Source organism: Melanaphis sacchari, unplaced genomic scaffold (genome assembly GCF_002803265.2).
Source record: "Melanaphis sacchari strain LSU unplaced genomic scaffold, SCAv2.0 Contig24_pilon_pilon, whole genome shotgun sequence".
Lineage (NCBI taxonomy): Eukaryota > Metazoa > Arthropoda > Insecta > Hemiptera > Aphididae > Melanaphis > Melanaphis sacchari.
Genome location: NW_020271125.1, coordinates 310,001 through 450,268, shown reverse-complemented (window position 1 = coordinate 450,268; position 140,268 = coordinate 310,001). Strand labels below are relative to the sequence as shown.

General features: G+C 26.2%; 16 protein-coding genes across 21 annotated transcripts; 9 read left to right on the top strand and 7 right to left on the bottom strand.

The window, feature by feature from the left end:
- Positions 1–7,518: 7,518 nt before the first annotated feature.
- Positions 7,519–10,648, top strand: LOC112595059. The gene is made up of 2 exons (XM_025340143.1): positions 7,519–7,604; positions 9,959–10,648. The coding sequence occupies exons 1-2, from the start codon at positions 7,581–7,583 to the stop codon at positions 10,541–10,543; spliced, it is 609 nt and encodes a 202-aa protein (XP_025195928.1). The 5' UTR covers positions 7,519–7,580; the 3' UTR covers positions 10,544–10,648.
- Positions 10,649–10,715: 67 nt separating this feature from the next.
- Positions 10,716–12,568, bottom strand: LOC112595060 (cuticle protein 12.5-like). The gene is made up of 2 exons (XM_025340144.1): positions 12,460–12,568; positions 10,716–11,308 (listed from the first exon to the last, which is right to left on the bottom strand). The coding sequence occupies exons 1-2, from the start codon at positions 12,478–12,480 to the stop codon at positions 10,997–10,999; spliced, it is 333 nt and encodes a 110-aa protein (XP_025195929.1). The 5' UTR covers positions 12,481–12,568; the 3' UTR covers positions 10,716–10,996.
- A 3,420-nt stretch (positions 12,569–15,988) lies between these two features.
- On the top strand, positions 15,989–17,271 carry LOC112595020 (angiomotin-like). Its single transcript, XM_025340091.1, has 2 exons — positions 15,989–16,097; positions 16,713–17,271. Exons 1-2 carry the CDS (start codon positions 16,083–16,085, stop codon positions 17,001–17,003), a joined length of 306 nt encoding a protein of 101 aa, XP_025195876.1. The 5' UTR covers positions 15,989–16,082; the 3' UTR covers positions 17,004–17,271.
- A 6,763-nt stretch (positions 17,272–24,034) lies between these two features.
- Positions 24,035–26,102, top strand: LOC112595025. The gene is made up of 2 exons (XM_025340096.1): positions 24,035–24,166; positions 25,687–26,102. The coding sequence occupies exons 1-2, from the start codon at positions 24,149–24,151 to the stop codon at positions 25,975–25,977; spliced, it is 309 nt and encodes a 102-aa protein (XP_025195881.1). The 5' UTR covers positions 24,035–24,148; the 3' UTR covers positions 25,978–26,102.
- Positions 26,103–34,440: 8,338 nt separating this feature from the next.
- On the bottom strand, positions 34,441–36,268 carry LOC112595023 (loricrin-like). Its single transcript, XM_025340093.1, has 2 exons — positions 36,132–36,268; positions 34,441–36,031 (listed from the first exon to the last, which is right to left on the bottom strand). Coding segments are annotated over exons 1-2 (579 nt in total). The 5' UTR covers positions 36,133–36,268; the 3' UTR covers positions 34,441–35,453.
- Positions 36,269–44,324: 8,056 nt separating this feature from the next.
- On the bottom strand, positions 44,325–45,277 carry LOC112595047. Its single transcript, XM_025340122.1, has one exon. The coding sequence runs from the start codon at positions 45,112–45,114 to the stop codon at positions 44,749–44,751; it is 366 nt and encodes a 121-aa protein (XP_025195907.1). The 5' UTR covers positions 45,115–45,277; the 3' UTR covers positions 44,325–44,748.
- Positions 45,278–51,425: 6,148 nt separating this feature from the next.
- On the top strand, positions 51,426–54,912 carry LOC112595008 (histone-lysine N-methyltransferase, H3 lysine-79 specific). Of its 2 annotated transcripts, none has more exons than XM_025340074.1 (13): positions 51,426–51,599; positions 51,690–51,756; positions 51,835–51,967; positions 52,109–52,194; positions 52,285–52,479; positions 52,594–52,695; positions 52,865–52,970; positions 53,030–53,173; positions 53,254–53,627; positions 53,703–53,924; positions 54,004–54,065; positions 54,144–54,241; positions 54,609–54,912. In XM_025340074.1, exons 1-13 carry the CDS (start codon positions 51,539–51,541, stop codon positions 54,678–54,680), a joined length of 1,722 nt encoding a protein of 573 aa, XP_025195859.1. In that variant the 5' UTR covers positions 51,426–51,538; the 3' UTR covers positions 54,681–54,912. The 2 variants fall into 2 exon arrangements, with proteins under 2 accessions (XP_025195859.1, XP_025195858.1); XM_025340073.1 differs by having other exon boundaries at positions 52,582–52,695; positions 54,609–54,911.
- A 1,147-nt stretch (positions 54,913–56,059) lies between these two features.
- On the top strand, positions 56,060–58,118 carry LOC112595026. The gene is made up of 3 exons (XM_025340097.1): positions 56,060–56,276; positions 56,703–56,908; positions 57,560–58,118. Exons 1-3 carry the CDS (start codon positions 56,133–56,135, stop codon positions 58,116–58,118), a joined length of 909 nt encoding a protein of 302 aa, XP_025195882.1. The 5' UTR covers positions 56,060–56,132.
- A 1,150-nt stretch (positions 58,119–59,268) lies between these two features.
- LOC112595036 (transmembrane protein 170A) lies at positions 59,269–60,661 on the bottom strand. The gene is made up of 3 exons (XM_025340106.1): positions 60,354–60,661; positions 60,177–60,282; positions 59,269–59,586 (listed from the first exon to the last, which is right to left on the bottom strand). Exons 1-3 carry the CDS (start codon positions 60,445–60,447, stop codon positions 59,391–59,393), a joined length of 396 nt encoding a protein of 131 aa, XP_025195891.1. The 5' UTR covers positions 60,448–60,661; the 3' UTR covers positions 59,269–59,390.
- Positions 60,662–60,831: 170 nt separating this feature from the next.
- Positions 60,832–63,938, top strand: LOC112595009 (craniofacial development protein 1). Its single transcript, XM_025340075.1, has 7 exons — positions 60,832–61,066; positions 61,212–61,288; positions 61,580–61,733; positions 61,797–61,897; positions 62,037–62,193; positions 63,465–63,689; positions 63,765–63,938. The coding sequence occupies exons 2-7, from the start codon at positions 61,228–61,230 to the stop codon at positions 63,859–63,861; spliced, it is 795 nt and encodes a 264-aa protein (XP_025195860.1). The 5' UTR covers positions 60,832–61,066; positions 61,212–61,227; the 3' UTR covers positions 63,862–63,938.
- A 333-nt stretch (positions 63,939–64,271) lies between these two features.
- LOC112594972 (gamma-tubulin complex component 4) lies at positions 64,272–66,960 on the bottom strand. Its single transcript, XM_025340020.1, has 2 exons — positions 66,352–66,960; positions 64,272–65,623 (listed from the first exon to the last, which is right to left on the bottom strand). The coding sequence occupies exons 1-2, from the start codon at positions 66,895–66,897 to the stop codon at positions 64,355–64,357; spliced, it is 1,815 nt and encodes a 604-aa protein (XP_025195805.1). The 5' UTR covers positions 66,898–66,960; the 3' UTR covers positions 64,272–64,354.
- A 5,424-nt stretch (positions 66,961–72,384) lies between these two features.
- Positions 72,385–91,310, top strand: LOC112594984 (kinesin-like protein KIF2A). 2 transcript variants are annotated; one of them, XM_025340039.1, is made up of 14 exons: positions 72,385–72,686; positions 86,078–86,172; positions 86,239–86,352; positions 86,866–86,908; positions 87,115–87,544; positions 87,618–87,721; positions 87,871–88,033; positions 88,121–88,367; positions 88,434–88,576; positions 88,645–88,811; positions 88,870–89,024; positions 89,102–89,320; positions 89,397–89,571; positions 91,047–91,310. In XM_025340039.1, the coding sequence occupies exons 1-14, from the start codon at positions 72,611–72,613 to the stop codon at positions 91,187–91,189; spliced, it is 2,274 nt and encodes a 757-aa protein (XP_025195824.1). In that variant the 5' UTR covers positions 72,385–72,610; the 3' UTR covers positions 91,190–91,310. The 2 variants fall into 2 exon arrangements, with proteins under 2 accessions (XP_025195824.1, XP_025195823.1); XM_025340038.1 differs by lacking the exon at positions 72,385–72,686 and adding an exon at positions 82,306–82,495.
- A 2,898-nt stretch (positions 91,311–94,208) lies between these two features.
- On the bottom strand, positions 94,209–97,037 carry LOC112595011 (transmembrane protein 41A-like). The gene is made up of 6 exons (XM_025340076.1): positions 96,852–97,037; positions 96,544–96,642; positions 95,924–96,085; positions 95,069–95,245; positions 94,479–94,617; positions 94,209–94,381 (listed from the first exon to the last, which is right to left on the bottom strand). The coding sequence occupies exons 2-6, from the start codon at positions 96,640–96,642 to the stop codon at positions 94,215–94,217; spliced, it is 744 nt and encodes a 247-aa protein (XP_025195861.1). The 5' UTR covers positions 96,852–97,037; the 3' UTR covers positions 94,209–94,214.
- Positions 97,038–99,747: 2,710 nt separating this feature from the next.
- Positions 99,748–105,966, bottom strand: LOC112594963 (regulator of microtubule dynamics protein 1-like). The gene is made up of 8 exons (XM_025340010.1): positions 105,924–105,966; positions 105,652–105,849; positions 105,383–105,577; positions 104,312–104,569; positions 104,158–104,213; positions 103,356–103,496; positions 103,182–103,296; positions 99,748–102,224 (listed from the first exon to the last, which is right to left on the bottom strand). The coding sequence occupies exons 2-8, from the start codon at positions 105,754–105,756 to the stop codon at positions 102,180–102,182; spliced, it is 915 nt and encodes a 304-aa protein (XP_025195795.1). The 5' UTR covers positions 105,757–105,849; positions 105,924–105,966; the 3' UTR covers positions 99,748–102,179.
- Positions 105,967–106,021: 55 nt separating this feature from the next.
- LOC112594962 (STAM-binding protein) lies at positions 106,022–112,076 on the top strand. 4 transcript variants are annotated; one of them, XM_025340009.1, is made up of 11 exons: positions 106,022–106,257; positions 106,655–106,790; positions 106,854–106,952; positions 107,670–107,838; positions 108,693–108,850; positions 108,971–109,069; positions 109,231–109,405; positions 109,522–109,659; positions 110,722–110,834; positions 110,909–111,014; positions 111,839–111,898. In XM_025340009.1, the coding sequence occupies exons 2-11, from the start codon at positions 106,669–106,671 to the stop codon at positions 111,896–111,898; spliced, it is 1,239 nt and encodes a 412-aa protein (XP_025195794.1). In that variant the 5' UTR covers positions 106,022–106,257; positions 106,655–106,668. The 4 variants fall into 4 exon arrangements, with proteins under 4 accessions (XP_025195794.1, XP_025195793.1, XP_025195792.1 ...); XM_025340008.1 differs by having other exon boundaries at positions 106,022–106,484; XM_025340007.1 differs by having other exon boundaries at positions 106,022–106,484; positions 106,620–106,790.
- Positions 112,077–115,650: 3,574 nt separating this feature from the next.
- Positions 115,651–119,041, top strand: LOC112594973 (golgin-84). The gene is made up of 10 exons (XM_025340021.1): positions 115,651–115,820; positions 115,990–116,165; positions 116,251–116,422; positions 116,490–116,640; positions 116,710–116,944; positions 117,029–117,274; positions 117,348–117,666; positions 117,754–117,808; positions 117,879–118,039; positions 118,860–119,041. The coding sequence occupies exons 2-10, from the start codon at positions 116,050–116,052 to the stop codon at positions 118,917–118,919; spliced, it is 1,515 nt and encodes a 504-aa protein (XP_025195806.1). The 5' UTR covers positions 115,651–115,820; positions 115,990–116,049; the 3' UTR covers positions 118,920–119,041.
- The last annotated feature ends 21,227 nt before the right edge of the window (positions 119,042–140,268 follow it).

Sequence of the window (140,268 nt, the reverse complement as noted above, 5' to 3'; positions counted from 1 at the left end):
CAACATAGATTTCGTTTTTTTTTTTTTTTTATATAGATATTAAGATATTTGATATATTTACCAAATATTCATTTTTATAAGCGTTTGAAATTAACATTTTTATTAATTTCGTCAAAATTATAAAAATGTGATAGTTATCAAAATTTAAAATAAAAACTCACTTTTGGATAATTTAAAATAATATATAGATAATTACCGTTCATAACATTTTATTGCAATCTACAAATTTTTAAGTTGAAAATGTTATTAAAAAAATTATTTTTAAATCTGCTCCTTTTTGAAAATACTCAACTAGCTGTCTAATTACGTTTCATGCGTATTTAATTGGTATGACTATTTATGTTAACTGTTTATCCATTTATTATAAAGCACGTGGTGAAACATGCCACAAGTCACGTTATTGGGTACTCAGTTAAACATGACTAAAGCAATATTATAAAATAATGCAGCTTATTGAAAATGTGACCATACAAACGTGAACTGTAATAACTTGGAGAATTTCTTAGAAAACTTAACTATAAAATATACACAAATAACTTTATATATCTTGTAGGTAGTCGGTTATCGCAGTTGGACTTTTGATCAATTAAATAATAAAACTAGTTGAGAAAATAGAATTAATTATTTACTTAGAAATATTATTTTATTTTATTTTTATACTTTAAAAATAAAATAATAAAAAGTAAAAAATATTAAAATGTAGATTTTTTTTAAAATTAATCATCGTTATATTTTTGAAAATATAAAGTTTTGTATTTTAAAATGTAATTTTTAATCATTGGCCATGTAAATATTTAATTATTAATTACGTTCACATATAATTGCTGATATTATTATGATAAATTTATTTGTTATTCGAAATTAAACAATATATTGTTGTATTATTAATATTATGAAACTGGATATGACAAAATTGAAACAAAATAAATATTTCTCCTATATTAGTATTTACAATTACATGTTAATTGTTATTTTTTTCTTAACTTCTAAATATTTTACAAATAGTTTTTAACTACTTTAACTAAACTATTATTTTTAGTAGTAGCAGTAATTATTATCTTACATTTTGTCAAAATTATATTATTACAACTATATTTAGAGCCGTAGCGAAGTCTATCAGTGCTCATGACCATTATTTAACATATTGTCATTCTTATGAATGTTTAATCTCGCTCTCCCACAAATACACACAACTTTTTATTTGGTTATAAAAAAGATAAAAATAATTGAATTTTAATTCTATTTTTTTTTTAAATTATTTCTTTTTAAATGTGTCTGCAAACTAATTTTTTTACCTTTTTTGAATTCAAATTTAATCAATAAAAAATAAAACCAACAAATAGTTATAACAATTTCTCAAATAGTTACTAGACGTTTCTATTATTATGTATATCATTATTTTATTGAAACATATATTACATCTTATATTAAAAAAAGTAAATTTATTAAATTTTGCTTAGTGCAACAATAAATAATTCACTGTAGAGTTTTTCTAGAACTTCCTTTTATGAATTTATAAAATATAAATTATTAAATATTGAAGTATGAATATGTTGAGAATAGTTGAATTTTAAATCTTATTTTAATTTTAACATTTTAACATATTTCCTGTATTTAATAAATAATACAGATCAATATTCAACTCTATTACTATCACTCGGAATATAATATAATAACGTTATCATTTAATCGTAAAAATTTTGTAATATTTGTATATTGAATACTTATATATATATATATATATATATATACTTATATATTTAAATTGTGTATTATTTAATGGTAATTTATCATGAATAGCTTAAAATGTTCCTATATTTATGATTTATATTCTTATATAATTTAACTACTTTGCGCATAATTTAAATAAAATGTACATGATTAATATTAATAATAACATAGCCATATTTTATTTTGATTTTAGCGTCCCTATTTTTACTGCGCCCTTGGCCTGGGCCAATATTGCTAAGTCCTAGTTACGGCTCTGATTATAATATCATTATGTATCAAATTCGGTCATGGTTGTCGTAAAAATAATGTATTTATTAGCTATTATTTTTTTTTCGATGTGCATCATCATTATTGGATGATGTTTTTTTGTGCGTTGGAAACAATTTGTTATAACAATTTATTATAATGCTTGATATAATTTTCTAGTTCTGTATACTGTGGTATTATTATCATTGAATTGTATTAAATTGTGTATATGTGCTGTGTTAAGTAAAATATATAACAATATAATAGTCAATATATAATTTTTTATAAATAGGTAATTTTATATATCAGAATGTTCAAAATTGTTATTTCCTAGTATTCACGTAGATTTAGAAAATAGGTTGTAAAAATTAAATTGAACTGATTGACCAAAAAAAAAAAAAATGTCATATTATGATGGACGATGATAAATTATCATTTAATTATAAATAACAAGTTAAAACTACTAAAACTAATTATTTAATTTTAAGTTCTTAAATAAACTATTTGCAAAATATTTTATAAATTGTTTGGCTATTAAAATAAATAGAAAATACTTAGATGTATTGATTTTCAGAATTGTGTGCCGAAAACTATGTCTTTTAAGAATGTTTTGATGCAAAGTGTTGAAGTATCTAAGTATTGATGCTATTTATTTTATCGTTTTCACGACGGGAAAAATTGTTTATATGAGAACGGTTAGACTACGAGAGAGAATAATAATTTACTGTTTATTGTTTTATTTTATTTTATTTATTTATTTATTTTTTTTGTTTACTATCAGATAATTATCAAATTTGTATTAATTGGCATTGCTACGCGATTTGTTATATTATTATACTCTACGCGCGATGAACTATAGTCATTACTTATTGTCAATATTACTATCACACATTCACACAGACCGATAGTTAATCAATTGTACTGATTGTAGAGACAATAATATATATATATATTATAATATGAATGAATAATAAAATAAAAGTAATAATATGTATATGTATAATAACGATTCTTACCGATTTTAAATTAATCATATTTAAAAGATCGATTTTCTCTCGGCGGCTTGTCACGCGTGTTTTTATTTTTGAAGACTGCTACAGCAGCACTTGATGAACAAAATCGTTGAGATGATGCGACGGCTCATTTATATAATAACCACAGACCTACACCATATATACAATACATTGCTATATAATACAGGGTAATTATTATAATAATAAGGATAATAAAATCATCTCCCGCTCTAACTGTAAATACCGTCAACGCATCGTATCGTATTATTCGAGCCCATCGCCGTAATACTACAATAAAGTGTTATAGACATCGTATTATACGATTTTGCATTACAATACACCGCAGATTTGTATTGTCGCTTAACTCCCAAAAACACAATAGGTATATATACCTATAATATACATAAATCTATCTTGAGTTATCTAATATTATTGTAGCACAACTAGGCTGCACGGTGTGTATCGAATCGACAGTATTCTGTATGGTATGTATACCGCCGCGATAACAGCGGTTGTAAATATTGCGCACGTGTATGATTATATTGGACGGGAATATTTTCATCTTGAAATCAGATTCTGTTTTTTTCTACTGTACATTTTTCTCCAAAAAAAAATTTTAAAAATAGGTACTTTCTATTTTTCTCCATACATTTTTTTGAACTAGGATCGTGTTTATTTTCATCCGAATACTATAAGATACTATATCATATTAGTTTTTAAATGATACTAAAATAATTTATTTTATTTGTTTTTTAGATGAAATTATGATGCTAATCAGTAAGTTTTTATTCATATACGTTATAAGAGTTTATAAAACTCCTAATATTAATGATATTCAAGTAAATAAAATTTTTTTCGATAATTCGTATACTTAAATTTAATTTATGTTATTATAACTTAAAATTATTATAAAAAAATTATATTTTACTATATTTTATCATATGATTTTTAATTTTAATTTATTTCATATTTGATATTTTTCTATGTGTGGCAATAATAACATCGAAAAATGTTGTTGGCCACAAAATTATAGGTACCTATTTAAATTTTAGATTAATAAGAATATGAACATTTTTGATTTTGATAATTGAGGAAAATGAACAATGGATGAATTTAGAATCCATAACATTTTTTGAGAAAAATGGGTATGGCTATTTTATTAAATAATTCAGATTTATACATAAAAATAATTTAAAAATCCGAATAGTTTAACTTGTAAATTATGATATTTTAGACCTGCAGCTGTTCTCAAATAACAAAAGATCAAACATTTTTCTAAGTATTTTTTTAAAAATAACTAATTATAAAAAAAATATTCGATATAAATATGTAATTAATAACTGGAATATTTGAAATAAAAATTGTAACTTTTAGTAAACAATTGCTATTAAAAATTCTTAAGTCACAAAATTAATTTTCAAAACGTTAATATAATATAGGTACCTATTATACAAGTTTAATAAACATAGGTTTTATCGATAATACATTCCACGGAACTATTAAAAATGTCATTGGAATAATAAAATTATTAGTATAGTATATATCAATAAAAATAAGGATCGTTTTCGAATTATTACATTTTTTTCAAATGTTGCTCATCAATTTGTAAAGCTCTGCAAATGATAGTTTGAGAATCACTGATTTAGACATAATAATTTTATATAATTTTATGCCATCGTCGTTAACTCCGGGTGCGCACGAAGCGAAGATTACCATAATTAATAATTAGCACTCGAGATGATACGGTTTATCGTCCGCCTTTGTACTATGACGACCCGTCTCTTATTTATTGTTGTTAATACGCCCTTGAATTAAATATAACATGTGAACGAATCAGTAAAGAATAATGGCGTTGTTTTTGTATCATATAAATAATTTATATTGAAGGTACGATAATGACGATAATATAATACAATGTTAACTAGGGAAAAAATGAAGTTATTGAACTTAACGCCTGTAGCGACGAGCGATGATCGAATGCGGCACGTGGGTTATTTACCTTTTACCCGCAAAACCATTGACTTTCAAAGAATATCATACATACATAAACCCTGTGATGTACATGCTTTTGAACTCAAATTTGCGAGTAAAAAATAATAATAATTAAAATAGACATGATAATATGGACAATTGGTTTTTATATTTTGTTTTTAGAAAATATTACACTTTTAATTTTTGTGGAAGTTTGGGAACAGTTTGAAGTTATCCTTATTATTCTTTAGCTCTTCACGAATCATTATGACTACAGACCCGAGCAGTTTAAGTATAATATTACCGTCACTAAGGTAGTCAGATGGCGTCCAATTTCGTATTTACTGAATACTGATTATAGATTATAATATAGTGATTTAAATAACTATGTACTGGATACTGTAATGTAATATAATATCTACGAGCCTATAATATTATGATCCATACATATTACACAAAATTCAAAGTGTCACGTCTCTTCTCCTATTGCCGCTGGAAAAACATAAATTATAGCTTTAAGGCTAATGATCGGCTATCATTTTATATCGCTTTTATTCTACGATTTTTTTTTCTTTTTTTGTATCTATGAGCCTCAAATAATTATTATTAAAATCTTCAATGCTCAGAGTACCACGCGATACCAGTGGTGATCATGATACGATAAAAAAAAAAAAAAAAAAAAAAACATTGGTTTATCATCACAATAATACTAATATATTTAACTAATTAATTTATATTATTGTCCTCGATTCTAATAGAATTTTGAAATAATAAGAATATAATAATAATCTCATCAAGTTTATGTCCTTTATGAACGCAATTTATTTATTATTATAATATCTACTGCATGCAATTAATATTGTTATGTCGAGGTTTTATGCATAATAATTGACTTAATATTGAAAACGTGAACCATTGTGTACTGAATCATCCAATCGATGCGAGCTTATAAAACTTCTGAAATTTTCGCCAACAATACGTCTGCTGCGGGGCATTAGAGGACGAAGCATCTACTTTTGTTACAACGAGTGCATATAACAGTAAACATGATACAAATATACAATAATGAAATAAGTGATAATTATTTTACTTCACCAATTGTATAAATAACAAGTATGATAATATGAATTTCAAAATTGTACAACCATCGACGTGCATAAAAATTAGGTAAAAGTAAGGCACAAATTTTTCTTATTGGTACTCATCAGTTTAGATAATGGTTATTTTGTTACTACAGTCACAGTAAAATATTTTACATTTTATTAAAAATTTTAAATCCTATAACAATATTGAGTTCAAACTACTTTAACATAGATACTATGGAAATAATCAATGAAAATATAATTTTTTAGAGAAAGTAAGGAAACCAAAATTCAAGGAATTAAATATTATTACAGATTACAGGTACGTTACAGGCTGTTAATGTGTACAACCTAATGTAATAAAATTGTACTAGATACTTGAAGTCTTATACTATTTTTTCTATCCCTTTTCCTTTTTTTAATTTTGTTCATAATGTAAAACATAATATTTTAAACATATCCCATGTATTTAATTTGTAACTTCCATAAGTCAATAATAATTGTTTTCGTGACTTTAATTTAAATAAAAATAATAATAATTTAAATTAATAATGCATTTTTATTAAATAATATATTGTTTATAATGTTTAATACAATTATATATTGTGTAATAAAAAAATGTGATAAAGAACTCCTAAAGTATATAATCGGAGTGGGGGAAAGGGTTTGGTTCTCCGACATTAAAATCAAGTTATACCTACAACATTTATTTTACAATGTTAAAGAAGCATTGATCATATGAGACATATTATAATATTATTATTAATTCAATTATTATTTATTACATTATATTATATATAAATTATGTGATTCAATATTTCTTGATTTTATGTTTCAATTGATTATGAAAATTTTAAGCATAAACATTATAATTTCTTAAAATTATATAATAAAGTATTATATACTCGATATTTATTACCAAATGTATAAATTATATACTTAGTATACTTAAATATAGACGGTGATAGGTGCTAGACAGTTATTAGTACATTATTGTGTAATAATTATTACTTTAAAATATTACGCAATAGTACATATTGGGTACTTTATTTTGACAATTGGATCAACACTAAATTTTTTAAAACTATTCGCAATAATTAAAACGAGGAACGAAAATGATAATGTACCTACGTTTAATTAACAGCAGCGATCAACGTGTTTATTAGAATGTAATTGTTTTCCATTGAAAGTTTAAATTAATAATGTATTGGGTATAGTTGATCATTTTTATTTATATAATATTCTTGTAAATGGAATAACAATTATGAAATCTAACAGTTTTGTGAGATATACTCTCTAAATTGTTTACTTCTAAGGTATTTACAATTTACAGTGTTCAAACCAGAGAAACTGCAAGAAGATCATTGGATGCTCAATATAATAAATGTATACATGTATGTCGATGTTTTTCCACTACCCCACTCTTTATAGATATTTTCAGTATAAATTGGGCATTGTGAAAATCGGCCACAACACTACACGCAGAGTTCTTTCTGTAAGCACGCCTATAGCTGTATTGTAATTCGTATAAGCAACTATGAATTCGTCATTGCATCCAAACGTAAGTCTAACAGATTTAAATAATTAACATAATAATATTCGTTTATTATATCTTTGTACTTAAATTGCTTATGTAAAGGAAAATCAAAATTATTCGTATGTTTATTAAAGTGGCCCATATTATTGTACTTTTATCAAGTATGATTTTTAAATAGGTACTCGGGAATTGTTTGTACCGTGGGGGCTAATAATAATTATTTATTATTGTTTGATTTTTTAGTGATATTATCAAAAAATTAGAAATAACCGGTGTTTAAAAACAAACTCATTGGATAAGCATTGAAGTAAAACCGGTTACCGGTTGTCCTTATTATTATATATTTAATAAATTAATATACACCTTCGCAAAACAACACCCACGAATGGAGAAATCATTTTAGATGAATCTACATTTCTCTTGTAATCGCATATTGATAAAATATTTAAATCCTTGGAATATAGGTACTCGTTTTTGTAATGCGACATAATATTTGAATTAAAAATCTACTACATAACTTCCGTGGCCGTATTTAAATGTAATCTAAATTAAGATTAATATTATTGAATCAAATACCCGCTTTATGAAATTTGTTTTTAAGTCTTATTTGAAAATGTATCGCTTAAATTCGTATTTAACTTGTTTACACCAATACGCGCATCTTAAGAGCAATACATTATTTCACATACAATCGATTTATTTTTTATAAAACTATACCGAATACAATATCAATAATTATATTTCGATATGATTCAGTCAGCATTTTTCTGTAATCAAAATTTAGATAACATTTACAATTTATTTTATACATTTAAATTCCCTTGATTAGATTTAAACACTTTAACAATAACAGAAAAAATAATAAAATGATAAATTTTGAATTTATTATTTATTATTTCATAATGTACCTTTATTACATTTATTTGTCGTCATGTCATATCTAGTAGTACCTTAAGATAATTGTATACATTGAGTACATTTACGCAGACTTGAATAAATATCGTTGGCATGTTTATTTGTTTAATGCTGAAAAATTTAATTTAAAAGTATTATGTAATTCGAAATTGTTGAATATCCCTGAACAAATCTATCATAAGATAGATTTTTATTTTAGCTTTCATATTTTTTTTTTTATTTGAACGACAACACACTATATATCTATTATTGAATTTCAATTATGTTTTGTTTATTTGAATGTAATTAATGTTTAAAATCTTCAAAAGTATTGTTTTTATTGGTACACTGAATACGTAATAATTTTAACGACTTAAAGGAGATTTTAAACGTTCACAGTTAAGGTTTATTAACCTACTTAAAATGTGTATTTCGTTCATTAATTTTATGGGTAGTAATTTAATTTATTGCATAATATACTCGTGTAATATTGAAGAATTTTATTTTCGTGACAAGTTAAAGATTGTAAAACAATGAGTATTTGTATTCTATTATAAACATTGTTCTAAACATACTCATTGTATTGGTTATTTATTTGAAACTTATATTCAAGTCGACTGATTAATAAGTCAAATAATGTTATCTATGTTTAAAGATAAATCATATTTTTTAAATATTAGATTTAATTATTAAAATAATATTTAAGTTCAATTATATTTTTAAGATTAAGAATTCGGGGCCAATAGTACTTTTAACTTTCTTAAACCGATTGAAGGATAACAAAAAAAAAAAAAAAAATGAAAAACAATTAATTCGGCAACGGCTAATAGGTTAGAACAATAAATTAATTGTCTTTAAGTATTGAAAATAATATGATTGAAACTACTGGTATAGGCGTTATAGTCTTCGTGTTTGTTAAGTAATTATGAATAATTTAAGTAGATGAATAATACATTGATGTTTAAACCTAAAAATCGCGGACTGACGTTTCAAATATACGAAGTGTAATATTATTATCGTGATAAACCGTAAGGATTTGAGAGTGAAGTTATGAGGATGTCATAATCTATATGTTGCTTTGTCTAACACACGTGTGACATAACACTAATAGCAGAAAATCTACGTTCCGCATTTCACTATAAGTATTTTTAATCAATATTAGAGCGAAGAATATAAGCCGAGCTCAGGGAAGAGTTTTTTTCATATTTTAATTTTAAAACGAACCTTATAAATAAATTCGAAAAACAAAAGTTTTAGCACATTTATCTGATTTTTAACTATAATGACACTAAGGGAAAAATTCATTGCTCGAACACAGTTGATATCATATTTTATTTTCTAAACACTCGATTACAAGACGTAGATCTGCACTAATATCAACTAAACGACCACTACGTTGCTTATTTATTTTTTAAACCGCGTTCGTCGCGACTTCCTGAATTCAACCACGACCGTTGAACCGTTCTTTTTCCGCCCTACAACAGGTGTCCAGTGCCGCAGTAGTGGCCGTGATGCTCGCCGCAGTCATCGTCGTCGCCGAAATCGCGGGGGCGAAAGCGGCCGCGGCTCCGCAACTGCCACAGTCGGTGCGTCTGCAGACGGCTCAGGCCGGACCGGAAGTCAGGGGATACGCGGCCGCCTACGGTTACGGCGGCGTCCAAGTGCCGGTGAACGTCCACGCCGCGGCCGTCGTCGGCAAGTCGGTGTACCTGCAGCAACACCACCAGCAGCAACAGCAACAGCAACAGTACTACGCGGACGGGCCACCGCCGGCGGTGGTGGTCGGTTACGCGCCGTCGGCCGTCTACAAACCGGACCTGTCGGCGTACGCGTACGGCGCGTCGCCGCACGTGGAACAACTGCGCCGGTTCGACCCGGTGGTCCGGCCGGTGCACACGGTGGTGCCGAAGGTGACGGCCGTCGAGCCGTCGGTGACCGTCCACAAGACGTACGTGGACGTGCCCGTGCTGCACGATCACCGGTTACCGTACGTCGCTGCGGGGCCGACCGCGGTGGTGCAGGCGGACTACGCGTCGCCGTACTACAACTATCAGGTGGTCGACCGATGAGCGGACCAAAAAACGAAAACGAAATTTACTGTATTTTCTCGTGAACGTTTATTATTTTAATGATATTGTATGTTTTATAAATATTATATATATTATATTATATTATATGTGTTGTCGTGTCAAAACGTTTAGCGCCACTAGTGCGGCGTAAACATACATTATATTACAACGATTAAATTTACATAATGTTTTATTATACACTTGTACATATTATTATACTATCACGTTACGTTTTACGTTTACACGCGCGATACGCATTATTTTCGTATGGCGGTGACGTGTTTACAGGTTTTTATTTTTATGAGTTATATGATCTAAACATAATAATAATATGTGAGAATGAAAATAATCAGTGGCGTTGTCTGTGATCTCGTCATTGCGTCGTCGTCATGATCGTGTCGGCTGGTTTGTGGTGGTGGTGGTGGTGGTGGTGGTCGTCGTCGGGTACGGCCTTTACAGGTAAGCCGGAGCCGCGTACGGGTAGTAACCGTAAGGGGAAGCTGCGTAAGGGGCGGCGGCGACGTATGGGGCTGCCGCGTAAGGCGACGCGACGTAGGGCGCTGCGGCGTATGGAGCGGCGGCTACGACCGGAGCAGCTGGCACGACCGGAGTGGCCACGCTGTGGGCCACGCTGTGCGAAGTGAATGAGCTGGCGTACGGGGCGGCAACGGCCACTGGAGCGATGGCGGCGGCGGGCACGAGTCCAGCAGGTTTGGCAGAAGCGGTCATCATGGCGGAAGCGAACACTGCGACAGCGGCTAATGTCTGCACAAATACAAAAAAATCACAAGTGTAATAATGTTTACAGTGGCGCCTTCGACTTTTTTGAAAAAAACGAGGGAGGTACGATTGCGCACTATTCTCAAACCGCGTTATAGCGAAAAAAAATAAATAAATTATTAATTCTTGCATTTACCCGCAGCTCATATAGTTAAATATAATAACATATAATTAATTGTGTGTAAGACAAATTTGTAACGTCTGCCCATTGACTTGACTTATATACGTATTATTTGAAAATCGGATACAAAAAAAAAATAAAAAAAATATTGAAAACACGAGTTTTTATTTTAACGACGAATCGTGAAAAATCAACAGACCAAAAATCCAAAAGGGGTAGGGGATACGACATCCTCGTTCTCACACCCATTGATTATTGTAAATTAAATTTAGTATTATTTTATCGTCTTCCGATTTAACGTGATTTGTTTAAGGAGTTCATTATAGGCAATTTTTATTTGTACACGTGAGAATTATTAGAAAATCGTAGTACAATATTATTTAGGCCGAATTTGTAGCCGTTTAAAATATTACATGGTATGGTTGTAGAATTATATTATTGCTGATAATGGTCGAGTTGATTTTTACGGTTTTGTAACATTCTAAATTCTAAAAATTATTAAATAATTAAATACTCGTACTTGAGTTTGATACAAGGAGCGAAAGATAGGCCACACAAATGCATCGTGCTTTTAAACTCAGTAAATTTGAGATTTTTGGTTTTATTATTGATTGTAGGATCGTGAAAAGTCATAAATTATTTCTCGAAATTAATAAATTGATTAAAAGATATAAATTTACGCTTTTGAAAAATACCTAAATCGCAAATGATTTTTTTTTTTCTTTCGATATTAAGAAGCTACATTTTGAATTGTCAAAATGTGTGATGAATTAACGCTTTATGAACGATATATTTGATTATAAATGATTAATTATGATTCATTTAAAATCAATTAAATAAAATAAGCAACTTCTATTGGATTTTATTAAATCCATAACATTGCATACATAAAAATGTCTTAAAAAATAATAACTTAAATAAACAAATTTCCTCATTAATTATTCATTATCGTTTTAATACTTGAATATTACGAGTAGAATTATAAATAAATTATTGCAGCTGCGCTTGTACTTACGATTTTCATGATGGCGTTCATTGTTGGTATTTGTTAGGTTTGGTTGGTTGAAGAGCTGAAAGAATTTGATATTGCTTTACAAGCTGTTGTTGTGCGAATGATATTTGGATAGAAACAGACTTGCACTTATATACTGACCGATGGCATTAAATTCAAGTGTCCCACTCGTCAAATTTTGCAGGTGACCATATCATTAAATTTTTCAATCGTATATACATTGAATTTCGTATTGTAAAATTTAATTGTTTGGCATTGATTCAAGTTGAGTTACAATAAGACGTATATGTATACCTAATATTATATAATTCGGACTACGCCGCGATGTATGGATATTGAATATTAATCCGGAATTGGGTTACTGATAACAAATTCTAAAAACGCATTTGTTGTAAGGTCGCTCGGTGACCATATTTAGATTCTACGAACGAAATAATAAGCTGGTCAAAATGAATTGCTTCATAATATTACCTTCTATACCTATCTAAGATTTACTGTCTACGGAGATGTATTTTAATTTTATCAGAATCTTGACTATAAGTATAGCTCGTGGGTCGTGGCTTAATTAATTAATATATATTATTTACTATAATTTATTAATTCAAATTTTTATAATAATATACATGTTCTTTTTATTCTTTTTTTCTTTTTTCTTTTTAAGTGATTTTATTTGAAACATTACAGCACGACAATTACAAATAAGTGAAACAAAAATATATAAAAATGTTTATAAAGATATTTAAAAACAAAATAAAAATTTAAAGAAAATAACAATATTAAATATATTGATATATTATACTAAATCAGCTTAATTAGTAAGCTGAAAAGCTTACTTATATCCTTCAGGTATTACTGAAATATAAATACACGAGAATTTATAACCAACCTGAAAATCGTTTTTTTTAACTGGTAACTTACTAATTAAGCTTAGTTATTTCCACATGGTCATTATAATTAACACGACAAACAAGATAAAAAATTATCAATCTCAATAGATAGATATAGGTTTTAAGATATAGCTTTAGTATTTAAGTATGAATAAATAGGACGTAGAAACATATCACTATTACTACAACTTTTCTATAGCAGTTTCCAAGTTTTCAATCAAAATCATTTTTAGATTCTAATTAAAACGTTTTAACATAGCCATCGATTATCGACGCGTTTTCGGAAATACAATAAATGGGTGCATGTAAATTCTGCTAAACTTTTATTGATTTCGAAAAAGCTATTAATAACGTACACAAATCTGTTTGGCCAACAATTTAAATTTATTTATGGTTTTCTTTTGACTTTTTACAGTCTTCGTATTAAAATGTTTATGAAGTAATAAAATCTTCTTATTATTTAATTGATAATATTTTAATGACTAAGAAACAGTTTTTTCTTCAGCTATGAAAACAGCCTGCACAGTTATATTCTGTAAAAAAAATTTCTATTATTTTAGATTTTTAATTTTATTAATACAACGAATAATTTATGTTATTTGGTTATCGTATACAAGATGAGCAAAATCATAAAACATGATTTCTATTCGGTATCATTTATCAACATTTTTGGGTTCAATATTTTATGATTCATTCCTATGTCAACAATACATTATACTTATACATAAAAATAAAAACATCTTTTATAATTATAATAATATCACATATGAATAGATTCTAAAATTGTATAAATTAATAATAAAATAAAACTATTTTAATCTATTTTCAAATAAATCTAATAGTACGTTTTTCTGACAACTTCTTAATTATCACAATTCTAGGTACCTTAATTAATTCTCAAAATGTATGTGTGTTTTTATAGATATACTAACTTTAAAAAATAATATCATGAAGAAAAGTCTTACAATCTATACTCATTTTGTATAAAATAAAAGTATTTATTCGATATAACAGACATTTAACCAAATAATAATCGATCGTATTATTCCTGTAATTATTCTCGAAAGTCCTAGTTTGACTATAATAAACTCGAAGATTTCACATTAATTTACCTATATTACTTACTTGTAATAAAGTTCCGATTTCAGGAGAAAATCAATTACTACGTTCGCTTGTGATTGTTATCTTTATTTATTTTTTTTTTTTTAAACCATTAGTTCTATTTTTTGATTTTATAACATAAATTGGTACACGTTTCATTAAAAATTTTGACCTATGAGCAATGGATATCGACACGAAAAAAAATCACTAGAAGCATAAATACGAGACACTATAATATTATATTTATAAAATAAAAATCAATTATGATGAAAAAAAAAGACCTTACATACGGTAGTAATAATAATAATAATTGACATACTTCTAAGTCTAAACTCTACATTTTATGGTATTCATCAGAAAACCGTGCTCACCTATTTTTATAATTAAGACGTGTAAATGATTTTTTTTATTGTTGTTTTTCAGACTACTGATATATTTATAAGTAAATATTCTTTTAACAAAGATGTGAGTTTTCAGTCATCGTATTTTATTTCCTTAAATAATTATTAAAGGTAGTAAGAAATGAAATATATTTTTTTTAAATTTAAAATCAATTATTTTTATTATTATTCGAACTCAATATAATGTTATAACAAAATCTAATCAAATAAAAAATTCTATGAAAAAGTGTTGTATAGAAAAGTGTTATTATCAAAAAAATTAATTCCACTAGGGTTTCAATCTATTTTTTTTCTTTTTGCATATTATAATTAATTTATTTTTTCCATTTATCAACTATAATTATTAGTATTAACATAGAGTTAAGATTATGGACGTGTAGATTTTTTTTACTGCTCTAATATTTTCACCACCATTATACTTGTGTATCTAATTTTTAAATCTTGACTTATTAAGCGAACATTTGTTTTTTAGTATTAATTATTAATATAAACTATGCTCTATTGACTATTGTATATGGAATGAATTTGTTTATTGATTGGTTTAATAGACGCATAATATATATACTCGTATATATGAATTGTTATACATTTACAATAAAAATGTAAAATAAATATAATTAGGATAAATCGATAATTCGAGAAAACTAAAATATTTATTACATATTATAACATAATCATTGCTACCGATTTCTCGTCAATCGAATTGGCAATCGTACAACAGCAATAGATTTCGCCATTTAACATGTAAAAATGAAAATAGCATTTGTATACTTGTTGCAAATCAAAAATGACATAATACGACGATGACAACTTTGTGATACAATTCAGAAGCAGGTCGTTGAGTGTAAGGACGAATAAAAGGGAATCTCGATAATTAAATTGGTCGATGGCCAAAAACTAACAATTGTCTAGAGAAATAGGTATCCTCTACCTACATGATATCGCGGCTGACGACGTGTTATACATACCGATCATCAAATCTATTCGAGCGAAGGATTTAACATAATATAATATATTAGCGCAATTACTATTATAATATGACAGCAATATATAATTGTATTATGACATTGAGAAATTCACTGAATGTATGCAGAATATTATAATTGTCCGTCGAGCTCACGATCCGTATAAATAGTACTGTCCATACGGCTGTTGGGTATCAGTCTTCGACCGTCCAGTCAACCTATCATACTATTATCATCGACAGTGTATCTGCAACGATAAACTCAAAATCAAAATGAGCATCAAAATGGTAATTATATATTTTTACTAATAATCGTTATAATGTCATATTATTATCATTATCATTGCATAGTCGTTTGCAGACTTGGGTCGCAGAGTATTCAACTAATAAAATGTACTCCTAAAAATATAAATACCCCTCAATAAATATTAACTTCTTTGAGATATTTATGGTTATCATGATTATTAGAAAATAATATGTTATTTTGAAGACGTTGACTCCAAAAATCACATATTTGAAATAAAATATTAGATAAAACATCATACTTCATAGTTATTTAAAAATTTATTATATCTGAAATGTATTATTCATATTTTTATTTATAAAATTCGAAATCGAAATTATGAATAACCGTGTTATTATTTTAGATAAATGTATACTTCATAAAATCGTAAAATAAAAATATTTTTGCATGTCCGTTGTCGGATGTGATTGATGAGATTCAGGTTAATTTTGAATTTGCTATGCTAGTATAATACTATAATATACTTATTCCGGAAAGAAATAACCTCGAAAAAAAGTTCGTTACACTTGCAACTTTGAGACGCACCATCGGCTTACTTAAATACACCCCCAACATGTGTATTTTATAATAATTTATAATTGTTTTCTTTTTTTTTTCAGTCGCTTTTCGCTATCGTCGCCTGTTGTCTGGCCGCCATGTCCGCCGCCGCCCCGTCCGGTTTAGTTCCCGTTCCCCTGGCCGCTCCCGCACCGGTCGTGGCCGCAGCCGCCCCACCAGTGGTCACCGCTTACAGTTCACAGTACGTGGCCAGGAACTATAACGGCATCGCAGTCGCACCCGCAGCCGTCCCATCCGCGGCCATCGTCGGCTATCCAGCAGCACCCGCACCCATCTACGCACCCGCCGCATATGCCTACCCGAGTCCCCTGGTCCAAGACTACTTGTTCTAAACTTATTACAGCGCAGGTCGAGAATTCAAAGCATACGTATATATAGTGGTACTATTTTCGTGCGTCAAAGTCTCTTCGCCGTGATCTTCATTCTTAAACTTCATTTCTCAATCTTTTATACGTCATATTGTTTATCTGTTATAAAAACAATGTTTGTTGTTAATCTACCGTTATGTTTATTTTTAAAACTCTTGTACGATTTCTATATAAATAAATAAATCAAAAAGCGTTTGTTCTTCGCAAACCACGAGTTGACAAAATATATATATATATTGTTTTTACTTTTTTCTATGTCTTACGTGTCATATTTAGTTTGATTTTATGTATAGGCACGCTCCACTGCTATTGTGCTTTTCTAAAATCAATGGTAGAGATTATCGGGTTGCTACATCAACTTTATCATAGAGTAAATTTTAAAGATTTAAGTCTGGCGCTGTCTTGCAAGAAAACCATAAAGGAAATTGTATGAAATTTAAAAAAAATGCATTTGTGCTTACCTTAAACACTTTTGATGATGTAGTTGAAATAAAATATAATTATAAGTATCAATGCTAATTATTTATCTAATATTCTCTCGAATTATTTCAACTCACTGCTAATATGAAAATAATTATAAAAAAATATAACCTACGTACTTATTATAGTGTAAATTATTTTTGTCAATTTATAAAAAGGACTTTAAATAAAAAAAATTCTCATAATATTCTTATTGGATGTAATATCATTAAATGACAAAAATGTAATATATTCTTTTATAATGTAAAAAGATATTTTTAAAAACTCAATTATAATATTTTACCGATAATATGATTGACAGTTTAGTGTTTAATGATAAAATATTCTTTTTTTTGTGTGTTGTTGTTTATCAACTTATTATGATGTGTGATATGTATAATAATAATATGATTTACAATTATTGAAGAATAAGCACAAAAATACAAACCTTAAATAATTAAAAAGAAATAATGAAATCGTAGAAATAGCATACGAAGTTTCAAGTTATTCAACATTTTAAGTGTTAAGCGAGTAAGAGAAAAAGTGGATACAGTTGCCGCTAGTAGATTAATTTTTGAGGCGACAATTTTTTGAAGGTGACACAAAACAATGTTCTGTAGTTTTCTAATATTAATTATTTTTAAGAATACAATATTTATTAATTAAAATGTATAATCTTTATCAATCATTGATTAATCTACAAAGTAATAACAAACTTGGTTTCAGCGTTAGAAATGTTATTGTGGCGATATAATTTTTCGCGTGGGTAGTAATAATGTAATATTATGTAATGATGCTTATACAATATTATACGTAATTTATACTGTAAATTGTAGATAATATGCAGATATTGCTTCCGTAGCTATCATAAACTGAGATAATAATATAAATAGCTATATAAACTAGTGATGCATTGTAAAAAAAAAAAAAAAAATAGCCGTTTTAATTCTATATACCTTTGAACTACATTCAAATATAAAATTGAAATAAGTGTCAAAAATAAAAAACTCATACAATATTTAAACACAACATTTTACATTTTATTTACTCTACCAGCGGTCTCATCAATATCTTACAATTTAACGATTAACTTTTCAGTTGGCCCTGAAGTCGTCGCTTATGAATCCGAAGTTTGTATTTAGGAGGCTAAAAAGAAATCTAGAGTCGTTGATGCGGTGGTTTTCACGAACAGGATCGATAATATATCATCGAATGGATTGCGAATGGCGTTCGCCGTGTCGCAAGTAATTCGTCTTTAAAATACCTACTGATCCGTCGGCTACCCGACTCTGAGACGTGTGGTGATTGCGTCGTTTGGTATTATGTTGAACTATGTGATGGTATAGATACCATCACTGCCCATTGTATCACTTTATTATGGTTTTCTCTAGCTGTTATTGAAAATTTTACACCATAGTATACCATCGCAATCTTTTACGCGTGCATGTTGTTGTTGATCACTTACGAAGGATGTTCGTCGTTATGAATGACTCGTGTATCCACCAGCCGCGTGGTGGCTGTACTGTTAATGTCGTCGATTGTTACCTTTCGATCCACAGAAAATAAAACTACCATAAAGACAACTGTATAGATTCGTGCTAAATGTCAATTATTATAGACGCTCAATAATTAGATTCCCAGGGAACAATAATAATTGTAGGTACTCGAGAGAGATTAAAGACCATATCGATATTACACCCAACCTAATCTTCAACGACTGACACACAGGTTCTTCGAATATATAATATCAATTTATAATGTTATTAATTACGTACGTCAATATCAAACTATTACAATTGATTAATGCAATGCTGAAATAAGTACATGTTCAAATGGCGTGTGTTCAAAATGCACGTATCTCGTTTCGTCCTGACTGTGTTTAAAGAACATAATATATTTAATACCGGCGTGAGAAGCAATTTGTCTACATGTAATGACATTTTTAAAAGTATTACCTATTAATATTAATTATTATGAAACTATTCACACTGTTTTACTGTAGTGTGGGACTGTACGAAATTATATGAACTATGATATGATGATATAATAGAAAATGGCGTATCTATGATAAATCAAATTTTTTTGTTTCATTAGATTTTGAAATTTGCATTAAGCAATAGCGTGCTAATTTATTTTCAAATTGTTTAAGAGCATCGTTTATTAAAAAAATCATTTTTAATACTATACCAAAATGAAAAAAAAATATAAAATAAGTTTTTTAATTATATTTTTATTTTATAATATTATAGATTTTTTTCGGTTTTTACTATTAACATATTTCACATTATTTAATGCTTTATTTTTTTTTATTTCATAGTAGCATACGATGAATCGAAAATTCTTTCATGGGCGAGTGGTGGATGTATAAGACGTATATAACCTCGTATAACTGATTTAATTACGATATTTTATGATTAAAAACCATAGACGTGTCTTTGTTACATTTATTACATAATATAATAAATAGTATTTAATCTAACGACATAATAGTACGTGTCAATTTAGTGAAATACAAGTTTATACGACTGGATGACCGATCGTCGGTTAGATACGTGTTTAATTTATTGATTAAACTACGGATGTCGTCTTTGTCGAAACTCATTGGCCTACAATTAAAAATGCTAACGTAACTTTTAATGAATCCATGTAAAAACTAATATTAAAGCAAATGGCTGCTATACAAAATTTTATCGATTCGAGGGACACAAACACACGCACAGGAAATTTCATCACCCGATATTTGGCTAACAGTTGCAGTAATAACTTGATTTATTAGGTATGCGTTATTATATGATACAAACTACAATTAGATATTATGCTTCATAAAAATATTATTAATAATACTAAAAATAATCATTTTTTTTCGCGAATGTTTACATAACTACATGCGAATAATGGTACTCATTTACGTATCATATGAATAAAATTCTTTTTCATAAACTTTAAGTTGCACTAGTAGCAATGTAAAATACTTAGGTATTGGTTTTAATTTGAAACTTAAAATTTTTGGTCTTAAATCAAGTATGCAGGATATTATAAAAATTAAAGAATCAACTAATTTACATTTCTTTAAAATAAGCTTTCATTAGTTTTTTTTTTTGCTTTTATGTCTTTAAGCCAATTAATTTTTGTTTTATAAAATTTCTCTATGAATGTACTTCACTCGTGTGATATGATAGTATTTTAAGATATTTGAATTTATAACTCAGAGTCCTTTTAAAAATAACTTTATATAATACTTACCTTTAAAATGACATGTTAAACGGTGATCCCATTCAAATTAGCCGTAGAGTGTTAGAATTTTGTTTTTTAATTCATATTCTAAAATATTGATCAAACACTTATTTAAGTCAACAGTATCTACATGAATGTTATCAAATCAAGGGACAACAGACACGCACGTAAAGTGTCATAATTTGTTCGTTGGCAAGCAATCACAGTTATAACTAATTTATTATGCGTTATATGATACAACAGTGACTAACGCGTGCAAAATATAGTTTTTTTGCAAATGTCGTAATACATATACATATAACTGTACGAATAATTATGACTCCTAAATATATCATAAATAAAAATAATAGTGTTTTTTTAAATGTACTACATACATTGAAAAAAATATGAATTCTAAGGTTTTAATTTTTACATTAAACTTATGATTTCAATTTTTAAAATACGTAGGTATGCAGGATATTATGGAAATTAAAGATTCACTCAATTTACGTTTCTTAAAAATAAGCTGTCACCAATTGTTTCACATTGTTGTTCAACAGCTAGTTATTATAATTTTTTTTTTAAAGATTTATCCAAAAATATATTTCATTTTTGTTCAATATTATTCTATAGTACACTATAATACATGAATTTATTATTTCAATTACTTTTCTAAATAATGTAATTAAAATATGTTTTTTTAAATTAATACTATAAAATATAGAAAGAATGCCCAAAGTTTTTAAAATCAATGTTGTATAAAGACAAAATAAATCATAATTTAAAATAATATTCATTGTTTTTTTATTTTATGTTAAATACTTAATGTTGTTTACTAGAAAGTAAACATTTAAATTTGTATAATAAACTCGTTAACTCAAAAAGATTTTTTTTCTCTATTAATAAAGTAATTAAGATGTTTCCTGTATGATATTTATATAATAAATAAGATTTAAAAATGGAAATAATGTGAAAAATATAAATAAAAGACAAATATTAATTGATATCATCGTTATAAAACCATTTCTTCAAATTTTTGATTTTGAGCAGAGTAATGAATACATTGTTTTACAATGATGTGTTGTTTTTTTTTTTTTGTATGAGTACTTTGAGAGTTGCTTTAGATAGTAAATTGAATCTAGTTTATACTTTTAAAGCGTCAAAATTAAAATGCTCATCATTTTTTTTTATAATCGAGAAAATAAACAAAAAATTAACAAAAAATAGGAATTTTAACACTAAACCACATTATGACTAAATCGATTTCTTTATTTTGTTATAATTCAAAAAAAAATTATCTCAGAAACTTGAAATTTTCATAAAATATTTATATTATGATTTTATATTTATAATAAATATTGTATAACTTTTAAAATATTTATATTTTTTTTTAGCTATATCTATAAATAGCTCAAAAAAAAAAAATATATATAAATATGTCTTTTTTTTTTTAAACATGAATACCAATAAAATATTAAAGTATCTATTTTATATTAAGAATTCATTATTTTTGTTTTATGGTATTAATATAAAAGAATAAAAGAATATTTCAAATTAGATACATTTTTATTATATGGTATAAATGAATAAATGTATATCATTATAGTAATTAAAGTAATTAAATACTACATTATCAAAAAAATATACCTAATAATTTTACTAAAAGTAAAATGAATGGCTTTAGTTGCTATATTAATATATATTATATACACATCTATCACTAAATAAACTTAGTAATATTTTAGTTAAACAGACCGTTTCTGCTTAGAATCATTTTTTGAAGGGGTACACAGGGAAAATTCTCAAATTTAAAATGCACATCCTTAAAAATAAAAGCATTTTTCTATTAAAATTTTATTAATTTTAAGTAAATATTATTTTTAATTAAAATATTTTATACTGTGTACTATTTATAAAAAATAAGAACTTATCAATCATCATGTTCCTAGCTGCCTGTGAGATCTTCACTTTTTGTGCACCTCCAGAATTATTTTTCTAGTTGCATTAATGAATATATCATTAAATTCAAATTTAACATACCCACGAGACCATAACAGTAACCCGCTCAACATCTAATGTACAACAAAACGATATCCACTTACCCTTCTTTTTTGAATTTAAACTTTGGAGGTTTTACTACGTGATCATCGAATGTAAATGGAGTTTTGATCTCATAAAAACATGCTTATTATAATGATTAAAAATGACAATATTACTAATATTATTGTTTTAAAAAAGTGCGTACATCTCCTTTAGCGAGTACTTATGTCGGTGGCATATGTGACACTTGGCATAAATTTAAAACAGTTTACTGAATCTCACATCCTACTAACATATTTGTATAATAACTTGATACTTGATTTAAAACTTACCGTCATCTAAAATAATATAAAAAACAATAGTATATTCGCCAATGCACTATAAAATATTCGTTGGCTTAAAACGAATAAAATTATATTGATGAATGATTAATCGGATATTAATAGTTGTTAACATGGGAAAAAACAAATAATAGACTGACATCATTTATATATGTTTTTATTAATAACTTTTATTTAAATTGCATTATTATATGACATAATATGTCGAATGTTATTGCATTTTAAATGAATGTGTATTATGATTAAATATAAAATCCAATTCAAAATTGTATAACATAATCAGATATTTAGAGTGTTTTCCATTTAATAAATAATTTTATGGTAATAAATTTTTATCTAGAAAAAATATTTTTAATAAACATTAAATATTGTTTACGATTCAAAAATATAACAATCCACTTTTTTTTTTTTTTTAGGTAAATTTGTCAACATCGAATCACGAGTTCTTTACATTTAAATAATGTACTAAATAATAATAGATTATAAATTACTTAAATACAAAAAGTTTTAATTTTTTATTTTTAGTCGCTAATATAGATACTTCTAACGTATTTGAACGGATTACATAAATCTTCAAACCAAAATGTCAATATCGTAACCAGATACATTTGATTCATTCTCGTTTTTGTTTTTCAATTATTATAAGTAAAAAAAAAAAAAAAAACGTACGGTCTATTTTCACAATATTATCGTATGTATTTTCCATTTTAATTGAAAGCTGTTGTATGAAAGTGAATAATATTACATTGTAATAAATAATAATATGAATAATTGATAAATCGTTTACAGGTATGTCACAAATCTAAGACCCAGTTTATACAGCATTATTACACGCATCGATAAACCGGAAAATAATTCGGTCACGTGCGGTGATGGTCATAATATAATATATTATACGTATTATACCACCAACGATTTTTATAAATACAGTCATCGGTTATGGCTGTACATCAGTTATCAATTATTTGTTCGGCAGTAGTCTACAGGCTATTCTTCATTCGTCTGTATACTTAACTGTTTTAAATACAAACAAATTTAACTATAATTGATAGAAAAATGAACACCAACACTATGGTAAGTATACTTAACACAACATATTATATTAATCATCTTTCGTCGTCTATTCAATTTTAAAATAAATTTAATATTAAGTATATATCAATAGTCTAAAAACTTCGATATTTACAACAAATTTATCTACAATATATTGTTGTAACTACCTATGAAAATGTTGTCAATTCGACGATACAGTATCTGTAAAAAATATTATTTTCTAACTCTTTACCATTTTTATTGGGTAATATTTTACTGGGTGGTTCACCAAACAAACTCATTCCCATTTTCACTTTTTAATAATGTATTATTAATATTTAAACTGTTATGTTTGAAAATTTTAAGTATTCTTAAGAAATTTTTAATAAGTATCATGTTTTCAAACATTTCCATTTCTATACCATTTAGGCTTATTGGATTTTTTGTGGCGATAGGTACCAACTTCAAATTTTTTTAATAAAAATCCCCCTTTTTCAATAAATTTTAAAGCAGATAAATTTTTTGAAAATGTTTATGTATCTATGTATCTAAATAAAAATTTAAATGAGTAATTTTTGAGTTATTTAAATCAAGTAATGAGGATAATATGTTTGGAAGATCCGTGATCAAGGACATCATTTATGAGTGGCAGGATTATGCATTTTCCAAACCCTAGATTTTAAAATAGCTTTTAGCCAGCTTCTGGGTAACATAAAAGGCCGTGTTCAATGGCATCCTCTGGGAAGATCAAGATAGAAACCTGTCTCATTTTAAGTTATGATGAATTTAAGTAATTAACAAAAATTTATTAACATTATTTGGATCCAATAAGTACTAATTACTGATTAATTAATTAATTAATGTATAACGTTTATAAAATGTTTGGTAAAAACTCTTTTTAAGAACTATTATCTTTAATAGATATAATACATAGACATTTTAATAACTTAAAAACTATTCGTTTAAATTTATATTTAGATAGATACAAGATATTTTCATAATAATTTTTTTAATTTTATTTGACTTTTTTATTATATATTTGTTAATACTATAGTTAGTTAGGTTAGGTATGGTTGAGATATCTACATATTAATATTATTATGGTGATTAAAATCGTTATGCCAAGCGTTTTTCAATATTTTTAAAAACATAATTCCATTAAATTTTTGTTCGCTGATCCAATATAAAATATCGCCGCATATCAATTAGGTACGTAAAGGTTCTTTAAACTGTTAAACCATTAAGAGGAACTAATGCATTAACAAATAAATACACTTTAAATCCTTATTAGTGAAAAACTATATTCATTAAATTTTGACTCATGTTGACATGTATTATTAAGAGCATCTCAGGTTATAAAATGAAAAATATGTTTGTAGTATTAAATCAAAATTTCGTTTAGTGGTATACAAAACTGAGTGAAAATAAATTGTTAGAACAGAACGGACTTCGGAGTTTTTTAATATAAAATTTAGAAAAAACTCAATTATGATACTGAACATGGACTTCAAACTTACCATACCTTAAAATAATAATATTGTGTTATTATTATTCTTTTCTAGTCTCTGTTTGCGCTGGTCGCCTGCTGTCTGGTCACTATGTCCGTCACCGCCCCATCCGGTTTGATCTCTGTGCCCCTAGCCTCAGCACCTGTTGTGGCCGCCCCAGTCCAACCAGTGGTCACCGCTTACAGTTCGCAGTATGTGGCAAGAAATTACAACGGAATTGCCGTTTCACCCGCTGTCGTTCCTTCCGCACCCATCGTCACCTACCCTGCCGTAGCTCCAGCACCCGTCTACACACCCGCCGGACTCACCTACTCAGGACCTCTGGTTCAAGACTATCTTTTCTGAAGACAACCCTCGCGCATAACAAATATATTATAAATTATATTGCATAAAATAAAAGATGTCCACAAATATTGTCAGACCTATTATTGAACACAATAATAAACAACAATAAACTGTCAGTAAAACAATTTTCGGTAAATGATTTTTGATTTTCTTGCAAACGAAGAAAATGTTCTCAAAACTCATTCACGTAATTCCAATAAACAATATTAAACATAATAATAATATGTTTTTATTAAACTTGCGTAATGTAATAACGCGTAGTACTAAAGATGTAATTATCCCATTGTTACTTCCTTACTTACAGTCCTATAGTGTACATACTTTGCAGTGTAATTCATGTGAACAAATATGGAATGATCATTAAGAGTAACTTCAGATTGAATATGTTTGAATTTATATAATTATATTTATATCATCATTATGTGATGACGCGGTATTGATTATGATTAATAATTAATATTGATAATTTGTGTATGATCATTCAAAAAAAAAGAAAACTGTATAAATAATTATTTACCATAATGTTTAATATTATTATATTATATTCTGACATAATTAATTAGATAACATTCAAGTTTTTTTTTTTTTTTTTATCTGATTACAAAACCATATTACTTACACATAACACTGTAATGATAATACTTTATTTAAAATCATAAGTTTAATCTCGAGAATAATAAGGAAGGCGCTTCCTCGTGACATTTTATAGAGCGGGCAAAAATATCGTTTTATTTTTCCTTTTGTTTTTACCCCTAATTCATAGTATATAACAACATTTAAAATACTTCTTTTTTTTTAGTTTTTATACGCTTGAATGTTATTTGTATTCAGTGTAAGATTTGTGCAATTACTAATTAGTCATTTAAATATTTATAAAATGTGGTTAATTAACTTGAGCTAGTTTAATTAATGTTCTACACTACGATAAATTTTCAACTTGATAAAGCTACCAAATAATATAATATTTAACTCTAAAAATTTAAAGTTAGTAAAGAAATAAAATATTAACAATATTAATACTATTATTAATTAGTTTCAGTAAATTATTTGTTTGTTTATTTTTGTCTACTGCGTAATTAAATAATAAAAAAAAGGATGGAAAACGGTAATATGCTGTACAGTAGGTGTCAATAGTGTACATCATCATTGAGAAGTAAGTCATTGGTATGTATATTCTGTTAAATTTGAATTTAGTGATAAATCATTGTACATGAAAAACAGTTTTAAACAACAACTATCTGTTAGTTATATTTAATACTATAATTTTATGACTATTAAAATGATTAAATTTTCTATTAATAATGCTATAGGTTGAATTAATTATATGCGATTATAATTTAGTAAATTTTCAATTTAGGATACTCTAAGCCAACTGTAACGTAGAGTTACAAAAATGTTAACTGTTTTCTTGATATGGCCATGAGCCAAACACTCTATAATATGGTGGAAGGATGCTTAACTTATTATTTAAATATAATGGATTTTTCAAATTAACTGGAAAAAGCTAAAAGTTAATGCGATTGAAAATTCATCAATATTTAATAGCAATAGTTAGCTAATTATCAATACTTACTATAAATCGATTGGTAAAATTAACCAATTAGTTATATAATTATGTGTTAAAAGTGAAATTGAAAATTAATTAATTAGTTTATCTTTGTTTATATTAATAAGAACATGGAGATTACGCATACAATAATAAGTATTTAATTTATTTTTATATTTTGTACTAAATACATTTTAAAACATTTCTTATTGCCTAATCATTAGTTATTTAGAATTTAAACTGTATTTTAAATGCATACGCTTATACATTATAACTAAATGAAATTATTATAATATCGTTTGTGTAAAAAATTAATTTTTAATAAACAATACAAAATTTTTTATATAACAAAAAACGCAATAAACTAAGTGCTATTTAATCGAAAAAGAAAGATAACACAGTTCAACAACACCAAAAGGTTAGAATTGTACAGACTCATAAATAAGGTTGGTAAGCGATATATTGCACAATTGCTGATAGCATAATAAAATCGACATAACGTTGGTTACCTCTCCACATTTTCCAGCCGTTCTAGGACGATGAGTGGCAGGCGCGTGTCTTCGGAGAGTGATGACTGATGACTATGATGGCTGGTGACAACTTATTGCAACAGCGATAGACTGAGCTTGAGGCATGATATCGGGTCATCGCGTCGGCAGTGAAAACGGCATTAATAGTGCAGCGATGCCGATGGAATTTCGGTAAAATATACTATCTTTTGCGTGGCGTCTGTTACAAAGGTTCCTTGACTGACTCCTGTTTGATATGACGCCGAATCAGTTCCCAGCAACAACCAATGCCGAGTATCGGTGTCTTATTTAGACGACATTTGTAGTCAGCCCACACGCGTAGACGGAACTCTTCGGAGACGACCGAACGTTCTCATATGAAGCTGCTAAAACCGTGATTATCGTCATCCTCGATACGACAACACACTTTATTTATTCTACTCGTGTGATAATGAACAGGATAGTACCGACATATATCAGTAAGTATGTAGAGAGTCGGTTTTATTTGCCACTGCCGAAACAGTTACAAAACAATGTCCGGTCGACAAGAACGACCTATGGCATCACGCCATAGTTTCAAAAACTCTTCTGCCTTATCAGAAAAATTGCTATCTTCGCTGATATCGATGACCGCTGTTGGCCCGGACACGTTGACGAAATTCTCGTGGATAATGGAATTTCCAAAATCTCTGCCACTGAATTTCAATTTGGCCGTTTTTAAACACTTCTAAAAATTTTTTTCATATCTCATCGCCTGATTTTTCCAAATCAGTTAATACGTCTTTGACTGCAGCATGAAAGATTTTCTGCTTTTTCTGCTTTTCTATTTTTGCCTCGATAACTTCAATTTTTGGCTACAAAAAGGCTGTTAATATGTCACTAACTCCACTTATAGTGGCGTTTGCAGGTAATTGATTTATGACTGTTGTAAATTATACTAATTTTATCAAATAAATAATATTTACTCTAAATCTACGAGGCAATGATAACAATAGCTATGTTTTTTAATATTATAAAGCAGTTGATTAGTAAGCATACTTAAAAAATGAATAATTACAGCATATTTTTCCAAAAAGCATTGATGTATATTTATAATAATTATTATGATACGAGACAACCACTTACTATTTTGAAGACTCGACATATTTCTTATGCTGTTTCCCAACTCACATCCATTACATAATTACATAGTTAAATATATAATAATACTATTATAATCATATATATATATTATATATTTAAAATATTATTACTAATAAAAATAAAATTATCTACATAACTAAAGTCAAAAGTCTATAACTAAATATTAAAAAAAAAAGGTGGGCAAATAGGACCGCTCTTCTAAATACTAAGTGTCAAATGGGTTACTATATGAGATGGATGTGCTAAATTTTAATTTAATAGTATATCCATAGGTGCAACTTAGCTAATATTTTTGGAGGTGCATAAAAAGCGAGTATTTTCACAAATAGCTGGAAACATAATAGGTTATTATTTTTTTGCAATATATACAGTATAATACAAAATATTTAAATTAATGATAATATTTACTTCAAAATAGACAAATCTTAGTAGAAAAATATTATTATTTTTAAGGATGCGCATTTCAAAGTTGAGGATTTAATGGATGCACAAATTCTCTTTGTACTTTCATGTTGCGTCAGCGGATATATCATTATATACAAAAAACAACTCTATACAGAGGCAGTCAGTATCATAAAATATTCCATATTATGTTTTCGACATTGGTATTAGGTGAAGTAATTTATTTTAAAATTAGTAATACAGTAGGTTAAATTAGTTTTTGATGAAAATATTGTATTTGAAAATATCATTATGCGTATAAAATAAATAATATACATAAAAGTTATATGTCCCTCAAGAATAATGTTTTCAAACTAAAACAAAATCATTAATATTGCTATTAATAATTTTATTTGAATTTATAATTTCATTCAAATTTTAATTTAAAATGTCTGTAAAAAAATAATGCTTACATATTTTTAGAATTTTTAGTTTAAATATGAACTATTTTAAAGCAATTTAAAAAAAAAAGTATAAATAATTTTTTATCAACATTTATAAAAAATCTAAGCAAAATTTTAAATGCCTTTATGTAGCTCAAAATGATTCAAAATATTTTGAAACCTTTTTATAAATTTAAAATTGTCATTTAAACATTTGGGAAACATTTCAAGTACTTTTAATTAGACGTTTTTGAGTTACACAAATAACCAGAATTGATTTAGTCGAAAATTATATTTGCGTAAAAATTATCGTTTTTCCTTAATTTTTGATTCTGAGCAGAGCAATGAAATTTTTGATTTTACAATAATTTATTGAATAATGTATGTGTGTTTTTTACGTGTTTATGTACACAATAAGTAGTTAATAAGATACTTCGAATTTTAATTATAAGGATAGTTTTGAGTAGAACAGTAGATCTAGCTTGTGCTTTATAGAGGTTAAAATTAAAAATGCTCAGTACTTTCTTTTGTAACCGATAAAAACAAACAAAAAATTAAACAAAACCTAGAACTTTTTCGCAAATACAATTTCTGACTATTTATATTCAATAATATTTTATGTCCAATAAAAATCACTCAGCGTTTTTCGGACCATATGTTTAGTACTTATAATAGTCTTTATATAATACATCTGCAGTCTGTAATATAAAGTAAAAAGAGCTATTAATATTTAACCATATACGAAATATGTCAGTTTTAGGTATTATGAACATATTTTATCAAATCACATCTATAATAAATATCGATTCATAAAGCTATAATTATTATTATCGCCTTCTTCAATAATAATAATTTATTAAATACCAATAACATTAATTGGCTATGAATGGTAAAAAAAAAAATCATTATTTAATTATATTATTATTATTATTAACCTGGTTAACTTAAGTATACTATAAATTATAATACTTTAAAAAACAATAAATTGTTATTTTATACTTGAGCTTAACAAAATTAAAGACGAACTTAAGAATATGTACAGTAATTAATATTCAATGATATAAATAACTTTTGGTAATTTCTGAAAAATACAAAATAGCTTTTATTTAAAAAAAATTACTATTAGAAAAATAGAAAGTTAACGTAAATTTTGCGATAATCCATCAAACGGGATCAATCGAACGACGTAGTTTTTTTATTAGGATAAAGGCTTCGACTACAAAGGTTATTAGCCTGTAAATTTATATTATAGTTTTGTTGTTGTTATGATTATTACACAATCATCATGAGATATTATAATGTTTGAGCTTGCAAACTTCCGCTACATAAAAACGACTATTTGCCTTGCGAACTTTTAATGTTTTTATAATATGAATGAAAAACGGAATAAAACTTTGAAGAGTCCACGTGAATCATGACAGCACGTGTTTGTTTTTTGTTTTGTTTTTTTTTTTTTTTACAGAAACAAATGCTACTTTTTTAAGTAAATCATGTATTGAAATCAGAGAGTTACATATTAAAAATATGAAGTACCTATGTATGATATATTAACAGTTTTTATAAAATGTATACATAATAAGTGCAAAACATATTTTTAAATTGAACTACATTGAGTTAAAAAAAAAAAAAAGTAGGATCTAAATAGTCACTGAATCTTTAGCCAACACTTTAATTTACATAATTTATTAAAATATTTTAATGTGCTCTATTACGTTTTGGATATGTATGATTATTGATTACTGATCAAAATATTTTTAATCAAAATAATTATTGCGAATTTGTATAGAATAAATTCACCGTTAGACGTTAGTACACGCGATTTTTAATAATATAATGATATCATAATAGACGTTGTCAGTCAGTATACACTCTAACCAAAATATACGTAATACATATTTTTATTTAATTATCTTCAGCTTGGGGGATAAAATTATTACCAAATCATTATTTCATTAACGATCGATCGGACTTAGATGTGTGGTAATCCGGTCAGAAATTTTCGGAATTTGCACGTATTTAATTTACATTGTTCTGTTTCCACCTATAAACCTATACCTATGTATTTTTATCCAGATTATATAAAATTTTTAATTTTAATCAAACCACTGCAGTTATACTGTATAAAGCAGGGGTGACCAACATAAATAGGTTCGCGGACCACATAGATAAATGCAATGATACCTAGAGCCAAAATGTTTGTATAACGCGATAATTTTTTATGAGCTGATTTCTAAAAATTGAAATTTATAATAATATTGAGTAAATTTTGATTTTGTAAATAAAACGCGAACCGCATCTGACAATGACGAGAGCCACATGTGGCTCACGAGCCGCAAGTTGGCCACCTATGGTATAGAGTATCTTATATTGTGTTAAACATTTAAAACCATTTTATAAAAAAATATTTCTTGTATTTTAAAAATTACATAAAACGGAAACGTGTTGAAAAAATTAGTTGTTTTTTTTTTAAAGACAATCTAAAATATTTAAGACATTAAAATAAATCGTATTATCATTGCCTCTTTGATTATTTGTATATTTGAAAACAAATATTGACGAATATTACATATCTACTACACGTTCGACACTATCTGAATACTTTTTACTTCTACCAATATATTATTATAAATGTATTATATATTATTACATTAATGTATTTTTTGTTACAGTATACATTCATTTCAAAAATAAATTACGAAGAACTTAGAAAATACTCTAAAACCATAAAAAAATATCCAATAAATTTGAATCAGTCAAAAAACTTTAAATAGAAATATCATTAAATTAACTAAGATTCCATAAGATATATTTTCTACCCATAGATTTCAAAATATAACATTGCATTAAACCCCCACTTCTAGTTATAAAAATAAAAATAATTTTTTTTTTACTTTAAAGCAGTGGTTCCCAACCTGGGAGGCGTATACACATCGCTGGGGAGGCGCAAGCAGTCATCACAAAGTAAAATTTTTATTTATCAAATTTTATTATATTTAAAATTCTACTATAATACTATATTATTTACAATTATTTATATTTTATAATTACTATCATCAATAAAAAAGTAGTATTTTCGAATATCATATAGTTTGTTTGTAAAATGTAAAATAAACAAAAAAATTATAATTTTTTCAAATTATAGGTGGGGGGGCGAGATTTTTGAAAATCTACAAAGGGGGTGTAGAATAAATAAGATTGGGAACCACTGCTTTAAAGCCAATCAAAGGTATTAAGTATATGTACATTGTACATATAAATATATAAATTTAAAAAATCTCAATTAGACTTAAAGTTATTTATTACTCATCATTCACTAATACTGACGTGTAATTCTTTTTTCTCGTGTTTTTCAGTACATTGAGAACCAATTGTTACTATCACAATTATTGTTTTTTATATTGAATATATCCAATCTCGACCTAGAATTTTGGTTTAAGAAATGATAATGTATGACAACGTAATCTCAATAACATAACCCCATATAATTTTATTTCTAAAATCATTTGTTTTCATTTTAATGCCAAACATAAGTATATATTAACTGATACAATAAAAATTCTAATGCAAGGGAGTGATGGTGTTGTTATGGGCGGGGGAGGGATGTGTAGACACTAAACGAGTAGCTTCTAAATTAGTTTTTATAGTAGGTGTTTAATATTTATCAATTACGTTTAAGCATTCATGTTTAATATGTTTATTTACGTAAATAAATACTTTGTAAACATTACCTACGATCTATGTTATATATTCATAAATAATATTGTCTAAAATCATCATAAGAATAATAAACAATGTCTAATATTTATGGAATATAAGTTATGAATTTTATGATCAATAATATATCATATTTTCACAATCAATTGTTATTCTTAAATACCTATAAAATAATGAAAAGGATTATCATGCAAATGGACTAAAATTATAAATAAATCAAGACCAAATTCAAAACCTAATGTTTCAAAAAATTCAAAACAGTAATTTCACATCATAGTATTTATTTTTATTGTTACATTTCTATCGACATCTATTTAATTCATACGAAACACATTAAAATCACACGCTAATTGAGTGGCATAGTAATTGTTACATGTAAGTTATAATATGTACTATATAGGGTATAGATTAATAATAATGTTTCATATATTTCAGTATTATAAATCTCTCTTATATTTTTAATATTAATAATTATTTTTACTTCAAACTGTGCTATTTAAAATACAGTCACATTAAAAATGTTTAAATGTTATCTTACCAAGAAAACTGTGTAAGCCTAGTACATAATAATATTATAATATTGTCTAATACACTAGATTTAAAATAGGAAATGATTACGAGGGTCAAACATTATTTGTACAATGAAAATTATTGAAGAATAGGTTATACTATTTCTAAAATACTATAATTCTCACAAGTAAAATATCATTAAAAAAAAAAGCCTTTTCATGGTGAAATTGACAAGTTTTTTTTTCACAATGATATTTTAAATGTATCCTATCTGGCGACCATAACTATTTCGTTATAAGAATATATTTGAAGTATATAATTTATTTGAATTTGTAGACCATTTTGAATTTTTTTTTAATCCATAGCTATAATAACCGTTCGTTTGAATTTAAGATAGGCTAGAAATTCACTACAAATAAACAAATACTCATAGTCTAAAAACATGCGGGAAACATTTAGTTATGGTTAATATTTATATATAATAAGGGATACGACTAATGGATGATAAATATCTTTAGCTATTGTTCGATTGTTCTGTTTTTACATTATACGTATATACCTAATATATATGGGCGTACACGGATTCCGCCGATTTTGTATCGACTCCGCAGGCTATTGAATCCACCGAGCCTCAAAAACGTTCAATAGTATAACATAAATATTTAAGATTAAGTGTTAGTTTATAATATCAACATAATAAAAACGTAATATTATAGGAACATTTTTTTTTTTTTTAAATAATTTATACATTTAAAAATCTAGCATTACGACTCGTTACGCCATAAATTAATTATTAAAAAAAAATATATATATCAATAAAAAAGTAGTATAAATAAAGCCTATCCGTCAAATGACTGGTTTCTATCGATTTAAGACTCAGTGGACCAATATAACCAATAATATTATATACCTTAAATTTTCAAACCATGACGAAGGTAACGGCGGAATAGATGAATGCCCAACATAGGTAAATAACATCTATGCATGACCAACGTGCAACGGCATGAAAAGACGTCACGAAATTCTCAAATGATACCGAGGGTTGAACGGTGCCCTGCATCCACGGAGTGTTTGGACAGACGCAATCGTGGAGGCGGTGGCGATGACGGTGGAGGTAGTGCGAAAATGTGAAGATAACCGGAAGTCGTTGTTGAGTTGTATACAGTTGTAATCGATGAGGTTCCAAAAGTGTAGCGGGTACGGCGATAGAACAGTAGCGGCGAGTTTGGTTCACATGGTGGTCTTAGGGTAGACGGGAACCTTGGACGGGAACCCGGACATTCCGATGACGTACTTATAAGTGGTCGGCGGCCGGAGGATGGTCTTCACAGCCCTCTTCTGGCCACGGCCCTTGCTCTCACTACCGACCATCCGATCAATGACGGTACGCAACGACTTCAACCACTTGCCTCTATTGACGCCGCTGCCGCCACCTCCACAGTCGCTGCTACTACCGTTGCTGCTGCCGTCGCTACCGCGGATCGACGACGATTTGTCACCGTCACCGCTGTAGCAACCCTCGTCGGCGCTACCGCACAAAGAAGCATTGGCGCCCACACAGCTGATGCCGTCCTCGGACCAACTTCCGGAATCGTCGTAAAAGTCACTACCTCCGTTCCCGCTGGAATTCGAGTCGTCGCCACTACTGCTGCTGCCACCGCCGCCGCCCCCACCGCCGTCTTCGTACATCACCAGGTTGCAGGACATGTACGAACCGCTGTCGCGTTGTCCCGCTGTCGGATTGGTCGTCTGGTCGTCGTAGCTAGGCATGACGTGATCAATGGTATTGGTACCCTGGACGCGCGTCACTGGAACAAACGGATTTCAGCGGATGATCGTAGTATAGTTTTACGAGCGATGCATATTATAAAAAAATAAATATTATATCCACTATATAAGAACACCCACTCGGTTTACGGTTAACCGCGGTCACCACTTCGGTACAATATGACGACGTGTAAAACGACGGTGTGTATTGTGTGGTTTTTATGATATTTTATTTGGACACGATATCGTATGTATATCGGCTGTAAGTGAACAACGGACGCGAGTGAACGACTGTACGGCAGCGTCGCCGGCTCCGCGTGTTTTATACGGCCCCGGCACGCCGTCCGGGTCCACGTGAACGACCACCCCCCCACAAGTCACGCGCACCCGAACGGGGTAATAAAGTCGAGACGACGCGGCGTGTCGCAGGGTCGCGATGCAGAGACGCCGCGCATACACCAGTTTGCGGTACACGTGACGCGTGCGGCAAGACGGCAACGGCTCGACGGTGACTCGCGTGTGCTGTAATAATTATTTATCGTTTTGACATTATGTAAACCGCCGCCAACCGATACCTTGTGCTGTGTACAGCACGTGTACCTGACCAACGCATTGCGCGTGTGACTCACGACGACCGACGGGTGCGATAAACAACAATGTGATTATTTGTCGTTTATGCGAAGTCGTCGATCGCTTATTTATTTTAGACTCTGAGCAGTCTGCAGAGCGGCAGCGATGAGCGTATTGATTTCACAACGATTTATTTTGAGTGTGTGTGTGTGCAGGATAAACAGTCGATAAAACGCTTCGATTTTGAACCCAGTTTGTACTCTAAAGAGATCAAAATCAAAAAAATTATCAGTAATTTTTTTCATAACCGGGAAATACAAAAGAATTCGAGTAAAACGGTAATTTTTACACTAATCCAATTGTTGATAACATTGATTTTGTTTTTTTTTTTTGTGTAACTGGCGAACGAATAATCATAGATTCTTACAAATTTCACCTAATGGTTATATTTTTTTTGCCGTTTACAATCAAATTTTCAACATATTTTCACTTTTTTTTCAATTGTTTATAGACAATTGAGAATTTTTTTTTTTTTTTTATTGTTAATTATTAATATCGAATAAAAGTTGTAAGAAATGCTTGAAAAAATAATGCAAAGCTCCTCATTATAGCTGTTAATTTCTCAATTAAAAAAATATTAAAAATCTATGATCAGAATATTTTTTTTAATCTGTTAAATTTTGACAAAAATCATCAAAATCTCAAAAACACAAAATTTATTTTATAGTTAAAATTTTTGTGTTTTTACCTAAGATATAAGTATAACTTTTGTAGAATCCTGTAATAAATTTTCAAGAATTTTGATCCAGCAAATAATTAATAATCGACATTAATAAAAAAAATTTTAATTTCTCATGTCTATAAAATCTCTAAAAGAGTTAAACATTCAAGAAAATCATACCATTTGTTAAAAATAATATTAAAAAAATTGTGGAAATTACAAGAATTTATGGCTGTTTATTTTTAAATTACAACAAAATAAAAATAAAGCGTCTGGGAAAAAATAGTTATTATACGGGTAAAAACTCACCATTTTTAAATTAAATTTAGAATTATAAATGTTTTTCCAATAAAAATTTTTCCAAAACAATGAATGGGTAATTTAATTTAAAAGAAGGTATTATTTTATTTCATAGCTATAATATAGTTTATAGAGTTTTGTTATGTCATTCCTAGTTATTGTTAAGGTGATATTCGTATCATGGAGAACATTTTTTTATCCATAATTTGCTTTTTATACTCTGTAATTGACGGGCTGTCGAGAGAGATAGATTGACCGTCTCGGTGAGTATTGAAACAGTATAAAAATAAACGCAATTACTACCAAAATTGACTATTTTAAAAAAATGACGAGTGTCCAAAAATTATTTGGGTGTTTTTCTTTCAATTAATCTACCTACTAGACAGATACATATCGATGGTACTTTTCAAATTTTTTTTTTTTGGATTTTATCGTTACTATAATTACCTTCAAATGCTATATAATATCATAAATAACAATATAATAATATCATAAATATATCACTTGTATATCTATATAGTTTTGAGGTAGGTGTATCTTAAATTTTAATTATATACGTATGTATTTTATAATTTGGTTTTATACTACTACAGTACTACACACATTTAGTACTTTTTCAGACTTTAATGCTTTTTGATTTCAGTTGTAATCGTAATTCGTAAATAATTAATGATACGTAAAACGAAATAGTAATTAAAACTAAAATACTGAATTTCTATTCACCTTTATTATCGTTGTTTATCGTTTAAATGAGTAATTTTATTATAATCTGAGTATAAAATATCTATAAAAAATAATTATCTTTATATGTTTTTTAGATATTTTAGTTTTAATATGAACTACTTATGAGGAATTTTATATTAAATTTTTAAAACTTAGATACAAAAAGAAAATATATCATAAATTGTTAACTATAAAAGAGTTTGAAAGTTTATACAATTTTGACAAATTTTGTCAAAACTTTAATTTCGAATTTTATTTAAATAAAATACAATTTATTTTTAATATGTTTATACAGATATATGAACAACTTATATAGAATCTCGAATTTAATTTCTAAAAATTTTGACCGAGCAAATTGTTTTTAATCGTCATTAATAGAAATAATAATCAAAAAAAATTGAAAAACTCTCGTACTTATAAATAATTGAAAAACAGTTAAAATATTTTTAAAATATTATCGAATATAGAAAATGATAATATAAACATTTGGTGAAAATTTCAAACTTCTGAGATTATCTACTTTTGAATTTTAGTAATAAAATAAAAAAGTAAATTCGTAAAATCTGGTTTAATGTAAAAATTCATGTTTCTATATAAATTTTATTTTATTTTTTTTGTTTGGATATAAAAAAAGTACTGGCAACTTTTATTTTTTTTTACTCCCTAAGGTACCAATTAGATCCAATCCGTTACTAGAAACCATCTTCAAAGTTGAAACAATTTTACATTTTACTGCTTCAAAAGAACAAAAAATACGCACTTCGTTGTAAAATCAATGCATATTCATCGCTCCGCCAAAAATCTAAAGCAGTTATTAAAAATTGGTAAAAATAAATATTTTTTCAAGGAAATACTTCAAATGTGTACTTATTTGTTTTATTGTTATAGTTTACAATTTTGATAATTTGTAATCTAATCATCAATATTAATCTCAAAGAGTTAAATAAATAGTAAATAGTAATGTAACTCAGTTAGTGACTTAATAAAAATGTTTAATACTGGAGGCAAAACAAAATATTAACCCGTCTATCATAAATATGGGTATAGTTGATGATTATTTTTTTTTAGTAAGGGGAATAAATAACTTAAATGGTGGAATTCCGGGCTCCTTAGTTATGCTTATGAAATAGACATAGAAATGTAACTTATCTGATGCTACTATAATCTTATCAAAATGTCATGGAAGTATGATCCGTTATAAATTACAATAAAAATAAAATTGTTCTTTCTTTTAAAATATATAATATTGACTATAGCGAATAATTAAATTAAACTCGAAATTTAACTTCACATTTTAGATTGCCTGTTAGAGCTTGGATATTGTATGAAATTCTCTAGACTATTCATGACAATTTCTACATCTCCTACCCACATTGGACATTCTATACATTACCCCAATACGCTAGTAAAAATGTAAGTTGTGAGTCGAATGTCGAGTTAGTCACAAATATTTACGCCGAAAATCTATATTGAGTCGCGAAAAATCCACGGCCGACGTATTCTGCGTATGAAATGCGGCAAAAATATTTGCATGAGCTAACTATTATGCGGTGATCACGTCTACACACGAGCACATTTTCTACCGCACGAACAAATGTGTACCGAAATAACGTGCAAGTGTACAGCATACAGTTTTACCAGAATCCACTACCTACTAAACGGATTCAAAACACGTGGTACCTGCAATGTGATCACTGTGCACGTTAAATGGCTGTATACCCACGCGGCCTCGTCGTATTATGTATAATTATACATACATGTTGTACCTACGGCATGTAGTACGCTGCAACTGCCTACAAGTAAGCTACTGACGATACAGATGAACAGATGATAAATTGAAACCACCCTCTCTGATAGGTTTTTAGGGTTTCAACTGGTGATGGAAATAATTGAATTATTCAAATTATATTTTTCACAATTATTTTAATTAGAGAATCAAATTAGTTCGATGATCAAAATAATAGTTACCAAGACATTTTTTCAATTATTTATATAATTATTTAGAAAAGTTCGCATAATTGATATTTGACAAATAAAATAAATTTTCTAATCATCACTTGTATGTAATATCAAACAAATAAATTATAAAATGTCTGTTGTATTTAAATTGTATGCAGAATAAAATAAAATAAATACATATAAAATGTTTGAAATCACTTAGATTAATCCATTAAATTTTAATAACAATTAAAAAAAAAAAATAATAAAACCTAAATTTTTGGGTGAAATCAATTTCAACAATAAAAAATACACGTTCCAAAGAACGCAAGTCGCTGGTGTACTTAAATTCATATTTTATTAAAAATTTCAATAGATCTGAAAATGTATTTTTGTATTGACTTCTATACTGATTTTCTATAATATAGAATATAGACATGAGACGGCAGTTATCTGGTCGGGATAGATTAAGGCTCGGCTTACAATATTTATTACATACCTATTAAGAGGTGACTTACGTAACATTTAAATGCGATCGAATTTCGAGCGTTTAACCCATGACGATTGCTATCATAATAATAACTCTAGCGATAAAAACTATTAGCAATATTAAACACAAAGGACAAATGAACTGATATTGACTTCAAGTTAAAATTGTAAGTAAAACGAGTATAATGTAAATAAAAATTTGTGTCCGTGACTGTTATATTAAAAATAATAACCTGTGAAATTTCATCAATAACTTCTACGCACTCAAGTTTAATAGTCTATAATAATATGCTAATCACTATATAGAAAGTTTATTTCATAAACACTATTTGTGATCATAATTCACTTACTTATTCTAAGTGAAATATATGATTCTACTGTCTTTTATTAGAGCCACGGGCAGACTACATCGAAATCACGCTTTCACTTAGTCCAAAAAAAAAAAAGTTTACTTACTATTATTAATATAAATCATATATTTATCTTTAATTAATTAACGTTCGAGACAATCATAACCGATTTTTATGATCATAATATATTTAAATTATTAATTTCTGTGAAGATAACATTTATTTAAAATAAACTTTTATCAAAACTATTCTAATCGGTAAAAACTTTAAAACTAACGGAATTATATAAGCATTTGAATAAAGACATTTACACCTTAAATGTAGTTATATGGATTCTCGCAACAATAAAAAAAAAAAAATACAAATTATAATGGATATAAATATAATTAAAATATACCGTTGACAATAATATACTCGGTAGGAGTGTAGGACGTTCAAATCGTACGTCATTGGTTCCATAGAATAATATTGGGATAACTTATTATCTACTTAAATAATACATTATAATCAATCACAACGTTTCTATTTAAAATACGTGTATTATAGGTAAGTACAAATTATTTTTTATTGTACGACACCACTTAATATCTATATGTATTTGGATTAATTCTGGTGATATTATTCTGTTCAGATATATAATATCTTGTATAAACATTACAGTAATGTAACCAAGATTTTTCTCATAATATATAATACATATTATAATATTCATGATTTGGTTTACATAGGGAAGCTTAATTATACAGGTAAGATCCATTAAGTTTGATATGCTGTGCTGTGAACATATAATATTTTAAACTTTTCAGGGGCATTCAAATTTCAAACATATTAAAATGTTAATACAAAGTAAATTTTTACTTAATACGTTCACCAAACACTTCTACAATATGCTAAACTAAAACTCCCTTTTTTAGCTTCGGCACTGAATTATTCGTAGGTACATTAAACCTTATGTGTTATAACTATCTATATGTCGAATATACCGCCGTCTTAATTTTATACATCATAAATTTATAACACTTGATATATTAAAGATTTAAATTTCTTTATTTTTATTCATATACGTATAATTCTAATTAAAACTGAACGAAAATGCTATTATCTCATGGTTAGTTCCTTTTAAAATTAGCTATTGAAAAATTTTATTATGTTTTATAGATATAAAAATATAATATAATCTTTAAAAAATGTTAGTAAAACTTTTAGAAAACCAGATCATATTTCTAAACAAGGTAAAATGTTTATTTGTGATTTCAGAATAATTTTATTTTTCTATTATTAACACAAAAAAATAAACTATTATATACTTGTATAATGACTTTTAAAATATAAACTGTTTATAAAACCAAATGCATTAAATGGGGTTTTTGAACTTCGAACAATTAAAAATAATATAAATATTTCGATAATATGAAAATAAAATATTAATTAAATACCCGATCCTTCCATGCAAAAATATTTTTACCATTATTCAAACAGTTTTCTTATTTTAAATATTGGATATTTTTTTTTACCAAACAAAAATGTCTGAGTCTTTGGTCGTTGACTTCTTATTAAGATGAAATTTTACGTGTATATAATATTTGAATAATTTAAACATGTATTTCATTTTTAAACTTTACAGTTCTATTGTCTCGATAATTGCTATTTATTAACAGTTATAATTAATTTACGAGATTCGTTTTTTTTTTTTTTTTTTTTTTTTTTTTTTTTAATTCATAAAATCGCGTTTCATATACCACGAACGATTATAGTAATGGCTATAACAGTAAGTTAAAGTTTAGACACACATTTGTGTGTGATAGAGATTTAAATACCACAACGTGTATTGACACATATTAAATATTTGTTTTTTCAAATTTTTATATATTTTAAGAACAAATTCTTATGATAGTTCCCAGTTTTAGTACTTAATATTATTATTTCATCGCATATCAGAGGAGTTTGTTTGCATTATTATTTTTATTATCATTATTATTATAATTATTTTAATTTTATGTCTAAATATTTAAATGCTATACCACGCATTTATACATATTATATTAATGTAATAGATTTGTAACAGAAAAAAAAATCATCATAACTGTATTTTGATAATTAAATATAAATATTTCGACTATTCACCAAATACTTAGAGTATGAGTTTAAGTTTACTTACTGTTAAATAAACCATAAATGATAAAATTACTTTATAACGTTTCGTAAACTTATAAATCATGTGTATATGTACATCTTCGTAACAGTGCATATTACAAAAATTATTCTACACCATAAGTCTATAAATAAAGCTATTTATTGTATGTGTATTTCATTTTTTCGTCTCTTGAGCTTATAAATACATAATAATTTTAATAGCCACTATTTAATTATATTATAAGAAAAAAACAAAATTCTTAATAAATATTTTGTTATTCTTGATCCAATGACACCACCTCCGTGGATCATTATACAGATATAAAAAAATTTACGATAAATCGATATTGTACCATTGATTATAATATACCTGAGACATTAAACAATTATAGAACAATAAATTTAAACGATACTAACAATATTTTTTTATTGTTTCATTTTTTAATAACAATAATTTTTAATTAACATGGCACATTAAAATAACGTAATAATGTAATAAATATTACATGGAAGTTATGCTTGCTTTTTCAGTATTACACGTCTCTCTTTTTTTACATAAATTGTATTAATACCACAATAGCACACATAATAATATAATAATAAAATCGTATCAAAAGCGTAATTAAAATATCAAAAAAGTCGTAAAAAATTATCAGTATTATAAAATAATGTTAGAAAAAATTTTAAATTATATGCATAAATAAATTAGAAATCCAAAAAACGTCTCGAAAATATCGAATAACCGTAACTCGAGGACGATTCATCAAGCATGCTCACCAGCATATTTTTTTTTCGGGTAACAAATAATGATAATATTCAAATTCTGATTCTTGAAATTTTTAAACATACTCAAAAATGATATTTTAAAATTCTTAAATGTTTTTTGTATTGTTTAATGAGAGTCCTGTGGTGATAAAATCTTCTGTTTAATAAATAATAACCCACATTTTCTACTTTAAATTATTTAATAGATATTTTTATTTTTTTAAATTTCGATGTTCTTAATTAATAATTTAACGAGAATTTTTTGAATTTCTACTGAAAATATTACTCTTTAAAAATAGTCTTACAAACAAAAATAGATATAATATTTCGATCTATTATATATATCATTGATATTAATCACTAAAATGTTTTAATCGTCATAGTCCCCGCGGCCCATATCCAAACCCATTATTGTGGACCTAGTATCCTTAGTAAACAAGTTAAATACTTAAAAACTACTAGTTTGGATAACTGCGTCATTTAAAAAAAAGGGGAGGTAAGTATTGAGTATGCTTGATGAATGTACGGTATCGTAAACGTCGGAGGGTCACATTATAATAATTTAATATTTTCAGTCACAACATTAATTTTACAGCAATAATAATATATGATGAAAATCTCAAAGAAATAAATCGTTATAATCGGTATGATAATAATCGAGGTATCCGACTTCATAATGTTATTATATGATTTATTGTTACGTAATAATATTTATCGCATGAAATCTTCACATCGGCTTTGGTAGACGCCAACTTCCGGATGTGGCTTCTCACGTCCATCTCGGGTAAACGGCCACCTTTGACGGCAGTCCGGACATGCCGATCACAAACACGTACGTGGTAGGCGGTCTGAGTATGGTCTTGACCTGTCGTGGCCGACGTCCGCCGCCGCCTTCCATTTTGCCGATAACCGTCCGCAGCGTCTTCAGCCATTTGCTTCTGCTGCAGGCGCGGACCTCGGCAGCCGTCTCGTCGCGTCCGGAACAGTTCGAGTCAGAGTCCGTCGTTTTTCCGGACGAACCGTCGTCGTCGTGGTCGTTGTCGTTGTTGTCATCTTGGTCGCTGTCGTTGTTGTCGTCGTCGTCGTATTGGCGATAATGTTGCACGGCGGTCGGTCTGACTTCGCGGCACGGCATGATATGACGATGAGGATTTACAGTAGTAAATTCGGGTGAAGAAACTCTATTCGAGACGAACTCGCAGCGTTCAAATGCGAACTTATTTAACGAATCTGTCGCAAAACGGAAACGTGAAAATCGCGTGCGATAATTATATCGTACGCAATTATAACGCCGTGTTTTCTGCAGAGTGTCGTCTCGTCGCGGGTTTCACGACGATTGTGCAGCCGTTAGCGACGAGCGGACGCTCTTTAAACGCGACCGTCAATGATCGAGACGGCGGCGCGGTGACTGTGACAAAGTTGATGCGCGAGACGATGGCCGTTGAGGGTGGTGCCATTGGTCGTCTCGGCTCACGTGCCACCGCCGCCGCCGCCGCTTTTTACGAACGTTTACTGTAATAATATTATACGACACGTACGCGGGCACGCGGCTGATAACTTTGTATCGTCTCCGACAATGGAGCGCGTGCACGGGTCGCCCCAAACACACGACTGCGACGATATACTGTGATGGTATTACGTATCCACATTATATTTACTTCGCGTCATATAATTTACAACGTGGGTATTTTCACGTCATTGTGGAGTCTCTTGCGGTCGTGTTTATAACAATGAATTTTACGAATATTCACGTGGTAAACTATATTTCGAAAAGAGTGAAAGCGCAGATCGCCGCTCTGCTGCATGCCTGCAGGCTATTCGTGCGTACAACGTCGTTGAATTGGTCACTGATGTAATGGATGTTTTAGATTTAAATCCTACGATAAAGCCGTATTAATATAAACTTCTAGTTTTGATCAGACGATGAGATCGATCATCGTATTGATAAAATCGCCAAATCCTCGATTGAGAACTAAAAGCATTCGGTCCAGAAATACCAATGTTTACGACAGATTTGATATGACTTGTGAAAAACGAACTCCAAATGAACGACACGTTGTAGGTTATAGGTTCTTAGTATAACGCCCTGACGAAACTGTGTGCGAGACGAGTAATGAGAGTAATTAGAATGACGGCCCATTGACACTAAAAATAATGAGACTTGGGATGGACTTATAGGTCCTCCGCTCAAATCAATTAAATACTACCCAAGTAAATACTAAATATCATTATCTTCTATTGCAATTTTTGAATTGAAATCAATAAATATAATTTTTTTAAATTATTTGCACAGTATTTTTAATAGATAATTTAATAAACACGGAAAATGAAAATTGTTGTATTTTCCATAAAAAAAAATATATGATGAGAGACATTTATTAATTACACATTAATTAATATTGAATTAAATATTTTGGTAGCCACATATACGTGTACCTATATAATTCTTAAGTTTGATTTAAATTTTTTTATTTGATATATGTTATTATTGTTTCTCGTTCTAAAACTAACGCAGTCTATAGCAATCGCAAATACAGCAATCTACCACTAAAAGTAGATTTATTTAACTAAAAATAGTGACAAGACGGTGAGTTTTCTTTACAACAATAATCGTATATTATGTATACCTGCAGTATACCTAATACAAATTCAATCGGATTGAGATAATAAAAGAAGAACAAAACGATTTATTCATTTGGAGTAGTTTGTTTATTACTAGTACGTAAAACAGTGTATAATTCAAATTAAACGTTTACTCAATAATAATAATAATAATATTTGTTTTTAGTGTCGTTTCTAGTAATTTACTTAATGAATTGAATACACGTTGTGATTAAGCACGTGTTCAGTACACACGGCTGTATAAATCAAAACAATAAAACCGTGTATTAATATGTTCACGACAACGTGATAATTATTATTAACTTGTATTTTGTATATATGCATCTGTGAATGAAAAACAATGATAAAATAGCAGGTGACTGGGCATCTTTCTGTTGTACGGTAGGCTTTGAGCGGATCACTGAAATAGATGAGTTAAATTTGAATTCAGTTATATATTATTATCCACAAAAACCATTTTCATCAGAAACGATCTATTAGCCTATATCACTAAGCACGTTTTATATCATTATTAAAGAAATTTATTCTATTATTTTCATTATGATAGGTTGATTTTATTTTACTAAACATTATACTTAATTACATTATTAAAGGTTAATTTTTAAAATAATATTATACCTTTTTAGAATATTTTATTAGTTTTACCATTGTTATAAACTTTTTAGTTAATATCATTTTACCAGAAAATAGTATAATACGTGAAGGTATTAATAATTAGCATCTTAAAATTAATCTACATATTTTTAAATGCTAAATAGCGTTCATTAAAATTTATAATATACATAGAAATTTTAAATTTCAACGAATGTTCAAGTCTTGGCTATAAAAATTGAAGGGTTTAAAAATATTTTGCTACAAAATAGTTTAAAAGTTTTTATTTAATTGACAATTTTTTTTTTAAATTTTAACTTGATACTTATTTTATATTCAATGTACTAAATTTAATACATTTCAAACAGATTACACGGCGTTCTAGGTAGGCAATTTAGCTACATTACTGTTGTAAATCCATATTTCCAGTATTTCATAAGTTATATGTGTTTATAACAATATTACCTTTTTGATATTATGGACTCAAATATTATACCTAAAAATACACATTAATGGAAATCAATGAAATTAAATTCGATTTCAAAAATTATTTGCTATCAATAAATTATATAATATTGTATAAAATACAAATATTATATTATGTACAACTGATATATTAAAATGTAAATAATATCCATAAAATCATTCATTACTCTGAATATAAAACATAAAACCACGTTAATAATAAAGCTAATCATTTCTCAACTTTTTTGGCTGCACTTCTATTATATTATCTAAATAAACAACATGAAATTATAGTATGTGTTAACTATTTTTGAATTTAAATTGACTGATTATGATTTCCATTTACACTAAATTGCATACTAATTGGTAAGAAAAGGCTAAATAATAGAAATATAAACTTACAAACAATAAATTTATTTTTATTATCGTTTAAAAATCAAATACTTTTATACAAAGTTAATTTCATTTGATTTTCTATTTATGCTTTTATTTTTGTCGGTACTTTATTAATCAATTGTGAAAAATGGTTAAAATAGCTGATATATACTGATTTTTTATAGTATATGCTAACCAATAATTATTGGTAAATTCTCTAAAATAAAATACTTGTACTAATAAAAGTTTATCGGTCAAGTCCCAACGAAACAATTTAATACATATAAAATACAATAGTTGATCCTCATAATAGTTAACCAGAAGTAAAATCATATTTATTTTACTTTTAATGCAGTAAAATAGTGTTTTAGAGATTCAACCGATTACATAACATTATATGGTTCAGTCAAGATAAAAATTATATTTTTTATAATTTACAAATTTAAAAATTCTGAAAATCGATTGCCAAATATTAATACCTACTCAGACGTATTTTAATTTTTATACATTTTTATCATCTCACGTTATAAAAATTAAATATTTCATGATACATCGATTACGGAACAAACGTTTTCGTCGGTACGATTATCTATGTATAAATAAAATTATTCATGTACGACGTAATATTAACAATAATAATATACTCGTATATTGCGTATTATGTACATAAGTTTGTGTGACGCCGTATAACGTTTGCCACGACTATTACCGTACTTCAAGACCGATTACAGCGTGGGGTCTAATGGGATATTATATTATTATTATGATATACAGAGTGATTTAACAATCATGTTTGCTATCATTTTTTCAAATAAATAAAATAAACTTAAATTATTGAAATTTTCAAGTATATTTAAAGGCAATATTTTTACTCATTTGAATTTTTAACCATTTAAAATATATTCTGTGATGATATAAGCTTCTCTTTTTGGTCAAAAAAAAATTAATCCTTTTTATTGAGGATAGTAAAATAGATATTTTTTTCAAAAATATTAATGCATCCAAATCAAAATACAAACAATTAGTTTTTAAAAATATAAAAATGTATGTTCTAAGGTAAATAGTTCTTAAAAATAGATTTAAAAAATAAAATAAAATATATGTTATGTTGTAAGTATTATCTTCATACAATTTTAATAAACTATAAAATGTTGATAGATTACCAGAACTATTATTATGAATCAGCTATTATTTTTGGTACACGTAATCAAATAATTCATAAACTAATCGTTTAAATTTCGATTTAAATACCTAAATAAAAATCTCAAAAACCAAAATTAGATTGAATTTATTACTAAAAGAAAAATAGAGTTGAGCATGCAGGGTAAATCGTCCTGTATTTTGTATCTACTGCTTCTCCGTCTGCATTATTGTCTGCTCAAGTGTGTTATTGTAGCCTCGTCTTTTTTCACATTTTCCGGTTCGTCCGGTTTGTATCACGTGTGACATAATTTCTATTATATGCTACATCGTATTATCAATTCGTAGATCTGTTGGTTCACGTCGACGGTGGTATATAAACGTCATCGCAACGTCGTCCTCGGTCTTATTTTTCGTTGACATTGACAGTATTTTGACACACAATATTATACAATATACGCGCAACTATAATACATAAAACTATAAAAGCCACCTGTATAACACACTGTTGTGTTTACACGAATAAAAGAACATATTAATAGTTTATATATTGTATCTACTAACTGGATGGATCGTGGGCTACCCAAGTATTATCGTATATCATTTATTATAATGCAATGTGTACACGAGTTCCAATTTCTAAAATATATGTGGTTAGCACCGATTAGAATTGCTCGTATATTTTTAGCACCAGTAAATTAGGATGATATTATGAATGGTTAATAATAAATATATAACTTTTGAAGACACTTACTATTTAATATTCTATATATAATATACCATTTCAATAATTAATATTTATATTTAGTTTCCAAAGTACTAGGTCATTCTCCATGAAAATCGCACAAGTTTTGAATTTGAAACTTTATGAAACTCATTACGTTGATACTCGTTTCAAACTTAAAATAACTGTTTATGAGTATACATTTAAAAGTGTATATTATATTATATATATTATATACCAAATTAATAATTGCATCAATATTTTAATCACGTATAAATTTACTTTTAAACAATCAATTGTTGTTAAAAATAAATTAATTATACGCATAATCTATCTACTTGTATAAAATTGTTGGAACGAATGCAAAAACTTAAAATATTCAGATTATTTATTTATAATTTTTGATTATTGAATTTTTTTTTAAATAATTTTAAAAATGTTTAATGAGTCTATATAATTTAATCAATCGCTACTTTTTAATATTGCAATAAAACTCTCTTCAAGATTTAATATCATACATTAAAGTCATTAGATAGCGTAAAAATAATAAAATATTACCTATAACGGCTATAACTGTTTTATTATAAACAAAAAATATTTATATAGGCTATTAAACGTGAGTTATAATGGATATTATCGATTAGCAACAGGCAATAGAAATTTAAAAAAGTACATGTTTCAGTACAATAACAGTAGGTAGGTACATTCGATTGTATGTATAAATTATGTACCTATAAATAAATAGAAAATATAAATATGTTTTTTTCGGAATATAATAATAGTCAGACAAAATATGTTTTTATTTTATAAATCAAGTTATGTACAGATCTAATAAATTTATATTAATGATTCAAAATAATTTTTAAAAAAATCAATATTTGAAGATATTTTTATACGTTATGTAAAACGAAATTTTTAATTATTATGCTATTTTAGAATTCGCTAATTTATAATTACAATTTTTTTTCTCATCGCTTTCCCCTTTCTTATACTCGTATATATTGAAGTTATTTAATATATCACCTCTCAAAACTGAACTCACTAATATTATATAGATAGTCATTATAAATTAAATAAAAAACATTGCTATTTTTTGTATTTTAAACTTATTCAGAATTTCTAGTCAATTGAAAGTTGACATATATTGGTTTTTTTTATTATTGTTATTTTTAGTTTTTTATTGTTTATTTGTATTAGGTAAAATAAATAATTGTTGTAAAATTTGCATTTGTTTTTTATAGGTACTAATTACTTGTTTTAGAAACTTATCTCAAATTTATTCATATATTTTTAAAATTGATAGGAATTATATAATGCATGTAATTTTATAATACATAAATTATAATATGGTAGTAACGTGTACAAAAGAAATATAATGTGTAAACATATTTTCACAGAAACTTAATTTATGCAAAAGATTTATAACTACGATGTTATTTAGTTTAATGTCAACAAATAGTTACTATGACTACGTATAATATGGTCAATATGTTTAAGATTATTGACCCCATATGTATGCAGAATGAAGACTTAAACAGTATCGTGTTTCGTATGTGCGTCATTATTGCTTTCTTGTTTTCTTTTGTAGCCAGATAAACATTGTTTCTCGTATGATCTCCATTATTTTTTCATCAGTCAAATAATGGTAGTGAAGTCGGTATCTTTGATCGAGTTAAAAAAACAACAATGGGCAAAAGAGAAAGGTTGGTAAAATATTTATACATTCATTGTATTAGCATGTGATTATTTTCAAATATTAAAGTTTATTTTGATTTATAACAATTTTTATTTAGAAGAGATTGTAAAATTAAATAGTTATTGGAAAAATCAAAACACACCAGTTGTTTTCAATGATCAAAGGTATTTTAATTTCTACTATGTCAATTTGTAACCACGGAATTTTACTAACTAAAAATTATTTTTATTTTTCTATTAAAGGGATCATGTTATTTATCCAGGACTACGTTCAAATGATATTGATCGTCTAGCCATGTACAAAGATTTACAAACACAAAAAAATTTAAGTTTTCCACCAATTTCTCACGATAATCAAAAACAAAACGTACACAGCGTAAGATAATTTACTTTTAGTTATTTATATTATACTTAATATACTTTAAAATTAATACTTAAATAAATGTTTCATGTTCATTATTATTCATTGTATACCTAACAAATCATACCTTTTTATTTAAATTATATGTATTTATAGAATACCTATACTAATAAAATTGAAAAAGAACTAAGTACTGATACTGGAGTAATGGATGATTTTAAACCAAAAAGCACTCATACTATGTAAGCCAAAAATAATATATCTACTTAAAATATTAAAACAATTTTATATTTAGAATTAATAAATATTTTACATTAAAATTAAAATTAAAGATTAAATCGGACTTATACAATATCAAAAGAAAACAATACTAATGAAGGAGTAGGGACACTAGAAAGACAAAAGTGGGATAAGCAAAATAATGCTAGTGGGTTAAATCCACCAATCTTTAATTCAAATGAGAGAAAATATTTAAACAATGAAAGAAATGAGACACCGACATGGGTAGAATATCCGCCAGAAAAACCGTAAGTAATGAGTATATTTTATTAACTCGAAAGTTAACATATTATATAATATTTTATAAAGAACAAATACATCATAATAAGAATTATTTATACTTAAAATAGTTTTATAACTAGCGAAATTGGAAAAACACAATTCCAAGATATTCATAAAACTTCAGATTTTGGAGGTAGCTGTGACACTTTAAATTCGTTAGATTCGAACAACGTTTATAACAGGTAAGATATATCTTACTAAATAATTAGATAATTAAAAGCCTATATTAAAATAAATATGAGTGACGAATATAATATATTAATTTATTTTTTATAAATATTAACAACGACACAGAATAGATATATTATTTGACTTAAAATGGTTTTTATTTTTTGTTATGTATATACACAGGACTTACTTACTAGGACAAAATATTCCGTTGACTGCTGAAGAATTAGCTGCTAGAGAAGTAAAAAGGCAAAAAGCAATGGAACTTCAAGAAGCTATAAAACAACAGGTGAATAAGCCCAAAGTTTTAATTTGTGGCGATAATATGTTATTTTATTCTCGCCATAGTTAAAAGAAAGGCAATTAAAGAAAAAAGAAGAACTCGAAAAGAAAAAACAGGACGATTTAGTAGAAGAACGACGTATACAAAGACAACAAGAAATTGAAAGAAAACGACTAGAAGATGAAATGAAACGACAACGGGAAAAAGAAGTAAGTCATCAATTATAGTGTATAAAACTATCATCAAGAAAAACAGAATTTTTATTTTTATTTATATTATATCCAAATAGTTGTGTGAAGAACGAAAAGCAAAAGCAATGCAAGAAGTTTTAGAAAATGCTCAAAAACAAGCAAAAGAAGACAAATCCAAACACATGCAAAAAAAACGACATAATCAGGATGAAATCAAAGAACAAATTTCCACAGAACCTGCAATAGTAGTTAGTAACTGCAGTGAACCTAAGTCAGAACCAAAAGTTTGCCAAGAACCCAAAACAAAACCAAACCCACCAAATCCAGTAGAGGTAAAAGAGATCCCTAAATTGCCGGACGTCGATGTGATACTTCAAACATCACCATCTCCATTAAACCGCCAAAAATTATTAACTCCGAGCAAATTTCGGAGCCAGACTACTAGTGTCGCAATACAAACGGAAATTTTAAAGTAAGTCTACAATATTATTTTAACTAAAACGATGTTCTTAGTCCAACAAGTCTTGCAAAATAACTTTTGTTTTAGGAAACCCGCAAAATCTTCAGTTAGAAATGTAGACCAAAAATCTATAGATTTAGGCCAAAGGCCTAAGTGGGGTGTGAATAGACCAGAAGTACAGTATATCAAACAAAGTGCCAAAGATCCGAATTACCAGTTGAAATTAAAACAGAAATCCCCGTGGACCAAACGAATAAATAATACAAATTCAACGAAAACCCAATCATCAAATGTAAACGGTCAAACTGGGTAAAACACCTAAAAATTACTAAAATAATTAAATTTATTTGACTATTAGGTATATTTGTTCATGTATACTTAAATATAGCTTTACGTTTCCGGATAATTATTCAAAAAAGACGTTTTCATACGGCCGGCCAAATTTTGCAGGTGTGTTATGTGGATAACTTACTTATTTGGTTTAGGTATTGTGTATTAAAATACTTCTTACATTATTGTATGTTTCAGAAATGAAAAACAGCAACAGTGTTTCAGATAAAACTCCTTCGTTGTCAGAAAGCATATCAGTTAGTGATGTGTTATACCAATTATCGTCGTTACGAAAAGTTAGTGTACAATATATAAGTGTAATCTAAATGAATAAATAAACGATTTAGCTTACAATATTCAAATAATAAATAATAACAAAAACTTATCGATGCATAAACAATGTTTCGATTTAAAACGACTGCCGACAATAGAAACTTGTACACTTCAATTAAATACACACACACAGAAAACAATATTTATTGCGATCTTATTATTTTATTCAACCAAAAACATTATTATAATATATAGTATTAAATATTATGTTATTATTATTAGGTATAATAGTTATTATATACTTTGTTAATTGTTATGCATGATAACATTAAAGTCATGGTCGGTAGCTTATTATAAAAGTTAATTCAAATTATATTTGTTTATATACAGGTATTGGAAACCAAACGAAAACATTGGAAAAGTGTTATTGCTGACGAATCACCGTCATCAGATTCTTCATAGTTATTAAATATTAAATTTATGAATTGTTTATGTTACCTTTTTGAAGCAACAGATAACAGTAGAAAGTATATAACTGATTAACCGGATAATATTTAAATATTAAAGAATATTAATAATACTATTTTTCATAAAATGACAGTTATAATATTACGCACTAAATGACAGTAGCCATACATAACTTTTATAGTCACATTAATAAATTTTAAACATACCAAACTAGAAAACTTATTAACATAAAACGATAAAATTAGTTATTTTCAATACCATTTCATTCTTATTAGAAAAATTAAATTTTGCTGAATCGCTTTTACCTACTAGGTATAATTTGTCTTGTATTATAATTTAGTGCTTATATAATAGATGTTATTTTTAAATATCTATTTTATGAAGATATTTTATGTGTATAATTATAATTAAGGTTTATTATTTATAAAAATACAATTTATACTTATACATTATTAATTTATTATATAATATTTAAATTATTTTATTAAATTCATCATATAATTATACCTAACTACCTAATACCTATACATATGTACCTAAATATTAGTCTTATGAGATTAGGAATTAATTACATTTGTAACATATTATTTATGAATTAGTTATCTAAGAAAATTTAGTTTATAATCAAAAAAAATTATAAAAACAACTTGAATGCCAAAATTTTACATCATAAATTATTATTATTATTTTTTTTTATTTTATAAGGTATTATATTTTATAACTAATAATTTCACATTAAACACACGTATATCTACTAATATTTAATAATATTATATCAACAATAATATAGTAATTAATATCTAATTTTTAGGTATTTATTAACAAAAATTAGAATTAATTATAATTCATAAAAAAAGATTAAACTATTTACACCTTTATTGTTTTACAAAAAAACATATTATACAAAAATATGTTTTTTTGATTTTGTCGTTATTATTTATTGTTATCGTGTATACAAGGCTATACTTACATTTTTTTGTTATATTAGAAAACAATATTGCTATAAAACATATTTATAGAAACACACTTATGTATAGCGTGTATATTTTAATCTTGTAGTGTTATTATACTTAATTAAATTGTTATTGTACAGTTTTTGTTAAAAAAAAATTAATTAAATTCACATATGCTTATATATAAACGATAATCAAAACAATGTGAGAATTTAAATCTAATATAAATTATATATAGTTACCTAATGCTGTATCCAGTATTAAACAAATGTGGAGTATAAATATCAAAAACATAGCCGATTACAATATTTAATATTATATATTAACCTGTATATTAATAATGCGAATTCTAAATATTTTTTATTTTTTATTTTTTCGGTTTAATAAGTATCTGTGTATATTAATTAATTCATATTTTTCTGTTAAAAGGTCAATTACGTGATGCATGAAAAATGATAATATTAATGTATTTCTTTAAAACAACTATAAGAAAATGGCTTCACAAATTGAAGAATTTCTTGCTAAAAAGAAAGAACAAACTACATTATTGGATTTACATAACTGTACTGCAAATTCAAAAGAAGAATTAAGAAAACTCGTCGAAAAAGTACCCGAATTCAAGATAAAACCAGAAAAGGTAATCTTTTATTAGTAATTTGAAGTTTAAGTATACTACTGTAATGTATTATAATGTGTATTAGTAATAAATTAAAATATCACATAAGTTTTAGCGTATTAATAAACAGTAAGCGCAAAAACATATTGCAAAATTGCTTCAAAAAATAGTTGAAACTCGAAACAATTAATATATAAATTTTAAGTTGTGAGATTAAAAATACAGATAAGGTAACATCAACATTTTTTGAGTAATTGGATTGCAGCTGTTTTAATTAGCTACCCATTGTAATAGGTACTCGTAAAATATTTATAAAAAAAAGTACTGCATAATAAGAACTTTGGTTTTAATTTTAAAATATCTAGCTATCCCTAAAGATATATTTTGTTTAAAACTCTACAAGACATTGTTAAATTAAGTTATTTCAATATTATTTTCAATTTTTAGAAATTGGGTGATATTAAAATAAAAGAAAAAAAATTCAAATTTAAACTACCCAAGAAAGAAAGTAAAAAACCATTCCCATTTGCCGAACCAACGCCGTCAGAAATGAAAGGAGTTTCATTAGATGAGTTGTATTCAGTTAATATCCCATGGAAAATGCTTACTTCTCTTCGCCCAAAATCAAAAATCGACGAAGAATATTTTTCAAGGTAATGTTAAAAAAAATTTACGCCATTCGTATTTTGCCAAAATGAATAGTTTTAGCTAATTGATGCATAAAAAACACCCAATTATTACGTTTTCAATATAAATAATAAAATATTTGAACTTAGTTATAACTTATAAGGCACTTCAATAGTTTCACCTAACTTTCAATCTTACGGCAAAAGAAGGATATCTATGAAATGTATACGTAACTTAGAATTAAATAACTAAATTCCAAGTATCGGTAACTTTTCTTTTGTTATTAATAAGTATACTGTATAATGTATCAGCTGCTGTATATTGTATAAAAAACGTGATGAAAAATGTTCAATCCAATTCATGAATTTTGGTTTTAATTAAAAATGTTGACCCTATAAAAGTGGAAGTATACTCTGCAAGTACTTATGTGTATATGTTATATACACATCGTATAAACATTTTTTTACTTTACAAACTAATTAAAAAGTTAAGAATTGATAGATTTTATTTTGCTGCTAAAATTTAAATTTTGTCTTTAAAAAACCGATACACGACACGCCGACACAGCTGTTAGCTATTTCCATACTACGCCTTCACTGTCACGGTATCTTCTCTTTTTCAATATTGTTTTTGATGGATAAATTGTTGAGAATTGAAATTACTTTTATTTACTTTAGACAAGTCGAACTGGGTACGGCTACGCTCAAGACCAGGAACGCTGAGAAAAGGACGCCACGTGATAGTTTTCTGCGAAAAAAGAAAAATGCGTCCGGAGGAGTAGAGTCAAAGTTTTTGTCGTGCAAAGAATGCGGAATCGAATTTTGTACGGGTGAAAGCTGCAAAATATTCGACTACGATTCTTTTAAACGGATCGCGGTGTCTACTGTACAAGCTACTACTGAACAAACGCAAGAACCGGTTTCCCAGGAAAAAAAATTGTCGAAAAAGAAAAATGCCAGTAAAGGACCAAAGGTAAAATCACGAGGGCCAGCAGCGGTTAACGTAAAAAATACACTGGCGAAGAAAAACGGTGAGAGAATTATAATTGGTGTAAAAACCATGAAAAAAAATTCTATCGGTGTTCCGGAGAAATCAATATTAGATAAGTCAAATAAAAATGTCAAGACGACTGTGAAGGATAAAATATATTCATCAAAAGATGATATGAAAAAAATTACTATAATTAATGAAAATGCGATAAAAAAAAAACAAGAATTATTAAAAAAAAAGTCGTAAAATAATATTAGATTTATAAGTGCTAAATTATGAAAGTAAAAACAATAAGTATTTTTTATATTATATTTCTTTATACTGTATAATATTAATTCTGAATACTTTTGTCATTTGTATTTTTACCAGTTATTTTTTAATTTTTAATCTTTTTTTAATCTATTTGATTTCGTAAACATTAAATAACCCACATTATTTGCGTATTTTTATACTTTATTACAAAATAAATTAATTCATTTTATTATTGATATGTTTTAATATTTTAAAATATCATGTTAATAATTTCAGAAACATAGGTACAATTAAGTTAAAACTTCTACTTTCTTAAGTTAGATAATTAGATTAAATGAGATTAATTTATAGTTATTAATATCATTAATTAATATCGTCAATTTGATTGTATTGACAAATATTTTATTACTTAATTTAACCAAATTTAAAACTTTAATAAAAAATAAATTCATAAATTACAATCCAAACATATGCAAAATATTTTTTTTCTGGAAGGTATACCTAATATGTTAATGGAAATAAATCTCCAGGATTTAAGATTTTTGCATATCACAATTACACAAATTTTTAATAAGAAAATGTTTATGTTAATGAGAAAAACTTAAAAAAAACAATCAATTTCAGATACAACATAATTGGATAACTTTGACAAAAATATTTTAAATGATTGTGAGATTTTAAAAATACAACATTTTATTTTATGCATTATAGGAAATCAACTTTAAGTCATTTTTTAACTTAATTGTAAGTCAATTGCAACACTTTGTCTATACTGATCTAAAGTATAGATTTAAACAACGCCTTAGACTCTCAATGCTTAAGAAATAATTTATTGCTCATTATTTTAATAGCACATGATAGTAGAAGATAGGTAAATACTTATTTCCCACCCTCTTCTGCCTCCGTGCACTACTATAGTGAGTCAAATTCAAATTAAAACAATAAACAATATAATATTGCATTGAAATTACCCATCTATAGAATATTTTATCTATTCTTAAATTAATGGATTCACCAGTAAGTATAAGATTTTCCGGTAACTATAACAACCTTAACTAATACTGCTACTAATATACATATAAAGTTACAAAAGCATTAAAAAAAAATGTATATATACTTTCAATTTATTTATTAAAAAATAAATATATACAATTCCCTTGTCTTACAGTTCTTAGGTATTCATTAATAGATACCATACAACTATACAATAATTTATTTATTATATACAAGCTATGTACATTATGTACAAATTATATTTAAAATGTTCTATAGCGTAGCTAATATTCTTGTAAAACCTACAGCTGCTGAGAGTAATGTCTGTCCAACTCCCCAAAACATTGCATACAAAGGTTGCATTTGAATACTAGATGCTCGGTAGACAAAAGCTATAGTAGCACTGCTAACTATGCCCGAACTAAGTGGAGCAAATATTCCAACCAATAAAATGAACAAAGGAAAAAACCTGTAACATAAACAAACAAGTATTAAAAATAACATAATAAAAAAAAATAGTAATAGATAACTAATAACATTGAAACATTGTAAAACAAATTTAAAAAAATGTAAAATAAAGAAAAAACACATAATAAATCAAATTAAGTATCACTTATTATGGCTTATTAATGAACCCCTTTCATGTCTGAACTAAATGTACCTATGACTAGTGTCTAGTACATCAAATTATTGTTCATATTTTGTATAGATTCTTAATTTCAAATACAAATAAAATATAAAATAGTTTATACTTATTTTTTAAATTATATCTTTAGAACAATACAAAACAAAAAAATTAAAGATTTGATATATTATTTTTATTACATCTATTTTAAATATTTAATGTTAGAGAATCAAGTGGAGGATATTCTAATTAAATATCCACTACCTACTTATATACAGTGTACAATTCCAGATATGAAACTCTCAAAATTTAAAGTCATCAATAATAATTTTTAAGGATGCGATTGCCAAGAAGATTTGAAGGCACGGGCATTAAATTAACAATATTTAAGATGTCAATTTAAAATAAATAAAAACTAAATAATTTTATCTTACTTTCCAAAATTATGTTTATGAAGTGTAGCAAAAGCAATTATTGCAGCTACAGTATGAACAACAGCAGATGAGAATAGTGCCCATAAAAAAGTCTGATACCACATTTCTAAAAAAAAATATTTACAAAAATATTAATATTATTTTATAGTAATCAAATTTGTTTCTTTTATGCATTACCAGGAAATGTACTAAGAGGTCGTTGAGATGCCAAACCAATGACATTGGAAATCGGAACAAGTTCGGGGTTCTTGAAATCGTTGAGTGGCATCATTTTGAAATACAACCGATCGTACGGATTCAGAAAAAACCTCTTTCAAACCATTTTATAATGTAGATTAGGTATACAAAATAAAATTGTGTTATTGAATGTCTAGTACTATATAACGAACAGTCAAGGAACTAATTAGAATTGAGTAAAAAAATTTAACAGTATCACGTAAATCAAATTTTAAAACCACAAAAGTTCCATACTTCCGTGTTTTGATAAAAACTTATAGCTTAAAAAATAAAAGTTAAAACTCCATCTATTTATTTTTTTACTTATCATTAAGTTTCTGTTTTTTTAATGATAACGTTTATATCAAGATATCGAACAGATGCTTAAATTTGATACATTATCATTTATCAAGACAACCGACAACAACCTAACTATATACAAATTACAAGTTAAACAGCGTGAACAACTCAACAGCGGCTCTGTCGCACAGTGCCATCGACCGTCGTCCGTGATTCATGAGTGTTATTGAACAGTCAAAGCCTATCACTGCATAAAAAAAAAAAGAAATAGAATTAAGATCAATTATTACTCACGAATCCAATACTCCAGCCGGTAATCAGCAGTCACAATACGTCATTCAGACTTAGCACTCTCAAATCTCTAGGTGACAACGGTATGAAATTTTTAAATCAATAACTTTAGTACCCACTATACTTTTAGTCAATACCTATTTAGTATTTACTTTAATACTGGGTACGTTGTACCAATAGACTATAGTATTTTATTATTCCATTAAGTTTAATTAAACTGCTAAATAGGATAGAAGGTAACATTATGGATTCACAAGACTATTCTGACAGCAGTGATGAGAATGATTCGGACTATAAACCACCAGGTAATTAACACTAAATGAAATTACATTTTGATATTCTAACTACTTATTAAAATCCATTAACTTTCATTATAATTTGTATATCATAGTACCTTGATTTATTATGAAGAAAATAAGTCTACAGATATTTTAATTCATGATTATGATGAATTTCTAAGAAAAACTACTAAGGACTTTCAAAATACATTTTTCAATTTGAAAAAATTGAATGTTTAAGTTTTAATTTATTGTAATCTTTATTATTTTATTTTATTTATTTTGATTCATGAATATTTGATTTTTATTTACTATTAGGTGAAGATGAAAATTTATCAGAAGTTGATTCAGATGATCCAATTGAAGATGATGAGGATGGTACCAGTACATCTGCTAAAAAATCAAAGAGAGCTAATAAAAAGTTAACAACTAAGATGGGAAAAAGAAGAACACTAAAGAAATCCAAAAAAACGTAACACTTTGTTGTTTTTAAATCTAAAATGTTAAATCATGTTTGTTTTGTTTATTTTTATACAGTTATTGATGACGAAACTGTTGAAAAAACAAAAGAAGAAGTAAATACTCTTCTTAATTCCTCTGAAGATGATAAAAAACGTTTAGATGCTTTGTGGGAAGGTATTAATTAACTTTCTATTAATAATTAGTATTTTAATTTTTAATAAAAGATTTAACAAATGAATAGCTTAAAAATTATATTATATAAAATATAAGTTACAAAAATTACATATTTGAACTCATTTTTGTTTTATTTTAGAATTTCAACGACCTATTCAGAAAAAACCTTCCAATACACCTATTACGAGTGAAAATAAATCTAAATCAAAAGATTCTATAAAAGTTTTAGATAAACAAGAAACAACAAAAAAAAGAAACTTTGAAGCGTTATTTGATTGTTCTGACTCATCTAAAAAGTAATTATATATTTATACATATGTATACATTTTTTTGTTCAACCTTTTAACTAGATTTAATAATTATTTATAAGTACTATTTAAAAAAAATTACTACTTCTGCGGTAATAATAAAAATTTTACATTACATTCTTAATGTTTATATGGTTATATTTAGTTATTAAATCAAGTATTGTTTTTTTTTTCTATTTTTCTTTCCACATAAATGTATATTGAAAAATGACATCATATTATTGTATCGTATTTGTATAAAATCTTTCTCAAATACTCTAATGTTACTCTAATCCAGCATTTCTTAATCTGTGTTCCGCTAAAATCACTTCAGAGTTCTATGAAGTTTAAGATTTTTTTTTCAAAATATTCAAGAAAATTACTTTAAACTATCTAATTAAAGATTAATAAAGGCTAATGGGAAAAAAAAAAAAATGTTTTTTTATTAAATAATAATGTATATGAACATATGGTATAATCTATAGTATAGACCCAATACTCTATAGTGTATTCTTATTATATGAAATAATTATAATTTTTATTGCAAATAACTCTAAAAAAAAAAAAATAGTAGTTCCACAGATATAAAAGTTTAAAAAATCCTGCTCTAATCTATAACTAATTATTTTTTATTGTCATGCTATGTAAAAATAAATGGCATAACATAAGTACTAATAATATGCCATGTGCTTAATAGGTAATACATATGATTCTAATAATAAACTCAAATTTCAATTTTTATATATCAGCTGTATACTCAAATATTTGAATATGATTATTAATTATTAAAATTGCATGATCATCAAAATTTAAAAATGTCTAATACTTTTTAGATTCTGAGAGCTCCACTGAATATATTGATTTTACAATGATGTGATTTTTTTTTTCTATATAAGTAAACAATATTTGTTTGTTATAATTCTTGGATTTTAAAGTTTTAGGCTGATTTTAGTAAATTGGATCTAGTTCTATAGAGGTCATAATCAAAAATTTCCATTACTTTTTTATAATTTAGAAAAACAAAAATCAAGGAAAAATTGGACTTAATTGGTTTCTTTATTTTGTCATAACTCAAAAATGAATTATCATAGAAGTTTTCATTAATTATTTATATTATAATTTTTTATGCATCATACAATTTTCAAAATATTTTAACTTTTTTTGAATAGGTTAAAATAAAATTAAACCACAATTAATTTATAAAAGTATTTATTGCATACTAAAAATAAACTAAATTGTTAATTATGATTATTTATTTTTTAAATTTTTTCGTTTTTCAGAATTAAGACTAATGATGATACTACAACACCAAAGTCTTCAGGATCTACTAGTGTAGTAACCCCTATTGCTACAAAATCATCAGGTGGTTTAGCAAATATATTGAGTCAAATAGGAAAAAAAAGTAAATTGTCAGTTTTAGAAAAATCTAAACAAGATTGGGATGGTTACAAAAAAAAGGAAGGAATTGTCGAAGAATTAGTCACATACAATAAAGGAAAAGATGGGTTGGTGTTGAAATATTTTATTTATTTTAATAATAATTTAGAAATATTGTCTAATGAGTAATATTTTTATTATAGGTACTTAGAAAAGCAAGACTTTTTAGAACGGACAGATTTACGACAATTTGAATTGGAAAAATCAATGAGAGCTGCAAATAGATCGCACAGAAATTAGAAAAGGCATTATTAATTTATATTATATCAATAATTCCTAATATTTAAGTAATTGGTTTTAAACTTTTAAATTGTATTACATTTAAATTAATATACTTTTTTTATTTTACAAAATAAATTAATAATATTTAATTTTTTTATGACATCAGGTAGTTAAAAATGCAATATCTGTATTTATAAACTTGTTTTATTACAAAAACAACTAAATTAAAAAAAAAAAATAGAAAACATTTAAAGACAATTGATACAAAATAAATGGCTCATCATAAAACATATGATTTTTTTATCTGATTTAATATTTATAATAATTATTTTTAATAATAATATATTCACATTTCACATATGTCTAAATTTATAAGCAATTAAATATACATAATATAATATTTTAATTTAAATTTAATGTTAATGCCATTACATTTTACAATTATTTATAACTTGTCCTAATTTCAAAAAATATTATCTCTTTGTATTTGTAAAACTTAGACATTTAATTTCTAACTATCAGTAGATAAAGCTTGAAGAAACCAATTATTATAATTCAATCTGACAATAAATTGATTTGGTTTTGGAGTCACGTGAATTTCTTGAATAATGTTTATCAATGAGACTAATTTGTTCGGATTTTTAGTAAAAAGTAAATTTAACTCTTCAAGACATTGTTTATATTGTGGATTTAAAGCAGCTGTAATATCAGTCATATACCTACAATAGTTTTCACACATATCCAAAATTCTATTAAATCCTATGTAAACTTCTTCCATAAACAAAAATGAGTCTCTCATGATATTTGTCTGGAATATATCGTGTATGTGCTTGATTGTTTGAAAATCATTGGCATTGGTTAATTTTTCCAAAAAAAGAAAATATTCATCCTCGATTACATCCAACTGAAGATAACTGTAGAGAGTATCTATTAAGTACGATAATTTAGTTTTCAGCTGGTCAGTATGTCCATTTATTTCAAAAGATTTAGATTTTTTTTCAATCCAAATTTCATGCAAATTTGTTTGTACTCTTTTGATTCGCGATAAAAATGCAAATAATTTTGAATAATTTTTTTGAACAGAACTGGTGAATATAAATTGCAATGGCCATGTAGTTTCAAAAGTAACTTTAATTTTTGTCCATGTCGTTTCATCAGCTTCTTCATCTTCTAATGAACTGAAACCAAACACTTGATTTATAGATTTGTGCAGTTTAATATCTTGAGCTGTATTATTAAATGCTACCTTAACAGCACGTAAACTGTGTTCAGATTTCAAAGATAAACTGCACATTTTATTCAAAAAGTGCTTATAGAACTCTCCATTACCCAACAAATAAAAATCTCTTACCAATGTCATATGATAAGCAAAACTATCATTATTGAACGATGCTTTTAACATATATTCATCCACAACATTATAAAATTTGTCAATTACTTGGACAAATTCATTTTTAGTAAACAACGGCACATCTACTAAATTTAGTAAACTAGAAAACAATTCATCTCTTTTATGTCCATACAACTGTATAGAAATATCCTTGTAGTTTATCAATGATAATTGATCGTTTGAATTTTGCATACTTTTGATAACATCACCAATTCTTGTTATTTTGCTTGCAGTTGAAAGAGGAACAAAAGATGGCATTAAACTAGGTATTAAAGAAAACTGTTTAAATTCTTTAGTACTTTTAGAATACACGGATTCAATAAAAAACTCTTTGTGAGGATCAAAAATCACTCCACGTGCGAAAAATGTATTCAACTGCAATATTAACACCTATAAAAAATAAAATATTTTAAAAAAATTGTTCTGTAACAAAAGGTGATGCTAAATTATTTACATCTTAGTTCAATTTTAATTTTAAATGTTGTAATATTTAAAAATATTAAAAACAATAAACAATAGGTACTATATAAATGTCTTTTTAGTTCCATAACTTATGTGTTCAATGTTGTTAGTCGTGATAAGCATGAGAGCCTCCTTCATGAAATTGTCTTTTTATTTTTTTTTGGTCAAATCTATTTAATCAAACGATCTTGTTTAGTATATTATGAAGTTGAACTGTACCAAGACATGTTAATATATTTTTAAACATAGACCTTAAAATACCTAATTTCCTGCACCAAACCTACCCTACTACACAATTTTTCATTAAAATCATACTAACTTACATACATCCAACCTTCTCTATCTAAAATCCAACTCATTCGCTTAAATACAAAAAAACTTAAGGACCTTAAATTAAAGAACACTTTAAATTTATCAAAGACAAAAACTATAAATATATAAATTCTAAATAATAATAAATAGTTGAATAACAATAGACATTGGACATGCCCTTCATTCAAGTTCTATTCATGTATCATAATTTTAAGCAACTTATTAATCATTATATTTTGTATACTTTGACAGATTATAAATATTCTATTTCTTGATGGAAAATAAAGTTACAGATAAGTATAAAACTAATTATTTAGACAATTATTTCTATGCAATCATATTACCTGTAAACATTGTTTGAATATGAGTGATAATTGAACTTTTTCATCCATAAATTTCATATAGACAACTTCGTGTATGAGATTCAATATTTGTCCACCATGTAACTGAGAAAGTTCAATTTGATCTAAAATATTATTTATTGCAACAATCAATGGTTTATGTTGTTCAACTTTCCTCAATGTTTCGGCCAATAAACATTGATTTTCTTTGTTGCTTGATAAATCTTTTTCAATGTCATTTATACATTTGCGATATGGTTTCAAGGCAATTAACATACCATTGACAAAAGCTTCAAAGTACAGTCCCCGTCTATTTGATTCTGATTCTCTGAAAATACTTTCCAAACGGTTAAAAGATACAATAACAGTGTTAATTTTCTGATATTCTTCAGCCAAATGTAAAAAACTCTTTAACAGTTCCCTGTCTTCAGTGTTCACAATTATATACTCATCATCTGAAAAATTGCTGTCATTGTCGACAATACATTGTAATACTTCAGATTTGTGGCCAAGTAGGGTAAACAATATATCAGGAATTAAACATTCCATTTTAATTTTACAATTTACAATATATTAATTTGTCAGTATATTATTGTTTGTTATATTATTTAATGATAGTTGAATAGGTAATAATTAATATTAATTATTCATTAATTACAAGTTATACATCATAATAAGCTATTAAGTAGTAAGTACATTCTTAAATTTTAATTTTAAATATGTTTAAAGTTTAAACGGATAAAAAAATATTCATATATATAAGTGACAATATAAGTGATAAGTATTAAATGATAAAAGATTATCAAGAAAGTGATAACGATTGATTTAAATTAATAATGATATCAACAAAAATTAGTCACTTATTTGCAAAATAGGTAGGTACTTAAAAAAGATATTACAAGAAAAAAAATTACCGTAGGTACATAAAACATATTTTTATGCTTCGTTTTTCAACTTTGGTCTATGAGAATTGTTTCTGGTAGAAAATTGAATCCGGTTAGTATATTTGAGGGTAAAATACTAAAATTTTTCTCTAAATTTCAAAATAAATGAAAAAAATATATATAAAATAAAACATGATTTTTTTTTTTTTGCAAAATCAGTACTTGTTTGACAAAACTAATTTTGTTTTTTTTTTTTTGAATAACTTAAAAATGAATGATTTAAGATACTTGAAGTTTTCATCGAATGTATATAATTGTATTTTCTTCGTATTGTATAATTTTATATATAATTTGACTCTTTTTAAACTATCTAAAACTATTAAAAATATTTTTATTTTTATTTAATATAAATGTCCGTAAAAATTGTTCATTTGGTAAAAAAGCTTAACAATTTAATACTAGGTTCCTTATAATAATTAGTTTATATTGTAACCTAAAAATCTAAAAAATATAAAAACACAATTTTTGTGAGTTGACTTTCGTATGAAAATAGATATTTAAACGTATTGAATAGTGATTTTAATTATTTTGTCGAAATCTAAAAATATTATTTATGCCCTGTGATGGGTACTTAAAACTTTTAACATACATTATTATTTATTTATTATAGTACTTTTTATTTTGTAGGGAAACATAAATTTCTATCCAATAAAAATATATTTTTTTACCCAATTTGTATGTTTCAAACATGTGTTGCGAGAGAAGTGAACAAGTTTGGTAAATATCTTGGTATGAATGAGTAGGTGAATGAAAAAATAAAATATATTCGGTTTCTTTAATTAAATTTACTCACCACGTTACTGCTTAGTAGTAAACAAAATAATTGATTTTGGTGGTAAAATGGAACACTATCAACGCTATTGAAGTTTCTCTCAGATGTAATGGTTCACTATAAATAAAAGATACTTAGTTAATTAAATTTATTATACTTATACTAAAATGTATTTATATAGGTAGGTAATTATGTTTTTTGAATTTTATTTGTAATATATAATATTACCATAGAATAACATGTTTTTTAATATTTATTTAATTATATCTATTCTGTGGCGTTATAATAGTAACTAGTATTGAGTATAGCCTTATTAATAGGCGCTTAACTGTATATTATATAATCTGTGTCTTTTATTATTTTTAAATCATGTACAATTCTAGAAAATATTTCAACAATACTAAATAGCAAAAAAATATAATTTTTTTGGAAATAGAAAACTGTCAACATAGTACCTGGGAGACAACAACCTATATCCCCAAACCCAAATTAAAGGTAAGATTTAATTTTCATATTTGTGTATAAATTAGTATAACATTATATATATTTAACCAACAATAGTGAATAAAGTTACGTATGATCAGTTTAACTTAAATAAACTTTAAAATTAGTATCAAAATTTTGTTATAAATTTGCTACATTTTGTAACGCTTTTTTAGAATTTGCTACCTTTAGAATTTTCTGGAATCCTGGAAAATAGAAGATTTTCCAGTACCAGTATTTTAATTTAAGGATTCCGGAAAAACCAAATGATAGCAAATTCTAAGAACAGCATAGCAAAATGTAGCAAATTTGTATCAAAATATTATTGTATGGTTTGAGGTAGTAGCATAAAGTGCTAGTGCTAACTTGATGGACATTGACATATCATTGGTAAAAAGAAATATATGTACCTATAATATACATAAAAAATCGATTCAAACTTCACACTCTGAAGTTATTTCTTCACTTATTCAAATAGCACAAAAAAAAAATAGAGATGAAAGTTTTCTAATTTTATCTGATTTCATTAGTAAGATTATTATATATAGTATTACGCATTTATGCATCTCAGAAACAATTTATGAGGATAAATCATTTACTTTCCGTGGGTATTTTAATGAACAATATAGGTATTCTACTTATCTTTTGTATATTAAAAAATAAAAAACAAGACACCTATATTTATTATATTAAATAAATTTATAAAAAATGTTTAGAGCTAAATTTAGTTAAATTTAAATTCGACGAAAATAGTTCTTGATTGTGAATTAGCAATTTATAATTATCTATTCAAAGGGCAAAGACATATAGCTAAATATTAGTTATAGTAAGTGGGATGTCAAGCTTATCTCAATCAATTATGGTGGAGGGCAAGTTATGACTTTTGGACTGAGTTTTGAATATAAAAGTGAATAAGAAATAAGTAAGTGGCTTCGTTTATGTTTCGAATTATTGTTTTTATCTCTCGAAAAAGTTTTTAAGGTATTTGCATTTACTTTAAAAGCAACAATCATGCCATCCTACTTTAGAGTCTAGAGTAATTAAGTTTTCGGATTACCTTATTGAAAATTATATAAACAATGACGCAGCTTTCCACCTCGTTTGTGGATTGATCAAAGTGCAAATTTAAACCGAATTACAAATGTTTGTAATAAACTTAAGCAAAACTTAACACTATATCTCAACCAAATAAATTCAAAAATTCAAAATAATAAAAAATAATAATAGTGTTAGAGATTGCTATTATTAATTATAAATTATATGGATAATAGGTACTTGACTTAGAAAGTTTACAAATTGTACCATATCATTTTAATTCACATCTTAAAATATTATAACATAACATACCTTCATATTTTATGATTATAACGATTATTTATTAGGATTATTCGGCGTAATACACATTACAATTTGTATGATTGATTTGTTTAAACAATTATTATTTTTATTTTTAAGTTTTTTATTTTTGTTGGTGTAACTTTTTTTGTAATTTGGACGATTATTATTGTAAATATTATGATTTTTTTTTAAATTAATAATCATATGTTTTAGTTTATAAGTATAATTTTAAACTGTTAGGTACCAATTCTTTTCTGGCGGAGTTTACAATAAAAAATGGTACTTGCAGTGACAGAGCTTATATATTATATCCATTGTAAAAATGGTTATTGGTATAACCATTAATTTTATAATATAATATTTATTTATAAAATCAATGGTATTTCTACTATTACTGTTTATATTTAATCGAAGCTTCAAAGTTCAAAACAATAAAAAGTCCTGTCGAAACTCGTGTCAACGTTCAATAATGAGTGTTATTTAAATTTCGTTGCTTAGTAAATTAATATTATATATCCATATAAGATACATCATACATATTACAGGTAGATAATAAATATAAAAATAATTTTTATGTGATTATTTATAAGTAACCTTGGAAACGAATAAAGGGGAAAATTATTATAAAGGTAACCTATCTAGGTATATAGATACGTTATAGTATATATTATGCTATAACGTATCTAGTACGTCCTGTTACCATTGGCGCAACTGAGATGAAATTTAGGAAATACTAATAACATTGTACATAAAATATAAATATTATAAAATTTAATTTTGGATATTATAAAATATTTGATGCATACTCAAATTGGATAAGGATAACTTATTATTCATTTTTTTTTTTTTTTTTGTACGTCTATTATCACCTTACGAGGCAGTAAAAATGCTTAGATTTTTAACTTTGAAGGAAGTTTTTTGTAATAAATGAGATCTAGATGGTACTTTTAGGAGTCAAAAATTTAAAATTCCTGTTTCAGTAGTTTTCTTAATAATCTAAAGAGATAAATAAAAAAAAAGAAATTAACGAAAAATGGATATTTTTATGCTTTATCAGTTTTTGTCAAAATTGATCTCCTTATTTGTTGCGATTTAATACAATTTCGCGTAATACCACACCAATATTTTTACAAGTGTTTGAAGTTAGAATTTTAACACATTTCATCATTTGAGCTGAACATCTGAAAACTGAATTATATCAATTATAATTAATATTCTGTGGTAAAACGATCGATTTTATGTTGCAAATTTGTAACTAGTTAAAAAATGTACGATTTATCTATTTTACCAATGAATTAGAAAACCGCGAGTAGGTAGTTAAAAGTTTGAAATAAAGTTCTACAGTGTTACCGCATGCAATACGCCCGTTATCAACCTTAGTGCGGGAAACGTGATCGTATGCTGTTTGAAAGTCCGTTGACGGTTTCAAAATTTTTTAATCATTATTTACTCAAATCCGTTTATAAACTTTCTCAGTTATTCTTTTTAAATAATATAATATGCCCAGTGCTATAAAATAATATCGTACACAAGAAGAAGTACTTTTGACATTTTAGTTTTTACGTAATCTTATATAAGATCGTAGCCTATGTAAAGTGTTTATTATTTTTCAATTTCAAATCAGTCGGACGTTACAACATTCACAATATTGTTATAACATATTTTACATAATCTTCGCGATGATTATAGTATTACAAGTTTGTCGATATCGTGCGGTTGGTACCGCCGTAAACACGACCTTGCCGCCTGCACTTGTACGGGTGGAGTGTGGACGGCAGTTTTGAATTTCGTTGATCCGCCTCCGTCCAGCAGTCCAGTGATCTTCGTGACTCACTACATCGTTCGTCGTTACCAGATTATTATTTACATATTGGTTATTAGTTGATTGTTGATTACTCGTTTTCTTTCCTATCGAACAATTTTGTTTGCTTGTCGACCGAAAAACGGACAAATTGCATTCGAGTTCGGCGGTAATATGATTCAAAAACCTATCGTAGTCCAATAGAAACGCACCGCCGGCATAGTCGTATCTGTGTTCCACGGACGAGACTCAGACGCTCGTTGACTACAATCAGATCTACTATTGCATTTGGGGGGGTTTTTTTTTGCCCGTCGATCGGCTTATAACCACGCCGTGTTCGACTAGGGGGCCCCCGCGATTGCGTTTTTATGGATCCGTCGTTGGTCGTTGGCCTTTGTCGTCCGTAACCGTCACCTCCTGCTCCGCCACCTCATCGACCATCCTATTACACCGCCACCACCTAAGAAATCGTCGTCCTCCGCCGGTAGTCGCCGTGCGCATATGTCGGTGGCCGTCGTTAGTGGTTATCAGTCGTCGTCACTCGTCGTCCGCCGGTGTAACGGTTTTGCGCACAACACGGCTGGTGCAGCCGTTCGCGTGACGTTTCCCCCAATGATTGTCTCGATCTTATTTTGTTATTAATATTTTTCGTTTAACGGGTATTGTGCGAAATACGTTAAAATAATTAAATAATATTTTATAATTTATCGATCGTCCGTCCGCTGTTAATAATATTATTGTTTATCATTGTTGTCGCACAATATTGTTATAATAGTCGTTGGTCGTTACGCGTATCGCACCTTTGTATCGTTATCTTTCGCCCTCCCCCCCACACACTCTCTTATACGCACACACGGCCCCTGACTTGGTCTTCGTGCCCGCCTTTTGGCTATCGTCTGGAAAATACGATCATAAGACTTCAACATGCAAGTGGAAGACGCGTTATTTGAGGGCGTAAACTTGAAGTTGGCCATGGACATCAAGATCAAACGTACCGACGGTGAGCAATAGATCATAACATTTTTTTAAAAATATTGTTATACGAGTTCATGTATAGATAGTTAAGTCTATCTTACTGTTTCAATTGGTCGGTCAAGTCCAGGACGATCTGCTTTCTTAATTGTGGTTAGTGCCAAACTAGTCTTGGTTTGTCCGTGCAATCGTAATCCACCCTTGCCGTAGGTTTAGTTGTTATCGCTTGAGAGACAGTCTTAGGTATTTGTAATTTTTATGTTTGACAGTACATCCATTAGCTTTTTTTCAATACCGCTGAATAAGAAGAGAACTCTAAGAATCTAATAGAATTAGTCTACTAATTTCTTACCTTTGTACTATCTTGCCATGATTACTTATATTGTTAATTGAAACAGGGATCCGTTTAATAATTTTTTATCATTAAACATATTTTTTCCTTTATTCATTCTACTTCACATAAATACAATATTATAGGTAAATTTATTTTGATATTTATATTATAAATAAGTACCTACTTGTCTATTAAATTTTATTTTCTTATATTAGATGTATATAATATATAACAAAGTTACCTAAATAGGTATCTATTATAATAATATAATATTAAATGTTGGCAACTTTGTGAATACCTATTACATTTTGTGTAGGTAGTTAATTTTATCTTCTTATATTTGCTAATATCTTAAAGTAAGAGTTTTGATCATTGATAAATAATAAATTGAGTACCTATTATCGTGTATTTCAGTTAATATTTTTTTCTTTATTGAATGTAGGTAATTAAGTGCTCATTATTTATCAATTTGGCATGATCAATTTGACATACATTAATAAATCTAGTACATTATTGTAGACCTACCATTATTTTTATCTTTTAAAGTATATAAGTAATTTATACCTTTTAAATTTACCTTTTAAAATTTACCATTATAATCAATAATTAATAATCAATTTTAGTCTTTCAAATAAGCAAATATCAGTAGATTATTTAATTTTAAATATTTTAGTTAGTACTTAGGTACCTATTTAATTTTAAGAATAAGCTCTCGATATTTTTTTACTGATTTTGTCTTTTTTATGTTTAAGTGTAATTCTTTACTGTATTATCAAAATTAGGTAGGCATGTAAATGAACTTATTGATAGACATTTTATAACTTAAAATATTTAGAATGCAAGTTACTCATTGGATGACATTTTATGTTGGCATGAATCCAAACTTAAATGTTTGCTAAAAATGCTTATGCCTTATGGAGACTTACAAATAGATATATAATTGGATCAATGTTATACATTATAGCTAGAATTTGCCTATATTAGGTATATGTACCTATATTATAATAAAACTATTTTTTTAAATACTTTTTATAGTTTACATGTATCTATTTATATCTACAGCACCTACTTATTATTGGTATTAACCTAAGTAAATCTGTGTAAATAAAAATATTAGCTATATTAGTACATGACCACTATTAGGTACATATTGTTGGACCTTGATGTAGTAGGTTTGTATTCAATATTTATATTATTTAAATACAATTTAAAATAATGTAGGTACCTACTCCAACATGTACCTACCCAACATACGCCCACATTAATAATTTAATTTTTATTTCTTATACCTAATGTATGTAGGTATTAACAATTATATTTTAAGTACCTAAGTACAGTATTTTAGTTCTAATAAAAAGTAATATTATTATTTTAGTAAGATAAACCCAATATTTTTTAGGTAGGTATCTCATTTATTGAACATGTTCACAATCACGTCATAATTTGGAAAGTTGCTTAAAAAAAATAATATGTGATATCAATCAATAATGTTAATATTGTTATCTATTTGTCAGACTTTAAAACCATGTATACTAATCAATATGCAGAGGTATTTTAAAAAATCATGTTATTATAATGTTTATTAAAATAAACCTAAGTCAAATAATTCTGTATACTTATAAATAAAAAGACTTTCATATCAAAAGTATACTTGAAACATGGCTGTGAACATGTTAAATACACTCGGAATTAATAATTGCTTTATACTCTTTATAGCTCAAAATACCTATTTAAATTCTAATTAAATATATTGTACTGAGGTAATACTTGACAATTTTCTGTAATGGCCTTTTGTTTCTCATGTCTATAATTTAGCAAATGCCAACATGTTTATGCAGGTTAATAAAGTATAAGTAACTAAGAATCAAAATACCTATAATTAGTTCTAGGCTTTACATATTTTTTAAAAGATATGATATAAGTTACAAACTTTGATAAACCTTCAAACATTATATTAATATATTATTGAATTTTATTTGTTATTTAAATAATATATACCAATCTAATCATTGCTAAATTTTATGTTGGTACCTTTATTTACCAATTAGATAATAATTTCTATTACATTTAATTATCTGAGGCTAGGGTGGTATTATAGTTATATTTTTTTGGGAGCAACTATTTTATTTATAATAAGTAAACAGTGGTTAAACATTTTTTCAATCGATAATGATATTTTTGTTGGATTAAATTTTCAATATAGTCCAAGAAAATGATTTTATTTGATCAATCTTCTCTCTACTAACACTGAGATCTAATTTCAAAATATTTTTGAAAATAGTAGTATCTGATGGTTAAAAATCTGTTTTTAATGTAATGTGATATAATTTAGCAGTTATAAATTTGTTATATATTAGTTATTAGCAAATTTATTAAATTCATTATTCAGTAAGTATGTAACCAGAAATGTATACTTGCATTTATTTTTTAAGGAGTATAGTGCCCAATTAATGAATTAGGTAACATAGTTTATTTCTCTATTCATAGCATATTACCATTGCAACATTGTGTATAGGTTGGTTGTGTTTTACTTGCTTAATTTATTGTTACATCGCATTTATCTAGTAGTTATACTATTAATTAAATTTAATACTCAATTAAATGTGATTGATATAAGTCTCAAATTAATGTAACTTTAAGTATTATGTTACATATTTGTGATTAATCCTTAAACTCAATAAAAAAATTGAAAAAACATTCTTATTTTTATGATTTCTTATCAATACCTATCTAACATATTTGTTAAATATTTATTTATATACTATATTTCATCTTTATTTTAAAATTAGTAAATTAGTTGACATAAAAGTAACCAAATAATTATTTAAAAACTTTATATTCCTCAAATAACTGTAATTTAATTTACTCTATTTACCTATAGTTTATATATTTTTAAAAACTGATTGAAACTTAACTTTTTTATTTAATTTTGAAAAATTTATTTTAATTATTGCGATTATTATTTATTTAAAACTAAAATTTAACTAAAAACGATAACATTATATAAATTATGTAGTATCAATATGCATTTATCTTGTTATACCTATAATGGATAAGTATATACAACATAGAATTATTGAACTTAAATAATTTATCATGTAATATTATAATTATACATCCAAATCATTTAATATTTTTTTATTAATTAAATTGATTGAAATAAGTGTGTTATTATTATTTTTTTTTCTTTTTGTAAAATCAATTTTGGTAATAAACAGTTAAAAACGATATATAAATAATATTATTTTCAGTAAGGTGCCCATTTAATTTAATTACAGTTAAATTATTTAAAAATTAAGTTTTATTTGGCTTTTAATATTATTAATAATGGTAAGTAGTTGTATCTTATAAATGGTAATTTGTTTTTTATATAATTCTTATTCAAGTTTAAATTATCTATAAATAAAAAAACAGTTAAGTACTTTTAAATATTTCTTAAGTAAGTAATTAAAATATGCTTTACACTCATATCTTATTTTTTATTACAAATCGTATTTATTCCTTTTTTAACATAAAAATCGTAAAACACTTGGTTACAAATTATTTTTGGAAAGTGGTAGGTAGGTGTATTTTATAATTTTAAATTTGATTAATTTACTAGTTGGTATGTGTTTATTCAGTTAATAATAAATTCATTTAGAGCATGAAATATTAAGTAATTACTACCCTTTTATTTATTGTTCAAAAATATAATTTGTTGATATAATAGGTAAACGTATTTGTAATGTTTGGGTGGGTGACAAGACAACAGTTGTTTGACCTTCGGTAGTATCTTCTGTAGGCGGCAAGGCAGTCACAAGACCATATAAGGACGTCCAGAAAATGCAGACTCTAATGTAAGGGCTACTGTGTTTAATACATTAGGTCCAGCTTTTTATTTTGTAATATTAAAATAAAAAAAAATAAAACCATTGCACAAGTTTGTTTTAATACAATAATGCGATAAAAATTCTTATCATTACTAAAATTTATTAATACCTAAATACCTAAATTATTTTTATGTATTGAATTGAAATGCGCAGTATATTTCATTCATTAACGTTAAAACGTGGTTCTAATTGTCTAAGGCAGTGTTTCTCAAAGGGTATGTCGTGAAATTTGAAAGGTGTGCCGCGAAAAGTTGAACTTAATATACATAGATAAATCATTTATATTTGAAAAGTAGATAATATTTAATATTATCTAAAGTGTGCTGTGATTTATAATAACTTATTTATATGCCGCGATAAAAAAGTTTGGAAACCACTGGTCTAAGAGCTATGCTCCCTATATTCACCCTTGGTTACACAGCAATGTGTTATTAATTTTTTTCTAAAAATGTCAATATATGTTTATGTAAATTAATAAAAAGTAATAAATACTACTGTGTAATTTGTAATTGCGTATTTTTATGTTTTATTTTAAATTAAAAAAAATTTTTAATTTATCTCTACTTAAAAATATACATAACTTTTAATTTCTTATCTAATTTAATATAGGAAAATTAGTTATTTGCAAAATTAGATTTTTAAATATATAGTAATTATACTATTTGATAAATATTATACTACCCACACAATTGACTGAAAACTAGATATCTATTACTTAAAATTCAATCCAATCAATAATTTTAAATGCTGTGAACTTAAGAGAATTCGATACCGATTGTTTCGGTTTTTATTTAATGCACGCACAACATAGAATTTAGATGTGTTTTCGCCTAATGTGCTGATTAGGCTAATAAAATGATAATAAATCTCAAAGCAGATTTGAATTTGTCATTGAGTTTAATAGATATCAACTTTCCCACATTTTTAATTTTACCATTTTAATTTCATAAAAGTTATATTGAAGTTGAAGAAATTAAATAATTGTCATATTTAATTTTAGAAAAAGTTATAAAAAAAAAAATGTGGGGAAATTGATCTCAAATAACAACAAATTTAAATCTGTTTTCAAATTTCTTATCTCTTCATTCGATTAGTCGGTACGTTTGGCAAAAAACACGTCTACATTTCAATGTTCCGTATGTGCAAGACAAAAACAAGAACAGTGGATATTAAGTCCTCTTAAACTAATTTTGGTATTCTTGTTGTATACGGTCTACCGCACACTTGTCGTCTACCACGTATGTTTCTATAGATTTACCGTTGGTAAAAAATTTTATTTATAAATACAAATATAAGATTTTAATATATTAAATAATACACAATTAAAGTAATATTTCGATAATACTTGTCACAATCTAATCCTTTTTAAGAAAAAAAAATATAAAAATATGTATTAATACATTATATATTATTATGTGTTACAATATATTAATATGTATAAGTGACTATTTTTATTATGTAAATTACCTATCGGTAGGTATAATTTAACATCTCTTAAAAAACATTCAAACGTGTTGTCATTATTGTTTTTTAGACGCCACCATTGTTCCGCCAAATACGAGGGCAACAATGATGGTGATGTACCATGCATTTTTTCAACTATTCAAAGTTTTAAACTTCCTCATAAACTTTTTACGCGTTATATATGCACCACTGGTGGGATTGACTTACGTATAATATTTAATATATTAAGTTTTAACAGTTTCGGGCATTAATAATTTTATAATTTTTAGATTTATTGACAATTTATAACGATTAATGATTAATTACCTAATATATTATAGTACAAGTTATGACATACGACATAGTATTGTACCCATTACCCAGTTGTGTATTGTAATTTCTTGAGAAGATAAAAGGTTCATCTTATATTTAAATATTATTTATACATTATAAAAATTATTAATTGTTAAAATAATTATACTATAATATTTGGTTTTTTAAACTTAAAATTTGATTATGAATAACAATTTATAATCGAGTTCGTTTAAATCATTAAAAAATGTTACCAATATAATGGCTGTGATAATATATCATTAATTAGCATCTTACCAGTCGTCTTAAAAATAACATACAATACTAAATACCTTATTATCTATAAATTATGAATTATGAGTATCATTATAAATGTTAACAATTCATATGGTAAAAATAATTGTGGTTTCGAAAATCTATATTTGTTTTTTATCAGTTTTGTTATAATTTAGTATACCAGTGCTCAGTACTATTTTATTATAGTTATTCCGTTGATGGTTAAATGTTTAAGATTATAGGTAAATTATTTTTTTAATGCGTTGTATTAGTAATTAATGTCAGTTTTTAAATTATCAAGGTTAAACTCTGGATTAATTCTTTGGATTATTTATGTATTAAAATGTATGTGATTATTTCTATAAATTTGTGTTACAATTATTATTTATTATATACGTTTTTATTCGTGAAGGTTTCTGTCTAACACATGTAGCAATATGAATTTAAACATGTTTTTATTCCCTAATGCCAATAGATGTAATTATGTGATAAGAACTCAAAAACATTTAGTTTTTCTTAGTCTATTTTAGATTGACTTCCTTACATTTTTTAATTTTTGTTTTCAACTTATCTAAAAATTTAAATGTGACAATTTATTTGTGACTTCATTTTTGTATAATTTTTTTACGATTTAAAAGAGGTAGATACTTTAGAAATTCGGAAAGAAAATACTTCTAAATTTCTATTTTCCCTTGGGTTATGGAAAGATAGAAAATCACAGCTTCCCAATCCCCTAAACGATTGTCTTTTGACATGCACCCGTATTATGTGGTTTCTCGTTTTGATTACTATCAATTTCTAGTTTTTAATGTCTGTAAACACTGTACTGTTGAAATATACTACATAGTGTAACAGAAAGATATGACAAATGAAATAATTTGTGTTCAATCGAAATCTTTAAAAAAAATTTTTTTCATATAATTAACTGCCATTTAATACTACACATATAATATCACCTTTTTTTTTCTTTACCTTTATTTTGAAAAAAAATTTAAAATAGCTAATAATTTATAAACATATTAAAAAAATTGTTTCAACTTTTACAGTATTTAATTTGAGTAATCCATTTGCTATTTCTAAAGTTAAAATATTTGTTTAATTTCCTACTACTGTGAAATTTTTCAAAAAAAATTTTTTAATGTGTTTATAAATTGGCTATTTTGAATTTTTATTTTCTGTACAAAAAATAAATATAAAAAAAGTTTATATTATACGTGTAATACAGGCATCTATTCATCATATGACAAAAAAATTTAAAAATATTGATTAAAATACAAGTTATTTTATTTGTCATATTTTTCTGCTACACCCTGTATGAGGTTAATAATTCTTATTTATTGCAATAAATTACTACAATTTGGTTAGAAATAAGTTTTATAATTAAATATGTGTATGCTAGATCGTTTTTCTACCTACACCTACTAGACATTTCATTAATCAATACTTATTTCTTATTAATTATTATGAATAACAATAGATAGTACTTGTATATTATATTAGTTGCTATCTTATTCTAATGTTTGCTTTTTAATAATTAGACATACCTATAGAATTCTTAACTTGAATTTATGGTGAACTAGATTTGTCATTAATTTAGCTATATTGATACAGAATTCCTTAAGACATATATATGTGTATAATTTTTGAGTTTAAATTTTTTCCATCGAATCTTATATTGTATATTCAATGTTGTAAATTATTATTTTATGCTTTTGTTATGTTGTGTCTAATATAATAAATTAGTAAATTACTTTAAATTGAAAAGACATCTCATTATATCAATAATTACAGTATAACCAGTAAATATTTTTTGTGTCACTAATTTATTATTTTGTTTATTTACATTTTAATAGGACAATTAAAAATAATTACTATAGGGATCCGAGAACTAGGTTTACAAAAATTATGTATTTTAATATATTATTTAACTAAAAAGGAACTAAAATTTCATCTTATAATAATTAGTAGTCTTATTGTATCTGTGTGTCAATTTTTTTTTTAGGTAATCGATATAATTTCCTTGATAAATTTCATCTCGTAAATCTTAAACCATATTGTTCCGTGTTTTTTTTTCACGTATTACTTTGAATTATTTGTTCTTAGTTTCAATACTTGTATTTAGGTTTTAGCAAATAAGAGAAGTAATCCTAACGCAATTCTCCTCAGTTCTCCCCTTACAGTGGTTCAAATAAAAATATAATAATTTTATTTAAGCTCATCTATCATCATCTATCATTCTATATACTGAATAATTGTGTACGTAAAATATAAAAATTAAATTATTGATTAAATGTTGGTAAACATTTTTTACATCTTTCAGTTGTAATAAGTTTAAAAACTAAAATCTGCTAATTTTGATTCGTGATAAATTTAATGATTGATAAAAATAGAATTTTTTTAATTTATTATTATTGTTTATAAGAATATTTTCCTTTGTAAATAGTAGGATTATAATAATTATTAATATTATTGGATAAATGAATTAATGTTTGAAATACGCTTTTAAAATTTATTTAGACAACTTATTCAAGTTTCAAATGTGCGAATTATGTACGAAATCGTTGAAGTTATTTATATGCTATTTACTTTCATATAAGTTTAACTTATTACACTTGTTTTGTTATGATTTTTAATTCAAACCTGCCAATAGTTGGGTATCAATTTATCAATAACACAAAACTATAAAAGTCCATACTATCAACATTGAACAAATCATGAAATCCTTGGCGGTTTCTGAATTTTTTCCAAATAAGGTTATAGGTCATATCTTTAATCTTCATCTCAGTATTATTTTCAATAAGTTTATTTATTTTATTCCTTAAAATTGTTTTTTAATAGGTAAAGAAAAGAAGCTGTTTAAAATACATTAATTTACAATACACGTAATTATTTAATTATTATCTAAATGTATCTACGAAAATTCGTTCGGTGGTAATTCACGATTACCGTTAACTGTCAGACATAAAAAAATTGTTGCATGGCATTCACTACCCGCTTAAATTTATCGTGTCTGTAGTTATGGATAAATTCTTTCAAATACTGATCGATTTAGAGTTTATTTTTAACGAGTTACCATGGCCTCCAGACGTTTAGATACTATATATTCATCCCAACTATATATTATTAATACTGAGTTGGGGGTGGGGGCTGCTCTGTGCCTGGTACGATTTGCAAACAGTATATTACGGACAATGTCGCCAGTATTGTACCCGGTGAACGTTGAATGAGTAAAGCAATTGAAAGTTTCGCACGTTAATTGAAATAAATTTGTCGATAAAATTAACGTCGGCAGTGTGTATTCCTAATAAATCCAACCATTTGTATTCTTGTGGACCTTAGTGAAAAAAGTTAGCTTATGTTTCAGTTATTTTTTCGTCTTTTAGTCTATTTTTATCACATCATTTTAGTAATTACCTGTTTAAAAAATTATGTCGTCGTGGATAAAGAAGAGCTTATCATGTTTTCATCATGACAAACAACGTAATGATTGTAGATGCAAATGTAAAAAAAATATTGGTTCAATATCTGATAAAAACATTCAGTGTAATTTTGACGAAGAATTCAATAGGGAAATGTGTGTTGAAAATCTCGTGGACAATACGGGTTAGTAATTATATAATATAATATTAAATACCATGCTTGCTGTCAGTTTATATTTCGATTTTCAAAAACTATTGTGTTGTTAATCATAGTTTTTACATGAAATTTAGACGCTATATTTTTTATATTTTAATCTTTTAGTTTTAGATTCTGAGCGAAACGATGAATTTATTGATTTTTTTTCTGACTGTTATCAGCTTTTGGAACAGTAAAAATATTTTGATTTTTAAATATGAGGATGTTTTTTGATATTTTATTGAATCTATTTAATTAGTACTAGGTGGGGTCAAAAGTAAAAAAAAAAAAAGGAAAGATAGAAATTTTTACGCAAATCTAATTTTTTACAAATAGTTTATATCTGTTTGGTGTTACTCGAAAACAAATTACCGTAAATATTTGAAATTTTCTCTAAATGTTTATATTATAGTTTTCATCATATTATAAAATTTTCATTTTTTTTTTATAAAGGTTGATTAAAAATTTATTGCTTGTCAAAATTCTTGAAAATTCATTGCAAAACTCACATGAGTTCTTTTTATATTTGTATAAAAATATTAAAAACACATTGGCGAACATCCTTTTTATGTGCAAATGAATTAAGTTTTTCGATGAAATTTCTTTTTTGAAAATACCTAATTAACAATGTTAATTATTCTATTATAATTTATAAAAATTCGTCCAAACCGTAAGCTTTTACGTATATTATATTATTATTAAGTTAATTATACGCAATGACATTTTGGTTTATTTTGAAATATTATCTATTTTTACCGTCTTATGATATTTACCGAAGTATGTTATTAAAAATGTTGAGTTGTATAATTTGGTACAATATAGTATAAATCTATATTATTTTAATAATTAAATACTAATAATATTATAATAAAATAAATTTAGTATTTTCGGATTAAACTATATTATCAACCTACCACAATACTAAAACTAAAATACATTTTTTTATTAGCTATATCAAAAAAACATTTCATGAAATGTCATAAATATACTTTGTGATATAAGTTGACGGACTGTCTTCGCTCAGAATCGTTTTTTTCACACAATAATAAATCATTGAATTCAATTTTAACACACCCATTCAACATTTAATTTACAGCAGAACGTTGCCCGCTTAACTTACTTTTGTTAAACTTAAAAATGCTAAGTAATTGCGTGTAATTTAAAATATTATTTCGTATTTATGGTCGCTGTTTGTTATACCTGTAATACATGTACTATTATTACTATAATAATTAATACTCGTTTAAAAGTGCCAATTTAAATAATGCTCAACTTGAAATTTATGTATTTATATAATAAAAATAAATGAAAAATACTTTTTATCGAAATTTAAATAAGTAATTTTAAAGATGGAATAACGAATAAATATAATCGAATATATTCAGTTATTTAGGTTATAACTTACATAAAAATAATTCTCCTAAGGAAGGCCGTATAATAATATCACCTTAATAATAACTATCATTTGTGTTATTGTGTAATGTGTAAAATGACTAGAATGGAAATATAATACGTTATCCATATTCTATCTTTATTTCATGATTTGTTACTAAACTATCTTTAGCATTCGTACAAATAAAGCTAAAGTAATTATTTGCAATTTTTGGCTGCCTAATTTATTGTTGTATAAATAATAGTACGTTTTAATCCTATTTGTGTTTTATGACTTTATACTACCCATTGCAAATTGCAATTAAATATTATTATGTCTTTGTAAACATTGTAAAAATGTAATAGAGTATTTCTACATTAATTCTGTAATACATACGTCCTATTTCTTTATGTTAGATATACAAAAAAAAAAAATAATGATAAATTTTATAAATATATCTACAGAACACCTAATTTTTAAATATAAAAATTGTATACAGTAAAAACCAATAATAAAGTATTCTATCATTCTATATAGAATAAATGCTTATTACTAGGTTTTATAGTGCTATCCATCTTGGTGTGTCTCGAAAGGTCATTATACGAAGATGGTTCATTAATCGTGAAGAATTCGATAATAATTCATTAATTTAACACTAAATTATTTTATTGAAACCTAGACTATTTCTAAATTTAAAAAAAAACACGTTGGTTATTTATCTAATTAAATACATGTTCCTTAAGTTCTAAACAGAAATTTAAACTATTTTTGGTATACTCATATATTTATTGTATATTATGTAAACTTAAATATTTGATTTAAATTATACTAATGCTAAGTAACACAATTTGATGAATGATAGAGTTATTAAAATTGAATGCACTACTATTCAATGTTTGAGCCTTTTAAGATCAGCAGTTAAATTCCTAATGGACGTTTATACTCTGGAACTTGTTCAAATTACTCAAATATGATTGTAGCCATGTGTTCCTATGACTGGCGTATGAGTAAGAAAAACAATCTTACATAACAATTTTACAATTTCCAATAAAAAATTTAAAAAAGAGATCGGATATAGCAACTTGTTGTTACAGTCATTTGTAACTCGGAAATCTTATACTATTAATGATAATTCATTTTATCTGAAAAACTATTTCAAGTTAAAATATATAGACTATTAACTTACTAATTTACTATAGTGTTAAATCTCGACGTGTGTTAAAAAATATCTGTGTAAAAAATATGTGTTTGAAATTTGAAAAGATAGAATTTTATGATAAAAATCACTTAATTTAATCTTGTTATAAAATTTTAAGTCGTAAAAATTAAAAATAAGTCTTCAGAAAAATTGTAATAATTTGTCAATGAGCATTATTAAAAGTAACAAATAAAAATAAAAATCTTACATCATATATAATTATTAACTTTACTCTTCTCATCTCAAATCATGTGTTGTCAATTTTTTAGATTAATTGTTTGTATTTATTTTATATGAACTACAATTTAAATTTTTTATTTATGACAAACCATAATGTTCAAATATTGGTAATCAAATAATCCTCATAGTAAGATTTTAATTTTGTTTTTATCAATATAATATATTTTTATGTATTTACTCTAGAAATATTTTGTTTTGTTATGACTATGTATTGTAACTATGTCATGTATTGTGGTCATTTTATCATGTTTATAGGGATCTAAAAAATGTTACCATAGTTTCCATGTATTATATTAAGTTTTATAAGTGTCATGTTTAGTGTTGACCCTTCCCTTTTATTCAAAATATATTTATACCAATAAGGGTTTAGGCCTAGCTTATGTTATTTCCTGTTAGTAAATATGTTCCTATGGGCAACCTTGTACAATATTAATGAGCATGGAAACAATTTGTAAAAGGTCAAGTTCATTACCACATTACTTATACACAAATTTAGATACATTCCTTTAAACAATTTTAATATACCTGATTTTCAGTTAGTTAATTTAATTTATGTAGATATATTTTTGTGAATAATACTTACTTTATAATAGAATAGTATTCATAACTTAACATTATACCTTGCACCTAAAAATGTAAGTTTATATTTTCTGAGTATAAATTGGAAATCTTTTCACTAAATTAATTACTCAAGTATCTGTTTATAATTATTTAAATTAAATAATAAAATAAAACTTAATATTTGTTCCTTTAATTTCAGGTCGCATTCATAAAGCGGTTGTGTCTAGGATGAATCCAGATACAAGAAGCATTTCAGTAGAATGGCTTGAAAATGGAGAAACAAAAGGCAAAGAGGTTAGACAAACTGTTTAGATTTACATTTAATTTCAATTTTATTTGTGCTATTTGTTGTGTTTATAGATTGATTTAGATGGAATCTTGGAACTGAATCCTCAATTACGTTCAAATATTCCCAGTATTACTATGGTTGCTCAAAATGGTACTAATATACCAACAACTAGCAAGTTAGCAAGGGTAAATTTAACTTTTATAATAACTATTTTATCAGCTACAAGTATAATTAGGTTTTTAAGTTAAAATAAATAATTATAAATTAATAATAATATTGATTATTTAGCTTAGGTAGTTGAAAAACTACCCTAGTGCTCATATACGACTATCATCAATATAATAATAAATCAAAAAACTAAGCTTTAAGTGCAAAAAATTGGAAGCAGTGTTCATCCAATGATAGAAATGATACCAGTTAATATCCAGTTAACTTGTCACCTTTGTGTGTTTGAAAGTTAAAATGGATTTCTGTTTAAAAATTGTGTAAAATAAAGATGTTAGATAGATAAGATCCAGGGTTAAAAAAAAACAGTAATCAGTAACCATACTAATGTGTGAGTCTTATAAAGTTCTAGAGCATATATAATTTATACTTTATAGTTATAGCTGTAATATAATTAAATTTAAATAACTTATAATAACAATAATAACAATAGTTAATAATAGTTTTAAATGTATTTATGTTTTTATTTTCAGTATTCCACTAAAGCCTCAATACAAGCTTTTACAAATAATAAAGGCAAGTATTTATTGTATTTTGCTAATTTAGTAAATTTCAACAAGAAATAATAGTAAAAAAAAAATTAAGTTACTTTATACAATTAATATAATTTATTTTATGTTTTATTTTTAAACTTAATTATTGATTAATAATTGAGATTATAAAATTATTTAATATTACACATTTTATTTCAAATATTTTTAATTTTATATTAATTTTTTTAGGTTCATTTAAAGGAACAAAACCAGTTAGTAGGCAAACCAATCATTATTCACCAGCCGTGAATGGTACTGGAGAAGTTTTATCGACAACTGTTCCTTGTACACCTTTAAACCCTCCAACCCAATATCAACAAATTCCTGTGTTAAAACCAGCAGATCCGCCACCTCAAACACAACAACTAACACACTTGTATAGCAATAATACAGCAGGAGCAATCCGTGGCTCAAATTCTACTACAGTAGCAGCAGCCGCAGCTGCTGCTGCCGCTGCAGCTGCCAAAGATAGACGAAGTAATGTAGTTAAAGAAGTTGCTAAATTGAAAAAAAACCGAGAAGAAAGGCGACAACGTCAAGCTGAATTAAAAGAAGAAAAAGAAGCATTAATGAATATGGATCCTGGAAATCCAAATTGGGAATTTCTTGCTATGATTAGGTGTGCTTGCTATAAATCACAATTTAAATCAAATTTTTATTTAATGTTAATATGAAAATGTTTTATATTTTAGAGATTATCAATCTAATTTAGATTTTAAACCTTTGAGAGACTCTGAAGTAGTTGAAGATCATCAAATTACTGTGTGTGTCAGAAAAAGGCCACTCAACAAAAAAGGTAATATATCTTAAAACATTTTGAATTTATGAATAAAATTGTTTTCCTCGTTACTACTATAGTGATATTATAAGCAAAAAAATGTTCTTTAGCAATTAAAAAAAAAAAAAAATTAATACTATCATACTTATAATTGTTACTATTTTCAGAATTAAATCGAAAAGAAGTTGATGTTGTTGCAATTCCATCTAAAAATCAGGTTATCGTTCATGAACCTAAAAATAAAGTAGATCTTACAAAATATTTAGAAAACCAGCACTTCCGATTTGATTATGCCTTTGATGAGACTTGCACTAATGAGATGGTTTATAAGTTAGTATTAAAATGTCAACTTAAGTAATAATTGTTTTAAATTTATAAAATATATTTAAAATTAACATTAATGTTTATTTGAATTAGATATTCTGCAAGACCTCTTGTTAAAACCGTATTCGATGGTGGTATGGCCACATGCTTTGCTTATGGACAAACTGGCAGTGGTAAAACACATACTATGGGTGGAGATTTCCATGGAAAAACACAAGACTGTAAAAAAGGCATTTATGCTATGGCTGCTAAAGATGTTTTCCGTTTTTTGAATTCGCCTAGTTATTCACCATTAAATCTGGTTGTTACTGCTAGCTTTTTTGAAATATACAGTGGCAAAGTAATTTAAAATAAATTATCTATTTATTGTAAAGTATTATTTAAATATTATTTCAATTGTTCTTAGGTGTTTGATTTGCTGGGTGATAAAGCCAAATTAAGAGTACTCGAAGATGGCATGCAAAAAGTACAAGTAGTTGGTCTTACTGAAAAAGTAGTTACTACGGTAGATGAAGTATTAAAAATAATTAATGATGGTAATAGTGCTAGGTAAGTATTTATTTTTTAATGATAAATCATTAATAATATTGTAAAAACATACAATTTTTTTATCTCAGAACTTCAGGTCAGACATCAGCCAATAGTAACTCATCAAGGTCTCATGCTGTTTTTCAAATTGTGCTACGTATACCAGGTTTAAATCAAATTCATGGAAAATTTTCATTAATAGATTTAGCTGGAAATGAAAGAGGTGCTGATACATCATCAGCTAACCGACAAACACGTAATAATTTTATAATTATTTTTTAATTGCTTAATTTTAATATATTAATTTAATTTAGGAATGGAAGGTGCAGAAATAAATAAATCTTTACTTGCTTTGAAAGAGTGTATCCGTGCTTTAGGGAAAAAAGGTTCTCATTTACCTTTTAGAGCAAGTAAATTAACACAAGTACTTAAAGATTCCTTTGTTGGTGAAAATACTAAGACCTGTATGGTAAGTTAACTATCATAAACAATTTATAAATAAATATGAATGTTTTTGATAAATATGTGTTTAATGTATATATTTAGATTGCAATGATAAGTCCAGGATTAAGCTCATGTGAACACTCTCTAAACACGCTCCGTTATGCTGACCGTGTTAAAGAATTGGACGCGTCTGATCCTGCTGCTGGTGAAGTTAATACTCCTATGTATTCTCCACCACCAAGTCGTTCTCCAAACATGTCTCGTAACTTACAGGATGTCAGTATGGTTGATGATGACCTAGCAGCATTAAGATCGCTTAATGTAAGTATATAAAATTATCTATTTAAGTTATTCATTTTTAATTTTGTTTAATTATTTAATGATTTTTTTCTGACAGGAAGGTGAATTGTCTGCAGACTTATACAATTTCCATGAAGCTGTTTCCCAACTGCAAGAACAAGAAGATGAAATGCTAGATAAACACAAGTCATTACTAGAATCTGGACAGAAATGGTTACAAAAAGACAAACAGTTGTTGGCAATGACTAAAAATGTTGACTACGATCAAGATGGTAACCAAGATCAAAAAACTTGTTTACTTGTTGCTCTCCAACTTTTAGCTTTACCTATTGCTTATGCTTTCTTTTTTTTTTATATACTCCCTTTGATGGAACTTGGTAATTTCCAAATGATATAGTCTAGTTAATTATTATAAAAATCTAAATAATCCTTAGTAGATTTTGTTGATTAACTACAACCTTCATACTGAATCAGTATTATTTATTATTAAGCATAGTTTTATTTTATTTAATATTTATTTACTTCTCTTCCTTGATATTGCTGCATCTTATTTTTATTTATCAATGTGTTGTTTCAGATTTAATATTATTTTAAAAATTTCCTTTCCACTTATTTTCTTTTGATATATTGTTTGTTGTATCTGGCATAAATATTATTGCATAATTATTTTGATTCATAAAAAAAAATTTTATTTCACTGAGATAATGATTATTTTTGCTTAAATATGTTTTATTCAACTAAGACAACCATATTTTATGCCATGTTTATTGTTTATGTATATTTTAGAATCTGAAAAACTAGTTTAAAATAGTTATTTTTTTTTTCTATTATTTCTTAATTTTCAATTTTTACAGCTGTGTATTGTTTATTTTCTAAAAATATCTAGTTAGGTGTATATTATATTCAAAGTTAAATTTATTATTTATTGATCATTTCAAAATAATTCTCATTTTTATTTTAAGCCTGGATACTAAAAAGTGATAATTATACTTAACCTAACTAATCCTAATTTATTAAAGTATTTATATTTATTTGTTCAGATTCAAAAGAGATTTTATAATACTTTTGTTTTGTTTTACAATTTTAACAAGCATATGATTTTAAATAACCTTTTGAATATATATTTTTTTAGTTTTAATTTAATGTTAGTTAAACTTTTTTGAGTTACGTGTATAAAAGAAATATGCTGCCCAACTGTTTATCATTAGTATTAATTAATTGTTACTGTGATTAAATAAAGCAATACAAGTAATTTATAATATACTTTTAGTATAAAATTGAATTTTCTATCCAATTGCTCATTGAAACGTCATCAACCTATCAACGTGTTAGTCAATCTAGTCTTTATTAATGTTTGTAATATTTATTTAAATTTATTTTTCCATTATTTATAAAACCAAAATAATTGTTGAACCTAATTTGATTGCATTTGTTTACAGTTGTACATTTATACTTTGATAGTCTATAATATAAGGTTTATTCCTTGTATTTATTTATTTAATTAATATAATACGTTAAAAAATTATTTTCATCGAAAGTATTTTTTTATCACATTTTAAAAGACTAAGATAGTTTGGGTCAATGTTATAAAAATATTTGATCATAAATTGGCTTGCTCGATTTTGTGTGTATGTCTGTGCTTTTTGTTATCATCATTTAAAATGTATGCGCATTTGAAATATTTTTTGATTTATTAAATGTTGTGGATCAATGGAGTGTTTTATTCTAAACTGTATTGTTTTTCCAGCGTATTCATTGCAGCTACTCAATTTACTTCAAACAAAATTAGCTACTACTCAAGATCTTGTTGAAACTGTGCTCGCATTCAGAAAACAGTTGACAACTGAAGAACAATTCAGTCAAAACATAATTAGAGGCGGCCACCGTTAAAAACGCTTTTTATTGTCTTCTATGTATAATCGTTAAGTCTTTGTTTTTGTAATAAAAAGAATATGATGGAGTAGAAAATGTGTGAGAAAATTTCTATTTTTATCATACATATACTACTAATTTTATGTGATTTTTTTTCGGTGATGCTACTATTAATGACCTACAAACTACTCGTGAACACGGAATGTGTTTGTTGGTTTTTACCTACTTATTAATTTACTACATTGCTTTAATTAAGTTTTTAACCTCAAAGAACTAAAACCTTATTATTGTTATGAGCATCATAAATTTGTTCTTCTAACTTTAAATATCTTTAGTTATATATATTTTTAATTATATGTATTTTTCTTTTAACAAGTATTTTTTTATTTTTTACTATAACTTCACATATTAATTTAATATATTATATCATAGCAGTTATTTAATTACAATTTTTCTAATAAAAATATACTATGTAGGAAATAGCAAAAAAAAAAAATGCATTATACCATCAAACTTTTTTAAATGCCTATTTTTGTAAATAAAACAAAAATATTTAATTATACTAAGAAAATTATTATTACGTTTATTTTATCACTTATGTGCAAATAGTTGTTCAGGCTTTATAATGTTGGAATAAGTACCTATTTTTTTAACATTAATTTTTTGTAAGTCCTATGTTTCATTGATTATTAATGATTAGAGTATAATTTTTTTAAAACAACTATTTTTGAGTTTTTATTTTATTTTTATTTCTTGTGTTTTACTTTTTCATTTTTCTAGAGACATATCTATGTCTAACATTAGCCACGGTTTATGGATCTTACAGCCTTTTATGCGATGTGCCTTTTACTATTTAGTATTTACTGTTACTATGTAATCATTTACATTTAAAAATGATACTATAATTTATATGAATATATGTACTAATTTTTTTTTTAAATTTGCAAACCAATAATTTTTTTTAAACTAAAATAGTATGAAATTTATTTTTTACATTAATAATTATACTTATGATAAGGCTTGCCTTGTCTATTCTTTGTCTTATTAAAACAAATAAAATATATAAATACATTTTCTAAGATAAAAGATAAGTATAAATATTTATTTTTTGCTAGAGTAATACATGTATAAATTTTCTATAGTTTAATTTCAATTATATTGCATACTACATTAATCATCAGCAATTGTTGAACTTAAAAGACTCAAAATAATTTAAATATAGCTTAAAAAATATTGAGATTTATGGTAATGTCCTAAAAATACTATACAAATTTTCTTCATATATGCTTATCTCATAGGTATGTTACAATTTAAATTTTAATAATTGATAACATTTTTAATTATCCAAATAGAAATTTGGCAACTATTTAGTTTATTTTTTTACTCAGCTTCTTTTATTATACTTTATTTATAAAAATATAAAAGTAATCTAAATTTGAATACGTAATTATCAAAAATAGCATTTAAACCATGAAAATACTTCTAAAAATTTCAATTTATTAAAATCATTTGGACTATTTATTTAATGTATTGCTTTTACTAAGTATACATATTTTACCATAAAATTCAGATCTGGCTCATCTGTGTTTGAAACTGAAAGGCTCGAGATTCTTTCACTTTATAGTTTGGAATCAATCAAGGATATTCAAATGTCTCCCTGTTCTGATGTATATATAGTATAAATACTAATCTAAACTTAGAGTTCCGATCATCTGAAGTTCATTAGTTGTTTAGTTACAACTATGGCAACAAAAGGTATTCTATATTAATTATACTATTTTACAATGGTAAATATGTCTATCAATTACTATTGTTATTATATAATGAGTAATTTTTAATTTTAGTATTTATAAGTGCATGCAAATTCTTACATTTCTTTAAAAATATTTTTTTTATTTAATGCAAGGCATAAAAAATAAATCTGAAAGGAAGTGAATTATTTTAATACACTTTTTTCTGATTAAGTCAATAGCAGTTTTTAAACTTATCAAAAATTGCTACCTACTTGTAAATAATAATTAATAAATAAGTGCATTTTTTTTTTTTTTATTATTATTTAATTCTATATTATATATTTATTAGTTTTAATGTATTCGCAATTGAAAGTTTGAACACTGGCCAGTATTCCACATTGTCCATAAAATATGACAGGAATAATGAATCATATTCTACGTTCAATTAAAATTATTTTTAATAAATATTTAATAATCATTAATTGGTTAGGGAACCTATTACTTTGGCTATTGTACTCAACTATATTTAGATGGAAAACTGGTTTTGATTACTCGCAAGTTTGAGGACAAATTGGTATGGATTACCTTGTATTTTGTAAATGTGTCAAACAGCTAAAATAAAAATACCAGATGACTTAAGTTGAAAAAATAATATATTATTTATCATGTTGTAAAATAAGTATTAATTATTTTATCATTTATGACTAGGGCTCGGACATTTATATGCATTTACATGTTTTTTCTGCACAGTCCAAAAAATAGCTAGGTACCTAAACTACAAGTTTGATTTTTAGTTCAATAGATCCGAAATATAAAGTTTTATTTTGCATTTTTTGACATGTACAGCATATTTCTATATTTCACGATTTTTCTTACTTATTAGCTTTTAAAAGCACAAAATATGTATAATATGTAATTATTTTGCTTATTTTAATTAAAATAATGTATTTATAGTCCATGGAATTTAGCAAAGTCGTTTTCTTATCTGAGACCTATCAAGACAAGTAGTAATCTTTTATTGAGTAAGTTTTAGTGAATCATACTAATTCATACATTAGTCAATAGTCATGTTTCTCGTCATCTGAGTGCCCGTAACGTAAATAAAAATACATTCAGTACCTACAAACATTGCACATTCTAACTTTTGATAGAATTTGAAGATTTGTAACAGAATTGCAATTACACTTCAGCAAAGTTGGTCATGAGATAGTCACCAATAAGTGAATAAGCGCGTGTAGTTTTTAAATACTTACTACCATCTTTGAACAAACATATCGTTAGCAAAAATTATTGAACACAGTAAATAACAATTAGGTATTTATTTTGCAGAACTTTGAAGCAATTTTTACAATCACCATAGCCACGGCTATGGATGTTAACTGTAGTGTAGTTTTTAATGTAAATATTTCTTCCAATGAATTAATACTTGACAATGTTTCGCCACTCTGGCAACATATGTAATTGTATGGCATTAGTCCTATAAAAAAGAAAATGCATGTAATATTTGGAATACATATTAATATAATATATTATAATTATTATTATGAAAAACATTTAGTTTTTATTTGATTTACCAAGAAATGTAGTATACATAAAGGTCCATAGGGGAATGCCGAACACTGGTGCGAGTAGATTTAACAGCCAGTTAGGAGTGACTGGAATGATGCGCAAGACAAGCAGCAAGTACCAAAGTTGATGTTTGTTGTTTTGCACCTAAAAACAAATTTGTCATTACTACCATTACATATGTTTTTCTGTCTTAAAAATATACAACATAAAAAATATGTTTCTTATAGAACTAATGGTGAATTTTAAAGCTTTAATATTAAAACAAATTGACTTGTGATCAAAGTAAAAGGTAAGAAAATTGTACCTAAATTTTGGATTTTTTTATATTTAAATTTTTAATCAAAATAAGATTATTATAAATATTATAAGTTAAAAATATTCATATCTAAATTAAAAATTTAAATATTGTAAAAAAACAATGCTTAACAATGGACAATGGTCTTACCTTTAACTTTGATAATAGATCAATTTGTTCTAATATTAGCTTGGAACACGGAGACAACATAAATGAAGGTAGCTTCCTCCTAAAACCTTTGTTGTTTTACCTTAGTAGAAATATTAAAATTATGTTTACAAACTGTGGTAATTTGCTTACCAGATTTTCCACAGTATTTTTTGACGAACTTAACGTGCTGGGAAAATAGTTCATCAGGAATGCCTCGATACCACAAACTTTAGACAAGAGGTAACATGCTGAGACACCTAAACTGGATAGCGTACATACCAATAGAAGCCCGAGACCAGAGCCAAACAATGAACCCGCAATTAAATTCTGGAAAATTATAGTCAATAAGATTACTGCAGTAGTCCAAAACTGACTGATAAAAGTGCAATTTTATTTTAACATTCATTTTAAAGAACTAAAGGCAATGAAATTTTTTTTTTTTAAACAAGAAATTATGACAATATTTCTTGCATTGAAAACATATAATATAAATTTATCTTTTTTGTATTCTATCTTTTACTTAATTACAATTTACATTATCTTAATAGATATTTAAATTTTTAAATATTCTTAAGTTACCTAATAATTACTTTCAGTAAAAGTTTTATGAATATTTTTGTAGTTTGATATATTACTAAGAAAATTACCTAAGTGAAAACAAAAATTTAATACATCTACTACACTGCATAGTATTCGATTTTGTGCTTACATTTCATCTATCAGATATCAATCATAGTTGCAAAACTTCGTCTATAATTTCAACTATAAAATTGGCTAAAATAATAGCATTGACACTTATAAAGGTATAATAATGTGTATGTTTCAGTAATTCTACAGATCATAAAATATTTTATTAATAGTTGTACAACTTTTAAATTTAATTTTTAGAAATTTTTTTAGGAAATAGAAAAAATTTTTGTACTGTTAAAATTGAGATTTGGATTACTGAAGGTTGAATTTCTTGAGACCGATACTGTTCCACCACCGTGTATACTCATTACTCACCAGTATGACAGAGCCTGGTATGCAAAAGGCCTGTTTGATAATGTAAACAGTACTGAACAATGTAAGCATATAAAGGTAGTTGTTATCATAATGCTTTCTAAGACACAAATTGAGTTCTGTAAGTTCAGCCATGCTCTTAGGAATCGCCATTTTAATGTGGCACTAAAACAAAAATTATGACAAGACATATTACATAAAATAGAAATTTAACATACTAAAGTCAAAAGGCGCCAAAATCCACATTCAGTTTTTAATGACATTATGGTTCCTAGTTTAAAATGATGAATTTTCAATATGGGAAACTATGGCCATTATGGGTATTGGTCTAAATATTAAACATAATTAATTGGTCACTTAAGTACCTATAAACATTGTATGTGTATTTGAGATGATAATATTTATAATTTAGCTGTAGGTATGTAAAATTTATCATGTTTATAAATAATTATAATTATGTATATACATTAATTATTTTTGTAAAAATTGATTTTTAAAGATGGCTAATTTAGGCAAACACAGAAATAAAAGAAAAATATTCTGAAAAACAGTCTTAATTCACTTGGCACCACAAAACTGTGGTAAACACCTATATTGTTATGAGTAGAAAACAGCAATCTTACTTGGTTATCGGTTGGTGGAGCGTTTTGGATGAGAACGTACAACCCAAGAATGGAAGCGGCAAACAGTGGAATCACCAATAACACTCTGGGTAATGCCATCTACGAAAAAAAAAATTATAACACCTAGTCAAATAACATTATAATACGGTGTGAGCCTTTGGCGATAAACAGAATACATATCGGCCAATCATAAGTCTGTTGGAAATCATTTACAGCATTTAATCTGAACGTCGATCAAAATGATCGTCGTGTTTTCGGCGACTATTTAAAATTTAACTAAAATATCATCATTGTTTTGTGATACACACCTATGTATCTGTGCGTCCGACAAATCAGATATCGGGACGCGCTTACAAATCGTTGCTCGTATTTATTGAATTCGACTTACGAGTACCAAAAAAATGTTTTTAATTCTCGAAATAGTTGAAATCGCTATAATATTTTAAACGGGTCACCGGCGCGGGCGGTGACCAGTCGATCACGACGAATTATGAATTTCCGTCTTATCAATTCCCTTATCGTTCTCTCGCCCCGGTTCATAGAATAATAATATTATTATTATATATTATAGAGGAACAAAATGATACCGAGTCGTTCAGATTTCAGATCCACCGACGACTGACGTTCATAGGTCCCGATCGATTTGAGACGTTTTGATACATATTTTGTTATTATAGGGACAATTTAAAAAATGTTTATGAAATCTTTAACTCATCCTGCTCAACATTCATCTTAATATTAACTACAAAAATGTATTACTGGCATTTGTAGTATTGAACCAATGTTGTACTTACAACACTTTTTTGTATGTTTCCGTGTCCTATATACTTAATAGGTAGATATTTACTAAAAATCTTTATCATAATAACTAATAAGCATATTAACTCCGAAATTGCAAATATGTGCAGTGGTATAGTTTTGATTTTGAGGGTGAGGGAGAATATATCATTTACTTGTTGGATAAACATTAAGTCTAAACACCACGCCTAGGGTTGCCAAATTTTGAAATTACCAAACCAAGATATCATACTAAATAACCTTTTTTTTTCTTTTATATGATAATATGGAAATAAGTAGATAGGCATATCCTTTTTTAAGGCTCTGGGGGATCTATCCCCATCATCCCTCATAATGTGATTGATACCTATATAATACCTATGTTAAGAACTAAAGGCATTTATATAAATTGTATAACATTCAGTGAAATCGTTTTAATGTAGACTTATGAATAATATGAAAAAGTACCTAGGTAATAGACATTGGTTTCCCCATGTCTTTTCAAACCAGGAGAGAGAGCTACATCTCATTTAAAATTATTTCTCTCTCTGACTTTCTGTATTAACTCTTTTCCCTCTAATTTTTGCTTTATAATAATGAATAATAAAATAATTTTTAAAGTGACTTGAATCAACCAATTAAAGAAAGGCATATCCGTGATTTCTGACAAAAGTAAATCTTTCCTTTTAGTTTTATTATTATTTTTTATTTTAAAAATATTTTTTCAATTTTGACTCTTAATTTAATATTTAGATGAAATTAGCTTATTAAACAAAAAATAACAATTTTAGTTATTATGTTACAAGTTCAACTACTTTTGCGGATGAATACTTGAAACAGGTACCTAGTTACCTACCTACATGATTGAATACAAAGAGCAGAAGTATAGAAATACCTAAAGCTGTTCAAGATTCCCTCAAAATGATAAAAGTTAGTACAGAAGGATCGAAATTTGAATTAAATTCAGTTACTAAAAATCAGGATAATTCTAAACAATAATAAGATTAAAACAAGATAATGCACTGTCGCTATTACTTTTCAATATCATACTAAAGGTAGCAGTAAGAGAAGTAGGTACAAGAAAAACATCAAGAAATAACTGTGAACGAAATATTCCTTTACTTGCTAATAAATTTTATTATTTGGTATAATGAGCATTGAGCAAGAAATCCGAAAAGCAATAGAATTTTTGATACGATCTTCCAAAAAAGCCAGGACTTATTATTAACGAGAATAAAACAAAATAAATAGATTTCAATAGAATTATTGGAGGATCGGACATCAGATATAAAAGGCAGCTAGACTACATGTTAACGAATATGTGTTTCAAGAAGTAAATAACTTTAAGTATTTAGATACTAACTTAAGTAATATAAATGATAATTGTGAAGAAATTAAAAAACACATCACACTAGAGAATAATTTTTTCTACGCTCTCTCGAGATTAAATGCGGGCCGAGGGTCGAAGTTACAATCGAAGATATCAAAAAAAATGATTTTACAGATTTTAGCAATACCAGTGATTATGTATACTCACATGAAACATTTAAGAATCAAAAAATGACTAACACACGTAATTAGATTTAACATTGAAGTACAGAAATTACACGGAAGACTGAATATTAGGAAGCCGGTTGAAAGACCAAAACAGAGATAGATTGACAAAATCAAGAAGGAACTAAGATAACTAGTGATAGACAATGCTAGTGAAGTAGCTCTGAACAGAGAAAGAGAAGGTAGGTACTTGAAACTTTTAACGTAGGTATGTATATTATAATATTTTATACATATAATAACATTTTAAAATGCAATTTTTAAGGAAAAAAATTAATTCAACTTTCCATAGTAACTTACTGTAGTAACAATACAAATATATACTTAATTTATAGGCTGACAATCTTCACTCTGAATTATTTTTCATATTAAATCATTATATCATTGAATTTAAATTAAATACATTAATTATAATGACTTACTTGATGATTAGGTATACTTAACATATATTTGCTAGTGAAAAGTAGAGCGGTATCAACTTACGCTCCCCTTTTTTTTTACATATATTCTATTAATTACATTTATTTAGAATATTTTTTATAATCAATTAAAGATTGAGGTAGTACATTACAAAATTGCAAATATATTATATAATATATATCAATTACAAATTTTTAAACACAAACACAATTATTACACATTTCTCAAGTAATAATAGTTTATTTTCATAACAAAAGTAAAAAATGTAAGACTAATGTAAAGCACAGCACTTAAAAGGAACAAATCAATACTATTATAATGTGTTTAACTATAACAAATTATAAGTATATAAAAATTAATACATTAATTAACATAAAAAAGATCATTTTGTTTAAAATCTAAACATTGAATAATGAATACTTTGTTTAAATAAAATCATACATACATATTTAAATTACTAGCTTATTTTCAACTTATTAACCACAAAATCTTTATTTATAAATTTTATGATTAAAGTATATTACATAGAGTGTAGGACTAGTATCAGTAAAAAAGGTAACTTAAGGCTTTAGCTAATTAAATGTAAGACTAATATCATAGACTATAAGACACTTATATATTACACTACAGCTCATATAAAGCCAGATACTTGAAGCTACAATACCTAATCAATATATATGAAATAACGGTTTAGTTGAAATAATTTTTTTTTTTTTTTTAAATAAATCAAATAACAAGTTACTTATAAGATATAGTTTATATGTAAATAATAATAAAATATATATATATATATACAGTAGAATCCGTTTAATTAGGATACATTGGGCGGTGACCTATTTATTCCTATTATCCGACTGTCCTGATTAACTAAACAACTAATAGATCTAAACCATTAAAGTGCATAAACATATGTACATACATAATAACTTTAATTAAAAATTACATATTTATTATAAATTAATTGATTATCATACTTAATTTATATTTTGTTAAACTCCAGAAAATCATCCATTCTTATTTGCTGTAATTTATTAAGACTTTGCATATTGATAAAATCTGCACAAACGTCTAGCGAAGTTGTTGGAACATTTTTGTTTTCATTTAACATGAAATATAGTCTTAGCTGATCAATGCACTTTTCTGTTTCTCTTGTTGTAATTGTGACGGGTTAACGTAGTCATTGTTATCACTTTCTTCATTTTGCAGTTTCCTTTCAGCAATTTCGTCAAGAATATAATTGTAATTCTCATTTACATTGAAACACTGCACACCATCATCAATTTTTAAAAATAACTCTCCATTTCCTATGCATAGGGCTTGTCATTTTTAATAGAAACAAAAGAAGGAATAAGTAGATCAATCAGAGGTCTGAAACCGCCATGTGCAAAATAATGCTCAATCATAACAGACGACACTTTTCTCTAGCTGTCAGCGACAAATTGTATTACTTGTAGAATGTTTATTTTATAACTGATATCTATAGTACATGTAGATGGAGTCACTAAATTATCTTCAATAGCTTTCAAAATGTATGCTACCAGCAGTCCACAGTAATGAATTTTTAAATTTTTAATGATCTTCATATTGAGAGAAGTAGTACTTGGAGGCAAAAACTTAAGTGTGATATTTTTTAAATTTTTCAAGTGAGGATGTGGTTCAGCATTATCAACAATTAATACAATTTTCCTTGACTGTTTTCCAAGCTCTTTGTCTCAGTCTTTTAAACACAATGTAAATATTTCTACTGTCATCCATGCATTTTTATTCGCTAGATAAAAAGCAGGCAAGTTTGTTATTTTTATATTTTTGAAACATCTTGAATATGCAAACTTTCCAATTATCAACAGCTTTTTTTTTATCTGTGCCTGTCATATTACAACATTAAACTGTTATATGATCTATAGCTTTTTTTGATACTTTGAGTGTTTCATGTTTATAGTACAAAGAATTATTTAGAGTCGCTCGGTAGAATAAACCAGTCTCGTCAACATTATAAATGTCCTAAGGAGAAAATTAAAATACAAACACCACGTTCTATAACAGCAGAAAACTATTTGTTCATGGCTTTGTTTACTTTCGTTTATCTTTGCCTTCTTGCTTTATTTTTCTGTTTACAAGTGCACTTTTATTGTTGTTTAATTTTTCCCATTGTTCACTAATAGTTTTTTCATTTTTTTTCAATCAGCTTAGTGCCAATTTAGACATGCCTATTAATTTCTCTAAATTACGAAGACTAGTTTTATGAGGTTGAGCCTTAATTTTATCCAGTATAAAATTTTTTTCAATCAATGTTAAATCTTTACAAGACATAATTGTTATGTATTAACACAAGCTGAGATCAATAAAAACACATATATGTTAATACACAAAGACGAAAAACTAAAACTAAAGTTTTTCGATTTTGTACATAGACTAGTCGACTATTATTGTAGTAATAGAAGAAAAAGAAATTATTGACATAATTTAAATTACCTATATAATAGAACCATAAAAATTAGATAGTTTAGATCAGAATATCTAATTAGATGCTTTTATTTTTGTCCCAGATAAATGAAGTTAGTTAAATTTCCTTAATCAAATATATTATTTGGAACTATGCCAATTTGTCCCCATTAAGCGGTTGTCCCCTTTATGCAGTATCCTAATTAAGCGAATTCTACTGTACATATATACATATATAGAAATATTTTCAACTTGAGCTAAAGGCTATAATTTGAAGACTATTGGAGAATTGAGACTAAACTCTGGAGCTATATCTACAATAAAATATATTGAAAAATATTGTAGAAAAAATATTAATTGTACACATAAATTAGTTTTTTCAAAAGGCGTTGGTGATAATAATATTGTAGTTGTCTTAAAATCGTAGAAAAATTTTTTTATTATTACCCAAATGATGATCTGAGAATTTTTTCTGCTTCAATTTTGGCCTGAAAAGTATATTTCCAAACAATTAAAATCACACATAGATACTAATAATTACATTCATATTAATGAAACTACTAAAAGTAAAATTTAATTTAGTTTCTAGTATTCTAGTATCCTTAAGACCAATTCGTCAAAATATTTCTTTAAAAAATCATTATACAATTGTATTCCATAGCAAGAATAATAAGGAGAACAATTAATGTTTAAAGTTCTAATTAAATAACTTCAAAACATATTTTTAGTGTACATACAAATTTGTATGAGCATATACTAAAAAATATGATATAAACCATAATATGTCAAAAAAATAAATATGACTGATGTTTCATTAACATTATTTTAATTAAAAGCAATAAGTTACTATAAAACCAATTTTGCGACTACTTGACATTATTTGAAACAACAAACATAGTAATGGGTACTATATACTGAGTATAATTAAAAATAATAATATGATTTCTTAAAGTAACATACTATTCAATAAATATAAAATATGATAAAATGTCTATGAAAACTAATGATAAATTCTCAGCATAAACAATTATTGTTACTTTAAATTACAAAAATACAAAGGAATGTTAGCTGAATAAAAATACATAAAAGTAAATCTCTAAAATCTCATAGAAGTATTTTTGTAATAAAACCCAGTAAAACATTTATTTTACTAAGAATTGCATAACAGTTTGATTTTTGTTTTGAATGAACAAAATTATAAAAATTTTAAAACAAAATGAAAACAAAGTTATATCTATAAAGAAACTAATATAAATATTAAGTAATAATTTACAAAAGAATTTTTTTATTGGGATTTCTGAGACTGCACATATTTAAAAACAGTAAATTATAGATTCTAAAAAAGTGGACCAAAAAATATTTTTAGTTGTTTTATAATTAAAAAAAAATAATGTTAATATGAAATATGTTGATCTGTCAAATTAAAATTAAAATTTGATATTTACCTGATGATCTTCAACAGTTTTGACAGGATATTGAGTGACTAGTTTCAGATAATACTCAGCACTAAACTTATTATCCATTTTCAAAAATGTTTTGCCCAACATAAGAAGATTTTTGCTATAAAATAAATATAATAAATTAACAAAAGTTAAATTAATATATAAATTAGATTGTACCAGTAAAATTTTGGTTGAATTGATTCAGCTTCTCTAAAATATTCCAATGCTTCTTCATATGTGGACGTAGGAATTTCAGTATCGAATATAATTGATCCAAGCTTTCTCCGAAACCAAGAGATATCAGCAAGATTGTAACACCTAAAAATGATATAGCTAGATTTATATATTACTTAATCATTAAATATTAAATAATAAATTAACATTAAATTTTAATATGTAAAAATAAAATAACATCAAACCAATAAAAATTAATTAGAGAGTTTTATTTTAACTGTTAAATTTAATGTTTCTTAAATTAAATCTTGTACAATACTTGATACCTATTTTTTGATTTATAAATATGAAATTACTAATAATTAACTAGTTCATTCTATCTCTGCTACATATTTGAATTTGTGTAAGTATTATTTAAACGTTGTTACAACCAGATAAAGAAATTGTAATTTTTTTATAGTTGAACTGATGATTGCAAAAACGACATGAGTCACATTTTTTGTGAAATGTCATGAGTTAAAACTTTGAAAATCAATAATAAAAACATCATATTATTTATATACATAAATTATGTATAATCAGTGCATAATATATTTTCTACAAGTATTCATTTTTAAATAAGAATTTTTTTCAGAATTATTTAAATTATACACTTTTTATTAATTATCCAAAAGTTTTAAAAAATTGACTCATGTCGTTTCTGCAATCATCGATTTCAGTTGTAGATTGTAGTCGTAGAAATTTGATTAATAAATAAATCTTATTAAATGTAGCGAAAAAGCACAATGGAAAATTTATGTCTTACCAATATCCAATCATGTATCTTAAAAATGGATCTTTTGGGTTTAGTTCTAAAGCTCTCTATGAAAAAAAAAAAAAAATATAATAATAGGCAGTGAATTGAAAAATTAATTTGTTAATGTTTATAAAGTATAGCTATAGCTATATGATGCACTTACTTGCAAATGAAATTTTACAGTTTCCAATTTAAGTAATTGTTCTTTAATTCCTAAATTGATATTACTGTATGCATCAATTAAGACAGCAGCCCATTTGTGAACTTCTGATATATTTGAATCAATGCTTAATGCTTTAATAATAGATTCGTGTGCTGATGATATCAAAGATTTTTTTTTCTCCTTGCTAATGTTTTCATCTAAACTCATATTATACTCAGCTTTGCTCAAACGCCATAGTACTTGTACATTATTTTTGTCCTGGAATTAACATATTATATATAATTATGACAATTAGATCAATAAACATAAAAATATTAAATTTTCATTTTTATTACAGTTATAAACATATAGCATTAAAATTAATAACTAATGATTAAAATCAAGATTAAAAATGTAATAACTATTTAAATGTGGTTTACTGATAAATAAATACCCTAAAAATTATTTTTAAAAAAATTATTTTAAATTGAAAAATATAAAAATATAAAATAAATAAATTTTAATTATTAATAAAATTAATATTTACAATCTGTACATGATTAATACAAAATGTAATATTAGGTAAAAAATAGAAACATGGAAGATTTGATTAAAGGAAAAATATCTAACTTATTCAAAAACTTAAGAGGATGCAGCCAGATCTTATAATCGTACAACATGGCAAACTTTTTTTTAGTAGAATGAATTTTGTGTATTTAGCTTAAATATTAGAGTAAAATGACCTATAATCAAATTTAGAGGTAAGAAAATTAACTGTGTTTTTTATGGTATTTTAATTTTTAAGTAAGTTATGAATATGTAAAATATTAATGATGAAAATACTCATCATAATTTACATAAAAATTAAAGTACTGTAAAAAAATCAATGAAAGAAAGCAGATAAGGGTGTGATGTTCTTGTAACAAATTGAAAATCTTATTTTCTATTTTTTACCACAATATTTCTCTACATTTTTGATTCATAGGTACTCATATAAACATTATATTAAATAAATGTATTGTATAATTTATTTATGCATTCTACTCATTAAATAACAATATAAAAAAAACAAAAAACAAATAAACATAATACCTTATACTCTCCAAGTAGACGTACTACATCTTCATACTTGTTCGCTAGAAATAGCTGATCAGCTTCAACAAGTTTTTGCTGCAAGACTAGTTTATCGTCGTCAATGGTTGAATCGCGTTCATTAACTTTGGTTAAACTTGCCTTGTTGTTGCCAAAGAAAGGAAAGGATAGGCCCAATACCACTGGAATCCGGAACTGTAAAAAAAATTATTAGTTTTACAAGTCAAACGAGTTGTAGGCTACAAATCAACGTCTGGGATGAACCTCACGTTTGGTGAAGATTTGACTGCACGGCGAGCCTGTTGATATCCAATAGTTCGTGCGAATGATTCATAAACGAACCAACTGATGAATTTCACGCGCTGTCGGAACATGTTTAATGGGTAAACAAAATTCCGCGTCGCTACAAGTTCGTCGTTAACTGTCTTTGGTCGCCGGCGGTAAGTACCGCAGAATTAACTTATAGCCTATAAGTAATAGGTATATTGATACAATGTAAATAGTAAATTGCATAGATTAAAAAATATGAAGTGGTAAGTACCTATTTAGTATTTAGTATCTGACTACCTATATAGTATATAGTTATTAATTAGTTAATCATGGTACCCATATTAATATATTATACTATTCCAGTAAATAGTAAATATTTAATAGGATACGAAGTTCCGAGTTTGCTAAGTAACTATTATCACGGAAGATAACACATGATAACAGTTTCCTTATAAGATATCAATACCTGGACGTTTTGGTAGCATTACAGAATAATTTTGTGTTCAAACCACAGAGTACAAACTACAAAATTACCTATTTTACAAAGTATTTTAACAGTACCAACTATCCAGATTCGCATGACAAATCGATAAACATCATATTAGGTAATAGGTTTAGATCCTTAAAGGCCATTAAGTGTCTAAGCACCGTTGGTGATTACAATAAAAATGATGTTATAATTAATTAATAATGATTAACATGGTATACGTCATAAACAACAAACCATAAACTCAAAACACTCAAAACACTCAAAACCATTGCAATGCACTGATTTGTCATATTTTAATTAATTATTGAATAATTATTAAAGCTTATCATGTTTTATCACAAGGTAACGTACTAACGTGACTCTCATAGATTAAAAGCAAAAAAAAAGATGTTTTTTTTACTTTGCATTCAAGTCACAATTTATTCACAGTCATCTAAATTATTTTTACAATTTGTTGTCTTTTAACTTCCAATATAGTTAAACATTACATAAAAAATTGAAATCGATTGTAGAGTAATAAATAAACATGAGTAATAATCTAACCGGTATTGGAAATATTGATGAAGGCATACTACCACCAGAAAAAAGAATTCAACAATTGTTGTTAAGTTCGAAAGTCGAGTTAAACACCAATATAGCAGCTAGAAAGTATGATTTTACAATATATTAAATCTATACTAAATAAAATAAAATAATTTGACTTTGTTATAGATATTACCGATCAGGACGAGAAATGATTAGCATGGCTGATGTATATACAAAAGAAAACAATTTGGAACAAGCGTATATTCTCTACATGAGATTTATGACGTAAGATTTTAATATTTAACTACTTTCAAAAAATTTATTTTCTTTAAGCTCAAATAAATATTAACAAATTAAAATATTCAGAGTATGTTTTAAACAAACTTAGTAGTTACTATAAGTAGGTAGTAAACATAATTTATTTTAATTATACTACCAATTAATTTTAAAATAAAGAAATGGGAAAATACTCCTAAATTTCATTCCATGTTTTAATAAAATTTAAATGTTTTTTACAAAGTTGAATATTTACTAGCTAATAATACAGTTTAATAAAATAGATTTACCAGTTATAGTTTTGTTTATAACTTTATTTATTAATTTAATATAAATCATAAATTTCATATTTTGAAAAAATTAAAAGAAGAATTAGTTTAATTGTTTTTGATAAAAATTAAGAAACTGTACTAGTGTTTTTTTATTTTATTATTATTATTTTTATTGAACATAATTATATCAGCTAGTAGGTCATTAGTTACTAGTTGACATTGTATAAACATTTAAATTAAAGTTAGGATAAATTAACGCTTGTATTAGGTTATATAATTTAATTTCCTTTAAGAAGTTGATGATGTTGGTATTAGATTGAAGGTCGTATTGTAGGGCTTCTTCTAGAAGATGAGGTGTGTGGTGGTTTGTTTCTTATTATTACTAATATTATTATAAGCTTACTCGACATTACATAATTTAAATTATTTAATACAATTTTTTATTTTATTTTAGGTTATTTTTGGAAACTATTAATGAACATCCTGATTACAAAAATGTACCAATTGAAGAACGTAATTTAAATTATCGTGCTCTCCGTGAAGTTCTTCCAATAACAGAAAATATAAAAACTAAATTATTGGAACAATATAGTACTCAATATGAATTGTATCAAGAACAAAAAGTAATTATAATTTTTTGTTTGGTATAACTACATATTATTATATAGTAATATTTATTTTTAGTATCTTTTAGCCAAATTTAATTTTAGCGTAATTTCTGTTAAATTAAATTTACTTTAAAAAAAATAGGACTATTTGTACACGATGATATAAAAAAAACAGATGTTTACATTTATTTTAGTTTTACTGTGAATGTACATAACTGGTTGGTTAAACATTTGTAGTAATACTATGAAGTATGAAGTACATTTAAATATTCGCTAGCATATCAAAAGAGTCTTATTTCAGTCCATATATTGAATACTTTTTCAAAATCAGTGCCCACGATTTAATTAGCTAAAAATGAAAATCAATTATAATTATTGTAGTATTTATTTTAAAATAAAAAGAAAAAAATATCATGATATTGTATTACATAATAAATCTTCATAATTTATGAGGAATATTTTGTTCTTTCTGACTTATTGAACTAAATAACTCTCCTCTTAAATGAATTCATATTTAAATATTTAACAAATATAATTTGTATGTGTTTATTGCCATATGTGACATAGTGATAGTTAACTTATAGTCCACTACTCTTCCTTAAAAACTTATAAACTTAACCTTAACTTCAAATTAAATGTGTTTGATAAAACTGTAACTAAAAAAAAATGTATATTTACTTCTGAAATAACCGTTATCAATCATTAATAAAAATAAAATGAGTGTATTATATTTTTTTATTATTTTGGATATAATTTTTTTAAAAATTCATATTTTATTCATTCAATAAACATGAGGTTAACATTATTTATTAGTAAATAATGTAATTATTAGTGTAACATAATATATTTAACAATATTTATATTAATAGGCATTACAAGAATTTAAAGAAAAACGTGATAAAAAATTATTAAGTATAGAAAAGAATGATACACCATCTATTCAAAATGTCAATCAAGAACAATTAAGTACAATTTTAAATAATACTGCAGTACCTGAATTAAATAATCCTACATCATTTGAATTAAGGTAAGATTTAGTTTAAACAATATTGCATATAAATAACATTTCAAGGAATTTTAAATTATTGTATTTTAATTAAACCAAGGTATTAAGTAATCCAAGGTATTAATTTAAAATCATTTCTAGACCACCAGATCAAAATTTAATCAATTTAAATGAATTTGATGATAATACTCTTCCATTAAATATACCAACACATTCAAATTCGAAAATACAATTCAATCAGTAAGTAGTTATTTAAAATTTGACATTATGGTGATTGGTAGTATGTAAAATTATATAAAATTAAAAGATTCTGTCTTACTGATTTTATAAAAGTTATAAAATAAAAAATTATACTTAGAATTTAATATTAAAAGTTTTTTTAAAATCTATTATATTTTTAGACATAAACCTATTGTTGATAGAAGTACCAAACCAATGTTAAACAAGAACACTACAAACCCGTACAATCTTCGTCAAATAATAGTTCCTGGAAATTTAACTAAAAGATTTCTAGAACAAGCACAACGGAATACATTTAATAACTTAGAAACTTGTGGTATATTAGCAGGAAAATTGGTAATTTTATTTTCGATATTTCTTAAAAAGTGTTGTAGATTCTTTTAGTTTGTTGGTATTTATTTTGAGCTGTATAAAACATATTTAACTAATATTTTTATTATAATAATTATTAGAATTCTAACTGTTTAATTGTGACTCATTTGATGATTCCAAAACAAAGTGGTACATCAGATTCATGTACTACAATGAATGAAGAAGACATTTTTGAATTTCAAGACAAGCAGGACCTTATTACCTTAGGATGGATACATGTAAGATTTATTGAGAAATAAAAATTATCTAATTAATTATTTTAAATTAATGCTCGGTAGTTAATGACTTTATTTTAATTTAATTTTTATTATTTTATATTAAGGATCTTTAGCTAATAATGAAAGGGCTGATGTCTACATACTTTGTCTTTTTAAGCTTGTAAACACATTTTAAGCATAGTCCAAAAGAATTTTTTTTAAATAAAAATTGGTTTGCTGTCTAAAATGGTTAAAAATCCCTGTTTTAGATATTTATTTCTTTGCTAAAATTATGTTTAAACTTTAAATAACATATAAGTCTAAATTTAATTTATTTTAAATTTTAGATTCTTAAGTAAAGTAATAGATATATTGATTTTACAATTTGTTTTTATTTTTATTTTAGTGTCTTAAACCAATTTTCATAATAGAAAAATGTTTCAATTTTCTACTCTGTTTTTAAAGTAAAATAAAACAAAAAACTATTTACTGAAATCAATTTTAGTTTTTATAATTAAACTCAAAAATTGAATAACTGCTTTATATGTCATAAAATATACTAATATAAACTAACAGGTTGACTTTTTAGAAATTTTTTTGTATACATTAATTTGTCATTGAATTAAAATTTAATATTTCCATTACAATAATTTACTCAATAACAAGACATATTTGTCACCTATACTGTTTAAATATTTACATTAGAATAGTTATATTTTTTTATATTCTTATGGAATTTTAGTTAATTTTTCATTAAATCACTACTTTTTTTTTAAATTTTTGATTCTTTTTGAATTTAAAAATTTGATGGATCATTCTATAATTTTTGATGACTTATAAACATTTTGTTATGTTTTTATTTTATGTTTTGATTTAAAAAACTGGGTAGATTAATTAGAAAATATATTATTTATATTTGTATTCTTATGGTTTTTAAATTATTTTTAGATAAATTTTTAACATTTTTGGATCATTAATTCCGAGCTTATATACTATTATATTTTTAAAATGTCAAGCAATTTTTTTTTCTTCAATATTCCTTATAAATGAAATTTTTATGTAATTTGAATTTATGTTTGATAGACTCATCCAACACAAACCTCTTTTATGTCAAGTGTGGACTTGCATACGCATTATTCATATCAGTTAATGATGCCAGAAGCTATTGCAATTGTCTGTGCACCTAAATATAACGAGTAATATTATTTCATTATGTTTTGATTTACACATTTTCAAATTTAAATTTAAATTTAATTTATATTATTTCTAGATCAAATTTCTTCTTTTTGACACCTTATCATGGATTACAAGTTATAGCTGAATGCAAATTTGTCAGTGGTTTCCATACACATAACACAGATGGTGATATTTATGCTGTATGTATTAATATATTAATAGATTATATATGTTCTTAATGTGATTACTAAAGTAAGGGGATTTGCACTTTTTTTCTGCATGATAAAGTATAAATCTTATATCTTAAAAGATAGCATCACAAAAAAAAATAAAATTAGAAAACATTTTGGATTTCAAATTTTAATTATTATTTAATATTTAAATATTAATTTAATAAATTCAAATCTACCCCTGAGGATTCATAGATTATAGATTAATAACCTCCAAATTAGTATGTTTTATTTTTATATTTATAATTTTTAATTACCAATTGCAATTGATTAATAAAAAAGATAACTACTATAAAATTACAGTTTTTCTATTTTAAGTACTCTTAGTTAGGACAATTTTTTATTATAAATATATTATGATCCTTGAAATATACATTGAAGTGAAACAAAATAAAGAATTCTAATAATTATAACTAATGTTCGGAATTTGAAATATTTTTTCTTCTTTTAAACGTGTTCGGTTATAGATGATTATAAATAATACATATTGATTTTAAACAGAAAATATTGATAATAAATAACTTATTCTTAATTCATCTCCAGTGTGTTAAAAAGCTATGTTTAAATTTATAAAATATCTTCTAAATTATGTGTAAATATGTTTCATACAATAAACCAACTTATAAAAATATACACTTGCTAGTTGATGAAACTATAAACTTTTAGGTACTATATTTTTTTTTCAATTTTCATTGAAATTAAATATTTCAAAAAAATAAATTTCATGAAATGTTATCACCCAATCATTTTCAAACTATATTAAAAACTTAAAAATGTATTGTATTTTATTTTAGATTGCTGAACATTATTTATTGGATGACAACTTGCTGGTCAATGTGGTTGATTTTAGATAATAATTATATTACAGTATTTTAAACATTTGTTTAAGTGTTAACCATGTAAAAAATGAAAGTAATATCTATTGTATGTTCTAGTAGGTACAATCTATTTTTCTCATAATGTTTCAACATTTTCCAAGACTCAAGAAAAATTAAAATAGTGAAAAAATTTTTATCATTTATAATTTTAAAAGTTAAAAAAATGTATTCTCCTAATTTTTTTGTTATTTTTGGTTCAATTTTATTTCTGATTTTTTGTAATATCCTTTATTTTTTTCTATTTCATAAAAAAATTAACTCTTCAAAGTTTTATATCTATTTTATATTTTCTGATTCCTAAAAATCCAATGTTACTTTTTTCACATTAAATTTTTTTAACATATTCCAACATCCATAAAATTCAAAAATATTATCAAGCTTTTACAACCAACAATTTTTTAATTAATAGAAAACAAAAACCTTTTATTAATTTAATTTTTTTAATTCTAAAATTTTAAATATATACATTATTTTTCTATAATTTCCACTCATTTTCTTACTTTATTTTTAAATCTAAAACAAATTTTGAATTTAATATTCAAGTATTTACTCTTTGTGGCAGAAATTTCTTGGTAAAAAAAAAAAAAACATGAACCACACAATTTTTTTCATTTTTATCACATATAAAAAATGAATAAAAATAGAAATTTTCTAAGTTATTTAATATTAAACCAAAGTGGTTAAATTTTACAGAGCATATCATAATAATTTTCATTACTGTGTTTGTTTAAAAAAAAAAATAATAATAATAGTAACTCTTACATGAAAAATATTAAGGCTAGATTTACATCGATGGACAACTAAAATCAAGAAACTGAAACTTTTTTGCTTATAGCCTGGTATTAACTCAACTAGTTAATTAAATTAATTTAATATCAAATTTAGATGTTGGAGTCATTAAATTCAAATTACTTCTTTAATGTTTATGAAAGATGTTAATTTGTTAGGTCTAGTTTGGAGTATCTTCCAACTAGCTAATAAAAATTAACATTTTTCTTCTATTTTGAAATTAAGTCGATTGAGTTTTTTAAATTATCAGAATATAAAATAAATGGAAGGTACCTACTAAAACTAATTCACATTTTATGTACCTAGTAATTATTAAAACTTGGTATTTGTTAATTCTAAGAAATATTTCTTATTAATTTTAAAATAATTATTTGATTATGATGTATCTCAATTTTTACTTATTTATTAACTATTATATTAACTGTTGATTAATAAATTATTTTTCATATTTATGTCTTCATATACATTTTAAATAGCCTTTATGAATAATTAAATATTTTAAAGATTTAAATTTAGGATTTTATTTTCTTTAACTGGAAATAAACCCAAATACATTAAACTATGTTGTTAGGTAATTCATGAATATAATTATAATTAATAAAGAGTGGTTTTTCAAAAACACATTACTAAATTAAACTAGTCAATATTATTTATACTTATTAAATATAATAAATTAAAACAGACAATTTGTTGATTGTTATTGATACATTTTAATCATTGTTAAATTTAATTTCCTATTTATTAATTACTTTAGATATATATATATTTTTATTGGCCTATTACCAACATATTATTTAATAAGTAATTACTAATTAATATAAATGTTAAGTTTAATAGAGGAAATTATTTAATTTTCAAGTTATTTTTTATAAAATTTAACTGATTTGTATTTTATTCCTGTATATCAATGGGTATTCTTTTTTTTTTTTAATTAGTTTAGTTATTAATTCATTTCCATAAATTATAAAATATGTAGCTAGTTTTATAATACAAATAAATATTTGTTTAAAATTATTTTGAATACAATAATACATTCAATTGTCATTTAATTATTAATTAAATATCATGTAACTTATAAGTTACAAAATGTAGTTGAATTTGTATGTGTTCATTAATTAATAACATTAAATCTTAAAGTATTAGCCCCATAGTAATAAATGGAAAACATTTTGTAGTAGGCTGTCAATATATTATGTATTTTTGCAATATTATAAAGTGTCATCATTCATCAGTCATCACTCATCACTAATCACTTATATTTTTGTTTTTTGCGAAGTTTAAGATAATACTATTTTAAATTGTGTTTTAATATTTGTGCAATATATTATATGTTTTAATGTTTATATTAATATTCTTTATTAATATTTGATGTTTTAATTAAATTAGAATAGGTACTATAATTTATTTATATACTCAAATTCTAATTTAAAAATATTTATAAAATTTAATTAATATTGAATATAATGATGACATTTACGATTTTTAATATTGACTTTGCTAATATTTTAAATATCAAAGATTTTGTTTCTATTCACTAGTTACATAATTAAATAACCTACTCGGCTACTCAAACAATTTTGTAGAAATTTAGAGGCTTTAGCCGTCTTCTCCCTAAGTAATTTTAATTTATTACCTACCCTGGATATGATTGAAAAAATAAAACCATGAGCTATTAATTTTTAAATACATAGTAAAACTTACTGCTAAAACAATATATATATTTATAAATATAGAAATTTTAATTAATAGTTATTAATAAATGCATTTACATAAGTTAATGTATACAACATATTATTAGAATACGATATGATTCGATAATTTAAAGTATGATAATTGACATTAAACGTTCACAATTCAAATCGTTCATATTAAAATGATTGCAATAAATATTTTACTCATTTAAAAATAACACTATGATAAAAAAAATGTATAAGTTTTTAATTTTAATACATTATTTTAAAACATCAATATTATTTTATGTAAATCTGTCAAGTTCAAATTTAATATTTGAATACATTTTGTGTTAACGATGGATAAATTATCAAAGGCTAATATGATGTATGCATTTTAGGCCTAACCTGTGATGTATACTATAATTTTCTATAGTACCGTCCGTTTTGCTATTATTGTGGAGTTTGTAGTGGAGAGAATCTATTTTTGCTTATGTGTGGAAGTGTAAGAACAGCACTGCTAGGTATGTAATTTTTTTCTCTTTCTGAAGTATCGAGAAATGAGGTCTTGAGGGACTTGAAATGAAGTGTTTTTATTATTGAAATGCATTGAATAATAAGAAAATTTTTCGGAGTTACTGAGCATCGAGAACAACTTGTCGCAACCGCTATCGATAGAAACAGTAGCGTATTTAAGCGAAAATATGCCACTGGATATAAACCGAGTGAATATTATACTTAAACTTTTGTTCATAAACAATAGAAATTTGTTTTTTTTATTTTTTTAGTTTGTTTCTTTTGATTTACATAATAATATATCAAAATAGGATTATGAAAAATACTTAGAATATGTTTTAGAATAAGTATTTTGCTCATACTTTCTAATTAGGTTAATGTATGAGTACTTATAAGTCGTAATATTATGTGTTTATGTAATAATTTCACGTATAGTATGTACTATTTCGTATGACGTTTTCTCTGTCTACAACTGTATTAAAATAATAGTTAATTTTTATAAAATATTTTATTACAACAATTAACAAAAATAGCTGCGATCTGTAAGTTTTAACCATATTTTAATTTATAAATTTACGTGACTATGTATAACAACTAGATACGACCATCTAGGTATGGGATAAAAATAATTTTTGTTTTCGTGATTTCATATTAATTTTAAGGGGTAAAATAACGGCAACTAAAATTACATAAAAGGGGAGCTGATAAGGTTCTATTCGTCTGTTATCACCATAGGACATTATTGGACGTGTCATGTAAATAGTATTTTGATGTCGTAATGCTTTTACAACTAAGTTCGACTAAACGTTCGAGAAATTAATTTTGCTGCAATGCCCATACCACTTTTTTTTTATTCGTCGACAGTCGTGAGCCGATAAACCGTAGTTCTCCCTACTCCCACCTACTCTTAAGTGACTAACTGGGTATCGTATATTTTTTTTGATTTATCTAGTATCATTATTCATTAGTATCAAAAAGTTGTATTCATGACTATTTACTAGTTGCTAGCTTCCTAGTATTTACTATTTACTTTACGATCATAAGTCACTACAAAACGATTTAGTATTTACTTAATCGTTAACTTTGTTATAGTTAACTGGTACCATGTACTAGATAGTGAAATCTCTCAAGAGTTACTGTTAACTTGAAGAAATGTCTTGGCTCATAGACCTGGCTGGTAAAGCGGAACATTATCTGGATAAAATTGACCAAAACACAGCAGTTGTGTTACAACACCAAAAAGAAAAACCTTTGAAAGACGTTTTCAAGTATTTTTTTATTTTTATTTAGTACATTTACTTGACAATGACCCTGGCATTATATTCTAACAGTACTTTTATTTTCTCTCTTAAGAACACCAGTATCGGAAAATGTGTCTGTTGAAATCGAAAATAAACCCATTACGTCAGTACCTAGCTCGCCTGCCTCAAAGTCATTAATCAAGAAACCCAAAAGTGATTCTCGCATATCTGATGAGCATCTACTGCAATATTTAAATAGTCATGATTCGACTATCCAATCTCAGGTTTGTTATAACAGTAATATGGCTTATAATTTATTATTTAAATCTAACAGTATGTAATTATGTTTAGTATGACGGTCAATCTACTACTTATATTGATAATTCAATTGATTCAATATCCAAACCGTTGACCGAAGAAAATCATATGTTAAAAAATGAAATAAGAACATTGAATAATGAAATGTCATTATTACAATACAAGTTGAAAACGGCAGATAAAGGCAAGTAATATTGCCGTTGAATGTTATAATACATGTGATGTATTATTTTTACAATATACTTGTTTACAGATATTAATCAAATATCAATGGAACTTGAAGTTAATAAAAGACATTCAGCTAATCTAGAAAAGGAACTGCAAGAAGCTCATATACAATTACAAAATGCTCAAGATGTAATGTTTAGGTTGAAAGAAAAATCTAAAACCAAAGATCCAGTAACTAGAGAAAATAATTTAGTTTCTGACAACAATTTATTACATGAAAACCAAATTTTACAAAATGAAATATCAACACTACTCAAAAGGTAAACCTAGTGTTATTATATATAGCATTTATTATTTAAAAATTAATTAGATTTATCAAATTAAAACATTGTAACATTTTATAGAATTGAAGTGGATGAATTAAGGTTAAATGATTTAACTTCAGAAAAATTACATCTGGAAATGGCACTCAATAATATTCAATTTGAGAATAAAAATACTGTTAAAAAAGAAATATTGATAAACTTATCCGATGAATGTAATTCAATGACTTCATTTACTAAAACAAATTTGAACAATGTTGCCCTAAAATTAAAAGAATGTTTGAATGATTTAGAAATTGTTAATATACAAGCAACCGCTGACCAAGGGTAACAATTATTATTAAATTTGTTGATTGTAATAAGTAATAACTTTAATATATAATTTTAAATATTGTTAAAGGGCTTTAAACACTTCAGAATTAGAACGTTCAGACGTATTAACCAAATTAAATGCCATGAAGAGTAATTTACTCTCTATTGATTGTGGTTTACAGAAGTCATTGCACGATCTTAGTGGTTTTAAAGAACGACTTGCAAATATTGATTTAAAATCGTTTGCAGATGACAGTTGTAATAATCATGGAGATATTGTTAATGGCCAGGGACTAATAAATGAGCAAATGTTATCACTAAAAAAGGCTGTGACATGTAAGCAAGCTGAGCTAGAACAAGTGTTAGCTGAAAAAAATTCAATGGCAATAAGAATTGAGAGTTTAGAAGTATGATTTTAAAAACAGTATTTATGACAATACATTTTTAATATATATTTTTTTTTTTTTTGAATAATCATTTTTAAATAATTTCAGGCAAGATTGAAAAAAGAAACAAACATAATAATCAACGTTAATGATACAGATGATGGTAAGAATATTTTAGTTAATAGTATTGTGCTATTGTCATTATGATTATTTAACTTAGATTTTGATTTTAGCTAAAGCAAAAGTGCCTCATTTTATGTTAGAAAAAGCATTTGATACTACTGTAGCAAGAGGAGTTAAACGTGCTTATACCAGCCTAGATTCATTTGGTTTAAGAACAGGAATGTATTTACGACGTTATCCATTATTAAGGACTATATTATTTGTTTATGTGGTGAGTTTTTTTCAATATAATATATTACCATCTACTTTATGTTTTAATGATTTAATTTCAGTTTACTCATAATTATTGAAGACATAAAAATTTCTTATGCATATATTGTAAAGCTTTTTTAGCTTCATAATTTAAACTTAAATTTCTAAAATTAATTAAAAATATTTGAATAATTTGGAAAAAAAACATTTTAGTCTTGCAGTATTTATTAATAATTTAAAAGCACAGAATATTGTCAACAATAACAATAATAATAATAATAATAATAAACATTGATTAATTCATATTTTTTATTTACACTTAACAATTTTACATAATTATTAACATTTCTATACAAATACCTACAGAAATACACAAATATTTTTCTTTATAAAATGTATGTGTCAATTTGAGGTTAATAATTAATATAACAAACACTATGAAAACTTGTGGACATGTTGTCTCTATCTTATAAATCTATAATATAGCAAAATTTGCATTTAGCTGATTCATTTTGTCTTGGTAATTTTAAATATCAGTAAATCACCAATTATTAAACTTAAATATCATCTGTTTGTAAATTTGTTTTTTTCTACAATATTTTAAGGTTTAATATTGGTAAATTTATTATAATATTAAAATTTACAACACAAAATGCATTCTTAATGTTTAATTCAAAGTTTAACATACTGTAAGACAGTGACAACATATGCTCCCCATATGATCCTTTGAATTAATTAAATAATATTGAAAATATTTTGATTCTGATTTTGTTGTAAATGTTTATGTCTTTAAAATATAATATATATATATATATTAATACAAATGATCAATTTTTCAGGTGATACTTCATTTGTGGGTGATGTTGATACTATTCTCTTATACTCCAGAGACCAATTAAAATTTCACTACTTAGTTATTACTTCAAATATCTGTTTATTCACATACTCATTTTATATTATTTTTTAAATTTAGTTATATTAATTATGTTGTTGCTATTTTATTTTTATTTTTGGAATATCTTTATTTAGAATTATATGTCAAGGAACAGTTTTTATTAATTAATTTATTTTATTTACAATATTTTTATCCTTACATATTTACTATAATAATACTAAACCAGTTATTCCCATATCTTATTACACAATGAAATATTACCAATTGTTTTCAGTAACATTAATATAATATAATACTATACAGACACCAAATAGGTTATAATATAGTTAAAACATTTAATTATACCATTTGTTGACTTATGTATGACAAGTAATAACTTCCTAATTAACGATATAGACTATAGTGATGCTTTGGAAATATGAACAATAATCATTTTTATATTATTGTTTTAGTAATTCTTGATCAGGCCTATTAAACTAGTAAATTTTTAGATCTGTACAAGAAAAGCAATTTAAAACTTAATTTGGATGATATGCAAGTCTGAAACTGATAGTATGATTGTCTATAGTCTAAGATATCAGTGATGTCATTGTATTATATAGTTTTCTTTGGTGGCTCAGTTTGGCTTGATTGTCATTCAACATTCTTTCTTGTGCGTCATATTAGTATAACATATTTTTTTGGTAAATGTTGTATGTATTGATAAGTGTAATACAATTAAAAAAAAAAAAATAAAAAATAAATAAATACAAATAGGTTTTCCTTAAAATATTCACATAATTATACTAAGTACATCTCAATTTTTACTTAAATAAATAATAGCCTATCATAACATTATACATATTATATTTTTTAATTTTTTCTTCAAATCTTTGAAGCTATGTAATTCAAAATAGATTGTTTTAATAACAAATGATTTACTATACACATAAGGGTACACTCGGACTTGTGTGTATAATATGTTATTTAATAAAATTAAAAAACGATTTAAACTCATTGTGAGCAAAAAATAAAAGTAAAATGTGAAATTATTTTATTAAACAATTGAAAGATATCACTTAAATAACGCGAGACAACGTACTTTGTTCGGAATTTCCGGATCACGCAATTCCACTGCTATGTATAATGAAATAATGAACATCGTTGTCATTGCATTATAAATCTTTGGAGGTCGTTTCCATACTCGCAACCTTTTTTTTTTTTCATAATTATTACTTAAAAACATTTTAAGAATAACTAATGAGACATACATTAGGTATACAATGTAGAAAGTTTGAATTTAACGTGTAAAACCCACGGAATGGTTGCTACACGGCGTCAACGGCGACGCGCCTATCAGAATATCCTAACTTAAAAAATGCTCATTGGTATTTGGTATATTACATATTTAGTTCAGTCTAGATTATTTTATAGTAATACAAATTAAATTAACCGATTAAAATGTAATTTGTTCGTTACAAATATCACTGGTACGCGCGTATTTAATATTAAAGTGGAGTTTGACGACATTCGTCTCTATCCGATGATTCTAGGACATGAAAATACCTATGTACATTATATAATATAATATATTGATTAATGATTATTATGCCATAACAATATTTAATACTTAACAGTTAAAATCGTCGCACAAAATAAACTATGATCGTAATTCATAATATTTACTCCATATTAACGAATGGGTTGGTACGGTACCTATATTACTGCTATATATTACAATAATAACAATTATACATTATAATCGATCTATGTACACAAATAATATTTCTTAATTTACGTGTGAATGGTGTGTGTGTGTGTGTGTGTGTGTGTGTATGCGTTGTCCGTTATAACAAAATTTAGATTAAAATTTAGCCCGAAGTTTCTGCCGCGGTCAGTGACTTCCATTTCGTCCTCTTCCTCCTCGTCGTACGTACACGTGGTCACGACGATGACTATAAAACAGCTATATCATTACTATTCCTCGGCGGCAGCGGATCTTATGTTCCTCTGCCTCTGCCTGTTCTGGACCTGCACTACCCTCCTGTGCAACGCCGACAGCTTGTGCTCCAATATCTGGTTGTGGTGGAACAGGGTCATCGTCTGGATGGTGACTAGCAACAGGGCTTGTCTCTTGCGTAGCGCGTTCAAATGTTCTTCGGTGACCGCCGCCGCTGACGGTGACGACGACTCTTCGTTATCCCGTCGCAGTAACCTCTTCACGTCGTCCGGCTACAATAACATAAAACCCCATCTGTCATGTATATACATTTTTATGGGTAGCATTGTAGGTATATGTTAATTTAGAACGAGTGTTTTACAGTAAAACGCAATCGTGCGTCGTACCTTGAGCAAGTATCCCTGTTGCCCAAATTAGATGATGTTAACCGGGATACTACTATTGGTACCAGATTATTTGAAAAAAAGTTACCCGAAAAACAGTTCTTAAAGCACCTACCTACACTATCTACTGAATACAGTATAGGTTTAAGACGTCGTAAACTTTAAATTGATGCGGATACGGGTTTACACGTCTTTCTCCTACATTTTTGCAAAATGGTCTACATTTTTTTTTTATCCCTACGCGGTATTAAATTGAATTGCTATTTTTTAAAAACAATTTCAGGTTATGCACATCGTGAAGTATTGATATCGAATATAGGTACTATAATACTAAATAGCATCGTATTTTAAATAAATTGTATAGTAATTAACAATATAATAAAATATAACCTTTAGGTAACCGATAGGCATAGTTCGATCAGATGAACGCAAAACGTAAACAATAATAGTTACACATTAAAATTGAAGATAATCTTTTTTTTAATTTTTTTTTTTTTTATAATATTTTAAAAGAAAACGATACACAAAAATAAATTAAATAACTGTAAAACTAACTGTTCGAATTTTAATTTTGATACCTACGTCAAAATTTTCAGAAAGGTTATCCGCTAAATAATTTACAACAGAAATGTAATTTTCATTTAGAAAAAAAAATATGTGACTTCACGGACACTCCTCGAATAGTACGAAAATCTCTTGAAAATTCCAAAGATCAGATTTAAGATATTATTGATGGAAAAAAAGGAGGCAATTATACTTGAAATGATGTAAGGGTGTAGTATATTATAGTATATCGTAAGTCTATACAAATTTATAAAACAAGTACTTGGTGTCGAATTAAACTGAAAAAGCGAGCGGCTGTGCACGAGTAAATTAAATAATATGTATACTATGTTTAGCTACTGATAAAATATTGAATATCAAGAACTGAAGCCGTTTGACGATGAAAACTTTGTGACATTTGGACTAATCCTTAACAACTGCCATTTAAGTTTTGAGTTTCATACCATGTAACTCTATTTACAAATTATTTGTGTAAATATTTTGATATTTCATAACTCAAATGTAATATCAAACAAAGGTTACTATAGATAAGACTGATACATACGTGTATACAAAATAACACGCGTGTATGGTAAAGTAATTTAATTATAGTATTGTAATTTATTAATTATTAATATACATGTTAGCGACATTGAAAATGTACCTTTAATGCTGAAGCGTAGGAGATATTTCTTTTACTGTTGTACGTTGACTGTCGATTCCTTAGATAAGGGGTCCATTGATGGTTAGTTCGAACATCTGTAATTAAAAATATTTTTTATAAGCACATAATATAACAATATTTATTTTTTATTCTCTTAAATGGCAACCTTAACTTAAAATTATATAAGCAGTAATGTTCTCACAGAGTTATTTTTGAGCATACTAAGCTGTCTGTCGACTGTCGAGTGTCTAACCGTATGAATATTTTAAATTTGATGGTTTAATATTTAATAGGCGGAAGTGAGGTGTCGACGGTCATAAATTACATTAAAATAACATTTAAAAAAAAAATCTCAAGAAATTTACAACAAAATAAATGGATTAAATAAGTAAACAAAATATAATGTATTCTACTCAAAGTGCCAAATGAACGATATAATTCTTTCACCGTGACTGCATTATTTTTACGTTATAGATTTCGGGAGATGTTCAGAGATTCTAAGTGATTTCCAAACGTTCCTACACTGATTAATGACTATAGTGTTGGTATACACTAAACAAAATAGTTTAAACACTTTGAACGTACTGTTTTTCTGTATAATATTACGTTTTATTATATTTGATTGATGATTAAAATCTGATAATTCTACGACTAATAGAAATCAAATTTGTAATAAATAGGTTATTTATTTTTTCTGGATTTCTTTTTGGTGCCGCTGAATGTTAAATCGACTACGTTCGTTGTCAACATCACACATTACCTACGTAAGTATTTGCAAACATCGAGTATTAAAGAGCCGAAGAGGTATATTAATATTTAATTATATAGAAACAATAATGAAATTCTTGAACCTATTTATGAACTGCATTTATATGTACGTAATTTCAAATTTATTTTCATGAGTAAATACTATAAACACTGATAATTTGATTATAGTAAATCAAAGTTCAAAATAATACTATAGAGCACAATAGTAGAGAAATTATTATACACCAGTTGAATAATAAAACATTTTGTATTCAATTGCGCGATTAGAAAGTGGCATAGCGTAAAAAGGAAAAATTCTCCTCCCCCCCCCCCTCTGAAAAACACAATCAGTCACCTCAACATCCGTTATCAAACTTACTGATTTCAATTTTTTCACTTATAAAAAGATTAAAAGTTACTACAATAGTTATAAAACGGAAAAATAAACCTATACTAGATCTTTAAAAATTTATATCTATATTGTCATACCTATTGTGGTGTGATCAGTCGTGATAATGATAAAGCGATGGGGAATTCATACTTGTATTAAAATTTTAAGTGTTTGCTAAATAATAAACGATAACCAATTGAATACACGTGCGTCACATAGCTACATAGGTACCATTTGTACGTCATGTAACTATGCAAGTGTAGTAGGTACTTACAAAATATAATGATGTTATTATAATATATATGTCATGTATTTTAAATTATAATAAATTATCCGTGTTTAGATGGAATAGGCCGGGGTAAAATACGTAGAGTATTTTTAGATGAAGATTCTGTACTCTGCTAATTTAAACGCGTAAAATAATTTTGTTTAATTAACCATTAGTCCTAATTAAGATGGATTAACATATTACTCATCTAGAGCCGAACACTAGAATATTGCGTATTAATATTTTAATTTTTTTTTTTTTTTTTCAAGAGTTTGACAATTTAAAATAAAAACAACAGGTTATCATTTAAAAATCGAAGTTAATGTAATAAATATTATGCCTACTATTTTAAGAAACATCAAGAAAACATTATAGTTTTGGTTTTGAATTAATAACATTTAAAAATAACTATAAAGGATAAAATGTTTGAGAGTTTTCAAAATAAAAATAACAAATTTGTACCTATGTATATTATTCTTTTATGGTTCATTTTTGTGTATAATTTGTAATTATTCTACCAATTCATTTTTATTCTATTATTCATTACTCATTAGTCATATTAATCGAGATAGGTACGCATTACAATGCATAAAAAGAAAGTAATTTGTGTAAAACTATATATATTTTTGTCACTTATCAAGAAACGCATACTATGAAAGCAACATCTTCCTTGAAGTAATAATAATTTGCAATTTCAATATGACGTATTTATCAATTGAAACTGACCCGTTTGGTGAGGTAAAATTTTTTTTTGTGTATTATAAATATTTTTAAATTTTGCTATTCTGCCAACAAACAAAAAAACGGGTGCTTGAGGCCTACGTTTAGGATAAATTTAAATAGCTTCAAAATATGAACTCAAAATTATTTTAGGATATTTTATAGTAGATTTAGTAATATCATACATAATACATGAATATAATATTATTTTAATTTTAACCGTCTATTGCAGATAATATTACTGTACTAGTAATACTATATCGCGTTAATAAAAAGCCGGATACTCCATCAATCAATTTTATTGTTTCAACTCAAAATCACAAAATATTTATTATTTGCATGGCAATGGCCAAAACAAAATTATTCACAATAAATATTTTCTCAAACGAAACATTTGAAATAATTTAGTGTCATTATAAACTTTACAATGTAAAGCATAATAATATTTTGATGTCTCAGTTTTTGGTTCATTTTATAGTGTACTGTTATAGTTATAATATTTGATACTGAGCTACCAAATTACATTTATATATTTTTTATAACGATACTTGCGTTATACATAATATTATCATTTGTGCATCAACGTAAAAACGATTTAATTTATCGTTTTACCGTTGTTTAACATTTTATATAAAATGCCTTTATAAAACAGTTAACAGACGCCTAATGCCTATATGGCTATATGTTTATGAACTTTCAGTATACACAAATACAATAATATATAATATACGTCATATACTCGTATTATATAATATTACTTATTTACTTTTATTATTAATTTTATCTTATCCGTTCAGTTGTAGCAGTTGTTAAAATGGTTATAGCATCGTCGAAAATATTTGCCTGGTAAATTATGTTTTTTTGCCAAAAATTGTTTAGCCTTTCGTCAATTCTTTAATAATTCATAGTATGTAGACAATTAAATAATTATAAAAAAGCATACAATTGTATACATTATTGTACAATAAATACAAACATATAATATACAAAATAATGTCTTGTTTATGTCAGTAAAACGATTAAGGTACCTAAGCTATATTTATTTGATATAATACGACCCTATTAGGAAGAAATTATGTAGAGAATTATCCGAAAGTTATAAAGAATTAAGATGAGCAAGGCTGTTTAATTTATACGTAATGTTGGCCTTGTATCTAGGATTTTGTTTATCAACCGGCACGTGTATTTAATAATGGAGTTGCACATACGAGTAGAGGTACCTCTACATGAAATGTAACAGATCGCCAAATAATACTACTTATATAAGCATAAATTATATTCATTTTAGTATTATGTGTTTACAACAAGAGATAAAAGTGTCGTTCGTATTTGTTATAAGTTATAACTCAACTGTTAATTCGTGAACTGCGTATTTTCATGATACTGTGTGGCTAACATATTCGCATGAAAGTATACAGACAATTGGCATAATAACAATTCAACTTATTTAGGTCTTTTAAAGCATTAAAAAACAAAAATATACTAATAAAAATGTAGATTTACATTAATTAAAACCAAAAGATCAAAGCAAGAATATTTTATTATTTATATAGATTCAGCCTATACGATATATTATAATACTCAATTAAACGTTCACTCCACTTTATTCTTAAACTTTTTTGAAATCAATTCTATATATTATACATGAGATACACAGGAATATAACAAACATTTTTTTTTTTTTTAGAAAATATTTAAAACGAAATGAACAGTTCTGATGAATGTAACTGATGTCTAATGAAGTGATGACACATTAATAGAATTGAAAATCGCAGTGAAAACTTTTCGATAAAATTCTTCTCAAGAGTCAAGAAAGGAGTTCTATTATTATATAACAACTTAAAATACAAATAAATTTAACACATCTTAATATGGGTTATTTACAATAATTATATCACCAGACACCAAGTACCTATTTAAAAAAAATATGACATAGATAGCTCATATTTCTTATTAAAACAATGATAACCTGTATTAACTTGTAGGTATATTTGTGTATGATTCTTATAACAGTTCGAGTTGATATCAAAATTTAAAACAAATTTTGAGTACAAAAGAATACCTAACCTATAAAAATAATTAGATACATGGTCGACATAACAATAATATGCGTCTATACATAATAACTAATAAGTATTGTATTCTTATAATTTTAATTTGTTAATCATAAAATGATAAAGTTTCTATATGCATGCGTGTTTGAATAACCGTTAATGTTATAAATGTATATCATATAATTATTTATATGAATGTCAATAATACAAATAAATCACAATAACGAAACATTTTCAATTTTCATTGTTTAAAATGTGCAATGTATAAAGTTTATAGTTAAAATTTTATTTTAAAATTTAAATAGTAAATAAAATAATATGTGAAGCTTAGTAAAATACATTATTACCTTTTTATAAAACAAAATGTTTAAACCAATAATATTTATTTATTTATAGTTTATTCTTAAGTAAAACATTTAGTTAAACAATATACGATAGCAATTGAAATCAAAATTACATCGTGAAAATATTTTTTACTAGGTAATAGGTTTTAAAATTCATATTAGCAGACAAAACCACGTTTTGTGTCTAGACAGAAGAATTTTCTATACACAACAGGTTTAGTTAAGTGTAAATGTATAATACTAAAGTCATAAAATTTGGTGCTTTATAGAAGATATTTTTTTGCAGTTATTGCAATTTCTTATTGCATTTAAATTTTACGATAACACAAAGAAACATAATTTAAATTATAAAAACAATAATATATCTTGATAATAAAATTACATATAATATAGCAATAATGTACATACATATGCACTTAATGCATCTAATGCATTTTATTGACAAAAGAAAACCTATTAAATCTAGTCGTTAAAACTTAAAAGGAATCCTTGGAATGTAATTTTTTTTCGAATTTATATCTAGTATAAAATAGTTGTATTTACTGCTTCAATAATATTTAGTTCGCAGTTTATGTCAAAATGTTAAATATTAAAATTAAAACTTACAGATAAAAATGTATTTCGATTAATCTTATCAGATATAAATTACACACAATATACATTATATATTTTATTTAACTGGTTGCATATCAATAAACCTATTTCATACTTATACTGAAATTAAAATAAAAACGTTATGTAAACATTGAAAGTTTGATACAATTAGGTAGTATAATATGCTATATTATTACATTATACTACCAATTGCATTTTAAAAATCTTCAAAAAAAAATGTTTGTAATATATTATATACTTATATGTACTTAAAATATCTGTTTTATTTCATATTGATGGGTGTGTTACGTAAGTAGAATAAGTAAATGTATGATTATTTTTTCTATTTCAACAGTTAAATTATAGTTGTAGATGTCAACTTAATATATTGTTTTGTATTTAAATATGCATTGCTGTATTATAAAAGTTAAAAATCATATTATCTAAATTTAACAATGAATTCATATAAATCAGGGAAACTTTAATAATAATAATAAAGTTTCTTATTATTTATGCATAATTTATAGGTATTATTGTAATTATGTAAGAATTAAAAAATAAATAGTCCTATGAGTTGTTTTTTTCCTATAGAACTTGTATTCCTTAAGTAATATACTAATATCGTTTTGTATTACTGGTTGTATTATTTTTACATAGATAAGTATTTATATGAATGTATTATTATAATATAATATATTAAAAATAATACAGATACGTCTAATTATTTAATACAGGTCAATAAAAAAGCAATTTAAAATAGCAAGATGTAAGAACTATGCAAACAAAATAATTGTAAGACATAACTAGCATGCTTTAATAGTATTGCAGATGCTGAGTCGCTAAGATGCATTTTAATTGATACTATTAACCGATAAATAATATAGCACTCGGCATTATTATTTTTTGATATTGAATGCAGATTCATTACCTCGTATTAAGGAAAACGGAGGCTATCAGCTTCGCTAAACTTATAAGTTTACTACTATAGTAGTAAAAGATATAATTTTAAGCACTGTATCAGTGTAGATATGTTTTTCTAATTTAGTTGCATGATAATACGACTACGTATGCAACTTTTCAAGAAACTATGCAAATGTGTCTCTAGAGGATAAATAAATGCGAACCATTTATGTAAATTTATCGTTTTAAAGACTTCAATCCCACATGCCATACGAATTACAAACTATATACGAACTACTGTTAAAACTTAAAATGATTAATATTTATACTATAACTAGTATACCTACATAATTATATACTGTAGGTATTTATCTACTTACCTATACTATAAATATACATAGTATAATCATGGGGCATTTTTATAGAACAATTTCACAGATCTGACTTGCAAGAGTTATTTTTTTGGAAGTAGCAATTATTTTTAATATTTTATGATATATGAAATCAGTTCTCACATTACATATAGGTACTAAAAATTCTAAAAATTAGTTTTTATTTAATTTAAATTTGCAGATTTGATCATTCTCAAAATGATCAAACTCTTAAACAAGTCTATACATATCATACTTAAACAAACATCAACTTCAGAAGTTCAAAATTTGGATAAATTATAAGTAAATATAACATATAAGCTTCAATAATTGTATAATTTTTAATTTCAAAGTTTAAAACCTATAATAATAATACACCTAAGAATTATTAAACGCGAATCATTGCAACGAGTTACAACAGTTAAATTACCTACTTATAAGTTATAAATAACATAATACATGTTTTTTATTCATACAATATGTTACGTATAGAAACAATGGAAAAAGCGACGAAATTACGGCTTGTAGACGTCTCTCATTGGAGAAACTGTATGACGTGAGTATTAATTAAACAAGCCAGTTATGAAACTACTGCTGACTTAATTTTTTAGCAGAGTTGCCAGAGATAGCGAAAAAAAAAAAGTTCAGAGATTAGGGGATTATTGTGGTGAACAAAACGATTTTTTAAATACTAGTATAGTATACTTGTATATTATAATTATTATTTTTTTAATAAAATAATTATGACCTATGTAATAATGTTAAATTAAAAAATATTGAAATGATAATCTAATAAAAGAAAACTTTTAATCTACCATCAGATTTCAGATCTTTATTTATTAAAAAATATTATACATATATATATTACTTAAATGTATGATAATTAAACCTTAACCAGACAATAAAGATAAACTGAAAATATTTAAATATGCTATAAATACTTGTATATAAAAAGTATGAAATATTTTTTTTTAAATATTAACTTTCAATAATTTATGTATATAAATATGTAATAATGTAATGTACATTGTACATATTTATACAATAAAATTAAATAATAAAAATAAATTAGAATTAAACAATTTAGTCACACAGTTATATGAATAAATAGAGTAAATATAAAATCAATAGTTTGACACAAATTATGAACAATTTTAACAACTTGGAGTTACTTCTCATTGAATACTTACTTATTCTTTAAGCTTGAGTAAAAATTCCATACTCAGTCTTGAGCTTTTTAAGTAGTAAATAAACAATAAAATACAAGCTATAACTACAGACAATTAGTTTTTATACCGTCCAAGTTATTCAAATTGTAATAGGTATAGATTTAAGAAAAAACTAGGCATTGAAAATGAACAAGATGTGAATAACACTTCTTGTATAGTCTTCAAAGGTATGAATTAATATTAAATTTATGGAAAAATGTTGGCTTTGACGTGAATCATTAAAATATGCCTTATAATACATTTAATAATTATGGCTATGATTTAAATAATTTTCAAAAAATATAAACATGAAAATGTTCATTTAAAAGAATACTGTACATTTAAATCACAAGGATTTAATACGAATCATTTATACATCTAAATATCTTTTGACTATACAGAAAATTATTAAAAATCATATAAATATATGGTTTTAATTATCATCCATGAGTATCAAAAGGAACGAGTGGAAAAATAAAAATTAATGATAAACCTTACATCAAGTAACCGGCAAAAGAAAAAAAGGTTTTGGTTCAAGTGTTCTAGTATAGCTTAAAAGTTATAAGTATATCGTAAAACTGTGGAACTATTTACTATATTATGCAGGTAATATAAATATTGGAACCTACATGGCTATAATAGCTATTTATAATATATATTAATTATATACTTATATGTATTAAAACAATCCTGTTCGTTTACAACGTTTTTTAATTAATCGTGAATTATTCTATAATTTATAATTTATGTTATTTTGAAACTCAAACTGTACAATATATTTCATATTTACATAATATAATTAAATACATTTGTAAATAAACTCGAAAATATGTGTTTTTTTATAAACATTTTAGTTTCACGAATTTGATTTGAGTTTGCATTTGTTATAATAATATATACTATATTTTGCATTATATTTAGCCACGTAGCCTGTAAGTAAGCTAAATCAAAGTAAAGTATCCTATTATAAGTTGGTTGAAATCATAAATAAATAAAATTGTCACGGTAAACGAAAAATTATTGATATCTACTTGTATCTTGAACAATTTAAAGTTTTTGTGATGTTGATGTAAATGATGTAATGTATAGCATTGTATACATCATATTAAAGCAAAATATATAATTAAGTGATTCAATAATGTATACCAGCGATTGTAGTTAACAGGAAATATTGTACTATAATATCGAATATCTATACGATAGGGAAAATGTGTAAATCTCCTTGCAGAATTTCCTACATGTACATCGTATTTAGTTAGGTGTGGTGGTGCAATTATGTTTTTCAATTGTATATGAGAAAAAAAAAGAAAAAACCTCGACACCTAATATAATAATAATATTCCGCACGTGTAACTCGATTCCACAGCGTAAGTTGTAAAAACTTTTACGGCGCAGCAAAAATAACACGTGCACAAGTAGATTTTATTACATGTACGTAATAATATAATATTATTATTATATCGTATGTACGAACACGGGCGGAATTTATTATACACGCATTACAAAATGCACGATTTTAGCATAAACACGCGTCAACAATTTGGCAACTGGATGCCGCCGCCGCGCGTCGTCATCATTGTTGAAATTGCAGGTTGCACATCGTGAATATTGCAAGAAGCGCATTTCCGGTTTCCTATTATCCCTACACATTGGCGCAGCTAGGTGGTCTGGTTCGGGGTAGAAGTTAAGCAAATATTTCCACAGCACTCTTTCTTCCCAAACAATAAATGCCGAAAAAAATTGTTTTCCACAATAAGGCAAAAAATTTGCCAAGAACGAGTAGGTACCTACGCAGATAGGTAGTTGAATGTGCTACGCGAGGCTGTTTCTCGAATTCAACTATTCTGTATTCAGTATTCTCATTGACTGATAGAAATGTTGTCGATTTATAGGAGATCGATGAACTACACAAGTATTTGAAATTTAAAAGATAGAAAACGTGTACCTATTGGAATACGATAATATTGAAATCTGTTGGATCGAAACGCATGCGTATAAAAATATGGATGTCTATTTATATATTCATTAAAAACCACCGCTTGCAAGTACCTGGTATACAAAATGTTTACTCGGTGGACGTTTAAGTACTCCAGAAAGAAAATCCTGTGTCTTCGTCGCGTCTTTATGCTATGGGTGCATAACCACGGTTTAATGTATGTACGCATTAATACATAAAAAACATTATATATTGTCTCGCGCGTAAAGGCGTCGTATAATATTATTGTACAGAGTTGTGCAGCTCTCTCTCGCCGTTCTCGGTTTTCGCGTGTCATCGGCCGCTAACAAAATAACAATACGTATAACAACAATAATAGTAATAGTAGCAATAATAATAATAATAATAATAGCCAGGAGAACAGCCGGTCGACCACCCGTCCGCTCACCAGCCCGCCCACTCGCGTAACAATCGCGCGAGGATTTCGCAATTTTGCGGCGGCGGCGGCGGGGATGACGAGAAACGAGCGTCGGCCGAACGGGCGGAGGTAGGGAGGTGTGCGTACGGGTTTGGTGACCGCGGCAGCAGTCGCGCCACGTGCGACCTTCGAACCGACGCCACCGCCGCCGCAGCGCGGATTCCCCCGACAAAGAAAGGCGTGTCCCTGGAGCACAAATCGTCGTTTATAAAAATAAAAAACAAAAAAAAAAAATAAAAAAAAAAACGCATACATAACATTATAAACGCGCGTGTGTGTATATACAACAACCGTAATAGTATGATAATAATAATAATTATTATTATACTGTGATATTGTTTTTGTCCGGTACTGCACGCGCAGAGTACCTATATAATAAAATTATGATACGAACGACGGAAACGTTAAATATTATATTATTTTATGATGACATTAACGCACAGGTACGATAATCGCTGAACCGATAAAGCGCGTGGCTGGCGTAGGTGCAGTTTATTTTCGGTCGTCGCGGTAACGTTCGCGAATCGTGTTTGGGAACGATGTACACACCACCTACACACCTACATACGCGCGCATAACGGCGGAACGAAAAACGGAAAATTACCATAATTAAATTTCCGCGGCGGGGAACCGTCGTCTGCGAAAAACGGTAAACGGGACGGTCGTTTAATAAAGCAGTAGTGCGCAAATGGGTGGTGGGGAAGGGAAGGGTGTTCGGGCGAGTTCCACGTGCGACCAGCGCGTACACACGCTCCAGAGTCGCCGCGACGCAGGGGCGGCGTAGGCGGTGGCGAGAGGGTGTTGCGGGCTACAGAGAACGTCACGGCGACCCCTCGGCAGCGGCGCCGCAGCTCAGCGTACACGTGTCGATTGTTCTTCGTGCGCATACTTTCTACCTTTTTACAACGCTTTTTTGGCTACCTCGGCCTCAAAATAATACGATACAAAAATAACAAGCACGCAGCACGCACGTGAGTGTGTGCAAAAGCTCTAAAAAAAAACCGTACACGACGATATCGCTACCCGCTCTACACAACGCGAACGACGACTGTCGTCATCTGCTCCAGTCACCACCACAACAACAACGTGAAACCACAAAAATAATTTGGACATACGCTTTACCACCGCGAAACCCGAAAAACGATAATAATTTAATGATACCTAATGACAATAGAAAAAAAAATCTATCCCCTATACATCGTACCATTATATCACCATTATAGGTATACGATATATTATATATATATAGACCGCGAGATATTGCATAGAAAAATAAAACTAACAGGAAAGAAATCTGGGATAAAATTTCATTTTCAGAATTGCATAAAATTTAAATGTTTTCTAAGTAAAAATATAATGGTTTACTATACACACGCTTATAAGCAAATTACAGACAAACTGCAGTTATTACTTATTACTAAGGCTAGAATAATATAGGATTATGCATTTTTTTTTTTTAGGATTTACAGGATATAGCTTTTTTAAGCACAAAATTTGATTTGGTCATCTACGAGTTTAAATATATATAGTTTTTATTTTGCATTTTTTGTGCTTTTTTTTAATTTAAGATAATTTTTTCAATTTTATGGGCATTTTTTATACTTAATTGAAATCTAGGTAATATTTTTAAAAATTTTTAAATGGTCGTTATAAATTATTATACAAACATATATAGATACATCATTAAAATAAGATCGTAAACATATATTTTCTAAAAATATTTAATATTTCAAAATACCAATTGTTTGTATAATATAAAATATACTCGTTGGATTAACCGAGCAATAACTGATAATAATGTTCAATTGCATGTTATCTTTAATAATTTATCATTAAATTTAAGTTTAGTTTAAATTTAAATTTTAGTTTTACAATATTATTTTATTTCAAAGTATATTAATTTCAGAACAAATAACGCTGACCATTATATCAGAAGATGAATTTATTTGTATTCTTAAAAATATAAATTTTCATTTATTAATTTATTAATATAATTGTTTTTTTCGAGCATTTTACGAGGTCATATTTTCTTATTAAGTCATTTTTTTTATCATTAAAATTCTAGCCCTACTTACTACATTACAGTTGGTATTATTAAAATATTATATAATACCTACGTACAACTTATTATTATACTACGCGGAAGCAAAAATAAAATTATTATAAATTTAAAAAAATGTTCTATTATAGAGCATGTAGTGTTTCTTGTGTCAAATTTAAGGATTTTCGAACAGTAAACGACAAAAATGAATATTTAATTTTGAGTATATAATTTATAGTTTGTGACGGAAAATTTGATTTAGTAGTTAAAAACTCCCCATACGTTTGAAAATAATTAGGAAAACAAATGACCAATTAAGAAAAGCTGAAATTTTTACTCAAAAATTTGATTTCACGAAAATAAATTTTGTTTTTTTAATTATTATTCAAAACTAAAATTATTACCTACTACAAAAGCTTAAATTGTTTACCAAATATTTATATTAGTATTTTCTAGGCATGATATGAGATAAATGTTTTACATCCATTTGTCTTTCAGTGACATCTATTCAATTCAAAGATGATGTACGCTCAACCCTATACTATACAGCAGAGCGACTCTCCGGTTTCTTTAACTACATATAGCTATCAAACATTCTTCAAGTTCTACAACATGTGTGCATATATGCTTTATAAAGCAATTAATTTTATTGTTTTTTCACTTTTTATTAGTGGCTATTAGTTAAATGAAGTTTATTTTTATTGTCGGTTCAGCTATAGTTCAAAACTAATGTTGGTAAGTCAGCATAAATATTTTGTATCTGATCATTCTGATCAAATTTTTATAATTTGTTTTTAAGTATACTACGTGTTAAAATATACTGCGGAACGAATATTCGGAATATTTATATTTATAATATTAATGTATATAAATTAATTATCTATAATTTTTCACGCTACAAGTTTTATAGACTTTTCTTTGACAGTTTTATCCTCTGATACTTGATTTCTAGGTATTTTTCCGGAATATTTTCTCGTATCCGAATGGTACGCAATAGGTACATAATATAGACTATAAAATATCTAAACGTTATACTCAACAATATGATATCACATAGTATCAGAACCGCGTGAATCATGAAATAGATATTAATATATTATATACGTACCTACCTATACTACTAGACTATGTGCATTGCACACACACTAAAAATAGTACCCATACGGCCATACCTACACAAATAATAATAATAATGATAATAATAGCATTAATATTGATATTCTGACTATTATGTGCATCATTACAATTATACACGCACACCGTATCGTGCGTACGAAAAAAAACCTTCGTCAGAAAACATAACGGTAGCGACGACGGTCGTATAAAATTTTTTTTTAATATTTTACAGCATAATAGAACGTTGCACACGCGACGACCCGGATGCACGCATACGCGCATGCGCGCGACGCACAGACACACAGACACACGCGCGTTCGACCGCGCTTGGGGATCGTATTGCCGAAATTCAGTGACGTCACAGCTTTGTGTTCCACGTGGGGCCACGTGTAGCAAAACGCATTCTCGTTGGACAAGGCGGGGCGTGGGGAAAGACTGATGGGCGCGATGGCCGGTTTTTCGCAAACACCGTGACGAGTTGAAAAAAAGGAGACGGTGATGACCTCCTTAGAGAAATGCAGGAAAGAAAACAACACGCGTTATTATTATTATTTATTATTATTATAATTACGTATAGCCCGTATAGGTAACGTACACCTAAATACCTTCCGACAGCAGCTGTACGCGACCGCGTGCCGGTGAACTTACGTAGTTTTAAATATATGCAGCGCACCAGGAAGTTAATTAATGTAAAATTTAAAAAAAAAAATAAAAACGTACACAGTGCCCGCGAAACAATATTATGCAACTATGCAACGTTAACGTATTTTACCGATAACTTACGCCATACAAAATAATATAATATTCTTTTAAATTTGAATTACGCGACAAAAATCCTTAATTGATGTTTTTAGTTTTGATCGGATGTTTTATAAACGAGAGTGTATACAAAAGAAATCCCGGAAAAAAAGTCCGACGTGAAAATTTTTATAAATCAACTATTTTTTTTTATTTTTTTCAAATTATATTAGTGTTATACCAATTATATTTTACATTATTAATAATAAATTATTTTTTAATATTATTATCAGTTTTAAATTATATTTATTAATAAATCAAGACATTTTTTTCCGTATAATAATTTTCTCGTCGGACTTTTTTTCCGAAAATCGAACCGGACATTTTTTCCGTGGACTTTTTTATCGACTCCCATACAAGTAAGATACGGATCGCGCCAAATTGCAAATTGAAAAAATATAGAGAATATTATCTACAAAATTGGATTAACTGTTTACTGTATATAATTTTACAACATTATCATATAACGTCATGTTGCGCAAATATATTATGTGTTTATTGTGTCTGTAATCTGTATCAAATGTAGCATTAGCACAATATGATTAATATATTTTTATTTTGTACAATAAATCCTTTTACACTTGTGAAAAATATTCGCAGAATGTACACAATTAAAAGTCAAATGTACCCATCAAAGTATGATTTATAGAGAACTCCGAATTCGATAAATATGACACTTTGACAGTTACTAGTATTAGTACAATATTGTTATACTTAAATATCGAATTATTGAACATATTATATTAAACAAATATAATATAATATGTTTACACTATACAGTAGGGTGACAATAAAAAAAAAAAAAATTATTTCTGAAAGTCCCACCCGCTTAAATTGTTTATCCATCTAATAACAACGTTCATAAAAAATTTCAAGAAAAAATTTCAATTTTTACTGGTTGCGCAACTTGTTTTAAAAATATAATAGATATTTCAGTGTATGAATAAAAAAAAAATATATTTAATAATTAAAAATAATATAAAAAAGTTATAGATCATCATAATATTGTATAAAAAATAATCATCACACAAAATGTCAATCATCGATTGTAGATTTATTTGGATTTATTAAATTCCATTCTTCAAGTAACTCAAACACTGCAGTTGCTTGGGCTTCCCCCGTTCCATTTGGAATTTTCGGCACACCAAGTAATTTCATAATACCATCCCCTGATACTATAACTGCTAGGCGATCAACTTTATCTTTTGAAGTTAAATCTGGAAGTAATTTTCCGTCCCAATGGACTGTCAATGGAATAGTCGTAACAAATGAAGTTTTTATTTCATCAGCGATTTTTTCTCGATATTCTCGACGAGCTTGTCTTATTGACTCTCGATTAAGGGTAAAATTTTGTATATTATGCCCTAATGATTGTAATGTAGCTGATAAAACATACATTGCATTTCGATCACTTACTTTCGTTCTATCTAGAGCAGACGCTACTCTAGAAGTTACAATAGTTGAATTAAATAAAGTATTGACCTTCGTTGGACTATTATTTCTTTTTAACCTCTTGCTGGAGGGTACATACAACTCATCATTATCACTACTGCTGCATTGAGAATCATCGCAATCAATATTATTATGATTAACATTTAACATTTGTTCGTCTTTTTTTAAACGTTCAGTCTCTTTTTTTATTTTCAACTCATTTTGAAGCTGTCGCTGTTTGGTTCGCTCTTCTTTTTTTGAAAGTTTCGTATCAATTGGACCCATGCTTCCACGTCTTCCTTTCTCTCTCTGAGCAAGAAGAAACTCTTTGTCTTCTTTTATAGATATAAGAGTCAAAGCATCTTTATGAGCAATATCGAATAAATTGTCAAAGTTACTGACGAAAACAGATTCCGCTTCTAGTTGTTTTGATGTTCGTCGTGAAGCACTTTTTTTAATACTCTGCCACTTACAGTGTATTTTTTTTATTTTTTCAATAACGTGGCATTCTTTTTGCGTGGGAATTTTAGCTTTTTCCCAAAAAGCACTAATTTCTCTTGCTGTAATTGTAGCACTAGATTGAATAGATTTTTTTTCGTATTTGTGCAAATGAAAAAACCGGTGAAGCATTTGTTTATTAGACGGAAGTTTACTGCCGGTGATGGATTCAAGTGTCCCCCCAATTAACCAAATTCCACGATCTTTACTAGTGCTAGCCATAGTATATTAATATCTAAAATATATTATATACAAATGTAATAATACTTACATAAATTAGTGAATAAAAAGACTCAAATAAAACTTGAACATACGAACTGGCTACTGACGTACTGCGTATTGACGGAACAACATACACGAGACGATACCAATAAAATATACGAGTAAGATTCACGACAAAATAATAATCATTACTATAAAAATGTTAACGTGTGAACCGGTGTACTACGAATGATGTGTAATCGGCGAGTAACCGTCGATAACGCGAGCGAAATTGCGATATCCATGCTATTAATAGCTTCGGAAAATAAAAGTGTTGCGCGACCTCTAAATATCAACCGAATGAAATATAACTTTCACAAAGTATATATTATATCAAAATAAACATTTAAGGTGGGTGGGAAAAAAGAAATATTAAAATTTTTTTTTTCTATGTATTCGATTGTCACCCTACTATACAGTACACTACGTCACTGCAAATTTCTTATGTTATTGGTTATCATTATATCGCCATATGTATATAGGTACTACTCTCATCATAATTATTAATTAACTCACGAGATAAAATATTAACAAGATTAACAAAATATAGCTAAATCTCATCAAGAAAATTTATATTTTAATTAAGTAAATAAATTAAATAATAATAATCAATTTTCCGAGATTTACATGATAATTATTAATAAATTTAAAAAATATAATATATATCTATATATACATATTATACATAAGTATTCACTAATAAAAGTTATTTTTGGCGTGTCAGTATTAAAAAAATATTCCAAAGATGTGATAACTGATGGACATATTTCACAAAACCAATTAATGCCAACTATACCTCAGGTTACAGAACGAATTGTTTTAAAGTTTTTTTATGATTAAACATTATTATTACTTCAAGTATTAAATTCGACTGTTGCCAAGTTTTATTTTATTAAATTTGAACACTAGTATTTGGTTAATAGGTACTTAGGTACCTTCTGAGTAGTTAATAAAGTCCCTGTATACGTGATATAAACTAATTATTTGATCAAGCATTGAAATATTGACATCTAGAAACAATTATGAGCACTGCTAGATTTTTTTTATCATGTTTATGCGCAATGCGTCATTATTACAAGTATGCACAAAACCGTTTAAATAATTATTATTTATTATTATAGTAAGTACTAGATAATATTAATTTTTAGAATTTAAATATGATTGAAAATAATATGCATTGATCTGTACAGTAAGTTCTATAGATTAAATTTCATCAAGATAAATCTAAAAATATTATATTTTAATGAAAGTAAAAACTCTTTATGGTTAAAATAACAGAAAATGTGTTTTATTCATATAAAAATAAATTATAATAGTTTTGTTTTTGCAAAAAAAAATATTTGTGCTAAATTAAAAGTAGATAGGTACCTATTATACGTCTTTACTAAAAGGTATGGTATTATATTAGATTATCTAAGTAAACAATTTTGTTTAGCGATTAAAAAACCAATGTTAACAGATTTACTTTTATGTAATCGAACTTGATCTTAAAAAGAAAGCAAGCAAAAACTTATGCTAAACTACTAAAATATTATTCAAATTCCATAACAATATTCGATGAAATTATAACATTAGTAAATATAATATTCTATATTTTCTTTATTAGATTGGAATTCAATCATTATACGCAAACATTTGTAATAAGTTAAATCTTTTTTTTTTGAACCG

Excerpts from the sequence above, each read along its gene's own strand:
- LOC112595059 (XM_025340143.1), top strand. The coding sequence starts at position 7,581 with ATGAATTCGTCATTGCATCCAAAC. Across the intron at positions 7,605-9,958 it reads ATTCGTCATTGCATCCAAAC|GTGTCCAGTGCCGCAGTAGT; the intron begins GTAAGTCTAACA and ends GCCCTACAACAG.
- LOC112595060 (XM_025340144.1), bottom strand. The coding sequence starts at position 12,480 with ATGAACGCCATCATGAAAATC. Across the intron at positions 11,309-12,459 it reads TGAACGCCATCATGAAAATC|ACATTAGCCGCTGTCGCAGT; the intron begins GTAAGTACAAGC and ends GTATTTGTGCAG.
- LOC112595047 (XM_025340122.1), bottom strand. The coding sequence starts at position 45,114 with ATGCCGTGCCGCGAAGTCAGACCGACCGCCGTGCAACATTATCGCCAA.
- LOC112595008 (XM_025340073.1), top strand. The coding sequence starts at position 51,539 with ATGGTAGTGAAGTCGGTATCTTTGATCGAGTTAAAAAAACAACAATGG. Across the intron at positions 52,480-52,581 it reads GAATATCCGCCAGAAAAACC|TTTTATAACTAGCGAAATTG; the intron begins GTAAGTAATGAG and ends TACTTAAAATAG. Across the intron at positions 54,066-54,143 it reads CGGCCGGCCAAATTTTGCAG|AAATGAAAAACAGCAACAGT; the intron begins GTGTGTTATGTG and ends TGTATGTTTCAG.
- LOC112595026 (XM_025340097.1), top strand. The coding sequence starts at position 56,133 with ATGGCTTCACAAATTGAAGAATTTCTTGCTAAAAAGAAAGAACAAACT. Across the intron at positions 56,277-56,702 it reads TCAAGATAAAACCAGAAAAG|AAATTGGGTGATATTAAAAT; the intron begins GTAATCTTTTAT and ends TTCAATTTTTAG. Across the intron at positions 56,909-57,559 it reads GACGAAGAATATTTTTCAAG|ACAAGTCGAACTGGGTACGG; the intron begins GTAATGTTAAAA and ends TATTTACTTTAG.
- LOC112595036 (XM_025340106.1), bottom strand. The coding sequence starts at position 60,447 with ATGATGCCACTCAACGATTTCAAGAACCCCGAACTTGTTCCGATTTCC. Across the intron at positions 60,283-60,353 it reads ACCTCTTAGTACATTTCCTG|AAATGTGGTATCAGACTTTT; the intron begins GTAATGCATAAA and ends ATTTTTTTTTAG. Across the intron at positions 59,587-60,176 it reads CATAAACATAATTTTGGAAA|GTTTTTTCCTTTGTTCATTT; the intron begins GTAAGATAAAAT and ends TTTATGTTACAG.
- LOC112595009 (XM_025340075.1), top strand. The coding sequence starts at position 61,228 with ATGGATTCACAAGACTATTCTGACAGCAGTGATGAGAATGATTCGGAC. Across the intron at positions 61,734-61,796 it reads CTAAAGAAATCCAAAAAAAC|AGTTATTGATGACGAAACTG; the intron begins GTAACACTTTGT and ends TTATTTTTATAC. Across the intron at positions 61,898-62,036 it reads TTTAGATGCTTTGTGGGAAG|AATTTCAACGACCTATTCAG; the intron begins GTATTAATTAAC and ends GTTTTATTTTAG.
- LOC112594972 (XM_025340020.1), bottom strand. The coding sequence starts at position 66,897 with ATGGAATGTTTAATTCCTGATATATTGTTTACCCTACTTGGCCACAAA. Across the intron at positions 65,624-66,351 it reads TATTCAAACAATGTTTACAG|GTGTTAATATTGCAGTTGAA; the intron begins GTAATATGATTG and ends TATTTTTTATAG.
- LOC112594984 (XM_025340038.1), top strand. The coding sequence starts at position 82,321 with ATGTCGTCGTGGATAAAGAAGAGCTTATCATGTTTTCATCATGACAAA. Across the intron at positions 87,545-87,617 it reads GAATTTCTTGCTATGATTAG|AGATTATCAATCTAATTTAG; the intron begins GTGTGCTTGCTA and ends TTTATATTTTAG. Across the intron at positions 89,321-89,396 it reads CAGCATTAAGATCGCTTAAT|GAAGGTGAATTGTCTGCAGA; the intron begins GTAAGTATATAA and ends TTTTTCTGACAG.
- LOC112595011 (XM_025340076.1), bottom strand. The coding sequence starts at position 96,642 with ATGGCATTACCCAGAGTGTTATTGGTGATTCCACTGTTTGCCGCTTCC. Across the intron at positions 96,086-96,543 it reads CTCCACCAACCGATAACCAA|TGCCACATTAAAATGGCGAT; the intron begins GTAAGATTGCTG and ends TTTTTGTTTTAG. Across the intron at positions 94,382-94,478 it reads TATGTATACTACATTTCTTG|GACTAATGCCATACAATTAC; the intron begins GTAAATCAAATA and ends TCTTTTTTATAG.
- LOC112594963 (XM_025340010.1), bottom strand. The coding sequence starts at position 105,756 with ATGTTCCGACAGCGCGTGAAATTCATCAGTTGGTTCGTTTATGAATCA. Across the intron at positions 104,214-104,311 it reads CTGTAAAATTTCATTTGCAA|AGAGCTTTAGAACTAAACCC; the intron begins GTAAGTGCATCA and ends TTTTTTTCATAG. Across the intron at positions 102,225-103,181 it reads AAACTGTTGAAGATCATCAG|GCCAAAATTGAAGCAGAAAA; the intron begins GTAAATATCAAA and ends TATACTTTTCAG.
- LOC112594962 (XM_025340006.1), top strand. The coding sequence starts at position 106,669 with ATGAGTAATAATCTAACCGGTATTGGAAATATTGATGAAGGCATACTA. Across the intron at positions 106,791-106,853 it reads ACCAATATAGCAGCTAGAAA|ATATTACCGATCAGGACGAG; the intron begins GTATGATTTTAC and ends ACTTTGTTATAG. Across the intron at positions 109,070-109,230 it reads TCGAAAATACAATTCAATCA|ACATAAACCTATTGTTGATA; the intron begins GTAAGTAGTTAT and ends TTATATTTTTAG.
- LOC112594973 (XM_025340021.1), top strand. The coding sequence starts at position 116,050 with ATGTCTTGGCTCATAGACCTGGCTGGTAAAGCGGAACATTATCTGGAT. Across the intron at positions 116,166-116,250 it reads CCTTTGAAAGACGTTTTCAA|AACACCAGTATCGGAAAATG; the intron begins GTATTTTTTTAT and ends TTCTCTCTTAAG. Across the intron at positions 117,809-117,878 it reads CGTTAATGATACAGATGATG|CTAAAGCAAAAGTGCCTCAT; the intron begins GTAAGAATATTT and ends TTTTGATTTTAG.